General features: G+C 37.4%; 1 protein-coding gene across 1 annotated transcript; it reads left to right on the top strand.

Moving 5' to 3' along the window:
• Positions 1–40,511: 40,511 nt before the first annotated feature.
• LOC143269233 (uncharacterized) lies at positions 40,512–102,860 on the top strand. The gene is made up of 26 exons (XM_076554293.1): positions 40,512–40,924; positions 42,971–43,085; positions 43,244–43,417; positions 47,504–47,610; positions 48,443–48,580; positions 50,568–50,626; positions 61,771–61,801; positions 64,455–64,527; positions 70,978–71,065; positions 73,021–73,103; positions 75,034–75,091; positions 77,137–77,165; positions 77,249–77,309; positions 80,399–80,427; positions 80,518–80,578; positions 83,670–83,698; positions 83,789–83,849; positions 85,292–85,320; positions 85,410–85,470; positions 87,096–87,178; positions 89,470–89,575; positions 90,108–90,187; positions 95,333–95,438; positions 95,971–96,050; positions 101,200–101,298; positions 102,305–102,860. The coding sequence occupies exons 1-25, from the start codon at positions 40,674–40,676 to the stop codon at positions 101,272–101,274; spliced, it is 2,067 nt and encodes a 688-aa protein (XP_076410408.1). The 5' UTR covers positions 40,512–40,673; the 3' UTR covers positions 101,275–101,298; positions 102,305–102,860.
• The last annotated feature ends 464 nt before the right edge of the window (positions 102,861–103,324 follow it).

Genomic DNA, 103,324 nt, shown 5'->3' with positions numbered 1-103,324 from the left:
AAAACAGGTTGAGCAAGCCATGAGGAGCAAGCCAGTAAGCAGCACCCATCCATGGCCTCTGCATTAGCTCCTGCCTCCGGGATCCAGCCCTGTTTGAGTTCCTGCCCTGACTTCCTTCAGTGATGAACAGGGATGTGGAAGTATAAAGCAAATGCATCATTTCCTCCCTTAGTTGCTTTAGGCATGGTGTTTCGTCACAGCAACAGTAACTCTACCTAAGACAGTAACAAAGGTTTCAACTATATAACTTTGTACATGAATTTTGTTTTTGTCTTTTCTGATGTCTATATATCAAATCAACCTGCCCACTGGTACCCATCTCAGCACACATACATTCTTGTTTGCCAAGTTGAGATTCATTCTTTCTGTGGCCCATGTTATTAATCTTGCTTTTTATAAAGTGTTATTTTTCTTAAGATTCTAGTAAGTTTGTCAGATGAGTCAGAGTTAAGCTGCTTCTTTAATTTGTGTTGAGCAGAGGCCCATGGTCAGGCTATAGTCTAAGATTAAACATAATATTTTTATATAAGCAACAAGATATTAATATTTTGGAATTTAAAATTTGATTATACTGATTATTGTTGCTTTCATAGTGCAACAAAAAAAATGTGACCAATTGATTATGATCATGCTTTGATAAAACTTTATTTATAAAGACAAGAAGAAGGAGCCAATCTGGCCATACATTATCCCTTGCTAGCTCTTGCTTCAGGACACAAAAAGTTCCTTGCAGAGAATCCTACCCAGAAGTGCAGCTGCATGTCTTTTGTAAGCTTAATTTAAAATAAAGATTTTTTTGTAATTTTTATGAAATGTTTGCCTACATGTATGTATGTGTATTATGTGTACCATGTGAATGTAGTGCCCAGGAAGGCCAGAAGAGGGCATCCGATCCCCTGGAACTGGAGTTGCACACTGTTGTGCTCCACAGTTTTGCTGGGAACCTAATGTAGGTCTCAGCATGAGCCTTGACCACTGAGCCATCTGTTCAGCCCCTGAAAGCTTAATTTTAAGCTGTTTTCACTCCCCTAAGATATCCATCCTTTCTCATCTTTTATACAAACCTCTTGTTTTTAGTTTTTCACTTGTATTATCTATTATCATCTTCATGTATATATACATAATCATGTTTGTAACACACACACACACACACACACACACACACACACACTTATTTGTGCCTTTGCCTTTAAAAACAATAAGCAATGTTATGTATGTGTACCCCTCTTAGTCAAGCTAGCATTTAATTTAAAAAGACTACATGGAGCTTTCATTTTCTGTAAATAAATATAAAACTACATGATGGAAACTAGAATCTTATTTTTTAATGTCACACTTATGGGAAAAACCAAATGAAGGGTTTGCTTCAAAATTCTTCCTAATACCATATGAGCGACGGCGTGAGCAAACCCACTGCAGTGGAAATTCCTTACACTGAATGTGAGCCTCCTTCTCTGAGTGTTGTGGCGGTCACCACAAGCTAGTCATTACTGCCCAGGATGTGGAGAAACTTCTCAGTTCAACAATTGTTTGGAAAATTCCACCATTTTGTTGAAACATATGTCAAAAGCTGGTCATGTTTTTGTCTTTATTATCTAGACACCTCCTACCTATCTTCAATCTCAAATAATTAATGCATGTGATGGTTAACAAGCCTGTGTCTTCTAGCACGAACATTAGGATGCACAGCACAGTGGATATGTTACTGGGCTATAGAAGAAAAAATGATATTTACGTGTAATTAATTCACTGTGAGTGTTTGTGATAACAGGTAAGTGATGTGATCAGCTGAACATGTGGGCATGTCAGAAATGTAGAAAAATATTACTGAGACTTTATCAACATGAGAATGGGCAACTGGGAGAACCCAGTAGGAGAGTCCATCCGAGAGAGTGGAGAGCCCCTGTCCACTACCGAGAGTCCATCTGAGAGGGCGGAGAAACCCTGTCCACCACCGAGGGTTCATCTGAGAGGATGCAGAGTCCTTGCCCACTGCCCACAGCTGGCGTCCCATTTTAAATTAAGGTAGGATGGGAGCTACTGCAAGATAACCTGTTTTGGGTTTTCACTGAAGTAAGTGTTCCTGGTTGTAACAATAATTCAGCATAAATGGTTCCCCACTGAGCAGCGTCTCATTACATGAAAGGGCCAGAAATCATAACTTGTTCCTTTTATGCTCATTAAAGAAATGTCTAGGCTCCCTTGTTGTTGCAGATGATGCTGAGGCATCCTCATTCATGCTCCTAAGACTGGTGCTTCAAAGTCACTGTGTATTTGGGTGTTTGAAAAAGACATGGAGACACAGCAGAGAACAAAAAACAGACCACTTCTCGGTTTGTTTAGCCAAAATAAAGAAGTTTCTTTTAAAGAATGCATATATCAAAATCACTCAATTATTAAAAAACGAAATCACTCAATGATTGAAATAAATTCCAATTTATTACTGCTTGCTTAGAGGTTTTGTAAAATAATATATATCTATGTACAATAGAAACTGACGTGTATCACAGCTTTCTCAGAAAGAGAACCAAATGCATTAGCGGGTAGCTTTCTTAACTCCTGAGCTATCTAAAGAGACAAAAGAGGTGGCTTCATGGTTATATTATTTATATTTTATTCTCTCATGAATTATTTGTGGTGTTCACCAATGGAAGCAATTGGGGTCTCAAAGATACATTCTTGGTTATTTTGCTACTGCTGTTAAATATATGTGTTAAATATACAATTCTTCTAAATTTGTAATTCAGTTTGCTGCTACCCAGAGGCTGAAGGAGGACACAGAAAACTATAATTATAGGTTGTTGGGTTGTTTTTGTTTGTTTGGTTTCTTTTTCCCTGCTTGTCTTAAATGAGCGGCACTAGTTGGTACCACACCACAGGAAAGAGACAATTCTGTTTTCTCCATATCTAACACGATGCTTGGAATTCAGATAGTATTGAGTAAAAGTCTCCCTTCCTTCCAGGAGAGCTAAAGTTTTACAAAGCCTGGCTAGAAAAGATAAGTGAAACCAAGACTTCCACCCTCCAATTTAAAGCAGTGTCTTTCAAAGTCACCACTGTTCAGGGATGCTTCCAGATGGCTAGGAGGAGGGTTTCAGAAAGTCTGTTTGTAAATTCAAAGCACTGTGGTGGGTTACTGTGGCTTGACATTTGCCATCGGTTCACGTCTTGCATTTCTAGACATTGTTTTCCGACACTCTCACCCCCGTGCCTCTTTGTGAATAGTTCTACTTACAGCCACTCACATGGATTTGTCAGGAAAATTGCATGAGAAGCCATAAGCCATCTCCCTCTGCCACTTGGCAGAGCTGTGGATGCTGGACCACCCTGCTTAGGGCCCAGCTTGCGTCTGCTGTCAGCGACCCTGGTGCCTTGTGTTCATGAGTCACGTTACTTTCCTAAGCCCAGCGGGACTTCAGTTCCTCACCTGGATGATTTGGGCTCACAGAACCAGATAAAGGAGAGGTTTATACAACCAGGCATTTAAGAATGATTCCATTTTTATTTCTTTGGGGAGGAGAATCGTCTGTCCCATAGCAGAACCTTCTATGTCCTTCCATAACACTGTATCCTCCTTCCACTGAAAGAGGTCCGAGGGTGCTGTGTGACAAGCATAATTCATAAAAATCAATCCTAAATGATAGTGCTTGATCAAGACATGATTCTCTTTAGTAAAGAATAATAATAGTTCATATGCATCCAAGTATTTAGCACAACGCATTGAAATAAAAAATAAAAATAAAAAAGCTCAGAGCTTGGTGTGTTGGGAGAGGTCATTCCCAGGGCTGAACCATTTCTAAGAGCTCATGGTGTTCAGCCTTTGTACAGGAAAGAGTGTATTAGCTGAAGGACTTCTCCAGAACAGTCCAGAGAGCTCTTGTCTTACTGAACCTAACGTGTCTTAATTCTTTGTTTATTGGAAGTGCTTCTTGGGCCCCCTTCTTTTCACTGCATCCTTCATCACCAAGTCTGTGATTAAAAGCAGCAAACATGCATTTTGAGAAGAAAATGAGCTGTGATTTTGGTTGGAAGCAGTAATTTCTCAATAGCAGAGCATATTAACCCCTTCTTCTGCCCTGTTCATAAACTCATAAGAAAACCTAATCCAAGCCTGCTGTGTATCCCACACTATAGGGACCCAAGGACATTGCCCTTCATACTCATGGCACCAGGGAGAGAGAAAGAGACAAAGAGACAGAGAGAGACAGGGGGGGGATTTTGATAATGAATCAAGTAGAAATCCTGGAAATAAAGATTTCAACAAATCAAACTAAAACAAAAACTGTTTGGCAATTGGCTTCAGCCCATTTAAAAGAAAGAAAAAAGAAAAATAAAAGAGAAAAGAAATATAATAAAAAAAAAAGAAAACTTACCTTCAAGAGAATGTGTGTGGAGGGTGGGGGAGCTGGAAATATGGCTCAGGGATTAAGAGCACTGGCTGCTCTTCCAAAGATGCTGAGATTGATTCCCAGCACCCACATGGTGACTCCCAACCATCTATAAAGAGATCGGGTGCCCTCTTCTGGCCTGCAGACATACATGCAGGCAGAACACTGTATAAATAATAAATAAATATATCTTTAAAAAGAGAGAGAGAGAGAGAGAGAGAGAGAGAGAGAGAGAGAGAGAGAGAATATCTAAGGGCTTAAGGATATAGTCAACAACAATCATACGAAGTCATGGAATGCCCAAAGGAGAAGGGGGAAAATGTTGGAAGGAAAGGCCAGGTATATATGTTAGATGTCATAATAGCAATTTTTTTTTCTAAGCCAGGAAAAGATGCTGCAGTCAAACCATGAATATGCAAAAAAGAATGAATCTTCAGAGCTTTATGAATTACGAAGCTCCATTAAAAAAAATGGAACTTCTCAAGAGAAACAAGAACAGAAGGAAATATGGGCCACCAAACAAGCTTGAAAATTAACACTTGTGGGAGTCTGTATCCAGAAGTGAGAGACAGGGAACCAGTGTCATGAAAGCATGGATTCTAAGATGAAGGCAGCTACACAGAGAACACACTGTGAAAATTAAGATAGTAGAGTGTTGAGGCAGCCCTGTAGGCTGGTAGATTTGAATGCTTAGCCATCAGAGAGGAAAATTGTTTGGGAAGGATAAAGAGGTGTGGCTTTGTTAGAGGAACTATGTCACCAGGGGGTGGGTTCTGAGGTTTCAAAAGCCCACATCAGGCCCAATGTCTCTGTCTCTTATCTCTTCCTGTCTCTCTGCCTCTCTTTATCTCTCTCTGCCTCTGCCCATTCTCTGCCTGCTGCCTGTGGATCAGGATGGTAAAGCTCTCAGCTACTGATTTAGCACCATGCCTGTCTACTTCCTGCCATGATGATAATGGACTAACCCTCTAAAACTGTAAGCAAGCCTCCACTTAATTACTTTCTTTTATAAGAGTTGCCTTGGTAGTGGTGTCTTTTTACATCAATACAACAGCAACTAAAATACAGTAAGCCATTAAATGTAAAGGAATACAAAAGATAGCAAAGGCCAATATAGCTTTATTTATTAGCCAATGGGAGCAACACATATTCACAGTAAACAGAAAGACATCCCACAGTGCTTTACCTTTTCTGTCTGATCAAAAAGGAAGGTTTCCATTTTAATATAGTAAAATAATATGTAACAAAATAGTTATCAAGCAAGAAATACAGTTACAATATCTAGTCTATTTTTATTTGGCAAAATTAAATAAAATATTTTATCATCTATTCTATATTTGTGAGTCTGAAATTTCATATCTAATTTACCTTTTACCATAACTAAGAAAAAGTATAGTTATAACTATCTAGTCTTCAGCTCCATCCAAGACCCCAGAAGGATATAAGATTACCTGAGTAAACAGGAAGTACATTATAAGCAACTTCCAAAATTCTGGAAATAACAAGAGGTATCTGGTTGCCTGGACAGTCACCCAAAGTTCCTCTGCAATGTTGGGGCATCCATTTTCGGCCTATAGGCCTAGAGTCCCTCCCACAGCAATAAATGGAATAAATTCTCCAATTAAACAATATAGATTATGTTGATGAGTTACTAAGCATGGCCTAATAATACACTGCCTGCCTCACCAATAAAAATGCACACAGGCTGGAAACAAAGAGTGGATATCAGGTTCTGATTGACAGGAACCCCAAGGTAACCAGGAACTGCTATGGTCACAAGGACAAATGGAAGACAAAAACTGCAAGAAAAAGAGAGCTTTCCTCTAGAGGCCAAGGCATCAGTTAACCACGAAGATATGAATGAGAGTATCTGTGTCTCACACTGCTATAGGAGTTTTACAGGACCAACACCATTAGGCTAAAGGGAGGAGTGGACTTGGACATCATCATGGTGTGCTGTTCATTACCTATTTTCACCAATAGACAGGTCATCCAAGTGAAGAGTAATAAGGAAATATCAACCTCAAATTACCACAGGCTTGTCAGACATCTACAGGACAATCTGTGTGCCAGCTGAGAGACATCTCTAGAGAGAGTCAAATGTAAGCCCACAAATCTTTTTTTTTTAAAGATTTATTTATTTATTATGTATACAGTGTTCTGACTGCATGTATGCCTGCAGGCCAGAAGGGGGCACCAGATCTCATTGTAGATGGCTGTGAGCCACCATGTGGTTGCTGGGAATTGAACTCAGGACCTGTGGAAGAGCAGCCATGCTCTTAACCTCTGAGCCATTTCTCCAGCCCCGCCCACAAATCTTAATAAACTTTGAAACTTGAAATCATGCCCTGTATCTTTTCTGATCGTAATAAAATAGAATGGGAAGTCAACAATGAAAGGTATTTTATGAATCACACAACATTGGGACCGAGACTACACACTGTGAAGACAGGGGAGATTTCGAATGTTCTCAGAACACCAAGAGGAAAAGGGAAGCAAAGCATACCAAAGGTGTAGGTGCAGAAGCAGCGGTGCCGAGGGACCAGCGCCTGTGTCTACAGTGAGGAAGTAGAAACAAAAACGGACCCAGTGAGTGGTTTGCTGGTGCATTTCAAGGAATTCGGAAAAGCAAGAACCGAATCCAAAATCAGCAGGCGGGAAGAGATAGGACAGATCAAACAGGGGACAGAGTGAGCAGAGCCTTCGATGTGTGTGAAAAGAATAAGAAAATAAAGTCGGCTTTTCAAAAAGATAAAGAAAAGGGACACACTTTTAGTAGACCAATAAAGACTGAAAGGAAAAATGCAAACCAATACAACTAAAGACGGGAATGGAGACACTGTCACAGAACCACAAATGTTATGGTTGTCATTACAGCAATTATATGATAACTAATGAGGAGAACCGGCTTAGGAAGACAGATCGGTGTGTGAAGTACTTGCCACACTGATCTGAGTTCAATCCTTAGACAGGCCATGGTGGTGTTCATTCACAGTCTAGCTGTAGGGATGTGGAATCAAACAGATTCCTGGGGCTCATTGACCGTACAGCCCAGCCCCTTGGGGAGGCCCAGGCCAGTGAACATTGTGTTCAAAACTAATTATTTCAAAGGTGGATATTACCTAAGGAATGACACCAAGCCTGGTCTCTGACTTCCTCTGCACATACACACCACACATGAACACTGCAAATGTTCGCCCACACACATCTGCATATGTGCACACACACACACAAATTAGAAAGTCTGAAATAAAAAGGAAAGAATTTTAGAATGTGTTTGGCCTACCAAAATTGAATTATCAGGACATAAATAGATCAGTAATGGATAAACAGATTGAAGAAATAGTGAAGAGTCTCCCTAGAAAAGGTGCAGTCCAGACGACTTCACAGGTGTTGATATCAAACTCTTAAAGAGCTAATGACAGTTTTTCTAAGGCTGCACCACAGAACTAAGAGTGAAGAAAATTTATGAAAAACGTTCTATGAAACCCATATTACCCCGGCCAAGTCCAAACAAGGACACAAAGTATGAAAACTACAGGGTCATGTCCCCAATGGATTCAGATGCAAATGTTATCAGTGAAAGACCAGCAAACAGCAAGCCTGGTTATGGAGGTATTATATTTGTACTGAAATGTGATTTTCATTGTATGTTAATAAATAAAGTTGCCCAGTGGTCAGAGCTATTAGAGCCATAGCAAGAGCATGGTGGTGGTGGTACACGCCTTTAATCCCAGCACTTGGTAGAAGAGCTAGGTAGATCTCTGTGTGTTCAGGAATACAGCCAGCATTAGAGACATATGCCTTTAAGACCTGGAGGGCTGTACTTACAGGCAGTGACGAGGCAGTCATGTGTTTGGGTTTACAACCAATGAGAAAGCAGAACAGAAAGACTATTTAAAGACATACACATAGGAAGTAGCTCTCTCTCGGGGAAGCTAGGAGCACCGCAGGAGGAAGGGTAAGATTTTATCTCTGAGCTCTGACCTCTTGGCTTTCTCTTTTACATTGGTTCTGTGTTTCTTATTTAATAAGACGGTTGGTTACATCTACATCTGGTGCCCAAAGTGACAAGAATCCATTAAAAATGGCTTGGCTTGGCAGCAGGTCTGGTTTCCCGCAAGGGTGGCTGGTTGCTAACCTGGGTGGCTGGCTTCCTAGTCCGAGTGGCTGGCTCTCTAGCCTGGGCCCAGGACTGCTTGGCCTCAGGCCGGACTAAGCGTGAGCTGCTTGCTTAAAGCCGGTGATAAAAACAACTCAGGCCTGCCCTGCTGAACAGGGCCCTTGCCTGTAAAGCCAACACACATGGTCAGAGCTTAAAGAAGCCAGAGCCAAGCCTTGACTCAGCTCAAGAGTGAACACATGGCTAGATTTAAGCTTTAGCCAGCTTCTCTCTCTCTCTCTCTCTCTCTCTCTCTCTCTCTCTCTCTCTCTCTCTCTCTCTCTCGATTCACACCTAGGACACTAGGTGGCTGTTTTGAAATTTCCTCATATTTCTACTGTTCTACGCAGATTTGGTAAGTCATAACATATCAGATATTTTAAAGGAAACTATTTAAAAGAGAAAATTTTTTCCACATTAAAAATATGGGTTTATGTGTACATTGGAAGAATGGGCTTTGTTTGAAATTTTAGGCAGTCTGACAATGAAACAACTATATGAGAAGATTAGTATTGTTGGAATTATGCAGTTTATCACTATGCTTATCCTCATTTCACAATTTAAAAAGATAGTCAATTTAAGTGCCAGGATGACAGCTTTAGAAAAACTTGTTAAACCTGTAAAAATTCAGACAGAAGAAATTAACAGTGAAGTTGTTTCAAGTTTGGATCAGAAAGAAAGCCTGTTTTCACACAGTCACACTTAATTTATCCTGTAAGCATACAGCAGGTGCCTGATCAAATGACTATACAAAATATTTGGGCTCCAATTGAAATGTTGGATTTAAAAAGGTTGAAGGAGGCAATAGTATCTTATGGCATGCATTCCCAATATGTAAAGCAAATGTTAATCTCTTGGTCAACATATAGTAGGATTGTACCACAAGACTGGCAGGAGCTGGCACAAACTGTTCTTGATCCCAGCCAGAGGCTTCAATTTTTAACTTGGTTCAAGGATGAAGCTAAAAACATAGAAAAACAATGGAGGGATAAAGGAATACAAGTTTGCCAGGATCAGCTTATTGGAGAAGGCCAATATGCTTCAGTAAAAACACAATGTTTGTATGACGTCCAAACCCTAATTTTATGTCGAACGGCAGCCTTGAATGCATAGGACAGAGTTTAGGAACCAGGAAAAAAAAACTTAGTCATTTACAAAGGTTATGCAAGGCCCAAAAGAATCTTTCACAGATTTTTTACAGTGACTGACTTCAGCAGTAAAGAGAATGGTCTAGGATTCAGAAGCTAGTAAGATAATAATTGAATCTTTGGCCTTTGAGAATGCGAATGCAGCATGCAAAAGAATAATCAGGCCATTAAAGGCAAGATCTGCTCCTTTGGAAGATTGGATTAGAGACACGGTTAATGTTGAGGCTCATGACCATGATGATATGTGGGTAGGAGAAGCAATTTCAAAAGGTTTGAGGAATGTTAGATGTTTTGGATGTGGAAAGCAAGGACATTTGAAAAGGGACTGTAAACAGGTCATTCCTAGAAACAATGTTTCTTCAAGGAACAATGGCAACAGAATGCCCCTTCCTTCTGGAGTGTGCAGAAGGTGTGGTAAGGGAAAACACTGGACCAACGAATGTAGATCAACAAAGGACAGACAGGGTAATCCTTTGCCTCAGTCTTCGGGAAACTCCCAGAGGGGCATCATGCAGGACCCCATAGCAAATCCAATTCAAATCTTTCCTGCAGCCATAGAGGAAACCTCTGCCCTGAGCGATTAAATAACCAAATGCCTATTGGAATAAATCATGCTGGTCAGGATGATGAAACAGAGAGAATAGAAAATTCAGGAGAAAACATAAAGAAAATTTTTTGACAAACATCTATTAAGAAACAGAGACCAAAATTAACGATAAAAATAAATGGTATTGTGTAGTCTGGTCTGGTAGACACAGGTGCGGATGTTACCATAATTACACCACCAGAATTTTTGCTTCCAACTTGGCCTCTTCAGGAGATAAACATTCAACTATTAGGAATTGGGACATTATCTCAGGTGAAACAGAGTGCAAGATAGCTGGAATGTATAGGTCCAGAAGGACAGAGAGGAAAATTAAAACCATATGTGGCTAATATAGGTATGAACCTGTGGGGTCGAGACTTGTTGCAACAATGGAATACTCAGATTAATATCCCTCCAATTTCAGAAACAAATCATAAACTAGCACATGTTTCTGAGAGAAATATTAGAAGGCATTATTTTGAGTGGTCACCAGCCATCCATATTATATAAGAACAGGGCACAACAACTGATGATCTTCCAAAGACACAAACAGCTCTACCTTTGAAATGGTTAACAGACAAGCCTGTATGGGTCCAGCAATGGCCTTTAACAGCAGAGAAACTCCAGGCTTTAGAAGAGCTGGTAGAAGAATAGTTAAATGCTCAGCATATTGAAGAATCAACCAGCCCTTGGAATTCTCCTGTATTTGTTATTAAAAAGAAATCTGGTAAATGGAGAATGGTAACAGACCTTAGAGCAATTAACAAAGTAATTCAGCCAATGGGCTCTCTACAATCTGGCATGCCTTTGCCTACTCTGTTACCAATAGGATGGCCTCTCATAGTTATTGATTTAAAAGACTGTTTCTTTTTAATACCCTTTCAATAAAAAGACAGAGAAAGATTTGCTTTCACAGTACCTACTTATAATAATTCTCAACCAGTTAAAAGATTTGAATGGAGGGTCCTCCCACAGGGAATGTTGAATAGCCCAAATCTGTGCCAATATTTTGTACAACAGCCATTGGAAGTGATACGTAAAAAAATTTCTAAATCTATAATTTATCATTATATGGATGATATTTTACTAGCTGACTCAAATGCAGATACTTTAGAAAGAATGTTTGAAGAAGTAAAGAAAATTTTGCCTTGCTGGGGATTACAAATTGCTCCTGAAAAGATACAAAGAGGAGATTCTATTAATTATTTAGAATATAAAATAGAGCTACTAAAAATTAGACCCCAAAAGGTGCAAATTAGGAGAGATAGACTACAGACTCTTAATGACTTTCAAAGATTATTTGGAGATATTTCTCATCTATGAACTATTGTTGGGGTAAAAAATGATGAACTGACTAATTTGTTCAAAACCTTAGAAGGTGACAAGGACTTAAATAGTCCAAGAGAATTATCACCTGAAGCTGAGAAAGAATTGGCCTTGGTAGAAAAGAAAGTACATGAAGTGTACGTGGATCGCATTGATCCAAAGCTGGATTGCATTTTGGTTATTTTACCTTCTAGGCATTCTCCTACTGGAATATTAATGCAGAGGGAATATATTATATTGGAATGGATATTTTTACCAAATAAACCAAGTAAAAAATTAAAACTTATGGGGAAAAAATCTCTGACTTGATTTGGAAAGGAAAATTGAGCCTTCGTCAATTAGCAGGAATAGACCCAGCAGAAATTGTAATACCTTTAACTAAGGAGGACATTGAAAAATTGTGGACAGAAAGTGAACATTGGCAAAGAGTTTGCAGTAATTTTTTGGGGGAAATTAACAGCCAATATCCCCAAAGTCATAGAATTGATCTTATAAAGAGAGCTGATTGGATCTTGCCTCGAATTGTACGGCAAAATCCCATATCTGGAGTTCGTACATTTTATACAGATGCCAACAAACAAGGAAAGACAGGTTACAAATCAGAAAATTTAAGTAAAGTGGTTCAAAGTCCTTATAATTCGGTGCAAAAATCAGAATTGTATGCTATTCTGTTGGTATTAATGGATTTTTCAGAACCTCTCAACATAGTAACTGACTCTCAGTATGCTGAAAGAGTAGTATTACATATTGAGACTGCAGAATTTATTCCTGATGCTTCAGACTTAACTTCACTATTTATTCAATTACAAGGTACAATCAGGAAAAGGAATCATCCTTTATATATAACTCACATCCGATCCCATACTGGTCTGCCAGGCCCTCTAGCACAAGGCAATGATGAGATTGATAAATTATTGATAGGAAATGTGCTGGAGGCCTCAGAATTTCATAAAAAAAACATCATGTCAATAGTAAAGGTTTAAAAAAGGATTTTTCTATAACCTGGCAACAAGCCAAAGAAATAGTAAACAAATGTCCTACTTGTTCCTTCTACAATCAAACATCATTACCAGCAGTATGTAACCCAAAAGGTACTCAGAGGAGTGAAATCTTGCAGATGGACATGTTTCACTTTGCAGAACTTGGAAAATTGAAATATGTACACCACACCATCCATACTTATTCAGGATTTCAATGGGCAATTGCTTTGAGTTCTGAAAAAGCTGATTCTGTAATCACTCATTTGCTAGAAGTTATGGCCATCATGTGTATACCTGCACAAATCAAAACTGACAATGCTCCATCATATGTCACTGTTAAAATGAAACAGTTTTTTTTTTGCTTATTATAATATAAAGCATATTACAGGTATACCACATAATCCTACAGGTCAAGCAGTTATAGAAAGATCAAACAATACTCTAAAGGATATGTTAAATAAACAGAAAGGGGTAACAAAACCCCCAGAAATAGACTGCATAATGCTCTATTAACTTTGAATTTTCTCAATGCCAATGAGAAAGGAACAACGGCTGCAGAGAGACATTGGATAATAGAAAAAACTACAGAATTAAATCAGCCTATATACTTTAAGGACGTGCTGACCACTGAATGGAAACCAGGGTATGTATTACATTGGGACGAGGTTTTGCTTTTGTTTCTACAGGAGAAGATAAGCTGTGGGTACCATCAAAATTGATAAAGGTTCGATTTGAACAAGAGAAACCTCTTAATTAGAGGAGGTGATAGTTCATCAACCAGCATGAACATTCAATTTAAACTAACTTGTACCAGTAACACGTGCCTTTTCATTTAATCAGATAATAACTTGCCAAAAAGGAACATCCCCAAAATTAGTCTTGGGGAAAGGTTTTTGTTTTTGTCTTTTAGGAGAATGAAGGTTAAGGAATCTGAAGAACACAGGACAAATGAGACAACTGAAGAAAAGGGACAAATCATCTATCCCAGGAAACAGAGTGAAACGGCATATTATCTAAAAAATTTTATGTCTTCCTACATGTTTGTTTCTGCTTTTCTCTAAAGATTTAACACTATTGGTCTTCTAATAGTCCCAGTTCAAATAAAATTTAAAGCTGACTTTGGATTTGGAGAATGGCTCTCTCCTTCTTTAAACTCAAGCATGTTGTTAAAAGGAAAATGTAAACTCCCTGTATCATGCCAGAATAAAAGAGCCATCTTCTGCCATGGGACAGGACAAAAGCCAAATTAATTAAGGGACTATTCTATTACTAATCTCAACTCTTTGAATCTATTCTGATTCTTTAAACTTTTCTTAAAGTATTAATTTTATATCAAAATTTACAAGATTAATTTATATATTATATATATAATATATATTAATTTATATTATATATAATTTATATATATATGTATATATATATATATATAACTTTGTTACGATATGGTCATATAGAATACTAACTAATTCTAGAAAAAAGGCTTCAATAAGCTGCATATATGTGTCTTTGTGTTCGAGTCTCTTATCAGTTTTCTGCAGGAAATCATGGCCAGGCCTAACATCAAATGAAGTCTCCAGGAGGAAGATGGGGCCCCACAACAACAACAATTCCACATGGACAATAATAATATCATTAAGCTGACAAACATCATCCACAGATCAGCTTTGAAGTACAAGGTGCTCAGAGCAATTTTGAGATGACTAGCTTAGATGATCCAGTCTCAAAGACTACTTGAATAAGGACTTGAGATAAACCCTGAACTTTGGCATTATACAAGGACTGGCTGATGAAGGATATAGTTACCTTTCCTAGAATTTGACAATTAACCTAAAATTTTTCTTTCAGGATAAAGATAACTTCACCCATACGCAGCAGGAAGCAATTTTGAGAATACAATGCCCACATTCCCAAAGAGGTGTTATGGGGCGGGTGGTTTCTTGGTCCTTTTAATGGGTTTTGGGTCTGGGATAATTTCATTGTTTAGGGGGGTTGGTTATAAGTTGTTGTCAAGGGTTAGGAAAAAGGCTAAGCAAAGGAGATTAGATTTAAGGTTCTTGTTTAACAAAAAAAAGAAAAGAAAAGAAAAAGACAATTACTAGTTTTAAATACTTTACATTGGATTGGATTGTTTTATATTATATACATATTTGATTCTGATATTTTTATAAAATGCTATATTTATATTTCTAATTGTATTTATACCGTTCATTTAACAATGTAATGCAATTTTCTGATCTTTGAATGTTATTATTACCAACTATTAGGATATAAAGAAAGTTAGCAATTAGACATTACAATAGACTTGTAGTCATATTAGATATGTTTTAAAAATTGAGCAGATATATTTTAGACAGGTCATCTTCAAACCCTTCAGAGATCTACCGAATATGGCAGTTAAAATGTTTTAATAACTTAGAAATTTTTCTTTTTTGAGACATGTTGGCTCCTGGCAATACCAATCTACTTCAGAGAAAATATGGGCATTGAAGAAACTGCATATGGAGTTAACATTCATTGTGGCAAAAGTTAGCTACTGGATAACAAAATATCCTCGAATCAACAGGACAATATTGACAGACAGGACATGAAAGAAATGACTACTGATTGTTTCCAAAACAAGTGTGCTTATGGCTTTATCAAAAGGAATCTTCTGAGGCCAGGACAATATGGCACTATCCCTGAAGTAGCCTTCACAATCCGGAAAAGGTACAGTGCCTTTTTCTTCAAAGGCAGCTGAACAGGCAGTGGGCCGATGGCTTCTGTTGTGCAATGGAACAGCAGCTGAAAGCTCATGCCTCTCAATAGTAGACTGGCATTTAATAGAGGGATGTGGAGAAGAAGGTGATGCTGAGATGAAGCCATATATACACAGCCAAGAAGAATGGACAGCTGAATTCAAAAACCATCAACAATTTCCAGAATTTAAAATCCTGAATCATGACATGACACTAGTGGAATTCAGGTATTTCTGGTACATGGACTGCTCTCACTCAATGTGAGGTTGAACTGTTGACCTTGTGTACATCCTACTTCACAAATGAGTCTGTCAGAGATGCTAAGCCTATAGGCTGAAGATGATGCCCCAACACTGTGGAGAAACCTCAGGTGACTGTCCAGGCAGCTGGCTGTTTCTGTCAACTTACAAATTTTTTAGAAGTTGCTTGCATGCACTTCCTGTTTTTATTTTTGTTAGCTAATATTATTTCCTTCTTGGGTCTCTGAGGAAGTTGATTAGTTAGTTATAGGTGAAGATTAATTAGTTATATTTGAAGATTAATTAGGATAGAAAGTGAATTAGATACATTTTTAAATTACCAAAATAGGATAGATAAGGGAATTATTTTCTCTGATTTGTCAAATACAAATGAACTAGACATCGTTTAGGTATTTGTTACTTGTATATATTGTATATAGTTATTGTACTTTTGTATATAGTTTTTCTTTTGTCTGTTATAACCTTTTCCTTTTTTCTTTTTATTAAATTAGAAAAGGGGAAATATGGTAGTATTTTATTTGTAGTGGAATGTGATTTTCATTGTATGTTAATAAATAAAGTTGCCCGGAGGTCAGAGCTATTAGAGCCATAGCAAGAGCATGGTGGTGACAGCTGCGGTGGCAGCACACGGCTTTAATCCCATCACTTGGAAGAAGAGCTAGGTAGATCTCTGTGTGTTCAGGGATACAGCCAGTGTTGGAGACATACGCCTTTAAGACCTGGAGGACAGTACTTACAGTGATGAGGCAGTCATGCATTTGGGTTTACAACCAATGAGAAGGCAGAACAGAAATACTATTTAAAGACATACACACAGGAAGTGGCTCTCTTTCGGGGAGCTAGGTGCACCGCAGGAGGAAGGGTAAGATTTTATCTCTGAGCTCTGACCTCTCGGCTTTCTCTTTTACATTGGTTCTGTGTTTCTTATTTAATAAGACAGTTGGTTACATCTACACCTGCTGGCTACACCTTTAACCCCAGCACTCAGGAAGCAGAGACAGGCAGAGCTCTCAGAGTTCAAAGCCAGCCTGGTCTACAAGGAGAGTTCCAGGCCAGGCAGGGCTACCTAGAGAAAGCCTGTCTACAAAACAAAACAACAACAACAAAGAAAAACCAAAACCAAGAGGGTTGGAGACATGGCTCCATGGTTAAGAGCACCGGTTGCTCTTGCAGGGGACCAGGCTTCAGTTCCCAGCAGCCACATGGAGGCTTACAACCTTCTCTAACTCTAGTTCCTTGAGAATCAATGCCCACTCCTGGCTTCTTTGGGCACTGGGCATGCACATGGTGCACATACAGACATGCAGGCAAATGCGCAAACATACACAATATAAAAATGAACCTTTAACATATCAAGAAAAGAGACCAAACAACAATGGTAACAAAGTTTGACAAACAGGACCCGCTGTGTTTTTGTGCTGTTGTCTGGCTGTCCCTGTTTGCTGTTCCTACTTAGTCTTAAATTTTCTGTGTCTCTTAGCATTTCAACTGAGTACGTACATGTTTCCATCTTCTCTCCTTGCATGTGTTCCATGTTTTATTCTAGAGTTTACAGTATTTACTATAAATAATGCAAATCTACTTTCAAATAGCACCAGGATGTTTTCTTGAGAGCATAATTTTTTCATATAAAAATCTTCCTAGTCCTTTTGTATTATGATGCAGCCATTTCCTTGATCAATTTTAAGTATAGACCTAAGCATATGTGCATGCATACTTACATAGATAAAAATGTCATTCCTTTTATTATTGTGCATAAACATATATCATAGCTAAGAATAAAAACAAGTACTTATTTTACCTTCATGCAATCTACATTTCTGTCCTGTGTAGGTGCACATGTGTACAGCGTTGAGGAGGCCAGAAGAGAACATCAGATCCACTGGAGCTGGGGTCAAAGTGGTTGTGAGCCACCATGTGGGTGTTTGGATTTAAACTCTAGTCCTCACCAAGGACAGCTGGTGCCCCTAACCACAAAGCCATCTTTGCAGCATGACAATCTGCATTTCTGACCTACATCCTTTTTGTTTTTTCCTAACAAATTTTTAAATAAAGTTTTCAATTTAATCTTGGAACACTTCATACACATACATAATATATCTTAATGTTACTCCCTTCATTTCTTCCCTAATTCCTAGCCCTCTCTTGGACCCACCAACCTGTCTCCTTCTAAACTGCCTGACCACTTTTTATATTTATTTTAGTAGCAGCCTCTGTGGTGGCTTACATAAAATGACCCCCATAGGTCCATAGTGAGTAGCACTATTAGGAGGTATGATCTTGGAGTAGATGTGGCCTTGTTGGAGGAAGTGTGTCACTGAGGATGGACTTTGAGGTTTCAGAAGCTCAATCCATGTCAAGTGGCTCACTCTCTCTTCCTGCTGCTTGCCAATCCAGATATAGAACTCTTGGCTCCTTCTCCAGCACCATGTCTGCCTGCACACCACCATGCTTCTGGCCATGATGGCAATGGACTGAACCTCTGAACTGTAAGCCAGCCTCAATTAAAGAGTTGCCTTCTGTGGTCACGGTGTCTCTCCATGGCAATAGAAACCTTAACTAAGACAGCCTGCAAGGACCACTCAGTGCTGACATATGGGCATGGTCATCGGGCTATCCACTGGGCAAGAGAACTGGTGGAGAAATGACTCTCCCTCCCTGGGCAGCCATCACCTGCTGAGAACTCCACAACTAGGGATGGCTCTCTAAACAATTTGATGAACGCTTCTTACGTGGCAGGCTACTGGAAACAAACTTTCAGGGTTTGTTTTCATTGTTGTTGTTTTCATTTGCTTGTTTGGGGTCTGAGAAAGCCCTACCTCATTAGGAGGGACAGTCTGGCTGGCGAATTGGCTCACGTTGTATACCCTCCTTCCTGTCTTTCTTCTGTGTTTATAAGGAGATTTTGGAGAAAATTCTTTTCCTTGTTCTTTCGTATGTGAGGCATTCTTGTTTCCTCAGGGTTATTGCTGGATGTTTCCTCTTTTATATTTTAATTTCTAGAATATGATTTTTTTTCCTTACTATATGCCCAGGATTTCCTTTTAAGTCTCCAGTTGTCACCCACTCTCCCAACTTCTGGGATTGATGGTTTGTTGCCTGAAGCAAACCAGCTTTAAATACTTCCTTTCTTTTGGGTTCTTTTTTCTCTTCTGATATTCGGATTACATGAAAACTGCACACTGTTCAGTTGCCCACAGTTCTTGAATATTCTGTTCCCTTTCCTGATAATCACATCTGGTTCTACTGTGGTTTAGAAGTATTTATTTTCTCAGACAATCCTCACCATGTCAAGTCTACCAAGGAGTACGTCGGATGCCTTCCCAGTTGGTAGAGCACTTTACTCCGCAGAGGACAAAGTGTTTATTTCATCCTATGTAGTGTAGTCCGTTTTCTTGGAAATCAGGGCATGAACTCAGAGCAGAAGCTAATGACTAAAGCTTTTGTGGATATAGTAGTCTGGGCTGGCATCTGTGGTCTCTTATACTCTGTAGCACTTGTACTCAGCTCTTCTGACTTAAGAGTTTCCATTAAGAAGCCAGGTTTATATTCTAATGGGTCTTCCTTTATATGATACTTGTTTTTTCCCTTGCAGCTTTTAATATTTTTTCATTATACTATATTTTAAATGTTTTGATTACATTTGATTTAACTATTCTTACATATATATGGAAAATATATAGATGCAACTTGCTGTGTGTAAGGATTATATACTTAATTTCATCACCAACCTGTGACAACGACATCTCAGCCTAAAAAGTGGGCATTCCCTCTGTGCCCTCTCTTTCTGCACTCTCTCCTTCCATATTCCCCCTCCGTGTGGTCTCTCTCTCTCTCTCTCTCTCTCTCTCTCTCTCTCTCTCTCTCACACACACACACACACACACACACACACACACACACACACCCTGTCTCCCCCAATAAAGCTCTAGAAATGTAATATGGCTCGTACTCTTCTACCACTGATACATCCAGCACTCTTCTTCGTCAGTCTCGCATGAGCGTCGTCACTTAACCAACACTGTGTCCGTTATATATTGCTTATATGTACATGTTTTAGGTCTAAATACATGGTATTGGATAAACTATCAGGGTGCACATCTCTGGAAAAACTAATTTTTTCTCATTAGTCATGAAACATTTCTTATACATCATGTAGCGATGATTCTGCATGAGATTTTCCTCAACAAAAATAGCACATCAATGATGTTTCATTGCTCAGGTCTTGTTTAAGAAGCCATAGTGCTAAGACTTCATGGACATAGCTTCCCTGTCATAGCTGGAAGACATAATCTTTTAGCAGATTTCTGGATACTGCAACCCTTATCTTTCCACCTCTTTTCCAGCTATGTTCACTGAAATGCAAGTGTAGGAGTTGTGTTGTAGATGTTTCAAGTGGGGTTTAGTAAACATGTAAATGAGGCAGCAATTTATGAATATTCTATCTCCTTATACATCAGTGTGTACCGACCTATAAGGAGCTATTTATTATACATTAAGTACAACTTTCTTTCTCTGGGTGAAATATTCATCATAAAGTTTCTCCCACAAAATAGAAAGTTTCTAATTTGTTTCATCTATGTTATTGGACTTGAAAAACATATTCTCCTTTCCACCAAATCAAGTCTTCACAAGTAGATATAGAGAATGTATGCACATAAGGGGAATCTGTTTCTCCTAGGTTAGTAATGCATAATACGAATTGTTGTCTAATGGAATGGGGCACCATGCACATTCTTACCGACCTGTATAATAACTGCATTTTATAAATTCTAAACTAAAGTATTTTTTTAATAAAATACACATAGAGCTATAATGAGCAATAGAAATAACTACTTATAAAATAGAATACTGCTGAATTATTCATTATAGACTTTCTCTCATGTACTGAAAGATTGACAAATCCTTACAACTTCTGTTAAGTAATTATCTCTAAGTCTTCTTGCAGAAAGGAACTTGGTTGATAATCATGTATGGGTAATATGTGCTTGAAAAAAGATCTCTTTGTTCTGGATAAGCAATATTCAAATATAATTTTCTCAAATTGAATGTACAGTTCTTCCTTACTTTCTTTTATATAATGGAAAAACAGAAGAGAACCTAATATCTTGTCCATAACATTTACATAACTATACTGAGTCAGAGGCCATATGAACTTGTAAAATAGAATTTGCTTGTTGTAGAAGAAATGTTAATGATATAAACTTTCATTGTGGATTGGAGGAATTAGCCACTTTTCTACCCAGCTACATAATTTAAATGCTCTGATATGTATTTTACATAACTTTACAAGTATGTCAATATTGTACAGTAGTGAAGATGTGCTTACAGAACACAACAAGATCATAAACAGCTGAATATATAAGAAAAAGAACACAGATTGTGTATGTGAAACTCAGGCAAAAGAATGTGAAAATGACTTCACTCTCTACATGGATATCTCTATACAATAAGTATAGAAACTTTAGAATGCATCAGTAATAGAGAGAATCAAGCAGAAGAACATCAGGGCTGTGAATAAAGGTGGGCATATTATTATATTAAGGCATTAATAAATTAAATGTAATGGCCACATCATTCAAGATCTCTAGGATACTGCTGTTCAGATATTGTACTTGTTAATTTTCTGTTTCTGTGATAAAACATCATGACCAGAAGCATCTTACAGAAGGAAGAGTGTATTTGGGCTTGCAGATCCAGAAGCATAGGAGTCTATCATGGTGGGGAGACTTAGCACAAATGGCCAACCTGGGAGCAGGAAAAAGAAGCTTAGAGGTTCCATCTCAACCACACTCAGGAAGCAGAGACCAAATACAATGGGCAGAGACTTTGACCATTCAAAGCCTGTCTCCAGCGACAGATGTCATTTATCAAGGCTCCATCTCCCAGATGTTCTACATCCTCCCCAATTAGTACCACCCTCTGGGACCAAGTGTTCAATTATCTAAACCTGTGGGGGACATTCTCATTCAAAAACACCTCAGAGACTAAATATAAATATCTGGTATTGCAGATAGAGTGGAAATAATCATAGCATAAAAATCATGTTCTATGAAACAATAGCATAAATTTCCTCATATCTAAGGAAATTTATGAACCAACTCTACAGAAGACATTTAGAACCACAACAGCCATGGCTGGATAATAACTTCTCCACATTGTATTGTTAAGACGTTAAGCAGGGAGGAGGGGCTTGGACCTGCCTCATCTGGACATACCAGGCTCTACTGACTCCCCAGGGGAGACTTTGCTTTGGAGGATGTGGGAATGGGAGAGTGGGTTGTGAGGGAAGACTGTGGGAGAGGGAGGAGGGAGGGCAGGGGATTCCGTGGTGATTATGTAAAATGAATAGAAAAATCTCTTAATGAAAGAAAGAAAGAAAGAAAGAAAGAAAGAAAGAAAGAAAGAAAGAAAGAAAGAAAGAAAGAAAGAAAGAAAGAGGGAGGGAGGGAGGGAGGGAGCGAGGGAGGGAGGGAGGGAGGAAGGAAGGAAGGAAGGAAGGAAGGAAGGAGAGAGAGAGAAAAGAAAGAAAGAAGAAAGGAAGGAAGGAAGGGAGAGAGAGAGAGACAGAAAGAAAGAAAGAAAGAAAGAAAGAAAGAAAGAAAGAAAGGAAGGAAGGAAGGAAGGAAGGAAGGAAGGAAGGAAGGAAGGAAGGCAGAAAGAAAGAAAGAAAAGGCCATTTTTGAGGAGGTTCTCACTATGCCGCCCTGGCTCACTAGACCAGGCTGAACTCGAACTCACAGAAATCGATTTGTCTTTGCCTCCTGCCAAGGACTGGGATTAGGGTGTGTACCATCACTCCCAAGCAAACAAAAATCGTTATTTTACAGCTTTTCACCTCACTGAAAATTCCAAAAACACAGAACCAAAAACACCAGAGAGAAGATTCAGGAAATTCCATGTCCCTACGAAGGGAATCCATCCATGACCTCTTAGTAAAAAACGAAAATAAAAAAAGCCACAAACCAAGAAGAAATTTTATAATGAATAATTGCAGTCCCCAAAGAAAAGAAGCACCAAGCAAGATTACAGTGGGGAAGAAAGGGATCCACCAAACCTGAGGAAGAGATTGAGACCTTGCAGGATATACACAAACTAAAGCCCAGGAGACCGCCACATTTACATTGCACATGCGCAGTGAGCACTATTTGCTCCATGAACTGTCACTTATGCCTGAGGAAGAACGAGCATGCTTTTGTTTACCAGTGTTGCTTAGCAACGACTGTTCTATAACTGGATGCTTCGGTTTGACTGGTCAAACCATAGCCTCAAACTTGTGGGAGTCACAGGGTTAGGCTCTGGTTGTTAGACGGTCAGTGGTTAAAAGTCCATCATTTCCTAAAATTACTTAGTGTTGAGTTGATAGAAAGGTGGTCGCAGCTATGTTGTCCACCCCGAGGAAGCTCTTCTGCTTTAAGAAGGAGCCGAAAACTCCCTTGGGGTTTTGTGATGGCCCAAGCAGGGCAACGGGATACTTGTCCTGCTTTTACTGTGGAACTGAAAACAGGTACTGCCAGCCTTATGACCCTGAAAATGAATTTCATGAAGCAGTATGCATGGGAAAGCTCAAAGTGGTGCTGCGTCTCCTCATGAAGAAGAATTTTCATGTGAATGATGAGGATGAAGGGAAACGGTAAGAACACTTGGAAGCTAATGATGAGGGGCCTTGAGGAAATCGGGTGATGGGAGAAGCCTACCTTGACTAGCTCTGTTGAGGGCACCAGGGGTGAGGAGAGACCAACTATGCTTTCTGGACTACAGTCTCCTTGGTACCCGTGATCACACAGAGGTCCAGTGTCCAGATCTTCTTCTGGAGCAGGAGAACCATAGACCAAAGCTCCAGCAGGTTTACTGTCACCCCGCAATCCCCCTATGGAGCATTTTCTTATGGAGCATTGAATACACAATGGAATCATCTAACAAACTATAAGGAAATGGGATTTAATTTCAATGTACCTAATAAACACAATGTTGTGTGTAGATGTAACCAATCGTCTTATTAAAATAAGAAACACAGGGCCAATGTAAAAGAGAAAGCCAAGAGGTCAGAGCTCAGAGCTAAAATCTTACTTCCTGCAGTGCTCCTAGCTTCCCGGAGAGAGAGCTTCTTCCTGTTTGCCTGTCTTTAGTCTTTCTGTTCTGCCTTCTCATTGGTTGTAAACCCAACCACATGACTGCCTCATCACTGCCTGTAAGTACCGCCCTCCAGCTCTTAAAGACGTATGTCTCCAACACTGGCTGTATCACTGAACACACAGAAATATACCTAGCTCTTCTAACCACCACTCTCTTGCTATGGCTCTAATAGCTCTGACCCCAGGGCAACTTTATTTATTAACATACAATTAAAATCATATTACAGTACAAATAAAATACCACCATATTTCCCCTTTTCTATTTTAATAAAAAGAAAAAAGGCAAAATGTTATAACTAACAAAAGAAAAACTATATACAAAAGTACAATAACTATATACAATATATACAAGTAACAAATACCTAAACGATGTCTAGTCCATTTGTATTTGACAAATCAGAGAAAATAATTCCCTTATCTATCCTATTTTAGTAAGTCCAAAATGTATCTAATTCACTTTCTATCCTAATTAATCTTCAACTATAACTAACTAAACTTCAACTCCCTCAGAGACCCAAGAAGGAAATAATATTAGCTAACAAAAATAAAAACAGGAAGTGCACGCAAGCAACTTCCAAAAATTTTGTGAGTTGACAGAAACAGCCAGCTGCCTGGACAGTCACCTGAGGTTTCTCCACAGTGTTGGGGCATCATCTTCAGCCTATAGGCTTAGTGTATCTGACAGACTCATTTGTGAAGTAGGTTGTACACAAGGTCAACAGTTCAACCTCACATTGGGTGAGAGAAATCCATGTACCAGAAACACCTGAATTCCACTAGTGTCATGTCATAATTCAGGTTTTTAAATTCTGGAAATTGTTGATGGTTTTTGAATTCAGCTGTCCATTCTTCTTGGCTGTGTATATATGGCTTCATCTCAGCATCGCCTTCTTCTCCACATCCCTCTATTAAATGCCAGTCTACTATTGAGAGGCGTGAGCTTTCAGTTGCTGTTCCATTGCACAACAGAAGCCATTGGCCCACTGTCTGTTCAGCTGCCTTCATAGAAAATGACACTGTACCTTTTCTGGATTGCGAAGGCCACTTCAGGGATGGTGCCACATTGTCCTGGCCTCAGAAGATGCCTTTTGATAAAGCCATAATCACACTTGTTTTGGCAGGAATCGGTAGTCCTTTGTTTCGTGTCTTGTCTGTCCATTTTGTCCTGTTGATTCGAGCATACTTTGTTGTCCAGTGGCTAACTTTTGCCACAATGAAAATTAACTCCATATGCAGTTTCTTCAATGCCCATATTTTCTCTGAAGTAGATTGGTACTGCCAGGAGCCAACATGTCTCAAAAAAGAAAAATTTCTAAGTTATTAAAACATTTTAAATGCCATATTTGGTAGATCTCTGAAGGGTTTGACGATGACCTGTCTAAAATATATCTGCTCAATTTTTAAAACATATCTAATATGACTACAAGTTCTATTGTAATGTCTAACTATTAACTTTCATTTCTTTATATCCTAATAGTTGGTAATAATGTAAAGTATTTAAAACTAGTAATTGTCTTTTTCTTTTCTTTTCTTTCTTTTTTTTTAAACAAGAACCTTAAATCTAATCTCCTTTGCGTAGCCTTTTTCCTAACCCTTGACAACAACTTGTAACCAAACCCCCTAAATAATGAAAATTATCCCAGACGCCAAACCCATTAAAAAAACCAAAAAACCACCTGCCCCACACCACCTCTTTGGGAATGTGGGTGTCGTATTCTTAAAACTGCTTCCTTCTGGGTATGGGCGAAGTTATCTTTATCCTGAAAGAAAAATTTTAGGTTAATTGTCAAATTCTAGGAAAGGTAACTATATCCTTCATTATTATCCCGTCTGTGTATAATGCCAAAGTTCAAGGTTTACCTCAAGTCCTTATTCAAGTAGTCCTTCAGACTGGTTCATCTCAGCTAGTCATCTCAAAATTGCTCTGAGTACCTTGTAGTTCAAAGCTGATCTGCAGATGATGTTTGTCAGCTTAGTGATATTATTATTGTCCACGTGGAATTGTTGTTGTTGTGGGGCCCCATCTTCTTCCTGGAGACTTCAGTTGATGTTAGGCCTGGCCGTGATTTCCTGCTGAAACCTGATAAGAGACCGAGCACAAAGACATATATATGCAGCTAATTGAAACCTTTTTTCTAGAATTAGTACTCTATATGACCATTCATATCTTAACAAAGTTTAAAATGTATATATATATACATAATAACCTTGTAAATTTTGATATAAAATTTATACTTTAAGAAAAGTTTAAAGAATCAGAATAGAATCAAAGAGTTGAGATTAGTAATAGAATAGCCCCTTAATTAATTTGGCTTTTTTCCTGTCCCATAGCAGAAAATGACTCTTTTATTCTGGCATGATACAGGAAGTTTGCATTTTCCTTTTAACAACATGCTTGTGTTTAAAGAAGGAGAGAGCCATTCTCCATCTCCAAAGTCGGCTTTAAATTTTAATTGAACTGAGACTATTAGAAGACCAATAGTGTTAAATCTTTAGAGAAAAGCAGAAACAAACATTTAGGAAGACATAAAATTTTTTAGATAATATATACCTATACACCGTTTCACTCTGTTTCCTGGGATAGATGATTTGTCCCCTTTCTTCAGTTGTCTCATTTGTCTTGTGTTCTTCAGATTCCTTAACCTTCATTCTCCTAAAAGACAAAAACAAAAACCTTTCTCCAAGACTAATTTTGGGGATGTTCCTTTTTGGCAAGTTATTATCTGAATAAATGAAAAGGCATGTGTTACTGGTACAAGTTAGTTTAAATTGGATGTTCATGCTGGTTGATGAACTATCACCTCCTCTAATTAAGAGGTTTCTCTTGTTCAAATCGAACCTTTATCAATTTTGATAGTACCCACAGCTTATCTTCTCCTGTAGAAACAAAAGCAAAACCCTGTCCCCAACGTAATACATACCCTGGTTTCCATTCTGAGGTCAGCACAACCTTAAAGTATATAGGCTGATTTAATTCTATAGTTTTTTCTATTATGCAATGTCTCTCTGCAGCCGTTGTTCCTTTCTCATTGGCATTGAGAAAATTCAAAGTTAATAGAGCATTAAGCAGTCTATTTCTTGGGGTTATTGTTACTCCTTTCTGTTTATTTAGCATATCCTTTAGAGTTTTGTTTGATCTTTCTATAACTGCTTGACCTGTAGGATTATGTGGTATACCTGTAATATGCTTTATTTTGTAATAAGCAAAAAACTGTTTCGTTTTAACAGCAACATATGATGGAGCATTGTCAGTTTTGATTTGTGCAGGTATACCCATGATGGCCATAACTTCTAGCAAATGAGTGATTACAGAATCAGCTTTTTCAGAACTCAAAGCAGTTGCCCATTGAAATCCTGAATAAGTATTGATGGTGTGATGTACATATTTCAATTTTCCAAATTCTGCAAAGTGAAACACATCCATCTGCATGATTTCATTCCTCTGAGTACCCTTTGGGTTACATCCTGCTGGTAATGGCGTTTGATTGTAGAAGGAACAAGTAGGACATTTCTTTACTATTTCTTTGGCTTGTTGCCAGATTATGGAAAAATCCTTTTTTAAACCTTTACTATTGACATGATGTTTTTTATGAAATTCTAAGGCCTCCAGCACATTTCCTATCAATAATTTATCAATGTCATCATTGCTTTGTGCTAAAGGGCCTGGCAGACCAGTATGAGATTGGATGTGAGTTATATATAAAGGATGATTCCTTTTCCTGATTGTATCTTGTAATTGAATAAATAATTCAGTTAATTCTGAAGCATCAGGAATAAATTCTGCAGTCTCAATATTTAATACCACTCTTTCAGCATACTGAGAGTCAGTTACTATGTTGAGAGGTTCTGAAAAATCCATTAATACCAACAGAATAGCATACAATTCTGATTTTTGAACTGAATTATAAGGACTTTGAACCACTTTACTTAAATTTTCTGATTTGTAACCTGTCTTTCCTTGTTTGTTGGCATCTGTATAAAATGTATGAACTCCAGATATGGGATTTTGCCGTACAATTTGAGGCAAGATCCAATCGCTCTCTTTATAAGATCAATTCTATCACTTTTGGGATATTTGATGTTAATTTCTCCAAAAAAATTACTGCAAGCTCTTTGCCAAGGTTCACTTTCTGTCCATAATTTTTCAATGTCCTCCTCAGTTAAAGGTACGACAATTTCTGCTGGGTCTATTCCTGCTAATTGACGAAGTCTTAATTTTCCTTTCCAAATCAAGACAGAGGTTTTTCCCCATAAGTTTTTAATTTTTTATTTTGTTTATTTGGTAAAAATATCCATTCCAATATAATATCTTCCCTCTGCATTAATATTCCAGTAGGAGAATGCCTAGAAGGTAAAATAACCAAAATGCAATGCAGCTTTGGATCAATATGATCTACGTACACTTCATGTACTTTCTTTTCTACCAAGGCCAATTCTTTCTCAGCTTCAGGTGATAATTTTCTTGGACTATTTAAGTCCTTGTCACCTTCTAAGGTTTTGAACAAATTAGTCAGTTCATCATTTTTCACCTCAACAATAGTTCATAGATGAGAAATATCTACAAATAATCTTTGAAAGTCATTAAGAGTCTGTAGTCTATCTCTCCTAATTTGCAACTTTTGGGGTCTAATTTTTGTAGCTCTATTTTATATCCTAAATAATTAATAGAATCTCTTCTTTGTATCTTTTCAGGAGCAATTTGTAATCCCCAGCAAGGCAAAATTTTCTTTACTTCTTCAAACATTCTTTCTAAAGTATCTGCATTTGAGTCAGCTAGTAAAATATCATCCATATAATGATAAATTATAGATTTAGGAAATTTTTTATGTGTCACTTCCAATGGCTGTTGTACAAAATATTGGCACAGATTTGGGCTATTCAACATTCCCTGTGGGAGGACCCTCCATTCAAATCTTTTAACCGGTTGAGAATTATTATAAGTAGGCACTGTGAAAGCAAATCTTTCTCTGTCTTTTTATTGAAAGCGTATTGAAAAGAAATAGTCTTTTAAATCAATAACTATGAGAGGCCATCCTTTTGGTAAGATAGGAATTTGGTAGGTAAAGGAATTCCAGATTGTAGGGAGCCCTTTGGCTGAATGAATTACTTTGTTAATTGCTCTAAGGTCTGTTACCATTCTCCATTTACCAGATTTCTTTTTAATAACAAATACAGGAGAATTCCAAGGGCTGGTTGATTCTTCAATATGCTGAGCATTTAACTGTTCTCCTACCAGCTCTTCTAAAGCCTGGAGTTTCGCTGCTGTTAAAGGCCATTGCTGAACCCATACAGGCTTGTCTGTTAACCATTTTAAAGATAGAGCTGTTGGTATCTTTGGAAGATTATCAATTGTTGTGCCCTGTTCTTGTATAATATGGATGGCTGTGACCACTCAAAATAATGCCTTCTAACATTTCTCTCAGAAACATGTGCTAGTTTATTATTTGTTTCTGAGATTGGAGGGATGTTAATCTGAGTATTCCATTGTTGCAACAAGTCTTGACCCCACAGGTTCATAGCTATGTTAGCCATATATGGTTTTAATTTTCCTCTCTGTCCTTCTGGACCTATACATTCCAGCCATCTTGCACTCTGTTTCACCTGAGATAATGTCCCAATTCCTAACAGTTGAACGTTTACCTCCTGAAGAGGCCAAGCTGGATGCCAAAATTCTGGTGTAATTATGGTAACGTCCGCACTTGTGTCTACCAGACCAGACAACAAAACACCATTTATTTTTATCGTTAATTTTGGTGTCTGTTCATTAATAGATGTTTACCCAAACATTTTGTTTATGTTTTCTCCTGAATTTTCTATTCTCTCTGTTTCATCATCCTGACCAGCATGATTTATTCCAATAGGCATTTGGTTGTTTAATCGCTATGAGCAGGGGTTTCCTCTATGGCTGCAGGAAAGATTTGAATTGGATTTGCTATGGGGGCCTGCATGAGGCCCCTCCGGGAGTTTCCCGAAAACTGAGGCAAAGGATTACCCTGTCTGTCCTGTGTTGATCTACATTTGTTGGTCCAGTGTTTTCCCTTACCATACCTTCTGCATACTCTAGAAGGAAGAGGCATTCTGTTGCCATTGTTCCTTGAAGAATCAATGTTTCTAGGAATGACCTGTTTACAGTCCCTTTTCAAATGACCTTGCTTTCCACATCCAAAACATTTAAAACTCCTCAAACCTTTTGAAATTGCTTCTCCTACCCACATATCATCATGCTCATGAGCCTCAACATTAACTGTGTCTCTAATCCAATCTTCCAAAGGTGCAGATCTTGCCTTTAACAGCCTGAATATTCTTTTGCATGCTGCATTTACATTCTCAAATGCCAAAGCTTCAATTATTGCCTTACTAGCTTCTGATTCTGAGACCATTCTCTCTACTGCTGAAGCAGTCTTTGTAAAAAATCTGTGAAAGATTCTTTTGGGCCTTGCATATCCTTTGTAAATGATTCAGGTTTTTTTTCCTGGTTCTTCAACTCTGTCCCATGCATTCAAGGCTGCCGTTCGACATAAAATTAGGGTTTGGACATCATATAAACATTGTGTTTGTACTGAAGCATATTGGCCTTTTCCAATAAGCTGATCCTGACAAACTTGTATTCCTTTATCCCTCCATTGTTTTTCTATGTTTTTAGCTTCATCCTTAAACCATGTTAGAAATTGAAGTCTCTGACTGGGTTCCAGAACAGCTTGTGCCAGCTCCTGCCAGTCCTGTGGTACAATCCTATTATATGTTGACCAAGAGATTAACATTTGCTTTACATATTGGGAATGCATGCCATAAGATACTATTAAACCTTTTAAAATCCAACAGTTCAATTGGAGCCCAAATATTTTGTGTAATCATTTGATCAGGCAACTGCTGTACGGTTACAGGATAAATTAACGGTGATTGTGTGAAAACAGGCTTTCTTTGGATCAACCTTATGATCCAAACTTGAAAGAACTTCACTGTTAATTTCTTCTGTCTGAATTTTTACAGGTTTAACAAGTTTTTCTAAAGCTGTCATCCTGTCACTTAAATCGACTATCTTTTTAAATAGTAAAATGAGGATAAGCATAGTGATAAACTGCATAATTCCAATAATACTAATCTTCTCATATAGTTGTTCCATTGTCAGACTGCCTAAAATTTCAAACAAAACCCAATTTTCTTCCAATGTACACATAAAACCCATTTTTTAAATGTGGAAAAACTTTGTTTTTTAAATAGTTTCCTTTATGACTTACCAAATCTGTGTAGAACAGTAGAAATCCGAGCGAATTTCAAAACAGCCACCAAGTGTCCTAGGTGTGAATCCAGAGAGAGAGAGAGAGAGAGAGAGAGAGAGAGAGAGAGAGAGAGAGAGAGAGCAAAAGTGAAAGTGAAAGCAAAGGCGTAGCCGGCTAAAGCTTAAATCCAGCCACTTGTTCCCTCTTGAGCAGAGTCAATGCTTGGCTTTACAGGCAGGGGCCCTGTTTAGCAGGGCAGGCCTGAGTTGTTTGTAGCACTGGCTATAAGCAAGCAGTTCCCAGTTAGTCCGGCCTGAGGCCAAGCAGACCTGGGCGGGGGCTAGGGAGCTGGCTGCTTGGACTAGGGAGCCGACCCCAAGCAGTTTTTAATGGATTCTTGTCACGTTGGGCGCCAGATGTAGATGTAACCAATCGTCTTATTAAAATAAGAAACACAGAGCCAATGTAAAAGAGAAAGCCGAGAGGTCAGAGCTCAGACCTAAAATCTTAACTCCTGCATGCAGTACTCCTAGCTTCCCCGAGAGAGAGCTTCTTCCTGTTTGTCTGTCTATAAATTGTCTTTCTGTTCTGCCTTCTCATTGGATGTAAACCCAACCACATGACTGCCTCATCACTGCCTGTAAGTACTGCCCTCCGAGTCTTAAGGCATATGTCTCCAATACTGACTGTATCCCTGAACACACAGTAATCTACCTAGCTCTTCTAACCACCATGCTCTTGCTATGGCTCTAATAGCTCTGACCCCAGGGCAACTTTATTTATTAACATACAATTAAAATCATATTTCAGTACAAATAAAAACATCACCATAGTTGTATAAACTGTAGAAACTACAGAGTTCAAGTAGTGTTCCTCATAATGATTTCCTCCCACCAAAAATCACTCAAAAACATTCAATATGAATCTTTTATTTGTGTGCACTAACATTTATATTCCTCACTGAAAATAATAGAAATAATCAAAGTTTGATAGATGGTTGTGTGTTCCTCTTCCTGTGCTCTTTCATTTTCTTGTTGTTTCTCACTAGTTTCCTGGGGATATCACTCTCCCATCTCCGTAAATTTCTCTTGGGTTTCTTTACTCATTACTTCGTATATTTCTGAAAGTTTATTCAGTGCGGCCTTGATCAGCCACAATTTTAATAACACAATGTGCTGACAAACTCCAAGTTCTCTGAAAGTTACTTCTGACATCTTAACTTACTCTTGATAGAGGTGATTGAAGCTTGCTGTGAATTTCATAATTTACAAATCAACAAACTAACTTGCTTTCCCAATTTTGGGTTTAATTGAGGTGACCCAAAATGTCCTAAATCCCCCTCATGAAATTGATATTAGATACTGATGTTAGGCATAGCATGCATCTAATTCATATGTATGCTGTGAATATAACTATTGTCAAAAATGGCCATTCTTATGTATTTGAATTGAAGTTCCATACTGACTTCCTTTGAATTAAAGTTCCTTAAAAATCAAAGCCAATTTTGCTGTGCATTTAGATTTTGCTCTTGACACATTTCAGTTTTTATCAATAGTATACTTCATAACTATGTTAAAAACAGTATAAAGACTAATAATGATGTGTGTATAGCACATTACATACCACATTTCACTTAGTAGGTATATCATGCATGGCACAATGATATGTATGAAGAATTGGTTTTAAGTGTTGACAATCATTGTTGTACATTATGAATTATAAATGACATTTATCTTTAGCTTAATTAAAATGTAAGAAAAATCAAATCTCAAACTCAGTGCTGTGCCATATCTACAATCCAGGCTACCAGGAGGCTGAGGTCTCAGGAGCATACATTTACAGCAGAACAAGTCTCAAGTTTTGAAGAGATCAACTTAGACTTGAAAATATATACTTGTTCTGTACATTCAGTATTTCTTATATGTATATGTTTTAGGTCTAAATACATGGGACTGGATAATCTGTCCTGGTACACATCTCTGGAAAAGAATAATTCTTTCTCTGTCAGAGGTCATTAAATATTTCTTACAGACCATCTAGTGATGAGCTCTCATGAGATTTTCCTTATCCAAATTAGCATTTCAACTGATGGTTTCATTTTTCAGATCTCATTTAAGCAGCCATATTATTGAGATTTCATAGGTATAGCTTCCCTGCCATAGCTGGAAGACACAATCTTTTAACAGATATATTAATACTCCAACTCTTATCTTTCCACCTCTTTTTCAGTGATGTTCCTTGACCTGGAGATGTAAGAGTTGTGGTGTAGATATTTCAGCCTGAGTTTTGTAAATATGTAAATACAGATGTAATTTATGAATACTCTAACTAGAACCTTATACCAGTGTGTACAGACCTATAAAGAGCTATCCATTATATGTGCATTTAAGATGGATTTTTATTTTTCTAGGTGAAAGATTAATCATAAAATTTCTTTTTTTATGTTTTTTTGTTTTCTTTTATTTAATAATTTAATTTTACACATCAGCCACGGATTTCCTTGTCCTTTCCCCTCCCGCCCCCCCAAACCCCACCTTCCCCCCAACCCACCCCCCATTCCCATCTTCCTCAGGGCAAATCATAAAATTTCTTGTACGATATAAAAAGTTCTACTCTAATTCCTTTACTCTCTGTTACTGGATTTGAGAAACATATTCTTCTTCCCACTAATCCAAATAGTCTAAAAAGCTACAGGGTCCATGCACTCATAAGAGGAAGCCATTTCTCATAGGTTAGTGATGCATTATATAAATGCTTGTCTAAAGGAATGGGACAGAATGTACATTCTCATGCACCCTGGTTAGAACTGTATTTCACAAGTTCTCTAATAAGGTATTTATAATAAAATGATATAGACCTATAATGACCAGAGAAAATGTCTTCCTCTGAAATAGAATCCTTATAAGGTATTCATCATAGGAGTTCTCTCATGGCCTGAAAGAATGCCACATCTTTACACCTTCTGTTTAGTAATCATCTCTATTCTTCCAGAGCAATGCATTTGATTGATAATCATGTAAGGAGAGTATGTTCTTGAAAGATAGATTTCTTTATTCCAGATGAAATATCCTCAAATATAATTTTTCAAATTAAATGGACAGTTCTTATTTTCTTCCTTCTGTATATTGTAATAGGAGTAATGCCAAAGATATTTTCCATAACACTTACATTCCTATAATGAGCTGGAGGAAATGTGGGCTTATAAAATGGGACCTGTGTTATATAGAAGAAATATTGACTATAGACACATGAATCTCTCCCACCTGCCTATTCCCAAATAATGAGTTGGAGGTTTATTATCAATTACAAACTGTTTCGTGTATGGCTCAGGCTTATTGCTAGCTAGCTCTTACCTCTTAGATTAGCCCATTTCTATTAATTTATGTATTGCCATGTGTTTCGTGGCTTTACCTGTGTTCTATTACATCTTGCTCCTCTAGAGGCATGCATTGTCATCCCTAACTCAATCTTTCTTCTCCCCGTATCTCTCCTTGGATTTTTCACCTGGCTCTAAGCTGCCTTGCCATATAGGCAAAAGAGCTTCATTCATCATCCCATAAGAGCAACACCTATTCGCAGGGTTCGGAAAGACCATTCCACAGCAATCGACAAAACTTTCATTGTGGATTGGAGAAATTAGCCACATTCTTATCCAGCTACATAATTTAAATGTTCTCCTGCGTGTTTTGCATAAGTTTGCAAGTAACTCAATATTGTACAGTTGTAAAGATGTGCTCACAAAATAGAATCTACTCATTCTGTGTTAATCATGCCTCATAGACTACATTTCAATTATCAAATATTGGATGAACGTGGTGTCTTCCAACCTTTTATGTAACCAATTTCAAAAAATTCTAACATTCTTCTTGTCCATAGTGCTATAAGATTTAAAAATGTGATAGTGTATACTTTTCACACAGCTTCTTCATTAATTGTAAAGAATGCACCATTCATAAACTTTTGTTTTGGAAAACAACAGTGTTTTGTTTTCTTCTCTATCATGTAACTGCATTATCCAATGTGGTAACTATTTCTCCAGGGTGAAAATTTACCTAGATCATGCTCATGTGTTATATATCCTAAAATGAGAATACAGAATCTTGGTACATAAAAAGAATATATTCATTCATGACAAAATTTTAACATAAGTTTCTGTCATGAAATGAAAAAAAAAACACCATGGGCATGATGTCTTCTAGACACAATGGATCTGATGCACAAGTGAATTCATAAAGACTGTGGCAGAACACAAAAAACTTGCACAGGTTCAACTACATGGAGTTCCAGCATTGAGGAGGGTGAAAAATGAAATAGGGTTCCTATCCCTAACAAAGAAGGTATCTGAAATGTATACCTACCAGAAAGGGAAAACCTGTTTTCTATAATGGAGTGACTCTGTGTGTACAAAATCCCATGGCCAAGAGTAGTTGGCCAACAAAAATGAATTCCAGGTTTTTTTGTGTATGTGTCAGGGGGAATTTGTGTTTTCTCATTTTTGTTTTTATATTTGTTTTGTGGTATTATTGCAAAAGAAAAAGAAAAGAGGAGACAAAAGCTTCGGTTCATAATGTGGAAGGGAGGATCTTGCATGAGTTGGGGGAATGGAAAGCTTGATCAAAATATCTTGCATGAAATTTTGAAAACCAGTAATCTTGTAATTGTTAAAAAATATGGATCTAAAAAATAAACATTTTAAACATTAAAAAAGTAATTTTTAAAAGGAACAATAGACAGCTAACCACTACTGAAAGAGGGAAAATTAGTCTTTTCCAGGGATAAGTCCCCTAGTGGTCATGCAACAGTATTTAATCACACACTCTAAATAGCCAGACCTCCAACTTAGGAAGGAACCTAAGGCTCTTGCTCAGTGAGTTTCCCATGACCTTCATGTACATACCCTCTGCTCATCCATGCCTTTTCAATCATGTCCATTCTTGCTCTTTTAACAATAGCTAGGAAATGAAAAAAATCTTAATGTAGTTCAACTGATAGATGGATAATGAAAATGTGGTACATATACACAAAAGCAACATGAAGTGGACTCAGCACGTTATATTCTTTCTCTCTCTCTCTCTCTCTCTCTCTCTCTCTCTCTATATATATATATATATATATATATATATATATAAAACAGTAATAATTTTAAAAAGAGGCTATCAGTTTAAGAGGTAATGGAAAAACAGAATAATTTGGAAGGTGAAAACATTGGAAGAGATCAAGGAGGGAAAGAAAAAGGTAAAGTGATATATTTATATGTTAATCAAAATATAATATGGAATTAAAAAACCAGAATTGGAGATATTCTGTAGTGCTTAAAGTGTTTCTTACTCTGCATTAGAACTCAAGTTTAGTTCTTAGAATGCAGTTCAAGTGGGCACAACTGCCTGTTACTTCAACTACAGGGAATACAACACTTTATTCTAGCCACCTCAAGCACCTTCACACACATAACATATAGAATTACACAGAGAGACAGAGACAGAGAAATTTATTTTTTCATATATTTGTATTTTCTTTTATTTTTTTCTTTAGAGTTTTTTATTCATTTTACATACCAATCAAAGATCCCTTCTTCCCTCCCTCTGCCCCTCCAGCTTCCCCTTCCCAACCCACCCTTCATTCCCTCCTACAAGAAGGTAAGGGCTCCCATGGGGAGGTACATTTAGTACAGGCAGGTCCAAGCCCCACCCCCTGAACCAAGGCTATGCAAGGTGTCCCATCATAGGTAGTGCTCTCCAAAAAGCCTTCTCATGCACCAGGGATGAATTCTGATCCTACTGCCAGGGGGCCACTTAAGCAGATCAAGCTACACAACTGTCTCACGATGAAGAGGGCCTAGTCCAGTCCCATGCAGGCTCCACAGCTATTGATCCAAATTGCATGAGTTCCCACTAGTTTGGTTTGGTCATCTCTGCAGGTTTCCCAATCATGATCTTGATGCCCCTTGCTCATACAATCCCTCTTCTCTCTCTTTGACTGGACTCCTGGAGCTTGGCCTGATGCATGGTTGTGGATCTTTGCATCTGCTTCCATCAATTACTGGAGAAAGGCTCTATGATGACAGTTAGGGTATTCACCGATCTGATTACCAGGGTAAGCCAGTTCAGGCACCCTCTCCACTATTGCTACTAGTCTAAGCTGGGGTCATCCTTGGGGACTCCTGGCAACTTCTCTAGCACTAGTTTTCTCTCTATACCCATGATATCTCCCTTTATCATGGTATCTCTTTCACTGCTTTCCCACTCCATCCATTCCAGTTCCCTTATGTTCTCATCCATCCCCTACCCCCTAACCTCCATTGCCTACCCCTCATCCCCAGTTTACTCATGGAGATCATCTCTTTCCCCTTCCCAGGGCAATCCATGTGTCCCTCTTTGGGTACTCCTTGTTAGCTAGCTTCTCTGGAGCTGTGGGTTGTAGTCTGCGCAAGTACATACCATGTTTGAGTGAGTATATACCATGTTTGTCCTTCTGAGTCTGGGTTACCACACTCAGGATGATATTTTCTAGTTCTATCCATTTGTCTGAAAATTTCATGATGTCATTGTTTTTCACTGCTGAGTAGTACTCCATTGTGTATATGTACCACATTTTCTTAATCCATTTTTCTGTTGAGGGGCATCTAGGTTGTTTCCAGGTTCTGCCTATTACGAATAATGATGCTATGAACATAGTTGAGCATGTGTCTTGTGGTGTGATTGAACATTCCGTGAGTATATGCCATAGAGTGGTAGAGCTGGGTCTTGAGGAAAATTGACTCCTAATTTTCTGAAACACCACCATATTGATTTCCAAAGTGGCTGTATAAGTTTGCACTCCTACCAGCAGTGGAGGAGTGTTCACCTTGCTCTACATTCTCTCAAACATACGCTGTCTTCAGTGTTTTTGATCTTAGCCATTCTAACAGGTATAAGATGATATCTCAGAATCAGTTTGATTTGCATTTACCCGATGGCTAAGGATGTTGAGCAATTTGAGAAATTTAATTTTTTTAATTTAAGAATTTTTTATTCATTTTACACACCAGTGACAGTGACCTCCTCTCATCCCTCCTTCCACTCCCCCACAGCCTTCCTCCCCCTGACCCAACCCCCATCCCCTCCTCTCAAAGGGTAAGGCCTCCCATGGGGAGTCAGCAGAGCCTGCTACATTCAGTTGAGGCAGGACCAAGGCCCTCCCCCTTGCATCATGGCTGAGCAAGGTGTCCCACCATTGGTAATAGGCTCCTAAAGCCAGCTCATGTACCAGGGATAGATCCTGGTCCCATTGCTAGGGTCCCTTCAAGTAGACCCAGCTACACAACTGTCTCCGGTGTGCAGAGGGCCTAGTCCAGTCCCATGTGGGGTTCCAAAGCTGTCTAAAGTTTGTGAGTTCCTATGAGCTTGGTTCAGTAGTCTCTGTATATTTCCCCATCATGATCTTGACCCTCTTGCTCATAGAATCCCTCCTCCCTCTCTTGGATTGGACTCCCTGAGATTGGCCTGGTGCTTGGCTATGGATCTCTGCATCTGCTTCCATCATAATGATGACAGTTATGCTATTCACTAATCTGATTACCCAGGTAGGGTAGTTCAGGCATCCTCTCGACTATTTCTGGTAGTCTAATCTGGGGTTGTCTTTGTGGATTCCTGGGAATTTCCCTAGCACCAGGTTTCTCCTTAACCCCATTATTTCTCTCTCTATCAAAATATCTCTTTCATTGCTCTCCCACTCCATCCATCCCCCCCTTGACTATCCTGTTCCCACATGTTTTCATCTCCCATCCCCTCCCCATATTGCCCACCATCACCAGTTTACACATGGAGAACTCATTTATTTCCCCTTCTCAAGGTGATCCATGTGTCCCTCTTAGGATCCTCCTTGTTTCCTAGCTTCTCTGGAGCTGTGGGAAGAATAACTACTATTATATAAATAAAATTTAAAATAATTAGAAATGAAACATCCATTATTACAGTGAGGATACAAATAAAACAACTGAATGTATAAGAAAATTAATACACAACTTGGATGTGAAATTCAGGAGAAAGAATGTGAAAACTATTACAGTAATTTTTCCGACATAATATTTGTATTGCTTATTGGGAATTGCAAAAAGTATGTAACAATCACATTAGCTTCCCATTTCTCCCAGGTCCACCACCCAACACCTGTGTCCCTGCTCCAAATACACCAAGTAGAATTTGTGTTGCTCATGTACTCATTGGAGTCACTGGCTATTGGGAATTTCACTTTTGCAGGTTTTTTTTTTTTAATGGAAATATGTCTCTATACACAAAGCATAGAAATTCTTTCAAAAGAATCAGCATTAGAGTGAAAATCCAGTACAAAAACATTAGAGATACAAAGGTATGTGTATTATTATGTTTAGATATTAATAAATTAAAAGTAATGAGCACATCTTTTATGATCCCTGAGATGCTACTGTTCAGAGATTGCGTTTGTTAATTTTCTGTTTCTATGATAAAACATCATGACCAGAAGCATCTTACAGAATGACGAGTGTATTTAGGCTTTAAGTTCCAAAAGCATAGGAGTCTATCATGGTGAGGAGACTTAGCACAAATGGCCAACCTGGGGGCAGGAAAAGGAAGCTTAGAGGTTCCATCTCAACCACACTCAGGAAGCAGAGAGCAAACACAATGGGCAGAGACTATGACCATTCAAGGCCTGTCTCCAGAGACAGATGTCATCTATCAAGGCTCCATCTCCCAGATGTTCCACATCCTCCCCAATTAGCACCACCCTCTGGGACCAAGTGTTCAAATAGCTGAACCTGTGTGGGACATTCTCGTTCAAAAGTAGCTCAGACAGCAAATATAAGTATCTAACACTACAGATAGTGTGTGGAGATTTTCAGGGATAGAAAATATGCTCTATGAAACAACAGCAGAAATTTCCTCATATCAAGAGAAATAAATACACCCAGGTGCACAGAATAAATTTAGAATCACAACAGACATGACCAGATAAAAACTTCTCCTCTTAGTATTGAAATCATGTAAAACTAAAAACATCTTTTCATTTCATTTTCTTAAGGAGGTTCTCACTATGCAGCTCTGGCTCATTAGACCAGGCTGACCTAGAACTCACAGAAATCCATATGTCTCTGCCTCCTGCCAAAGGCTGGGATTAAGGTGTGTACCATCACTCCTGAGTCACAAAAATAGTAATTTTACAGCTTTTCACTACATTGAAAATTCAAAGAACACTGAACCAAAAATACCAGGGAGAAGCTTCAAGAGAGAAATTTCCTTACAAAGACATGCCCATCCATGACCTCTTAGTGAAAAAGGAAATAAAAAACCAACACTCAGTAAAATAAGAACAAAACCAAAAAAAGATATCATAATGAGTAATTACACCCCCAAAGAAAGTAAGTACCAATCAAGATTGTTGTGGGGAATAAAGAAATAAAGAGATCGAGATCTTGCAGGATATACACAAACTAAAGCCCAGGAGACCACCACGCTTACATTGCACATGCGCAGTGAGCACTATTTGCTCCATGAAACTGTCAGTTATGCCTGAGGAAGAACGAGCATGCTTTTGTTTACCAGTGTTGCTTAGCAACGACTGTTCTATAACTGGATGCTTCGGTTTGACTGGTCAAACCATAGCCTCGCACTTGTGGGAGTCACAGAGTCAGGCTCTGGTTGTTAGACGGTCAGTGGTTAAAAGTCCATCATTTCCTAAAATTACTTAGTGTTGAGTTGATAGAAAGGTGGTCACAGCTATGTTGTCCACCCGGAGGAAGCTCTTGTGCTGTAAGAAGGAGCCGAAAACTCCCTTGGGATTTTGTGATGGCCCAAGCAGGGCAACGGGATACTTGTCCTGCTTTTACTGTGGAACTGAAGACAGGTACTGCCAGCCTTATGACCCTGAAAACGAATTCCATGAAGCAGTATGCATGGGAAAGCTCAAAGTGGTGCTGCGTCTCCTCATGAAGAAGAATTTTCATGTGAATGATGAGGATGAAGGGAAACGGTAAGAACACTTGGAAGCTAATGATGAAATCATTAATGATGAAATCGGGTGATGGGAGAAGCCTACCTTGACTAGCTCTGTTGAGGGCAACAGGGGTGAGGAGAGACCAGCTGTGCTTTCTGGACTACAGTCTCCTTGGTACCCGTGATCACACAGAGGTCCAGTGTCCAGATCTTCTTCTGGAGCAGGAGAACCATAGACCAAAAGCTCCAGCAGGTTTACTGTCACCCCGCAATCCCCCTATGGAGCATTTTCTTATGGAGCATTGAATACACAATGGAATAATCTAACAAACTATAAAGAAATGGGATTTAATTTCAATGTACCTATTAAACACAATGTTGTGTAAACTGTAGAAACTACAGAGATCAAGTAGTGTTCCTCAATGTTTTCCTCCCACCTAAAATCACCCAAAAACATTCACTATGAATCTTTTATCTGTGTGTACTAACATTTATATTCCTCACTGAAAATAATAGAAATAATCAAAACTTGATATTTCTCTTCTTCCTGCTGCTCCTTCATTTTCTTGTTGTTTCTCACTAGTTTCATGGGGATCTCACTCTCCCATCTCCATAAATTTCTCCTATGTTTCTTCACTCATTACTTCATGTGTTTCTGAAAGTTTATTCAGTGCGGCCTTGATCAGCCACCATTTTAATAACACAATGTGCTGACAAGCTCCAAGTTCTCTGAAAGTTACTTCTGATATCTTTACTTACTTCTGATAGAGGTAAATGGAACTTGCTGTGAATTTCATGATTTACAAATCAACAAACTATCTTGCTTTCCCAATTTTGGGTTTGTTTGAGGTGGCCCACAGTGTACTAAATCTCCCTGGTGAAACTGATATTAGACACTGATGTTAGGCTTAGCACGTATCTAATTCGTATGTATGCTGTGAATTTAACTATTGTCAAAAATGGCCATTCTTATGTATTTGAATTGAAATTCCATACTTAGTTCCTTTGAATTAAAGTTTCTTAAAAATCAAAGCCAAGTTTGCTGTGCATTTAGATTTTGCTGTTGATACTTTTCAGTTTTTATCAATAGTACATTTCATTACTTTCTTTAAAAAATCCAGTAAAAGTCTAGAAATGTTTTATATGCATGGATATGTATATATATATATATATATATATATATATATATATATATATATATATATATCATATTATATATCACATTTCACTTAGTAGAGACATCATGCATGGCACAAATGACATGCTATCTTATGTATTAAGAATTGCCTTTAAGTTTTGGCAGTCACTGTTGTACATTATGAATTGTAAATGACATTTCAATTTTAGCTGAGTTAAAATGTGCAAAAAACCAAATCTCAAGCTCAGTGGTGTGTCATATCTACAATCCAAGCTCTTTGAAGGCTGAGGCAGCAGAAGCATAAGTTTATAGTAGAACTTGTCTCAAGTTTTGAAGAGATATCCTTAGACTCTAAAGTTTATACTCCTTAATATATTTACAAAATAGAGATAATGGAACTAATATTGACTTGAAATATGTTTATTATAGTGTTAACGTTCATAACTTAAATACCTAAAAGATTGTTCAGTTGTTGTTGAAGAATATTTTCTGAATAGTTGCAAAAAATCTAATTGAGTCATCCTAATTTGATAGAAGTATTCCTTTTAACACTCATTTTCTGGACAAGAATTCACAACACAGGAAGGCTGAGAAGTAGGAGGTTGATGGCAATGTCTAGAGTAGGATTCAAACTGAAAATGAGTTCACCCAATAGTCATGTTTTTTTTGTTCAAATAGGCTGCTCTTTACTACGTAGTTCACTAATAGAGCACTTCTCTAGGCTGCAGCAGGTGTGTGTATTATTCACACTGCCATAAATGATAGTTGTAGTAAATTTTTAAATACAGTAAATTATAAGAGCAAATAAAAATAAATTTTGAAGTTAAATATTTTTAGAGGTCTATGGACTTAAATGTTATATAATATTTATAAATGCCAGAGTGATTGTGTATGTTGATAATAGTGCCTTACAGTTTTCCTTCAAAATGTCTCTCATTCCCACAGAACTGCGCTCCACTTTGCGTGTTTCTATGGTCATATCGATCTGGTTCATTTACTGTTATTTGAGGACTGTAAGATAAATGCCCTTGACAATCAAAAGTCCACACCACTAATGAAGGTATTTCAAAGACTTCAATTTCAGTAATTAAGTTGATCTAAGTGTTTAGAACGAAAGTAAAATTAAAGTCACTTAAATATAAATCATGGTGAAAGCTGGGGGAAGTTTCAAGTGTATTCTTTAAATTAACAGTGTTTTCCTGGTAACAATATCCACAGGCTATACAGAGCTGGGAGATAGAGATCGTGTCTGTCCTACTTCATCATGGAGCAGATCCCAATATTAAAGACTGCAATGGAGAAGCAGCGATCCACCATGCAGTGTATGTAGACAGGCCAGATATTGCCAGCAGTCTTCTTGAATTTGGGGGAAACATTGAAGATACTACAAAGGTAAAGATTTTCTAAATTGAATTCCCAAGTATTTGAAAACTATATGCTTTAACAGTTGTCATATCTTGGTCCAAATTTTTCATGTTTAGAAGTTTAAGTATTACTTGACCGGCCCTTTGAAATAACTTGATCGGTATCCATCTAAGTATTGATATGTTGTTATTGTTTTTTACCCCCATTGAGTCCAATTTGTGCTGCCCACATACTCTTGGGTATATGACCATCCACTGGAGCATGATCAGTCCACCCAGGCCACACCTTTAAATGAAAATGTCTATCCAGTCCTAGCAGCTGTAACTATAGAGAAGTCCTCAGCTCAGAGCAGACCTTCATGCTAAATTCCTGCTTGCATAATGAGATTTTGTGTCACTTGAGCTTCCAAGGGTCTTCTGCATGTTTTCACGGTGACTGTGATGTCATATGAACATCTATGCTGGTGTGCCCATGAGACACTCTTTGCTTTTGATCATCCAGTGGACCTGGCTCTTACAAGCTTTACCCTGATCTTCTACAGTGACCCCAGAGACTTGAGAGGGGGTTTATATCAATAAGGTTAGAAAGATGGATGGGTACAGAAGAGGGGTGCATTTGGAAAGTAGTGAAAGGGAAGGGGTGAATATGATTAAATTGCATTGAATATAGCTCTCAAAATTATTTCCAAATGGGGAGAAGTAAATGTTAATTTATTGAAATCAGTATTAGAGAATTTAGCTTACTTTTATGGAGCCATAGAAAATATTTATAAAAATAGATAATGGACTAAAAGGATTATTTGACTTACATTTCCAAGTTACTATATATTACTGGGGAAAGCACAGAATCAGGATCTTGAGAAAGCTGTTGACATATCATCTATCCTCAAGAGAGGGAGAAATGAATGAGTCCAGAGTGCCTGTTTGCTTACTATGCAGCTATCTCTGTAAAGTCTTACACAGCCATGTTCTGAAACAAGGCTGTGGTGCCGCCCACCAGGGGCTGGGTTCTCTTCATTGGTTAGCCATCAAGATAACTTCCTATAGGCAGCTGGAGATAGCTTGGTCCGTGGTATCAGGAACTTGTGATCCTTCCTTTCTCCTCTTATCTCCACAGAAACAGAATCAGTGGCTCCTTGAAAAACTCAGAATAGGTGTACCCCAAAACTGCCTACATACCAATATCACACCCATCAAATATCCAATTCCAAAAGTTTCAACACCTACCCAAAATATTGACAAGCTGTGCTGGGATATAAATCACTTCAGGCTGTGGGTGATACTTAACCTTCAAACTGCTATCACAGACTGAATATTTGCAACTGAAGCATGGTACATTGCACTACAAGCACTTGATTTCCACACATCCATTAGTACGCATGCAGCAGAGGTTAAAATTTTAGTAAACAAACCAAATGGCTATGGAACAGCGCAGTCCATTCATACCTCCGTTTTCTCCAGGAACGCAGTGCATGCTCAATCTCTAGGAGAATTTTAAAAACTATGCTTCATCCTGACTATAACAAATCCAATCATTTTGCTTTTGAGCCCCTATGATGGAATGGTTCCCTGCAGGAGGTACTTCCACGATCCAAACTCCAAGTGTGTTTTATTTGCTAACAAACCAGAGCTGTATTCCCCCATTTCACCTGCTTTGCCAATACAGGTATTTCATTCTACTAGCCTTATTTCTTAGTGCTTTGATATAAATTTAAGATGTCTGAAGATTCCTTTTCTCCTTTGGCAGTTTGCAGAGCACCACAGATTCTAAGGAAGCTAGTACTTGGGTAGGAATCACTGGGTTAGTTCCAGCTTTATTCCTGCCAGTCTTCCCTCCAAAGGATTTGGTGTCTTTTGTAACAAGATCTTACACTTAAGTGACTGGAGGCAACCAAGAGCAGGGGTTGTTAGCTCATATTGTTTGGGAAATCTCTGGAACTCCCAAAAAGCCTAGGGAATTTTTACCTACCTGGCACTGTGTCTTTTGTTAGCTGTGGAGTTGGGCAAGGCTTTTTCACTCCTGTCAATTACAATACATCTTCTTAATCTCACAGATATTGATAATCCTAAAATCATCATAGACTTCCAATATTAATTTTTTAGATAGGGTTTCACTATGTAGCCCAGACTTTCCTAGAAGTCATGATCCTCCTGCAATACCCTGCACTCTCTTGATGGGATTACAGTTGTGCCTTCATTTCTGAATCACCTAATGTTTAAAATACTTTTAAATTATTGCTCTATTTTGATTCCTGCTTAGATTGTTTTCTAAGCAAAATATAAATCAGAAAGAAAGCAATGCCTTGCCCATCTCTAAAACTTCAATTACACAGATCTGTATAGCTATAGCACAGTACAGTCACTCAGTAAATTGGACTTAGATGCAATGATGATTAAAATGCAGCAAATACAGAGTATAACAGAGATCCACAACTAGTGAAAATGCAAAAACCAAAGGAGCATGGGTGCCTACCACAATCCTACATCTACAATACAACACCCACACTTAAGTTTTAGGTGACACTGAGAAAGAAAGTTCTAAAGAAAAAAAGCCCAAACAATCAAACAAACAAACAAAAAAACAAAACAAAAAAAACCTCTGAGTTCCAGTGACCAGGATGACTGTTGCAGAAAAGTGTCTTCTAGATACAGAAGGGATAATTCATCTATGAAATCTCAATAATATGGTTGCCTAAATAAGACCTGCACAAGGAAAACACCAGTTGACATGCAAACACTTGATAGGGGAAACTTCAAAACTACACTCGTAAATAAAGAGTTGCCCATTATCCATAACTGCTGAGAGTAGATTTCAATTTTCTCCAGCGATACACTCTAAACTCCTCAATAGTTTATCCAGCCACAGAGGCCATCCTTAAACACACACATTTACACACATGCACATACACACACATGAACACACACACAAACCAACACACATACAGGAAGAGAGGGAGACAGAGGGGGAGGGAAAAAGAAAAGGAGAGGCAGAGACATAAAAAAGAGGCACACAGAGAGTCTGTTCACATTACATGGAACCAGTAAGTTGTACATAATACACATGTGTGTGTGTGATAGTAATAAAAAACATGTCCTGAATTTCAGAGGGAGTTAGGGGGAGTTGGAGGAGTGAGGGTGTAGAAACTACGTAAATACAGATATCATGTAGGAAATTGTCTAAAAATAATATAAATAAAAAACATTTTAAAAATGTACTGGATTTTCTAAACACTAAAACAGTTTTCAACTTGTAACAGGACAGAATACATTTCAAGGTAAGCAATAAAAGATTCTTTGAGTTGGGCAGTGTTGGCGCACGCCTTTAATTCGAGCACTCGGGAGGCAGAGGCAGGCGGATCTTTGTGAGTTCGAAGAATGAAAAAAGATTCTTTGAGATTGTACTCATTTTGAGGTCATTTCTTTGGTGACCTGTTCAGAGCAAGAGGCAGACATTGTTACCCCTGTCCCTTCCTGAATGGAGAATCAAGCAGAGCTTCCTCTGTGTCCTCAGCAAATACCACATCATTACAATACTCGGAGAATTGTGCCTGAGAAACAACTTCTGCTGTCGCTCATGTTTGCCCCACAGAAGATTTGCCAAACAGTACTTCCGAAATCAGGTTTAAAATACTGGACAATTCCATAGTTTTGTCATCATGCTTAATTGAATTTTTCTGTTGGGAAATGGTACATCTGCCACATAACTGTCTTTTGAAATACAGGAGAATTTTTGACATAGAAAAGACAATTTTGCTCATCCATGCAACTTAGGATCTAACACCTTTGCTACTGTGTGTCGGTGTGTGTCTCTTTAGATAAACTCTGAGGGGACAGGGCCATGGCTTCAAAGTACTATGACAACTTCTGTGACAGGAACCATAGGTCCATGGGTGTCACATGAGTTCTGTAATGGACTAGAGGACTTTGTGATGACTGTAGCCGTGGTTAGAATATTGCAATCTTGAGGATCGTTAGAAGGTGCATTAGGCTAATAAGGAAAAGACTACTGTGGTCAAGTCTATGGTAAACATTATGATCACAGGGCTACATACATGATTTTCAGTTCAGTTGTGAAATATGCAGTATTGTGAATGATTAATTGATATCATTACAGGATGGGTTGACCCCTCTGCTGCTAGCCCTCCGAGAAAGGAAACACCGCATGGCAGCATACCTAATCACAAACGGTGCGAATCTTCACGTATGTGATAAATATCAAAGGTACTACACTTTGCATTTTTAAAACACTGCTTGTGTTGAAAATAGTCTAGAATAGTAAAAATCATTCATTTCAAATGTGTTATTGGAATAGATTAGAAAAAGTCAATAAAACATCAGTTACATATCTAAAAAATATCTATTACATGAAATGGTTATGCCAAAGAATGATAGTCAGGTTCATATTCCCTTTGATAATGAGAGGTTGTTTTTTTGATTTTTATTTTGACTGCCATATGATCTTATATGAGTTGATAGCATTTTTTTTTAGATTTTACATTTACAGTGTCAGTTCCAAAGTTTTCAAGTTTGCAATCACACAAACTTGTGAACAACCTTTAATCTTCAAATACTTTTGGTGGTGTGCAGAGAAGGATGATATATGAATGGTAGTTGTAAACTTACATATATGGCATGATATTAGTATCAGCAATTGAAAACATTCATTTTAACATTAAAATTATTTGATAACATTATTACTATTATTTTATGCAAATTGCAGTTCCGTATTTAACAGTGAATTATATTACAATAGAATAGAAAGGAAATGGCATTCTTTTTCATATAAAGCTTTCTGTACTTCTGGTCACTTTTCTCCAAACAGTTATTCACCATAAACAATTTAAAATACAAATTTTACTCTATAAAGTATCATAGTGGGCTAAGAAGTTTTCTAGTTTTAGCCTTGGACATATTTTAGGAATCTGAACTCTGCTTTCAGGATGCTTAAGGCTACTTAGTTAATGGTCAATTCTACACACAAAGGCTTTATACTTACATGGTAAAATGTATACAGTTCACCATTTTAGTAATCGAATTGCCTCTGTCATTCTAGAACAACACTCATGTATGCAGTTAAATGGGATTGTGAAAATATTGTTGAAATTTTATTGAAGAAAGGTGTTGATCACCACTTAAAGGACACATTTGGATGGACTGCTCTTTATTATGCCGTTATGGGGAAACGCAAAACGTAAGTACAGAAGTTAAAACGCTATTTGAAACTAAATTCAGACATGAAATATTTACCAATGTTGTATTTTAACCAAGCGTGACTTCATTATTTAAATGCTTTTGGAATGGAAGCATTTTAGTCAACTCCACTTGCCATGAGATAAGCAAAGGGATAGATTGGTCAGAATAACAACGGGTGTACAAGAGTCTTAATCTCAAGACTGATCTGTGATGATTCTGAGAATCACACTCAGGGACTTGAATGTATGAGGCATTTATTTTACCACTCAACTTCATGGCTAAACTCTCCTTTGGAAGCCTTAATATCTTTATCTTTCAAGATCCCAGCATGCTCTGGTCGTTCCAAAAATAAAGCAATGCATGGCACAGAATTTTAGTTTTTGAGTTACTTCTTTGAATCTAAACATTTGTAGTTTGACAGAAAATCTTGATACTTATCTTCCAAATATTTCATCCAACTTATTACCTGAATGCTCAACAATCTAACATGCTCCCTCAGTCCAAGAAAGTAAAAATTCCTACATATATCAGATAGATATGGCATACATGAGGAAAACTTAGGAAGCATTTATTCATGGGGATTTAATGTGATTACACCTGTCTTTTAGTCCAGTGTTAAATAAACTTGATTATCAGGTTGTACCTACTGATCTGTATCTTTATCATAATAGTTATGGAGCCATGAGAAAAGGGTAGTTGAAAATTCAACTATGTGCCTGAAAATTCAAATTTTCTCCTAATATAACATAGTGTTCTCTGGCAGCTAAAACTCTTAAGATTTCTCCAAAGCTGTTGCTAGGCATCTGAACCTTATCACTTATTCAAAGCATTCCAGTATCCTAGAAGACCATCATGGCACGATACTTTGGAGGAGTCTCTCTTTTTAGCCATCAGATGGGTTTGCGGATATACTAAATTATCACATGAATCCAAGCACTTGCAGAAAGAGGCCAGAGATGCTTTCTTTCTTTCATAGTAATCTGTAGGCAAGGGTTCCTTTATATCATCCTCTGTAGCACAATCTGTGTTTGTGACAGATCTCTAGCGCCTTTCCCAGGGAAGTTGACAGAAAGCGATTGGCCTACTAAGTGCTTTTTCTGTGTAAAGGAACATTTTTCAAGATACTTGAATCTTTACCTCAAGATTTCAGGATATTTCACAACTCTGCCTCAGAAGGAAGACAATGAATACAATTTTGTGAATCTAAATTATATTAACTGTATTCAGTATTTAAGCCCCATCACAACCCATGAGTATACTTATAGCATTTATAAAAAACGATTTTTGTCTTCCATGTAGGTTGATGATAAGCATGGCGATTCAGGATCATTATGACAAAACTCTGATCATTGTTCCCTTCTTGGCTAAAAGAAGACCAGCAATAGAGCAACCTATGTCTTGGAATCCATTAGTGTTCTTACCATGGGCTTACACTCACCATGGGCTTACTCTTTATTTCAGTAATATCAAATTCTGAATTCTGTAGCATTTGATAATAGGTCCATTCATGAATTACAGAGTGCTTTCATTTAGGATTCTAATCAGTTCAAGACTGAGAAGCAAGTTAGATACTGCTTTACTATTTCCGTGCCTGTTTTTAGGTGGTGAAATGTTCATAGCAAACTGTTAAACTAAAGTAGGGAAATCCTGAGTTTTGGAAAGTTAAGCTGGAGCCTAAGGAAACACTTTCCCAGAGCAAGAATACTTAGGACTCCTTCCTATATTAGGGCACTTTCCATCCTGTCAAGATAATCCAGATGGTTTGAATCGTAGTAAATCTATACCATTTCACTCTGTTCTTTCCTTCTAAAATGAGAAACTTTGTAAAACCTTTTAGAACTAATAAATTTGAAGGGTATATCCAGATGACCTGATGGAATCTTATATTGTATTTGAAATATCTTAAATGTTTAATATATTGATAAATGGTTTTCCATCCATATTAAAATAATAACATTGTCTACCACCATTTCCATACTTTGCAGAAAAATGGTGATTATTCAGCATGACTTACTCCTCTTGAGACAACAAAATACCTTCACACGTAAGTCTTTTAAAGTTTCTTCTCTGTAGCCCTTCTTTAGATTAAAAATGTTGCATTTAGAATTTTTTCAATTCTCTGTAATTAGATATTATTTGGGTAGCTGGATCTTGAGGTAGATCCATAACCAGCTTCTTGAATAATGGCCAAACAGATTTCCATAGTGGTTATAAATTTGTACTGCCCTTACCTTTGGGTGAGTGGATGAGTGTTCCTCTTACCCTTCACCCACAAAGAGCAGTTTTTATTTTTAAAATGCATTTAAATTATGATACAATTAATATCCTTTCCCCCTTTCCATTCCTCTTTCCAGCTCCTCCTAGGCAGTTTTAAAAATCAAGTGTCTATTGACAGCTGAATTGTTTAAGAAATTAGTTGTATGAAACTGCCTTGTTAAAAAGTTTCTCAGTTTTGCACCAGAATTACATACTTGCATGTAAAAATATTTTTCAAATTACCATACTGGGGTGACATGCCAGCCTCTCCCCAGCTCACAGCACATTTTAGTTTACTTCATACATTTTTTTCCTAAAAATGTTGACATAGTGTCTAGTTCATTAATAGTTCCACTACACTGTATTGTAATTCATTTTATTTGTTTATTTCATGTGTGAGTGTTTGCCTGCATGTACACCAGGCATGTGCACCATGTTCATGTCTGGTGCTTGTGGGAGAGAGAAGATGGTGTTGTATTCTTTGTAACTGAAGTTACAGGTGATTGTAAAATACCACATAGGTTCTGAGAACAGAACACAGGTCCTCTTGAAGAGCAAAGCATGCTATTCACTTCTAAGTTGTCTTCTTCGCTACCCACACACATTATAAAAAACACATTAAATGAATGCATTGCAGTAAGTGAACATAAATACTTTGTTATACATATCATAGAAAACATGATTTGTATGGGTAAACATGACACAATATTCAATTCTGTTATGATTTCCTTTTTTGTGTATGTTATTAAAGGAATGTTTTCTTTTCTATAGATTTTAACTAAAGTACAATTGGATCCCTTTCCCACTTCCCTTTCTTCCCTCCAGCACTCTCCCTATGCTCCCGCTTCTTCCATGTCCCCACAGGTCTCAAATCGATAGTCTCTTCTTCCCTTATAATTACTCTTCAATGCACACATTCACACACAGAGGCACAAATGGATAACTACAACCTACTGAGTTCAGTTGTCTTGTTTGTAGTTACATGGTTTCAGTGTTGACTACAGTTTCATTGGTCAAGCAATTAGGCATTCCTGTCTGAGAGAGACTCATTATTCCTATCTCAGCAGTCAGTAGTTTCCTGCAGTTCCTTGTCCAGGAGCATGACCCTCAGAGATTCCTCCCCACTTCTTCCTTAGCATGTCTATTGATATTGTCTCTGTTCAGATCTTGTTAATGTAGCCATTTCCATGAGAGACTGTTTGTTTCACAGCAGACTTCCTGATGTTTGCAGTCTTTCCACCTGCCTTTTCTGTGATGTTCCTTGAGCTATAGATGCTGGAGTTGTAAAGTTGATGTATCAACTGGGACTGGGATCCCTAGACTCTGTTGATCTCTGCTTCGTGTCTACTTGTACATTCTGGTGTGGGACTCAAGAGAATCTTCTTGATAAAGGGGTCAGTGGGTCATCTTTATCTTCTCAGAAAAATAGCAATTAGATTCATTAATTCTTTGTACAGTTTTCTTTGTTTCTATTTAATTCATTTACTTTTTATTATTTCTTACTATCTACTGTTTGGGGGTTTGGTTTGTTCTTTTTTTTTCAAATTCTTAACTTGGATCATTAGGTTATTTATTTGTTTATATGCATACTGGAGTTTATTTTCCTGTCAATTTTAAATTTTATGACTCAATGGTTACATACTGTACATGGCATTATTTCAATTTTCTGTATTTCTTAAAGTTTCCTTTGTCTCTAGGCATATGCTCTATTTAAGAGGAGCCTCTTTGTGCTGCTGAGTGGAATATATATTCTTTGGTGTTGAGGTGGAATATTTAATTATTGGTTAGGTCAATTGAATGAAGATGTCATTTAATTCTGAGATTGTATGTATGTATTTGGGCCGGATGACCAATCAATTGGAAAACTCGGTGTTTGCAATCACGTAATGTTATTGGGTCTGTGTTGATCTGTGCCTTTTGTTCCATTAGGTTTCTTGTGAAGTTGGGTGCAGCTGAAGATATGACTCTCTCTTTCCTTCTCTCTCTCTCTCTCTCTCTCTCTCTCTCTCTCTCTCTCTCTCTCTCTCTGTGTGTGTGTGTAAGTATTCTATTTTGTATTTGTTGAAACTTTAATTAGTATGAAGTACATATCTTTGTCTCTTCTGCATCATTTTAGTTTGAAAATGATTTTTCAGATATTAGGATGGTGATACCTGCTTGCTTCCTGACACTGTTTGCTTAGAATACATTTTGCATCCATTCATTGTAAGATGGTGCTTGACTTTTAAACTAAGATGGGATTTTTCATAGACAATAGATAGTTGGATTTTGTTTCTTAATATGTTTAGGTAGCCTTTGTCTTTTGACTGGAGTGTTGAGGCCATTGATATCTGGATTCGTTGTTGAAAGTTGTACCTAGATTGCAGTGTTTTATTTTCCTGTTGTTTTTTGTTGTTAGATGCCCTTTGTATTTCCTTTAATTCTAGTTTTGCTTGTTTTCTTTCTAAAAGTCTCCTCTCACACTTACTCCTCTGTTCAGTTAGAAGTATTACATTTAGCAGTCTGTTTAGACTTTGTTATTTGCTATGACTGTTTCAGGCTGCTTGTATCATGGAAGTGTTTCTGCTTCAGCTATGGCAGACAGATTCACTGGGTCCATGAGTCCTGGTTGACATGCATGGCCTTTTAGTATTTGAAGTTCATTGCTTCAGGCTCTTCTGCTTTTCAGAGTTTTATTTGATAATCCAGCTGTTGCTCTGGGCATGTTCATTTCCAAATGACTTGTATATTTTTTTTCTTAAGCTTTCAATATTTTTCTTAGTCCTGTATATTTGGTGGTGCTACTATCATATGCTTTGGAGTTTTCTTTTTCTGATCTTGTCTGGTTGGGGTTTTGTTTGATTCTTGTATCAGTGTGTGTATATATTTCCTTACTTGGATGAAGAATTCCTCTGTGATCTTTCTATTAATCTTGTCTATGCTATTGATTGAGAATACTGTTTCCTCATGTATCCCAATAGAATTCAAAGATCTGAGCTTTTGATGGTATCTCAAATTTCTTGCCTGGTCTTGTAGTAGATGTAACCAATAGTCTTTTTAAAATAAAAAACACAGAACCAATGTAAAAGAGAAAGCCGAGAGGACAGAGCTCAGAGCTACAATCTTACCTCCTGCAGTGCTCCTAGCTTCCTGGAAAAAAAGCTACTTCCTGTGTGTCTGTCTTTAAATAGACTTTCTGTTCTGTCTTCTCATTGGTTGTAACCCCAAACACATGACTGCCTCATCACTGCCTGTAAGTACCGCCCTCCAGGTCTTAAAGGTCTCCAATGCTGGCTGTATCCCTGAAAACACAGAGATCTACCTATCTATTCTACCAAGTGCTAGGATTAAAGGTGTGCGCCACCACCACCACGCTCTTGCTATGGCTCTAATAGCTCTGACCCCTGGGCAACTTTATTTATTAACATACAATAAAAATCACATTTCAGTATAAATAAAATACCACCATATTTCCCCTTTTCTATTTTAATAAAAAGAAAAAAAAAGGCAAAAGGTTATAACTAACAAAAGAAAAAACAATATACAAAAGTACAATAACTATATACAATATATACAAGTAACAAATACCTAAACAATGTCTAGTCCATTTGTATTTGTCAAATCAGAGAAAATAATTCCCTTATCTATCCTATTTTGGTAAGTCCAAAATGTATCTAATTCACTTTCTATCCTAATTAATCTTCAACTATAACTAACTAAACTTCAACTCCCTCAGAGACCCAAGAAGGAAATAATATTAGCTAACAAAAATAAAAACAGGAAGTGCACTCAAGCAACTTCCAAAAAATTTGTGAGTTGACAGAAACAGCGAGCTGCCTGGACAGTCACCTGAGGTTTCTCCACAGTGTTGGGGCATCATCTTCAGCCTATAGGCTTAGTGTATCTGACAGACTCATTTGTGAGGTAGGATGTACACAGGGTCAACAGTTCAACCTCACATTGGGTGAGAGCAGTCCATGTACCAGAAACACCTGAATTCTACTAGTGTCATGTCATGATTCAGGATTATAAATTCTGGAAATTGTTGACAGTTTTTGAATTCAGCTGACCATTCTTCTTGGCTGTGTATATATGGCTTCATCTCAGCATCCCCTTCTTCTCCACATCCATCTATTAAATGCCAGTCTACTATTGAGAGGCATGATCTTTCAGCTGCTGTTCCATTGCACAACAGAAGCCATCGGCCCACTGCCTGTTCAGCTGCCTTTGAAGAAAAGGGCACTGTACCTTTTCCGGATTGTGAAGGCCACTTCAGGGATGGTGCCCATATTGTCCTGGCCTCAGAAGATGCCTTTTGATAAAGCCATAACCACACTTGTTTTGGCAACAATGAGTAGTCCTTTGTTTCGTGTCCTGTCTGTCCATTTTGTCCTGTTGATTCGAGGATACTTTATTGTCCAGTGGCTAACTTTTGCCACAATGAAAGTTAGCTCCATATGCAGTTTCTTCAATGCCCATATTTTCTCTGAAGTAGATTGGTACTGCCAGGAGCCGACATGTCTCAAAAAAGAAAAATTTCTAAGTTATTAAAACATTTTAAATGCCATATTCTGTAGATCTCTGAAGGGTTTGAAGATGACCTGTCTAAAATATATCTGTTCAATTTTTAAAACATATCTAATATGACTACAAGTTCTATTGTAATGTCTAACTACTAACTTTCATTTCTTTATATCCTAATAGTTGGTAATAATGTAAAGTACTTAAAACTAGTAAATGTCTTTTTCTTTTCTTTTCTTTCTTTTTTTTTAAACAAGAACCTTAAATCTAATCTCCTTTGCTTAGCCTTTTTCCTAAGCCTTGACAACAACTTCTAACCAACCCCCCTAAACAGTGGAAATTATCCCAGACCCAAAACCCATTAAAAGAACCAAAAAACCACCTGCCCCACACCACCTCTTTGGGAATGTGGGCATTGTATTCTCAAAATTGCTTCCTGCTGGGTATCAGTGAAGTTATCTTTATCCTGAAAGAAAAAATTTAGGTTAATTGTCAAATTCTAGGAAAGGTAACTATATCCTTCATTATCCAGTCTGTGTATAATGCCAAAGTTCAGGGTTTATCTCAAGTCCTTATTCAAGTAGTCTTTCAGACTGGATCATCTCAGCTAGTCATCTCAAAATTGCTCTGAGCACCTTGTAGTTCAAAGTTGATCTGTAGATGATGTTTGTTAGCTTAGTGATATTATTATTGTCCACGTGGAATTGTTGTTGTTGTGGAGCCCCATCTTCTTTCTGGAGACTTCAGTTGATGTTAGGCCGTGATTTCTTGCAGAAAACTGATAAGAGACTCGAACACAAAGACATATATATACAACTAATTGAAGTCTTTTTTCTAGAATTAGTTAGTACTCTATATGACCATTTATTTTTATCGTTAATTTTGGTTTCTGTTCCTTAATAGAAGTTTGCCAAAAAAATTTTCTTTGTTTTCTCCTGAATTTTCTATTCTCTCTGTTTCATCATCCTGACCAGCATGATTCATTCCAATAGGCACTTGGTTATTTAATCACTCTGAGCAGGGGTTTCCTCTACAGTTGCAAGAAAGGTTTGAACTGGATTTGCTATGGGGGCCTGCATGAGGCCCCTCCGGGATTTTCCCAAAAACTGAGGCAAAGGATTACCCTGTCTGTCCTTTGTTGATCTATATTCATTGGTCCAGTGTTTTCCCTTATCACACCTTCTGCTTCTAGGAATGACCTGTTTACAGTCCCTTTTCAAATGTCCTTGCTTTCCACATCCAAAACATCTAACACTCCTCAAACATTTTGAAATTGCTTCTCCTACCCACATATCATCATGCTCATGAGCCTCAACATTAAGTATGTCTCTAATCCAATCTTCCAAAGGTGCAGATCTTGCCTTTAACAGCCTGATTATTCTTTTGCATGCTGCATTCGCATTCGCATTCTCAAAGGCCAAAGATTCAATTATTATCTTACTAGCTTCTAAATCTGAGACCATTCTCTTTACTGCTGAAGCCAGTCTTTGTAAAAAATCTGTGAAAGATTCTTTGGGGCCTTGCATAACCTTTGTAAATGATTCAGGTTTTTTTTTCCTGGTTCCTCTGTCCATGCATTCAAGGCTGCTGTTCGACATAAAATTAGGGTTTGGACATCATATAAACATTGTGTTTGTACTGTTGCATATTGGCCTTCTCCAATAAGCTGATCTTGGCAAACTTGTATTCCTTTATCCCTCCATTGTTTTTCTATGTTTTTAGCTTCTTCCATAAACCAAGTTAAAAATTGCAGCCTCTGGCTGGGTTCAAGAACAGCTTGTACCAGCTCCTACCATTCCTGTGGTACAATCCTATTATATGTTGACCAAGAGTTTAACATTTGCTTTACATATGGGGAATACATGCCATTAGATACTATTGCCTCCTTAAACCTTTTTAAATCCAAAATTTCAATTGGAGCCCAAATATTTTGTGTAGTCATTTGATCAGGCAACTGCTGTACAGTTACAGGATAAATTAAAGGTGACTGTGTGAAAACAGGCTTTCTTTCTGTAACCTTATGATCCAAACATGAAACAACTTCACTGTTAATTTCTTCTGTCTGAATTTTTACAGGTTTAACAAGTTTTTCTAAAGCTGTCATCCTGGCACTTAAATTGACTATCTTTTTAAATTGTAAAATGAGGATAAGCATAGTGATAAACTGCATAATTCCACAAGTACTAATCTTCTCATATAGTTGTTCCACTGTCAGACTGCCTAAAATTTCAAACAAAACTCAATTTTCTTCCAATGTACACATAAAACCCATTTTTTTTAATGTGGAAAAAATTTTCTCTTTTAAATAGTTTCCTTTAAAATATCTGATATGTTGTTACTTACCAAATCTGCGTAGAACAGTAGAAATCTGAGGAAATTTCAAAATAGCCACCTAGTGTCCTAGGTGTGAAGAGAGAGAGAGAGAGAGAGACAGAGAGAGAGAGAGAGAGAGACAGAGAGACAGAGACAGAGAGACAGAGAGAGAAAGTGAAAGCGTAGCCGGCTAAAGCTTAAATCCAGCCACGTGTTCCCTCTTGAGTCGAGTCAAGGCTTGGCTCTGGCTTCCTTAAGCTCCCACCAGGTGAGTTGGCTTTACAGGCAGGGGCCCTGTTCAGCAGGGCAGGCCTGAGTTGTATGTAGCACCGGCTTTAAGCAAGCAGCTCAAGGTTAGTCTGTCCTGAGGCCAAGCAGACCTGGGCCAGGGCTAGGGAGTAGGGCCGACCACTCGAACTAGGGAGCCAACCCCAAGAGGTTTTTAATGGATTCTTGTCACATTGGGCACCAGATGTAGATATAACCAATCGTCTTATTAAAATAAAAAATACAGAACCAATGTAAAAGAGAAAGCCAAGAGGTCAGAGCTCAGAGCTAAAAATCTTACCTCCTGCAGTGTTCCTAGCTTCCTGGAAAAAAAGCTACTTCCTGTGTGTCTTTCTTTAAATAGACTTTCTATTCTGCCTTCTCATTGGTTGTAAACCCAAACACATGACTGCCTCATCACTGCCTGCAAGTACCACCCTCCAGGTCTTAAAGGCGTATGTCTCCAATGCTGGCTGTATCCCTGAACACACAGAGATCTACCTATCTCTTCTACCAAGTGCTGGGATTAAAGGCATGCACCACCACCACCACTATGCTCTTGCTCTGGCTCTAATAGCTCTGACCCCTGGGCAACTTTATTTATTAACATACAATGAAAATCACATTTCAGTACAAATAAAATACCACTATATGGTCTTGTAGCATGGCTTTTTTTCTTTTTTATATTATTTGCTAATTAATTCTAGATTTTCTACTTTTTCTTTACATTCTCATATTCTATTTTTTGTTTGATTTGTTATATTGGTAAGGTTTTTCTCTGAACTTTCTAATTGGGATGCTGAAATTTTCAGTATTATATCTATTGCAGCCATTGATCTGGACCTAGTCTTCTGTGTATGGTGACAGCCACAGGCAAAAAAATGTGGGGCCAGAACAGGGAAGAAGTGACTTACCCAGAAAAGGTTGTGATATATTGTATACTCTAATAAAATTTGCTTGAAGATAAGAGGACAGAACAAGCCACTTGATTAAATATAGAGGCCAGGCAGTGGTGGCACACATCTTTAATCCTAGCACTTGGGAGGCAGAGACCCATTTGGATCTCTGTGAGTTATATCCACCTTGGATTACATGAGATTGAATCAGTCTAGGAGAGAAACAGAGCCAAGCAGTGGTGGCACCCACCCTTAATCCCATTACTGGGAAGTCACATGCCTTTAATCCCAACACTAGGAAGGACGTGATGTCTGGGTAGAGAAAGGTATATAAGGCTCGAGGAGACAGGAACTAAAGGCTTTTTGGCTGGAACCCCTTTTGTCTAGAGGCTTTTCAGCTAGAGAGCTTTTAGCTGAGGACTCAGAGGCATTCAGTCAGAGGATTCCTGGAGTTGGCGAGGTTAGACTTGGCTATGACTTGATTCTTTGTCTTTTTGATCTTTCAGCATTTTCCCCAATATCTGGCTCTGTTGTTTTTTTTTTTTTAAATTAAAATAACATTTAGGATTCCTGCAACAGAGGGTTCACAGCTTTGGGCCTGGAATAGGCTTGTTGGCTTCCAGAGAAAATGAAGTAGCCACCTAGCTAGCAAAGGTAGCTAGGAAACATGGAGGCCATGCCTGCTGCATTTCTAAAGCAAGGCATGTGGGTTTGGAGAAAGTAGTAGGGGATAATAGGATGGGAAATGGAAAGAGAGACTTGCTCAACAATGGTGACTCACAAACAAAGAGGGTTGTCAGCTTGGATCTGGAACAAGTGTGAGTTTACTGATGGCAGTTTTTGGGGGGTTACGAAAAAAAAGAGACTTATTCAATAAAGGTGGCACAAAATCTAAAATAATGGTAATTTTGTATTCAAATTCTTCCATTTAAACAAATACATCATATAGTGTTACTGAAATGTTTACATACATGGTGATTACTTCTGGCTCTACTGTATGGCAATGGTTTGGTTCCTAAATGTATAATTAGAAATTAATATTCTTAACTGTGAGGTGTTGAACTCAAGGTTTCATACTTTAAGAAGGAGGTGCTCTATGTATTTGCTACTCCAATGACCCTATTTTTATTTTTATTTTTGTCTTCCTGCTTTGTGTTGCCAAATAGACTCTTGAGTGCCAAAAGGCAATCTCCAGAGGTCAAACTGTAGTCAAGTCTTTCACATGATTTTTTCCCATATGCAGTAACCTTTAGAATGTGAATACTATAGATGAAGCAAATAATGAACCTCTTCTTTCGGGGAAAAAAAGAAGAAACTAGTCTACTAATTCCAGATTTAAATTCTGTTTTTATTGTGGGTGGTTAATATCTGTAGTGTTTATCAGTAAATATGAAGCCACTCATACACCAGATAATACTTGACTATCCATCCACAACCCCATTTTATCTTTTACCCTATTTTGCAAGACAAGTGCTCTGCCCCTTGGGCACATTTCTAGTCTTCATTTTCCATGGGAAGATACTTTCTCAAGGGTAATGTCAATAGGATCTCACCATGTGTTGTCTTTCTTATTTTATATAAAAGGGGAACTGTAGACAAAATTCTAAATGGTCTTAGTAAATAAAAAACACAGAGCCAAATACAGAGTTAAAAGTCCAAGATATCAGAGCACTAGTGAAGAGCCAAGACAGCCTTATCTTAATACCTGGCCACTGTCTCTTCTCTAATGAGAGAGACCTTCTTCCTCTGTGACTTATCTTTTTATTGTCTTTCTGTTCTGCCTTCTCATTGGCTCTAAACCCAACCACATGACTTCCCTGTCACTGCCTGTCTATACAGACCTCCAGGTCTCTATGGTTGGTACTGGGATTAAAGGTTCAGGTCACCACTGCTTGGCTGTGTCCTTGACCACACAGAGACTCTGCCTGCATGGGATTGGATTAAGGGTACGTGCCACCACCGCCTGACATCTGCTTAATGGCTCGGTTTTACTTCTGATCTCCAGGCAACTTTATTAACATACAAATAAAATCACACTTCACTTCAGCACAAATAAAATACCACCATAGGGGACTAGGTTTCTATCCCAGTAGAAAGACCTTAAGTGAGTTATTAAGTGATATATATGTAGATACCTACATATGGATTTATAGTTTTATAATAAACAAATTTCCAAAGCAACTTTCTTTGACCTAGCCTTGCTAGTGCATACTTTTAATCTTCTGTATAATAGCCATGTGCAGAATAGATATGTTCTTAAGAAGGGGATCTTACCAGTAGTTATGTCCAAAGGTGTCAATAGCAATTGAGTTTCTACCTTATTGCATCATAGGTAAGAATGAGAATTATAGCCAGATCTAAAAGAGCTCATCAGAACCTAACCACAGAGGAGATAGGGAGGGTGGGCAGCATTGATTTCACCTTACCTCTCTTTTCTAATTCCATGCAAGTCTTTATGAGAAACATTGTCCTGATAGGTTTCCATAATTTTAGGAGAGATTGATAAGTACAATGATCATTGCTTCAGGTTCTCTCTGATAGGTTGTTTCATTCTTACCTGAAGGATTGCAGCCGTGTATCTGGGGAATATTTGTTGTGTTATAACAAAATATTTATACTCTCTTGAAATTGATCCTGGTACCATTCTTCCAGAAAACTACTCTCTTTGCTATTTATTTATGATAGGCACTGATTCTGGCAATGGCACTATTTGCCGTAAGTTGGAATTGTTGTGAGTATACATGGTCACCTACTTTGAGGTATCAAATGCTGATAATTTCTTTCATTGTTTTATTCAATAAATCCAAAGAAGGTGATTTCCTGATGCATTTGTTATATTCCAGTACCATAGTTATTATTTATCCTAGAAGATTTTTTACTCTAGAAGATTTACCCTATGATATTTTATAGACTAATATAATCGACTGAAATATGTTTACTATTCATTCAATTATAGGAAATGAGCCTGAAGATGTCGTTTCATCAGGGTAAGATTTTAAGGTCTTTGAATATGAATGTTAACTTATAATTAGAACCAGGGAAAAGAACTAATGTTTATTGAATATTGTGTTCTTCACTGATTCCATCTGATTTATTTAGTGTCCATGATGCATTAATATAATCATGTGTTTTAAAGCTTTTATGTCCTTGTGACTAAGTGTCTTACTACTTTAGCAAAGGTCATGCAGAGAGTTTGATTAATTCTATAATCCCATAGGTAACAAGTTGCCAGCTCTTGACTGAACTGTCAGCCTCTTCATTCTCTTGTTCCTGTGACTACATTGAGATGATCTCATGTAGAAAGCCAGTTTTCCTTATGTGTCAACTCTGGATTAGAGTTTTCCTGAGAAACCTATCTATAACTCCATAGTTTTTCTTTTTGAAAGTTGTTCTTAGATACTACATTGCTATCAAGATTGGAGGGGGATCCTCTCTTAATTGTGTCTGTAGTGCCATAGGTTTGAAATGAGCAAGATGACAGAAGGCTTGGAATTACATTATTGGAATGGTAGTCCATGTGCACATACACCATGTTATGCTGTTACAATTGAGCATCTATTTAAGGGACATTATGAACTTATACTCAGTTTTGTTTTCTCTTCAAACTACTAGACTGCCTGGTCACAAGAGGATTTTTTTTCCTCGTTTTATCAAGTCTTTGTTTCCCCCAAGACACTAAGCATTTTGAAATTTTTACTGTACATTTATTTTTCCTCATGTTTCTTGACCTATAGTTTAGAATTTTTGACTGCCAGGTACTCCTTCTTGTTTTATTAGAAAATTTCAGATATGAAAAATTTGTAGTTTGTAAGGGATTTTGAAAACTAATAAAAGTATCCTGAGCACAGAAAACTAGATCCAACATTATACATAAACACTTGCTCTGAGGGAGAAGCCAAAACTAAAACACAGTATTCTACGGAGGTGGAAATACAAATGGCCCAATTTAGGTCTTTTAGTTCCTTCACTAAAAGACCAGTCATTACTGACCAGTATTTGATTGAGAATTCCTGTAGGAAAATATGGGAATGAGTCAAGTGTTCCAAGAATGGCATTAAAAGTAGCATAGTGGTGGATGATTTGAATGACTTTAACAGGGGAAGGGCAATTTTGAAAGTAAAATCATGGAGGTCAATAGGACTAAGAGTTTGGCCTCGTGATTAGTTTTTAAAGACAATAAAGTTAATTACATAGACACAGGATGGTGAAAATCATCTGGGAATGGATAGGGTTGAATGTAATTTGGAAACTATATTACCTTTTGTGCTTAATTGATAGAAATGACAAATAAATTCTTCTGTTGAAACTTTCTTGAGAAACCTGAAGTCTTTATAGAAAACAGGGAATGTGGTATCACAGAGGGTGGGCTAGAGAATGTTCAGCACCAAGGGCTGAAATGAAATCTGAATGAAAAATATCTATGATCCACTGCCACTGCTTCTTTTCCTGTTACCTTTGCCAAATTCCTGTCCTTTTCAGATTGGAATTGCAGAACATAATCATAGAATTTTATAACATGCCTAGGCTTGGGATGTGTGTTGCTGACCCTCCATTTAGCTTATATGCCTGAACCAGGGAACTAGCTGTCTTTCAGGTTCTTTGAGCCTGTACTTTCAGGAATCTGCACCTTCCTGGGATGAATATTTAAAGACCAGAGAGCATCACTGAAGACTGCAAAAGAGGGAACGAGGAGTGGTATCCTATATAAGGAAGACATCTAGAGAACATAGAGGGAAACAGAGGCAAAAGTCCCAGGGATCTGCTTTTCCAGAAGTCTCTGCCATCAACCGAGCACATATGAAGGTTTTTAAGTGCTTGGTAGTTTTTGAATCAGCCTGCACCAAGTAGGAAGCACAACTGAATTATTATATTTTAATGTTTGAACACCCATGATAAAAGGATTTCAAATCTCAATGTGCACATTTGTTTGTTCACTTATAACTTTAATGTTCAAGGATTTCACATTTGTTTCATGACTTCATTAGTTATTTTACAATGAATGGATGTGATGGTTTCCTTTCAATGGGTATTTTCCATGCTCAAGAATGAAGGTTGCCATTTAGTAGTTATACAGTTTTGTGCTTTATTAATAGAGTAGAACGAGGTCACTATTGCTTTGCTTTATTTGGGGCTATTACCTTTATTTAAATTAATGGTTAAAGAGTATGTGAGCAATTAATTGTAATTTGCGTTCAATCATCAGGACAGTTTTCAAAACAAATGATTTTCAGGTTCCACAAATACATTGACTGACACTATTTGATGTGGAACTATGTGTAACTCTTTCTTTTTTTTTTTTTTTTTTTTTGGTTTTTCAAGACAGGGTTTCTCTGTGTAGCTTTGCGCCTTTCCTGGAGCTCACTTGGTAGGCCAGGCTGGCCTCGAACTCATAGAGATCCGCCTGCCTCCGCCTCCCGAGTGCTGGGATTAAAGGCGTGCGCCACCAACGCCCGGCTGTAACTCTTTCTTGACAAGTGCAGAGATTAGGAGAAGTGGAGACAGAAATTAACAGCTGAACAAATTTTATAAAACAGTTGTCTAATAACAATAGAAACACCATTTGCTATTCAAATAACTAAACATTCAGGACAAATGCTTTTGTCCACTACTCACTTATTTGTTGTGTGTTTTGCTTCAAAGATATCACTTTGAATCCAAGTCACTGACGTCTGTGTGTGCAAGAATGGAGGACACAGCTAATTTGAAAACTCAGGTAATCAATGCCTTCTTGAGGTAAATTCTTGTGCTGAATTTCTTCTTTGTGGAGTTTAAAATGGTATAATATAGCAGTTGTCAAAATGTCATCACTTTAGATGAAAAATTGGCTAGAATTTTTTTTATAAAATTATGAAAATATTACTATATTGGTGGTGAAAAATACCAAAACATAATAACTATTTTAAGGTTCTGAAAGCCAAAAATGAGATAAGAAATAAATAATCACAGAAAAATTAGTTTGTATAGTTTTACCACATTGGAGGGAATTTGAAATTTGGGAATATTTGGACAAATAAACATTAGTTGTTTTATTTTTATTTTTATAGCATGACTTACATAATTTTCAGGCTTCTCTAAATATGTAGACTAACCTATTCATTATGTTATTTAAGGTATCTTATCAATAGCTTACATTTCCAACCCATGTATTGAAGGGCTCAGAAATTATCATTAGTTTTTAATGTACCTTTGAAAAAATCTTTTACTCATGATACTAACTTTTAAAAACTGTTAACTGGCTGTCAACTACATGTTAACTGGATGTCAACATGCAGAAGATTGCATATAGATCCGTATCTGTCGCCATGCACTGAACTCAAGTCCAAGTGGATCCAAGACCTCAACATAAATCCAGTTACACTGATCTTGAGAAGAAAAAGTAGGAAGTAGCCTAGAATGCATTGGCACAGGAGACCACTTACTAAATATAACACCAATAGCACAGACACTGAGAGAAACAATTAATAATTGGGACTTCCTGAAACTGAGAAGCTTTTGTAGGGGAAAGGACACAGCCAATAAGACAAAACAACAGCCTACAGAATGGGAAAAGATCTTTACCAACCCCACCTGACATCTGACAGAGGGCTGATCTCCAAAATATATAAAAGAATTCAATAAGCTAGACATCAAAATTCCAAACAATCCAATTAAAAATAGGCTACAGGGCTAAACAGAGAATTCTCAAAAGAAGAATCTCAAATGGCCAAAGGACATCTAAGGAATTACTCAACATCCTTAGCCATCAGGGAAATGCAAATCAAAATGACTCTGAGATACCATCTTACACCTGTCAGAATGGCTATGATCAAAAACACTGAAGACAGCTTATGTTGGAGAGGATGTGGAGCAAGGGGAACACTCCTTCCTCCACTGTTGGTGGGAGTGCAAACTGGTACAGCAACTTTGGAAATCAGTATGGCGGTTTCTCAGAAAATTGGGAGTCAATCTTCCTCAATACCCAGCTATACCACTCTTGGGTAGATACCCAAGGAATGCTTATCATACCACAAGTACACAAGCTCAACTATGTTCATGGCATCATTATTCGTAATAGCCAGAAACTGGAAACAATCTAGGTGCCCCTCAGATGAAGAATGGATAAAGAAAATGTGGCACATACACACAATGGAGTACTAGTCAGCAGTAAAAAATAATGATATTATAAAATGTGCAGGCAAATGAATGAAAACCCAGACTCAGGAGGAAAAATATGGTATGTACTCACTCATACATGGATACTAGATGTAAAGCAAAGAATAACCAGACTACAACCCACAACTCTAGAGAAGCTGGCTAACAAGGAAGACCCTAAGAGGGACTCATAGAACAAACAGTGAAGGAGAATAGATGAGATCAACATGAGCAAACTGAGGGTGAGGGGGAGTCATGGAGGACAAGGAATGGGGGATGAGAACACAAGGCAATGGGAAGTTTGAGCTGGAACAGGGACAGAGTGGGATAGCAAGGAAAGAGATACCATGATGAATGAAGACATCATGGGAACAGGGAGAAACAGAGTGCTAGGGAAGTTCCCAGGAATCCAAAAGGATGATCCCACCTTAGACTACTAGCAATAGTCGAGAGTGTGCCTGATCTGGCCTACTCTGGTAATCAGATTAGTGAATACTGTAACTGTCATCATAGAGCCTTCATCCAGTAACTGATGGAAGCAGATGCAGAGATCCATGGCTGAGCACCAGGCCAAGCTCCAGCAGTTCAATTGATAAGAGAGAGGAGGAATTCTATGAGCAAGGGACATTGAGATCATGATGGGAAAATGTATAGAGAGAGCCAGCCAATCTAGTGGAAATACATGAAGTGTGGACCAATAGTTGTTGAGCCTCCATGGGACTGGACTAGGCCCTCTGGATAGGCGAGACAGTTGTTTGCCTTGAAGCGGTTAGGGGACCCCCAAGCAGTGAAACTGGATCTGTCCCTGGTGTGTGAGTGTGTTTTTTGGAGCCCAGTGCCTATGGTGGGACACCCTGAGCAGCCTTGGTGCATGAGGGAGGGGCTTGAGCCTGCCTCAACCAAATGTACCAGGCTCTGCTGAGACCCCATGGGAGACCTTGCCTTGGAGGAGGTGAGAATGGGGGGTGGGTTGGGGATGAAGGCTGAGGGTACAAGGAGGGAGGATAGGGGAATCTATGGTTATTATGTAACATGAATAGAAAATTTCTTAATAATAAAAATACAAAAAAAAACCACTTTTACTCATAACACTAACTTTTGAAAACATTTTTTTCAAGTCTGGTGTAGATGGAAGTTTTCCTGTGTCCTGCAGCCACTTGGTCCCAAATAAACACACAGAGGTTTACATTAATTATAAACTGTTTGATATATGGCTCAGGCTTATTGCTAGCTAGCTATTATATCTTAAATTAACCCATTTCTATTAGTCTATGTGCCTCGTGGCTTTACCTGTATTTTATTACATCATGCTCCCCCTGACAGCTTGCAGCATCTTCCCTGACTCTACCCTTCTTCTTCCTCTATCTCTCTTGGTTTTCCTGCCTGGCTCCATCCTGCCCTGCCATAGCCCAATGCAGCATTATTTATTAACCCATGGGAGCAACATATATTCACAGCATACAGAAAGACCATCCCACAGAATTTTGGTACTTTATCTAGAAAAAAAGTATTATTTAAAGTGATTAAAATGTAGAAATACAAAATCTTTCTCTCAAAATTAGTATAATAATAGCTTTGCATTATTCATTCTCATAAAATATTGGATCCAGTCATCATGGCACAGTCTTTATCCTAAAATTCAGATGACAGAGGCAGGTTGAACTTTCCAAGAGTTCAAGGATGTTCCTAATGAGTTCTGTCTCAGGCTGCCAATATATAATGAGGTAGAAAAAGAATGTTTGAAGGCTCTTCATATCCAAGAATAAGTTTGCACTTTCTTCAGGAAGGAACAAGTGTTTCCCTTTCCTTGCATACTCCCAAGCTGAGCTGTCATTTGTTTTATTGATCTTGGCCATTTTGACTTAGGTAAAATGAAATCTCAGAGGGGCATTGATTTACATTTACATTGATGACTAAGGATGTTGAACATTTATTGAAGTGTTTCTCAGGCATTTGTGTATCTCTGCTTAGTTGTATACCCCATTTTTTAGAACATGTTATTTGTTTTCTTGATATTCAGTTTATTAGTTCTTTGTGGTTTAGATGCTAATCCCCTATCAGATGTATAATTGACAATGGTTTATTTATTTTCCATGCCATAATTTTTTCCATGATGCTGTTCTTTTCTAAGGAGAAGCTTTTCATCTTCATGAAGTTACACTTGCTAGTTTCAGTTTTAATGCCCATGTTATTGGTATCTGGTTCAGAAAGTCAGTCATTGAGTATAACAAGGAATTGAAGCCTTTTCCAGACATTTTCTTCTATCTTAATCAGAGTTTATGGTCTTATGTTGAAGTCTTTGATCCATTTGTAGTTGAGATGTATGCAGGGTGATAGATATGGATCTACTTAGTTCTTCTGCATGTAGCCATCCAGTTTGACCAGAACCATTTGTTGATGATGCTATAGGCACATAGAATTATCCAAACATAACAGGCTATGGCTAAGGCCTTTAGTCTCACTCCACAACTAAATAGGAAGACCCTATTGGTGAAGGAACCACATATTAAATCACCAAACATAGAGTAGTTGCATTTGTGCCCAAATAGAATCCTTACACCTTCTAACTAATGTTCATGGTACTAGAAGATACACCTCATGCTCCCAGAGGAGAAATGTAACTATCAATATCACCAGCTACAACCCTGTGACCTACAACAGTGACCTGTCTGAAGCATATGCTGGTCCCATAGTAGCACAAACATTATGGGAGTAACAAATGACTTTTTCATTGGACTTAAAGACTGAATAAGATGGAATACAAACCTGACACTGCCAAAGGGGCCAATAACATGTGACAATATAGGGTATGGGCCATGGACAAACCCAATGCTACTCTTCTTCTGAATGAAAATGAGCAAGAAAATTAGTCCTAGAGACATGTCACTATACCTTTCCCAATCCTCCTTACAGAAGTTTTCTCTTGCAGTAGATGGAAATCAGCACAGAGATCAACTGGTCAAAATGCAGAGTGAGAGACTTTGGACCACCTAGTCATAAATTGGATGTCTTCATCAAACCTCCTCCAACAAGGCTCAGTGTTTATGTAGAAAAAGTAGAATGATTATAAGAGCCAGTGCTTATGGATAAGGTCAAGGAAACTTTGTCTTCCAGACACAGCAGGACCAAGATCAATGCACATATGAACTCAGAGACTATGCCAGTACACAGATGATTTGCACAAGTTCCAACAAGAAAGTTTGCCAGCACTAAGAGGCAGAAGACACAGGCTGCCATCCATAACCAGGAAACCATTTGTAATTGATAGCTGTTGGCAAAGGAAAAATCAGTGTTCTACTTGAAGCATCACTGGGTATATCAAAGGCACTCCTGAGCAGACACTATGACCAGGGGAAGTTGATCAACACAAAGGAAACAGTGTTCAATTTTGTGTTTGTGGTATTGTTGGGGGCTGATGTGTTCTCTTGTGGCATTTTTGTCTTATTGGTTGTAAGTTTGTATTTTCAATTTGGGGATAGATTTAAGAGAGAAAGATTACAAACTTGGGGGGGGGTAGGTAGATGAGGAATAATCTGGGAGTATTTTGGTTGGGAAAGTATGTTCAAAATATATTGTACATGCACATTTTTAAATCAAAAATGGAAGAAAATACTCTTCATATAATTGAGGTATACATGTTTCCCCCTAATTATAGTAAGTTCTAGAATAAGGTCTTTGATAACAAATGCTAAAGGCCAAATTTCAATTTCATCTTATTTTTGCACTCAAAATGTTGAAAATTAAACTGAAATTCTTTGCATCATATGTAACACTTCAAATTTTAAAGGATGTCTATACAGTAGTTTCATTGCTCATTTAAATCTCCAGAATCACTCTGAGGTTAGGCTTCCTGTTTCTGGGTGTCCAAGATCATTTGTGATTGGTGTTTTTTAGTTTTCCTTTTTGTTTTTTCATTTATTACATCAACTGTGAAATTAATGAATGCAAGGCAAATTCTCTACCACTCAACCACATACCCAGTCCTTTGAGTCTTATTGTGATAAGCTATACATAAATTCTTCAAATGTGGATTTCAGCATACAGTCAATTAGGCTTTTTTATTCCTTTCTTTGTGTGTTTTATGAATGTTGAGACCAGACTAACATATATTTCAACAGTATTTGAAGACTTAAAAATCCTCAACTGGCATAATGACATTGATGTATCATCACAGAATCTTTCTGAATTAAAACTACCAGTTCATATGACTTAAATATGAGGTGATAACTATTAGTGTTATGCCATTTAGAGAATAGTGAATCTATGTGAACCTTAAATTTTCTTACCTATCTTACAACTAAATGACTAACAATGCTGAGTGTGTAATTGCATAAGGACATCTCTACTATTTCAAGTATAAATAAGCACCAGGAACATTCCAGACATCGAATGAATGTTCTGATGCTTCCCTTCATGTTAATGCTTGTTATGCTCTAACGATACCTGTTTTTTACTGTGAAAGAGTTTGAGATTTCATTGAATAATTACATGCATTGTATAAAGAGAGAAGAATCACTAACTGCTTTTTAATTTTATGAAACTATTTTCTCTATATCTAAGATTTTAACAAAACTATTTTTGTACATCCTTCTTTTCATAAGCAAAACTGATTCTAAAATATTTCAGTTCTTCTCCACATGGCATAGTCTGTATTTTCATACTAATCTAAGGGCCTTACTATAATATTAAATTGATTTTCTCAAGGAATTGATTTTTAAATCAAATACTTTGGTATGGCAAGCACATTAATAGTTAGTACTTAAATGTATTCTTTAACTGTTTAATTTTCAGTGAGGAATATAAGTTTCATATTATGAGTTTAGTTCCTTATTGAATTCTGCAGATGATCTTTTTCTATTTCTGCTTCAAAGCTTGATTTTAGCATATGTGACTGTATGAGGTGAAAAGATAGGTTGATCTCAAGAGCATGCAAAATGTTATCTATGAAAATATGCTATCCTATTTTTAAGTTTAGTTGAATTCAAAATAGGAAATTCAACTATATTCTCATTATTATTTTTCATTATTTTAGCAAGATATTCCTGAGAATAGTCTGAAAAGTGGTGTGGATGACTTACCAATAGCTTCCAAACAATATGAACATGTAGAAGAACAAGAAGGTAATGCACATGCTTAACTTGTAAGATCACTTGGCAGAGAGGTTTGCTTAAAACATGACAACAAATACCTTAGCCAAATAAAATAACCCACGTAATATATGTTAAATCAAACAAAAGTAAAAATGTAATGGTAGACAAGAAAAATTTTCATCCAAAGGTTGAAATAAGAACGTCAGTAAAAGAGTTGCCTTTTATTTTATTTAACTTTTGATAATTTCATGCTTGTTTACTATATTTACATCTTTTTCAGGTTTCTGGCTATTTCTACAACATTCCCTGTGCTCAAGTCCTTAGTAACTCTGTGTGTGACTTCTCTTCTATACTATTAGTAAAGACACACTATATTTGTGTGTGTTTATGCACGTATGTGCATGTGTGTGTGCATGTGTGTTTGTGTTTCTGTGTGTGTATAAGTGTATGCATGCTTGTATGTATTTGTTTAGTGTGTTGCTTATATGTACATGTGTTTAGGACTGATCACTGGAATTGCACAACCTATTATCCTACTAGGATGAGCTCATCTCTGGAAAATCACCTGATTTATCTTTGTTTATCAGCCACTGATTGCCTACAGATCTTCATCTAGGGGTTGTGCATTGTGAGATTCACTTCACCCACAGTAGAATTTCATCTGGTGTTGTCCTTATACAGGTGTTTTTTCAGATATCATACCTTTGAAATTTCATGGTAGCAATATCTAAGTCATGCATAGAAGATGCTGTGTAGCTTCAAGAGTGCTGGTACTTTGATTTTACAATCTATCTTCCCAATTCTTGCTATTTTTTTCTGATCCTTAGATTTAGGACTTTATAAGTGGAGTTGGGGCATATTATGGTCACTCCTTGGATTTTGATTAATTGTATATACTGTAATACTTTTATGTACTGTGAAAAGTAAATTCTTTGAGGAAAAATGTCAGCTACATTCTTCTGTGGGTATAACTGTGACTATAAAAAACAATATTTAGAACATAGTAAGTATACTGTTATGAGAAAATGGGAGTAATTGATGACTCCTAGTGTTTATGATTTCTCCATCCATGGATATTTGATTAGTTACCCAGTACTTGGAATGAATTTCTCATTGAGTGGGTCTCCAGACCAATAGGACAGCTGTTGGTTACCCCAAAAATAAAAGTATCGCTATCCTACCATGAGCGTTATCTTGCCAGGCTTTTCAACATCTTGGTGGTGTACCATTTTCTGCTGGTGGGATTACTGATTGCTTATCTCCCTTGGCACTTTGCAAAGCATGTTCTCATAGTATGAGAGCAGGTTTCTATGTCAGGTCCAGTTAAATTACTCCAAATTCTGTGTCTAAAGTGTGGAGTCTTGAGCAATAGGGCCTTACAACTAAAACTATTTTGCTAGTTTCAATAAAAAACAATTATTTCAACCGGGCACTGGTGGCGCACGCCTTTAATCCCAGCACTCGGGAGGCAGAGCCAGGCAGATCTCTGTGAGTTCGAGGCCAGCCTGGGCTACCAAGTGAGTTCCAGGAAAGACACAAAGCTACACAGAGAAACCCTGTCTTGAAAAACCAAAAAAAAAAATTATTTCATAATCCTTTTCCAATTTCCTTAATTTGTACATTTTTTGAATGTGCTTGTGGGTATAAGCACATGATAAATGTTCTGAAACATCGATGACATCTGAAAGTGTAGATTTTAGAGAGCTTGGTCATTTATGAGAGGTGTGTGAATTAGTCAAGTATTTGGATGTCTTGAAGCTGGCAACATGCAGTTTCTATACAAGTGATATACAGGTATTTCTACAACTTGGGCATTTATCTAAGCATGTGAATATTCATCTGTAAAGTACATTTAATTGAAATATTTGATAAGAGTAAATTTTTTTCTAAATTCTAATTGTGAATGTATTTCAATCTATTGTCATAGAAAATTATGTATCTAATTGTTATATTTATTTTTTAAATCAAATATGTAGATATGTCAGAAGAACTAGAATTAGAAACAATACCGGATTTAAAACTGGAAAATGAAAATGTTTGTAATAAGAATGAAGACTATCAAAAATTGGTATGTAACTGTTTAAAATTAAATTTCTCACTTAATACTGTGTGGTTTGATGATCTTACCATAGGCCAAAAGAAACTACACTTCAGGCTACTATATTCAGTCCATCAATGATGATTTAACATTGAAATGAAAGTCTTTTACCTATTATAAAACACAGGGTATTCTTAGAATCCAGTCACACAGCTAATCATTGTCTTTTATATGTAATTTAGTAAATAATTATATGATTATTACTTGTGCTTTATGTTAAGCTCTTTACATGGCTGGAGAGCCATAGACTCTCTATTTAAAATAGTGGACGATATAAAATTATGACTTTAGAGATGGACTTATTTAATAAAGTTGATTCTTCCTGCAAAAACTAAATTTGTTATGTGATGATTATACTCAATTATGTCAAGGAGAAATTTTTTCCTTATGGTCATTGGGTTATTTCAAGGTCCTCATTTGAGAAGATCATATGGATATATAATCAACTAATCTTCCAACAGAAAGAATTTTTGATTCCATAAAAGAGACCTAATTGTGAAGGAAAAACTCAATTATTTTGCTCAATTCAATGAAGGAAATTAATTATTTCCACATTATTGTCCAATATGATCAATATATATATATATATATATATATATATATATATATATATATATATATATATATGGAATTGAGTTAATGTAGAGAATTCAAATAGATTCAAGACACTATACTTTCTCTTTCACACAATCTGTTCAGAGACATAATACAATGTTAGGTACTTACTGAAGTATGAGTATGTTCTGAAGACATTTTTCATGTTTTAAACCCACATAAATCTGTATAGTCAATATCTCCTCTATGTTGAGAAATCAAGAACTGAGATTTCAGAGGGAAGCCTATGCCATAGTAATAGAACACCAAGCAAGTAAAAAGCAACTGTTTTAGTTCAGATAGGTGCATTTTGTCATAAAGAAAACATATGGTAGAGAGAGATATTTAGGCAAAATTGTCGTTAATACAGGGTAGGAGTAAGAATGGTATTTTGTCATCAGAGATCAAAGTATGAAGCCAAACATGTTTTAGAAGATGAGGGAGTGTCCACTCAGTAACTGTCAAATAGGATGGCATTACTGTACATATAGAATAGTGGACAACATATTCTCATAACTTTTAAAATTCTTGAAGAACGAGAAAGCAAGATTTGTTTATTCTGTTAAACATGCAAAAACTGTGAAATGGTGTTTGGGGAAGATTTCTGTTCATTGAGAAACATTTGTAAAATATTAAAAAACTGCATAATGGTCTAATGTTATTGTCTAAAGGTAACATAGGAAATAAAAACTTGTCTGCTAATCATTTTGATCCAGAATTACCATGTATAAGAAATTAACAAAGTATGTCAGTTTTGTTTGTTCACTTTTACCGAAATTGAGCCCATTCTGCCTTCTTCACTACACAATCAGCATGATACAATATCAATGTTTTTAACATAATACATACCTCCTATCAAGCCTAACCACACAAATAATGTCATTGTACAACACCTCATAATTAATGTTAATCGTGTCCTAGAGGAATGGCCCTACTAAAGATGTGAACATTTGTCTCATTAACATCCTCCAACTTTACTAATAAGAACAAATTAGTTTCATGCATTATAATATAAAATGATTACTTTTATTGATACATGCACATCAGGCATTACTATGTCTGTGGATGTTTTTCCTCTACTCTATATTTCTTGTATATAATTGGGAAATGAAAGGCTTAAACTTGACTGTGTATATAAGATTCTCCATTCAAATACCATGGTTTTTGATATATACTGCATATATTCTCATGAACAATTTCCTTAAAGTCAAATATCATGATATGTTCAGAAATAGAAAATAAGACCTTTTGGAATTACACTACTAATATCATGTGACAGAGTGTGTTTTATCCTAATCCACTGCAGAAAGCTGCCCAGTCATCCAGCATAGGAAATGGTCCAGAAGAAAATGAAATAATTGAAGGTAAGAGTCATCATGAAAAGACTTTATGTAAGACAAATGCTGGTATGTTATGCTACCGAAAGAAATCACTGAATAAATTTACACTTAAATAAAAGACAACAAAAGTGGTAATAAGTCCCATATGTTAATAAGCATGAGCGATGTGTAAAATTGAGATAGTCCCAGAAAGATCTCTGAGTTTTCTTCTACCTGAGATACCTAAGGTGCCCCATTTGTCCATTGACTCAACAAGGTATAACTAAAGGTTTCATGTTTAGCAAAAGATGTCTAATTGGGGGTTTATCTCCTCTCTTATTTGGAGACTCCATTTGTATTTATTTTATATGCTTATGTATTTAGAAATCTTCTACAGTAGTATGTTTCCATACGGTTTTTCACGTGGATGTTAGTAAATTGGTCATCCCCATATTCCTACCCTAACCTCTCACTTGCATCGCCCTTCCCCCCACTGTCTCTCTACAATTATATATTCTATTTCCCTTTACTTGAATGATCCTCACAAGCAATCCCTTACTTGATGCAGAGTCTCTGTGGTTATATGGATTTTAGCACACATGTTGAAGACTTAAATGCTAACACTCACATATAAGGGAAATTATACAGTATTTGACTTTTGGATCTGGGTCTCCTCATTCGTGGTGATTTTTTCTAGCTTCATACATTTATATGTAAATTTCCTTTTTTGATAGAAGCAAAACACCCCATCGTGTAAGTTCACCACATTTTCATTATATATTTGTCAGTTAAAGGACATCTAGACTGTTCCTAAATCTGGCTATTGTAAATAGCCAATAATGAGCATGTATGAGCAGATATTTATGTAGTAGGATATAGAGTCCTTTGAGTATATGCCAGATAGGTGTATAGGTGAATTTAGAGAAGAATTAGTAGCCAGCTTCCTGAGAAAATGCCAGAGTCATTTCCATAATGGCTGTAAAAGTTTACATTCTCATCAGTAATGAGCAAGTGTTCCATTTTCGTCATATCCTCACAAGCATGAGTTGTCATTTGCTTAATTGAACTTCGCCCTTTAGACAGGAGTAAAATGAAATCTCAAAGTACTTTTGGTTTGCATTCTTCTGATAAATAAAAATGATGAGCATTTCTTTAAAAGTTTGTCAGTAGTTTGTGTTTTATCTTTAAAAATTGTCTTTGTATTCCCAAACACCATTGTCATTGGGTTATTTGTTTCCTGGGAGTCCAATTTTTTCTTCTTTATTTATTTTAGATACTAACTGTACGTTAGAGGTTTAAATGATTAAGTTCTTTTCCTATTATGTAGCCTGATGATGGTGTCCTTTGCCATAAAGAAGCTTTCAGTTTCATGTGGTCCCATTTACTAAGTTTGGGTCTTAGTGCTGTGCTACAGGTGTTCTGTTTCCTATGCCAGTGAGTTCAAGCCTGTTAAAAATTTTTCTTCTGTCATATTCAGGGTATCTAGTCTTATTTAGAGATTCATGATCCATTTGGAGTTAAGTTTTGTTCAGGGTAATAAATACTCCTATGTGTATTCTTCTTCATGTATCCATGAAGTTTGGTAATTTCCATGTATGGAGGCTATTTTTATCCAGTGTGTATTTCTACTTTCTTTGTGAAAAATCAGGTATTCATAGGTGTTTTGACATTAATTTGATTTCATTGATCAACATGTCTATTTTGATGATAGAACCATGATATTTTTATTACTCTAGCTCTGTAACAAAACATATCATCTGAAATAGTGATTTCTCCAGCCTATTTTAGTATTGAGAATCTTCTTAAATATATCCAAGACTTTTTTGTATTTCCATATGAACATGAAAGGCTTTTTGATGCTATTGTGGTTATTTTTAAAATTTCTCTGAATTTTGATGGAATTAAATTGAATCTATAGATTTCTTTTGATATATTTCAGTATATTTGTCAGCTGCTTTCCTAACCAGTAAAATAATAGATGTTTATTTTGAAAGAAGGGAATAGAACTCATTGCCCTCTGAAGCCTTCATAAAGGTAGGTTTGGAATTCTCATTGTGCATAAGATTGACTGTACTTTCTTTTTCTTTCAGTTTGGGCTGAAAAATGTCCACATCCAGAGGTAAGTGACTTTTAATATTTATATTGAATAATTATATATTGTTGAAATCCAAAATATTGATTAAATATCTCTTTTCAAAATAGCTGAGGGATTATTGTCATCTAGCCTCCAGACCCATGCCTGAAACACAGCAATCTCAAACAGGTAAATTTTGTTAAGTCACTTTCTTCTGATCAATTTATTCTAATACATTTCAAATGCACACAGTCTTCCCGATGCCAATTATATCTCGACTATAATGTTGGAAGGTTTTGTCATAAGCAATGCCAACTCACTAGTGGCATACATGCTTCAAAATTATTACATTGACAATATAAAACATTTAGAAATGTCAGCTCAGCTTCAATGTCTAATACTCATGTTCGACTGCCTTATCATTTCCAGTGTGCAATCTCTGTTTATTAGTGACTTATAGAAGTCAATCATGAGACTAATGATACTTCCCCAATGTGTGACCATAATTTCTTGATGGATCTCAGAATGTGCACCTACACACATAGCTATCTGTAAGGACAAGGTAGAAACTTATTTGAGCTCAGAGATTCTGATCTGGACTGGACAAACAGCAATGTACAATATCTTCAGAAAAGAAAATCAATTTTTGTGTTGCTCTATAATTCATAGTGCACTGCTTCACTTCACTCATAGTGCACTGTAATTTAATTACAAGGAATAGGAAATGCATTTAGAATTCTTACTTACAATCTATTTCAATAGCACAGCATACACTATCATATAGTGGAGCAGTCATTGACAATGCCAAAACTTACATAGATATCTTGCCATAGGAAACTTTCAGCTTCATGTGGTCCCATTTATTAAGTGTGGGTCTTAGTGCCTGTGCTACAGGTGTCCTATTCAAAAAGTCTTTTCCTGTACCAATGAGTTCAAGCCTATCACACACTTTCTCTACTGTTACATTCAGTGTCTCTGGTCTTATTTAGAGATCCTTGATTCATTTGGAATTAAGTCTTTATTTATGGTAGTAAATACAGATCTATGTGCAGTTTTCTCCATGCAGCAATCAAGATTAGTTCACTATCATGTTGGAAGATGTTTTTTACCCAGTGTGTATTTCTGGTTTCTATATGAAAAATCATGTGTGTGGACCTCCATTTGGTGTTCAATTTGATTTCATTGATAACATGTCTATTGTGATGCTAGAATCATGCTGTTTTATTAGTCTAACTCTGTAACAAAACATGAACTCTAAGATAGTGATTTCTCCATCCTCTTTTCATATTAAGTATCCTTTTATCTCTATTCAATGTTAAGTCTTTCATTATTTTGTTCTTTTTATTTAAAATTTTATTTTACATACCAAGCACAAATCCCCCTCTCATCCCTCTTCCCACTCCCCTCCAGCATACCCCCAACCTCTCCTCCAAAAGTGTTAGGTCTCCTATGGGGAGTCAGTAAATCCTGGTACATTCAGTTAGGCAGGATCAAGCACCTCCACACTGCAGCAAGGCTGAGCAAGGCATCCCACTATAGGTAATGGGCTCCAGATTGCCAGCACATGCACCAGGTATAGATCCTGATCCCACTACTGGGGGGCCTTCAAACAGACCAAGCTACACAACTGTCTCCCATATGCAGAGGGCCTAGTCCAGTCCCATGCTGGTTCCACAGCTGTTGGTCTAAAGTTCCTGAGTTCCTACAAACATGGATTAGTTGTCTCTGTAGATTTCCCTATCATAATCTTGACCCTGCCCCCTTGCTCATATAATCCCCTTCCCTCTCTTCAACTGGACTCCCCAAGCTCAGCCTGGTGCTTGGTTGTGGATCTCTGCATCTGCTTCCATCAGTTACTGGATGAAGGCTCTATGATGACAGTTAGGGAATTCACCAATCTGAATACCAGGGTAGGCCAGTTCAGGCACCCTCTTCACTATTGCCAGTCTTCTAATCTGGGGTCATCCTTGTGGATTCCTGGAAATTTCCCTAGCAACAGGTTTCTCTCTTACCTCATAACGTCTCCCTCTAACAAGATATCTCTTTCATTGCTCTCCCACTCTGTCCCTCCCCCAGCTCAACCATCCTATTATCTCCTCATATTCTCATCCTCCATCCCATGCCCTTTATTGCCCCCCATCCCCACTACTCATGGAGATCTCCTCTGTTTCTCCTTCCCATGGCAATCCATGTGTCCCTCTTAGGCTCCTTGTTTCCTAGCTTCTTTGGAGCTGTGAGTTGTAGTCTGATTATTTTTCTCTTTACATCTGGTATCCACTGATGAGTGATTAAATATCATGTTTGTCTTTCTGAGCCTGGGTTACCTCACCACAGGAGTCCTGCCTGCTGGCTGGCAGCTGGGGCTGCAATGGGTGGGGGAAGGGGGCTTGGGTTGTGCCTCTGAAGCAGGGTGACCAGCTGGGAATATGGTGAGTCACCTCTTGGTCCAGGGGGAGCCAGCTAAGTCTGTGTCTCAGGGAACAGCTATGGTCTTGGGGGATGGGTGGATTTGGGGGAGCAAGTGGGACTTGTAGATAACAGGGTCATATGTGAAGTGGAGGTTGTCAGGTTGTCAGTTGCCTGCAGGAAACTCTCCAACTGGTCTGCAATTGTGGCTGCAATGGAGAGGGAATGGGGGCATGGGTTGTGCCCCTGGGCCTAAGGCCTGGAGGCTGGGGTGACCTGCTGGAAGAATGGTGACTCACCTCTTGGTTCAATTGGACCTAGCAGAGTCTGTGTCTCACGGGGCAGCTGCAGTCTTGGTGCAGTGGGTAGATTTAGAGGGCCAGAGTAGTAAGACTTGTGATTAAAGGATCTGATGGGGTGGTGGTAATCAGACCTGCCTGCAGGAGTATTGCCTGCTGGCCTGTAACTGTGCCTAGGAGAACAGTGACTCACCTCTTGGTCCAATCTGAGCTGGTGGAGTCTGTCCATTCTTTTGTTTGTTTTATTTTTATTCTTTTTATTTTTATTTTTGAATTTCCACATGAATCTGAAAGGTGTTTTGATGCTGTTGTGGTTGGTTTTTTGTTTTGTTTTGTTTTTTTTCAATTTTTCTGACAAATTATATTGGAATTTTGATGGCTCTTGCACTGAATCTTTAAGTTGCTTTGCTAAGTTTCAGTATATTTGTGTCAGTTTTTGTCCTAAGCAGTAAAATAATAGGAGTTTATTATGAAAGAAGGGAATGAAATCTCACTGCCATCTGAAGCCTACATAAAGGTAGTTTTGGTGATCTCATTGTGCATGAGAATGACTCTACATTCTTTCTCTTTCAGTTTGGGCTGAAAAATGTCCACACCCAGAGGTAAATGTTTTTTAATATTAATATTGAATAATTACATCTTGATTGAAGTCCAAAATATTGATTAAATATCTCATTTCAAAATCCATTCAGCAGAGGGATTATTCTCATCGAATTTCCAAACCCAAGTCTGAAACACAGCAATCTCAAGCAGGTAAATTTCGTAAGTCACATTCTCCTGATCAAGGTATTTCAATAAATTTCAAAAGCACACAGTCTTCCCGATGCCAATTATATCTTGATGATGGTGATGATAGAATTTGACATACGCAGTGCCATCTGATAGTGGCATACATGCTGGAAAATATATTACATTGGAAATATAAAACATTTGCAAAATAAGCTCAACTTTAATGTTTAATACTTATGATCTAAGGCCTTATCCTTTCCAGTGTGCAAACTCTCTGTTTATTAGTTACTTATAGAAGTCAATCGTGAGACTAATGAGATTTCTCCAATGTTTGACTATGATTTCTTGATACCTGGGTCTCAGAATGAACACCTGTCATACTCAAAGCTACCAGAAAGGACAAAGCAAAAACATATGTTACCTCAGAGATTCTGTTCTGGACTGGACAGCCAGCAATATACCACATCTTCAGAAAAGAAAATCAAGTTTTGTTTTGTTCTAGAACTTATAATGTATATCTTACCTTCATCTGTAGTACAATACTGTAACTTAGTAACAAGAAATAGGAAATATATTTAGAATTCATATCTATAATTTATTTCAATAACACTATCATATGGTGGAGTGATTATTTAAAAGCTCAACACTGATATACATATCTTGCCATAAAGAAGCTTTTAGCTTCATGTGGTCCCATTTATTAAATGTGGATCTTAGTGCCTGTGCTACAGGTGTCCTATTCAGAAAGTCTTTTCCTGTACCAATGAGTTCAAGCCTATCACACACTTTCTCTACTGTTACATTCAGTGTCTCTGGTCTTATTTAGAGATCCTTGATTCATTTGGAATTATGTTTTTATTTATGGTAGTAAATACAGATCTATGTGCAGTTTTCTCCATGCAGCAATCAAGATTAGTTCACTATCATGTTGGAAGATGTTTTTTACCCAGTGTGTATTTCTGGTTTCTATATGAAAAATCATGTGTGTGGACCTCCATTTGGTGTTCAATTTGATTTCATTGATAACATGTCTATTGTGATGCTAGAATCATGCTGTTTTATTAGTCTAACTCTGTAACAAAACATGAACTCTAAGATAGTGATTTCTCCATCCTCTTTTCATATTAAGTATCCTTTTATCTCTATTCAATGTTAAGTCTTTCATTATTTTGTTCTTTTTATTTAAAATTTTATTTTACATACCAAGCACAAATCCCCCTCTCATCCCTCTTCCCACTCCCCTCCAGCATACCCCCAACCTCTCCTCCAAAAGTGTTAGGTCTCCTATGGGGAGTCAGTAAATCCTGGTACATTCAGTTAGGCAGGATCAAGCACCTCCACACTGCAGCAAGGCTGAGCAAGGCATCCCACTATAGGTAATGGGCTCCAGATTGCCAGCACATGCACCAGGTATAGATCCTGATCCCACTACTGGGGGGCCTTCAAACAGACCAAGCTACACAACTGTCTCCCATATGCAGAGGGCCTAGTCCAGTCCCATGCTGGTTCCACAGCTGTTGGTCTAAAGTTCCTGAGTTCCTACAAACATGGATTAGTTGTCTCTGTAGATTTCCCTATCATAATCTTGACCCTGCCCCCTTGCTCATATAATCCCCTTCCCTCTCTTCAACTGGACTCCCCAAGCTCAGCCTGGTGCTTGGTTGTGGATCTCTGCATCTGCTTCCATCAGTTACTGGATGAAGGCTCTATGATGACAGTTAGGGAATTCACCAATCTGAATACCAGGGTAGGCCAGTTCAGGCACCCTCTTCACTATTGCCAGTCTTCTAATCTGGGGTCATCCTTGTGGATTCCTGGAAATTTCCCTAGCAACAGGTTTCTCCCTTACCTCATAACGTCTCCCTCTAACAAGATATCTCTTTCATTGCTCTCCCACTCTGTCCCTCCCCCAGCTCAACCATCCTATTATCTCCTCATATTCTCATCCTCCATCCCGTGCCCTTTATTGCTCCCCATCCCCACTACTCATGGAGATCTCCTCTGTTTCTCTTTCCCATGGCAATCCATGTGTCCCTCTTAGGCTCCTTGTTTCCTAGCTTCTTTGGAGCTGTGGGTTGTAGTCTGATTATTTTTCTCTTTACATCTGGTATCCACTGATGAGTGATTAAATATCATGTTTGTCTTTCTGAGCCTGGGTTACCTCACCACAGGAGTCCTGCCTGCTGGCTGGCAGCTGGGGCTGCAATGGGTGGGGGAAGGGGGCTTGGGTTGTGCCTCTGAAGCAGGGTGACCAGCTGGGAATATGGTGAGTCACCTCTTGGTCCAGGGGGAGCCAGCTAAGTCTGTGTCTCAGGGAACAGCTATGGTCTTGGGGGATGGGTGGATTTGGGGGAGCCAGTGGGACTTGTAGATAACAGGGTCATATGTGAAGTGGAGGTTGTCAGGTTGTCAGTTGCCTGCAGGAAACTCTCCAACTGGTCTGCAATTGTGGCTGCAATGGAGAGGGAATGGGGGCATGGGTTGTGCCCCTGGGCCTAAGGCCTGGAGGCTGGGGTGACCTGCTGGAAGAATGGTGACTCACCTCTTGGTTCAATTGGACCTAGCAGAGTCTGTGTCTCACGGGGCAGCTGCAGTCTTGGTGCAGTGGGTAGATTTAGAGGGCCAGAGTAGTAAGACTTGTGATTAAAGGATCTGATGGGGTGGTGGTAATCAGACCTGCCTGCAGGAGTATTGCCTGCTGGCCTGTAACTGTGCCTAGGAGAACAGTGACTCACCTCTTGGTCCAATCTGAGCTGGTGGAGTCTGTCCATTCTTTTGTTTGTTTTATTTTTATTCTTTTTATTTTTATTTTTGAATTTCCACATGAATCTGAAAGGTGTTTTGATGCTGTTGTGGTTGGTTTTTTGTTTTGTTTTGTTTTTTTTCAATTTTTCTGACAAATTATATTGGAATTTTGATGGCTCTTGCACTGAATCTTTAAGTTGCTTTGCTAAGTTTCAGTATATTTGTGTCAGTTTTTGTCCTAAGCAGTAAAATAATAGGAGTTTATTATGAAAGAAGGGAATGAAATCTCACTGCCATCTGAAGCCTACATAAAGGTAGTTTTGGTGATCTCATTGTGCATGAGAATGACTCTACATTCTTTCTCTTTCAGTTTGGGCTGAAAAATGTCCACACCCAGAGGTAAATGTTTTTTAATATTAATATTGAATAATTACATCTTGATTGAAGTCCAAAATATTGATTAAATATCTCATTTCAAAATCCATTCAGCAGAGGGATTATTCTCATCGAATTTCCAAACCCAAGTCTGAAACACAGCAATCTCAAGCAGGTAAATTTCGTAAGTCACATTCTCCTGATCAAGGTATTTCAATAAATTTCAAAAGCACACAGTCTTCCCGATGCCAATTATATCTTGATGATGGTGATGATAGAATTTGACATACGCAGTGCCATCTGATAGTGGCATACATGCTGGAAAATATATTACATTGGAAATATAAAACATTTGCAAAATAAGCTCAACTTTAATGTTTAATACTTATGATCTAAGGCCTTATCCTTTCCAGTGTGCAAACTCTCTGTTTATTAGTTACTTATAGAAGTCAATCGTGAGACTAATGAGATTTCTCCAATGTTTGACTATGATTTCTTGATACCTGGGTCTCAGAATGAACACCTGTCATACTCAAAGCTACCAGAAAGGACAAAGCAAAAACATATGTTACCTCAGAGATTCTGTTCTGGACTGGACAGCCAGCAATATACCACATCTTCAGAAAAGAAAATCAAGTTTTGTTTTGTTCTAGAACTTATAATGTATATCTTACCTTCATCTGTAGTACACTACTGTAACTTAGTAACAAGAAATAGGAAATATATTTAGAATTCATATCTATAATTTATTTCAATAACACTATCATATGGTGGAGTGATTATTTAAAAGCCCAACACTGATATACATATCTTGCCATAAAGAAGCTTTTAGCTTCATGTGGTCCCATTTATTAAATGTGGATCTTAGTGCCTGTGCTACAGGTGTCCTATTCAGAAAGTTTTTTTCCTGTACCAGTAAGGTCAAGCCTATTACACACTTTGTCTTCTATCTTATTCAGGGTCTCTGGTCTCATTTTGAGATCCTTGATCCACTTGAAGTTGAGTTTTATTCAGGTTTAGAAATATAGTTCTCTGTGCATTCTTCTTGAAGCCATAAAGTTTGGTGAGCACCATGTATTGAAGTTGTTTTTGTTCCAGTGTGTATTTCTAGTTTCTTTATCAAAAGTAAAAGTGTCCATAGGTGTGTGGACTTATGTTTGGTATTCAATTTGATTTCATTGATCAACACGTGTACTGTGATGCTAAAAACCATGATGTTTTTAGTACTCTAGACCTGTAAAAATCATGAAATCTGGGGTGGTGGTTTCTCCAACTCTTTTTGTATTGGGGTTTGTTTTACCTCTCTCCAGGGTTTTTTCTTTGTTCGTTTGTTTTTATTTCTATGTGGAGCTAAAAGGCTTTTTCATGGTGGTGTGGTTATTTTTTTCAATTTCTCTGACTAGTCATGTTGTAGTTTTGATGAGGATTACATTGACTCTAAGATTGCTTTTAGAACATTTCAGTTATTTCTGTCAGCTGTTGCCCTAACCAGTAAACTAATAGGTGTTTATTTAGGAAGAAGGGAATAAGAACTCACTGCCATCCAAAGCCTACATAAAATTACTTTTGCAGTTCCCATTGTGTAGGAGATTGATAAATTTATCCTTTCTTTTTTAGTGTGGGCTGAAAAATGTCCTCACCCAGAGGTAAATGACTTTTAATGTTTATATTAAATGATTAATGTTTATTGAATTCCAAAACATTAATTAAATATCTCATTTGAAAATCCATTCAGCTGAGGGATTATTCACATCCAATCTCCAAACCTGAGTCTCTACCACACCAATCTCAACCAGGTAAATTTTGTATGTCACATTCTTCTGATCAGTTTATTTTATTACATTTCAAATGCACACAGATTTCCTGATGCCCATTATATCTTGATGATGGTGATGACAGGGTTTGACATAAGCAATTCCATCTCACTAGTGGCAGGCATACTTCAAAACATTCACAAGGACAATATGAATTATTAGTAAATGTAAGCACAGCTTCAATGTTTAATACTCAGGTTCACTCACCTTAACCTTTCCAGTGTGCAAACTCCCTGTTTATTATTGACTTCTGTAAGTCAACTATGAGACCAATGTGACTTCCCCAAAGTTTGAACATCATTTCTGGACACCTAGGTCTCAAAATGCACATCTATAGTAAAGGTCTCTGAAAGGTCAGGGCAGAGACATGTTGAGCTCAGAGATTCTGTTCTGGGCTGGACAAACAGCAATATACCACATTTTCAGAAAAGAAAATCAATTTTTGTGTTGTTTATAAATCATAGTGCACTGCCTTCCTCCATCTGCAGAGCATTGTAATTTATTTACAAGGAAAAGGAATGGCATTTTAAAATCGTATCTACAATCTATTTCAATAAATTAGGATACACTTGCATATGACAGTTCAGTCACTGAAAATCTCATTACTTATATGCACATGTTGTATGCTTTTACACCTTTTTATTTTTCTGTACTCTGTTGTCTGAAACTCATCTCTCTGTGTCACAACAGGCATTGTATCAGTAAAGAAACCATGTCTGTAATGACTTACTTACTTTCAAAACTTAAAGTCAAAACCTATCAGAATCACACAAAGTAATTAAAAGAAAAAAGGAAACAAAAGCAAAGAGATCTTTGGAGCTTAGAATAACCTTTAATATAGGTCCTACATGTCAAGGTGAAAAAGATATAACTGTAAAAAAGTGGGTTCAAGTTGAAGTCACAAAGAAGAGTTTAAGCATTATCTTAAGCTAGGGTAGCCACAGCAATACCCATTTTTCCTGGGGGAAAAAAGATGTACAGAATGACTCCATGTGATAAAGTGAGTCAAAAAGGAGCAATTTGTCAGGCGGTAGTGCCTTTAATTCCAGCACTTGGGAGGCAGAGGCAGATGGATCTCTGTGAGTTCGACATAAGCCTGGTCTACAGAGTGAGTTCCAGGAAAGGCTCCAAAGCTATACAGAGAATCCCTGTCTCAAAAAACAACAACAACAACAACAAAAAAATCAATCTGTCAGAGCAGAGCAAAAGCATGTTATCCTGTTCACAGAAAAATGTGTGGTAAACCAAGTATCATTTGGGGGAAGTTAACAGTGAGTTATTTAAAGTTACTCTTGCAAGGCAAGGATAGTTTACAGGGTGAAAGTGTTATTTTCCCACAGTTTCTGCAGATGTGGATGTAAGCATATATTTATGAGTTTCCTGACAAATCATATAAAGCATGTATGACTCAAAACTGTCCAATATGTAGTATATGTCCAAGTGTTGATTTGTCTACAATTACAAGTTTTCTTGAGATTGTAAATATATACCTATACCATGTGGTTAATTGAAATAACATATAAAATGTAAAACCCTAACTTTACATTATTTCCATATTTATAGAGTATTATTTTGCCTAATTGTTGTTCATATTTTTTATGTAAAAGATATAATTTCTTCAGAAGAAATAACAGAATCTAAGGTGGAAAATAAGAGAAGTTTTGTTAAGAGTGCAGAAAATCAAGAATTTGTACGTAAAATTTAAATTTAAATTTCTCATTTCCTATTGTTTGCTTCAATGACTTTGCCATAGGCTCACATGCTATATTTTAAACCACATTATTCAATCAAAAAATTAATTATTGAATAATAAATTGAAAGCATTTAGTATTCTTAGAATCCCATGACATTGCTAAATATTTCCATTGATGTATAGTAAGTAAATTTCTGAAAATTGTAATTGCTCTATTTTTAATGTATTTGCACACCTGGGTAAAGATAAGACTCAATGTGAATATCATGGATCAGTTTTTGTGGATCCTCAACCCTTTTACAGCTGATAAAATCCTACCATCTTTAAGTAGGGGCATTCTGAGTTCTCTTACACTTTGAATGCTTTAATATCCTTCTTACCTTATTGGGTCTATCTAGAACTTCAGTTCTTTACTGAAAAAGTATAGAGACAGTGAACAATGATTGCCTTTTTTCCCACCATAATGGTTAGATTAATATTTTTTCTCCATTTTAGAAGATGTAGATTGTAGGCTTGTTATTTATCACTTGTATAAGTGTGGCATATTCTCTACAAATACCTAGACTCTCCTTGAATTTTATCACTAAGTTCTAAATATTCAATTGTTCAAATGTTCAATGACCAAGTTGTTTTTATCTCAGAGAAGCAGAGATGGTTTGAAATACACAAGTCAACAGATTTAACAAAGCACAGAAACAGACTTAGACAAAAAGTCACCTAATCTTCTCAATACATGTAGATAAGGCACTTGCCAAAATCCAATATACCATCATGATAACAATCCAGAGAGTGTAAGACAAGAAGGAGCATACCTCAATGCAATAAAAATTATGTAATGAGAAACTCAGAGCCAACATCATCCCCAGTGGATGAAAACATGAGTCCCATGAGGTCATAAGAGACAAATTTGTCTATCATCTTGAATCCTTTTCAATGTTGTGCTCAATCTATTAGCTGGAGCAATAAAGCAAGAGAACAAAATTAAAGGAGACAAATAGGAGAATAGAAAACAATACTGTTTGTATTAGTTATGGTTTCTATTGCTGGGAAGAGAATCCATGACCATAGCTACTTTTATTAGGGAAACATTTCATTGGGATGGATTCCTGTTTCACAGGCTTTGTCCACTATCATCATAGCAGGACATGGCAGCATGCAGGCAGACATGGTCCTGGATAAGGAGCTGAGAGCTCTACATCTTGATCAGCAAGCAGTAAAAGAACCTATAGATGTAACCAACCGTCTTATTAAATAAGAAACACAGAAACAATGCAAAAGAGAAAGCCGAGAGGTCAGAGCTCAGAGCTGAAATCTCACCCTTCCGCCTGCGGTGTCCCAGCTTCCCGAATCAGGGCTCTATTTCCTGTCTGTTAGTCTATTTAAAGAGACAGAACAAGCCACAGCTATCTCACCTCACCAGTTCCTCAGCTGGTCCTGTTTCCTCAGACTGGAAGCTTCTGTGTCCTCATCCCAATAGCTCTCAGCTGAACTGTGTTGCTCCAAAGCCTGAAAGCTTAACCAGCCAAATGCTTCCAGTTTCTGGTCCTCACGCCTTATATATCGTCTTGCTTTCTACCACCACTCCCTGGGATTAAAGGCTGGCTTTCTGGGATTAAAGGCGTGTGCCACCACCGCCACACTCTTGCTATGGCTCTAATAGCTCTGACCCCCGGGCAACTTTATTTATTAACATACAATCAAAATCACATTTCAGTATAATTAGATTACCACCACAAGAAACTGTGTTTAGTCTGGGTGTAACTTGAGCACAGGAGACCTCTAATGGCCCCCAGACAGACAAACTTCCCCCAACAAGGTCACACCGCTGCCAACAAGGCCAAACCTTCTGATAGTGACACTTCCTATAAGCTTATGGGGCCCAATTGCATTCAAAGTACCACACTGTTTAAAGAAATTTTCCTGGTAATAGGGTAGGCACTTCTTTATTTTATAAATATCCTCCAAATTATTTTGGGAATATAAATAGCATTAACAGTTCTTATATAAAAGTAGTTGCTTTTATTTTTGTTAATTTTGTGCATCAGGTCATATCCTCTGAATGTGTTTCCTTTTTCCTTTGTACCTCTAACATAGTGAAGTGCCATGAAAAATGAAGGATAGATTTAAACTTTACTGTGAATAATAGATTTGCTATTAAAATGACTTTGTCTTAAATATATACTACATAGAATTTCAAGTACACTTGTCATGAAATTAGGAATTCAAGTATGTTCTTAGAAATCAAATAAGACCTTTCTAAAATATATTACCAATACTCCTTTTGATAGAGTGTGTCTGACCCTAATGGACCACAAGAATCTTCCACAGAAGCTCCTGACTCATCCAATATGGACAATGTTGCAGAAAAAAATGTAATAATGCATCAGGAGAAAAGTAAGTAGTACATTTTAAAATATACTTGTTCTATAGAATGATTGTGTATAGAACAGAACACTGTCTGTTATAGACAGACAACTACATATATAGGAAGCCAAAGGATTAGTAGAACGGTAATAATACACACATTATCAAATCTGAGCAACAGATAAGATTTTGTTTGTCAAAGACAGAGTCCTTGCTCCCACCTCTCAGGTGTCCATTTTCTTTTGCTTTATCTTCAGAAATATATGAGATCAATCTGAATATGTAAGTGAAGGGAACTCCCATACAGTGGGGGCTGCTTCCCAAACCTCTGTTTAGAGAAAAAAGACACTCCAAACACATGTTTTTGAGAGAGATCCTTTATTAAGCAGAGAAGATAAGTTAAATATTTCCACTGCAGTTTATACTTAAGTCAAACTATTGCTTGGGAAAATGAAAATAAATATTTTCCCATCCCTAGTGTGTCTTCATTATAGCAATGGACAGCTTTTCCCCTCAATGTTCATTGTACTTTGCTTAGTGAGATGTGTGCACTTCTTAACAGCATCTGTCATGGAAGACCAAGCGCATGCCTCAGAAGAAGAGCAGAGGCAGCCCAGTGCTAGAAAAACTAAGCAGTCATTTGTAAGTAAATACTTCAGTTTACATTGCACATTTATGCTATTTCCACAGTAATGTTCCATAGGCCAAATAAGGTTAAATTTAGTATGTCTTCTAGAATTAATACATAAAATGTAAATGTTTTTTAAATATTCTTATTATTTATTCTTTGAAAACTGCATTCACCACTGACTTCCTCCACCTTGTGCTGGTGGAATTCATCCTTCTTCTCCTTCTTCCTTCTTCTTCTTCTTCTTCTTCTTCTTCTTCTTCTTCTTCTTCTTCTTCTTCTTCTTCTTCTTCTTCTTCTTCTTCTTCTTCTTCTGCTTCTTCTTCTTCTGCTTCTTCTTCTTCTGCTTCTTCTTCTTCTGCTTCTTCTTCTGCTTCTTCTTCTTCTGCTTCTTCTTCTTCCGCTTCTTCTTCTTCCGCTTCTTCTTCTTCTGCTTCTTCTTCTCCTTCTCCTTCTTCTCCTTCTTCTCCTTATTCTCCTTCTTCTCCTTCTTCTCCATCTTCTCCTTCTTCTCCTTCTTCTCCTTCTCCTTCTCCTTCTCCTCCTTCTCCTTCTCCTTCTCCTTCTCCTTCTCCTTCTTCTTCTTCTTCCTTCTTCTTCTTCTTCTTCTTCTGCTTCTTCTTCTGCTTCTTCTTCTTCTTCTTCTGCTTCTTCTTCTTCTGCTTCTTCTTCTTCTGCTTCTTCTTCTGCTTCTTCTTCTTCTTCTTCTGCTTCTTCTTCTTCTGCTTCTTCTTCTTCTGCTTCTTCTTCTTCTGCTTCTTCTTCTTCTGCTTCTTCTTCTCCTTCTCCTTCTTCTCCTTCTTCTCCTTCTTCTCCTTCTTCTCCATCTTCTCCTTCTTCTCCTTCTTCTCCTTCTTCTCCTTCTCCTTCTCCTTCTCCTTCTCCTCCTTCTCCTTCTCCTTCTCCTCCTTCTCCTTCTCCTTCTCCTTCTCCTTCTCCTTCTCCTTCTCCTTCTCCTTCTCCTTCTCCTTCTCCTTCTCCTTCTCCTTCTCCTTCTCCTTCTCCTTCTCCTTCTCCTTCTCCTTCTCCTTCTCCTTCTCCTTCTCCTTCTCCTTCTTCTTCTTCTTCTTCTTCTTCTTCTTCTTCTTCTTCTTCTTCTTCTTCTTCTTCTATTTATTCTTTGCTTAATGTCTCTTAAAATTATTTTTTTGTTTTTGTTTTGTTTTCTGAGACAGTGTTTCTCTGTGTATCTTTGTGCCTTTCCTGGAACTCACGCTGTAGACCAGGCTTGCCTTGAACTCACAGAGATCCTCCTGCATCTGCCTCCCGAGTGCTGGGATTAAAGGTATATGCCACCACTGCCTGACTCGTAAATTATTATCAATAGCCCAGTTAGTCCAAGCGGGGCTGACCATCTGTGAATGTGTGTGAAGACACCTTCTGGGACATGAGGCAATCTGTCCTAAGCCACAGCCCACAGATAAATTAGGATCCTCCTTTCACAACCAGCCATGGCCAATTGCTCCTCATCTAGTCCTGGGGCCTTGAGAGATGCTTCCTCACTCATGCTGGCATCTTGATTTGCTTGAGCTTGTGCAAGTCTAGTGTAAGACACAGCTGTTCTGATTTGATCTGTGTACCCGTTATTCCTTGTCCCCAAAAGAACATTTCAGTGTACTTCTCTCCAGATTCAAACTCCTACATTGTTTTCAGACCATTCTTCCTCATTGTTTCTTGAGCTTTCAGTAGTGGGAGGTCAATACAAATGACCCATCTGCAGATGAACCTTCACCCTGGCTTATCCTTATCATGTTAACTAGTTATGAGTCTCTATATTAACCATTACTCCCTGAAAAAAAAATCATATGACCAACAATGAGGGCAGAACAAACCTATGGGTATAAACACAAATAATAATAGCACTAGTTGCACTAGCTTATGACTATTCCAGACATAAGCTTTTGACAAGGTTTACAGCATCAGACATTTAATCCATTGCTTGGAGCAGCTCTCCCATCCATTCCTAACAAGGTTGGTTATTTACATAACTACCACACAATCATTGTGGACAGCTTACCTGGCTGGTCACTGTTGTCATAGGAAAGGTCCAAGACTGGATAGACTCTTCATGTATTTCATGACCAGTGGCTGGAACTACAACTTTTATTGTGATGAAAGGCAGAAATTCCTTGTCTGCTAGAGATTGGATTCTAAATGCCCTACATAACCAGACTGTGTGGTATCTTCAACAAGAGAGTCTTACCATTTAGTTATGACAAACAAGCAGAATGTGTAGAAATAGATTGTGTTATTTGGGGTGACATGGAGGCCTAATTGACCAATAACTCATAAGGAGGTATCTTGTCCTTTGTTTTGGAGTTTCAATATAAATCTCATGTCTTATGAGGGAAGTCAACACATTCCAGGTACCTCTGAACAAACTCTTTTTAGTATGTCTTTTAAACTTTTTTACAAACGAGTCACTTCTACAAGCCTTCATACGGTTCAGTTACACCTTAGTCCCTGCTCTGACTTATTCTTCCGCCTTCATTGCCACTTAAACCTTAGCCCAGAGTACTTATTGATCCAGTGTTATTTCTTGTCACCTGTGTTCTGCCTCAGTTCAAAATGTATTTTCCTTAATTTGCAACATCATAGTTCCTATAAGGCTTTTTTCATAGACCTTCATTTTTGTTCGGCACTCATCCTTTTGTCCTTTATCCTCCAGTCCTTCCATGATTGAAACTGTCAACATGCAGTATTCTCCTTCTCTGATTTAATTTTACATATATTTTACTATCTCCCTTTCAATGGGTCCATCTACAATAGACCATGTCTAATTTCTAGGCTTCCTTATATAATCCTATTTGAACACACGAAAGTCTAATATCTACACACGAGGACAGCATATCATATTTGCTTTTCTAATCCTAGCTGGCCTCATTGAGTAAAACTCTTCTAGTTCTATTAATTTACTTGCAATTTTTACTATTTCATTTTTTTCTTTATTGAGTAATATTCCATTGTGTGTATATACCACATTTTCCTTATCCATTCATCTGCTGATGGCTATCAAGATTGATTCTATATCCTAGGGCACATGAGTGGGATTCTTTTGTTGATTTTTTATTCAGTTTGCCATCATTGATTTAGGTGTCAAATTTGTGAAATGCTAATTTGTTATAGTGTTTATCAGCTGTAAGACTTTTTGTGGAGCCTCAACCCCTTTTACAGCTGATAAAATCCTACCATCTTTAAGTAGGGGCATTCTGAGTTCTCTTACACTTTGAATGCTTTAATATCCTTCTTACCTTATTGGGTCTATCTAGAACTTCAGTTCTTTATTGAAAAAGTATAGAGACAGTGAACAATGATTGCCTTTTTCCCCATCATAATGGTTAGATTAATATTTTTTCTCCACTTTAGAAGATGTAGATTGTAGGCTTGTTATTTATCACTTGTATAATTGTGGCATATTCTCTACAAATACCTAGACTCTCCTTGAATTTTATCACTAAGTTCTAAATGTTCAATTGTTCAAATGTTCAATGACCAAGTTGTTTTTATCTCAGAGAAGCAGAGATGGTTTGAAATACACAAGTCAACAGATTTAACAAAGCACAGAAACAGACTTAGACAAAAAGTCACCTAATCTTCTCAATACATGTAGATAAGGCACTTGCCAAAATCCAATATACCATCATGATAACAATCCAGAGAGTGTAAGACAAGGAGGAGCATACCTCAATGCAATAAAAATTATGTAATGAGAAACTCAGAGCCAACATCATCCCCAGTGGATGATAACATGAGTCCCATGAGGTCATAAGAGACAAATTTGTCTATCATCTTGAATCCTTTTCAATGTTGTGCTCAATCTATTAGCTGGAGCAATAAAGCAAGAGAACAAAATTAAAGGAGACAAATAGGAGAATAGAAAACAATACTGTTTGTATTAGTTATGGTTTCTATTGCTGGGAAGAGAATCCATGACCATAGCTACTTTTATTAGGGAAACATTTCATTGGGATGGATTCCTGTTTCACAGGCTTTGTCCACTATCATCATAGCAGGACATGGCAGCATGCAGGCAGACATGGTCCTGGATAAGGAGCTGAGAGCTCTACATCTTGATCAGCAAGCAGTAAAAGAACCTATAGATGTAACCAACCATCTTATTAAATAAGAAACACAGAAACAATGCAAAAGAGAAAGCCGAGAGGTCAGAGCTCAGAGCTGAAATCTCACCCTTCCGCCTGCGGTGTCCCAGCTTCCCGAATCAGGGCTCTATTTCCTGTCTGTTAGTCTATTTAAAGAGACAGAACAAGCCACAGCTATCTCACCTCACCAGTTCCTCAGCTGGTCCTGTTTCCTCAGACTGGAAGCTTCTGTGTCCTCATCCCAATAGCTCTCAGCTGAACTGTGTTGCTCCAAAGCCTGAAAGCTTAACCAGCCAAATGCTTCTAGTTTCTGGTCCTCACGCCTTATATATCGTCTTGCTTTCTACCACCACTCCCTGGGATTAAAGGCTGGCTTTCTGGGATTAAAGGCGTGTGCCACCACCGCCACACTCTTGCTATGGCTCTAATAGCTCTGACCCCCGGGCAACTTTATTTATTAACATACAATCAAAATCACATTTCAGTATAATTAGATTACCACCACAAGAACCTGTGTTTAGTCTGGGTGTAACTTGAGCACAGGAGACCTCTAATGGCTCCCAGACAGACAAACTTCCCCCAACAAGGTCACACCGCTGCCAACAAGGCCAAACCTTCTGATAGTGACACTTCCTATAAGCTTATGGGGCCCAATTGCATTCAAAGTACCACACTGTTTAAAGAAATTTTCCTGGTAATAGGGTAGGCACTTCTTTATTTTATAAATATCCTCCAAATTATTTTGGGAATATAAATAGCATTAACAGTTCTTATATAAAAGTAGTTGCTTTTATTTTTGTTAATTTTGTGCATCAGGTCATATCCTCTGAATGTGTTTCCTTTTTCCTTTGTACCTCTTACATAGTGAAGTGCCATGAAAAATGAAGGATAGATTTAAACTTTACTGTGAATAATAGATTTGCTATTAAAATGACTTTGTCTTAAATATATACTACATAGAATTTCAAGTACACTTGTCATGAAATTAGGAATTCAAGTATGTTCTTAGAAATCAAATAAGACCTTTCTAAAATATATTACCAATACTCCTTTTGATAGAGTGTGTCTGACCCTAATGGACCACAAGAATCTTCCACAGAAGCTCCTGACTCATCCAATATGGACAATGTTGCAGAAAAAAATGTAATAATGCATCAGGAGAAAAGTAAGTAGTACATTTTAAAATATACTTGTTCTATAGAATGATTGTGTATAGAACAGAACACTGTCTGTTATAGACAGACAACTACATATATAGGAAGCCAAAGGATTAGTAGAACGGTAATAATACACACATTATCAAATCTGAGCAACAGATAAGATTTTGTTTGTCAAAGACAGAGTCCTTGCTCCCACCTCTCAGGTGTCCATTTTCTTTTGCTTTATCTTCAGAAATATATGAGATCAATCTGAATATGTAAGTGAAGGGAACTCCCATACAGTGGGGGCTGCTTCCCAAACCTCTGTTTAGAGAAAAAAGACACACCAAACACATGTTTTTGAGAGAGATCCTTTATTAAGCAGAGAAGATAAGTTAAATATTTCCACTGCAGTTTATACTTAAGTCAAACTATTGCTTGGGAAAATGAAAATAAATATTTTCCCATCCCTAGTGTGTCTTCATTATAGCAATGGACAGCTTTTCCCCTCAATGTTCATTGTACTTTGCTTAGTGAGATGTGTGCACTTCTTAACAGCATCTGTCATGGAAGACCAAGCGCATGCCTCAGAAGAAGAGCAGAGGCAGCCCAGTGCTAGAAAAACTAAGCAGTCATTTGTAAGTAAATACTTCAGTTTACATTGCACATTTATGCTATTTCCACAGTAATGTTCCATAGGCCAAATAAGGTTAAATTTAGTATGTCTTCTAGAATTAATACATAAAATGTAAATGTTTTTTAAATATTCTTATTATTTATTCTTTGAAAACTGCATTCACCACTGACTTCCTCCACCTTGTGCTGGTGGAACTCATCCTTCTTCTTCTTCCTTCTTCTTCTTCTTCTTCTTCTTCTTCTTCTTCTTCTTCTTCTTCTTCTTCTTCTTCTTCTTCTTCTTCTTCTGCTTCTTCTTCTTCTGCTTCTTCTTCTTCCGCTTCTTCTTCTTCCGCTTCTTCTTCTTCTGCTTCTTCTTCTTCTTCTTCTTCTTCTTCTTCTTCTTCTTCTGCTTCTTCTTCTCCTTCTTCTCCTTCTACTTCTTCTCCTTCTTCTCCTTCTTCTCCTTCTCCTTCTCCTTCTCCTTCTCCTTCTCCTTCTTCTTCTTCTTCTATTTATTCTTTGCTTAATGTCTCTTAAAATTATTTTTTTGTTTTTGTTTTGTTTTCTGAGACAGTGTCTCTCTGTGTATCTTTGTGCCTTTCCTGGAACTCACGCTGTAGACCAGGCTTGCCTTGAACTCACAGAGATCCTCCTGCATCTGCCTCCCGAGTGCTGGGATTAAAGGTATATGCCACCACTGCCTGGCTCTTAAATTATTATCAATAGCCCAGTGAGTCCAAGTGGGGCTGACCATCTGTGAATGTGTGTGAAGACACCTTCTGGGACATGAGGCAATCTGTCCTAAGCCACACCCCACAGATAAATTAGGATCCTCCTTTCACAACCAGCCATGGCCAATTGCTCCTCATCTAGTCCTGGGGCCTTGAGAGATGCTTTCTCACTCATGCTGGCATCTTGATTTGCTTGAGCTTGTGCAAGTCTAGTGTAAGACACAGCTGTTCTGAGTTGATCTGTGCACCCGTTATTCCTTGTCCCCAAAAGAACATTTCAGTGTACTTCTCTCCAGATTCAAACTCTTACATTGTTTTCAGACCATTCTTCCTCATTGTTTCTTGAGCTTTCAGTAGTGGGAGGTCAATACAAATGACCCATCTGCAGATGAACCTTCACCCTGGCTTATCCTTATCATGTTAACTAGTTATGAGTCTCTATATTAACCATTACTCCCTGAAAAAAAAAAGGAATCATATGACCAACAATGAGGGCAGAACAAACCTATGGGTATAAACACAAATAATAATAGCACTAGTTGCACTAGCTTATGACTATTCCAGACATAAGCTTTTGACAAGGTTTACAGCATCAGACATTTAATCCATTGCTTGGAGCAGCTCTCCCATCCATTCCTAACAAGGTTGGTTATTTACATAACTACCACACAATCATTGTGGACAGCTTACCTGGCTGGTCACTGTTGTCATAGGAAAGGTCCAAGACTGGATAGACTCTTCATGTATTTCATGACCAGTGGCTGGAACTACAACTTTTATTGTGATGAAAGGCAGAAATTCCTTGTCTGCTAGAGATTGGATTCTAAATGCCCTACATAACCAGACTGTGTGGTATCTTCAACAAGAGAGTCTTACCATTTAGTTATGACAAACAAGCAGAATGTGTAGAAATAGACTGTGTTATTTGGGGTGACATGGAGGCCTAATTGACCAATAACTCATAAGGAGGTATCTTGTCCTTTGTTTTGGAGTTTCAATATAAATCTCATGTCTTATGAGGGAAGTCAACACATTCCAGGTACCTCTGAACAAACTCTTTTTAGTATGTCTTTTAAACTATTTTACAAACGAGTCACTTCTACAACCCTTCATACGGCCTTAGTTTAGGTTCAGTTACACCTTAGTCCCTGCTCTGACTTATTCTTCCGCCTTCATTGCCACTTAAACCTTAGCCCCGAGTACTTATTGATCCAGTGTTATTTCTTGTCACCTGTGTTCTACCTCAGTTCAAAATGTATTTTCCTTAATTTGCAACATCATAGTTCCTATAAGGCTTTTTTCATAGACCTTCATTTTTGTTCGGCACTCATCCTTTTGTCCTTTATCCTCCAGTCCTTCCATGATTGAAACTGTCAACATCCAATATTCTCCTCCTCTGATTTAATTTTACATATATTTTACTATCTCCCTTTCAATGGGTCCATCTACAATAGACCATGTCTAATTTCTAGGCTTCCTTATGTAATCCTATTTGAACACACGAAAGTCTAATATCTACACACGAGGACAGCATATCACATTTGCTTTTCTAATCCTAGCTGGCCTCATTGAGTAAAACTCTTCTAGTTCTATTAATTTACTTGCAATTTTTACTATTTCATTTTTTTCTTTATTGAGTAATATTCCATTGTGTGTATATACCACATTTTCCTTATCCATTCATCTGCTGATGGCTATCAAGATTGATTCTATATCCTAGGGCACATGAGTGGGATTCTTTTGTTGATTTTTTATTCAGTTTGCCATCATTGATTTAGGTGTTAAATTTGTGAAATGCTAATTTGTTATAGTGTTTATCAGCTGTAAGACTTTTTGTGGAGCCTCAACCCCTTTTACAGCTGATAAAATCCTACCATCTTTAAGTAGGGGCATTCTGAGTTCTCTTACACTTTGAATGCTTTAATATCCTTCTTACCTTATTGGGTCTATCTAGAACTTCAGTTCTTTATTGAAAAAGTATAGAGACAGTGAACAATGATTGCCTTTTTTCCCATCATAATGGTTAGATTAATATTTTCTCTCCATTTTAGAAGATGTAGATTGTAGGCTTGTTGTTTTTCACTTGTATAATTGTGATATGTTCTCTACCCATACCTAGCCTCTCCTTGACTTTTATCATTAAGTTCCAAATATTCAATTGTTTTAGTGGTGGTTTATGCATATATTGGGATAATCATGTGAATTTCTTCATTCTATTTATTTGATATGTTGTATTTATTGATTTACATACATTTGTCTTACCCTGCATTCTTGGATGAAACCAAAAGGGCCATCATGGATAATCTTTTTGTTATGGTCTTAAATTCTCTTTGCCATGGCCATTTTTAATTTTATATATATGGTTATTTGTCTACATTATTCTTCTCCATGCCATATGTGCTTGGTATATTCATAGGCCAGAAAAGAGCATCCAATTCCCTGGAACTGGAGTTACTGATAGCTGTGAGATATGATATGGATGCTGGGAATTGAAAGCAGGTCCTCTGGAAGAATAGGCAGTGCTTGTCAATGCTGGGTCATCTCTCAAACCCCAGCTTGTCAATCTCACATTTAGAAGTTTTGTATCTGTTCTCATCATGAAAATCAGTCTGTGGTTTTAATTCTCTTCATGTGAGTCTTTCTTTAGTTTGGGTATCAAGTTATTACTGGCATCATAAAAAGGATTTAGGAGAAATCCTTCTGAGTAGCAATGATATTCATTTTTCTTTGGTATTCTGTAAAATTCTGCAAATAATCCATCTTTTCCTGGTCTGTTTTTAGTTGAAAAATATTTTGTTACTTCTTCAATCTCAATATATATATATATATATATATATATATATATATATATATATATATATGTATGTATATAATCATCTCCTTCCTCTTGACTTAATTTCATTACATACAATGAATCTAGAAATACATCCATTTCTTTTAGATTTTAGAATTACATGCACTGGAGATTTTTAAATATGTTTGTGATTTCTGAATTTCATTGGAAGTTGAAAAAAAAAACAAAACAAAAAGAACCTTGTATAGAAGCAGTAGTGTGGCCTGCTAAGATACACAATTTACCTCTTAATCTGTTCACCTTAACTTGCAAGTGTTAATTACCATGAGTAATTGGTCTGCTTCAAATCCTCTGGTTTCTGTTTCACCACCAATAATGGTCTCTCCCTGGTGCTTCTCTTGGATATCCTGTTGTTGTCCTGTGTCTTGGAGGTCCTGCTGTTTTGAATCTGTAGGTTTGTCCCCTTCACATTCTCCAACAGTACATAGATTTGGTGGATTTGGTGGGAACCAACTCAAAACCCCGGTTCTGGGCCTGGGTTTTAGCTGGGTTGGCCAGCTTGCTAGCTTTTCATTATTATCACTACCCACATGTGTTCTCCAACACTGCCTAGGCTAGCTCACCCAATACAGACCAGAGCAAAGAAGGCCAATTCTCCTTCTCTTAGGTTCTCAGATCCAGTTCACCCTCACTCATATTGCCAGAGTGAGCTCTATGGAAACATTGTCATTTCTATTTTATTAGTTTCAGCCCAGATTTTTATTATCTCAGAATTGCTTGGACATTGTTAAAATCATTCTCTTGAATTATTTCTCCTGAATTTCATCCACATCGTTCTCTTTTATAACTCTCTATTAAGTGATCAATAATTTTTCAGAAGATGTTTTCGGTTGTTAGTTGGATTTTTCGTATTCCTTTCCTTTTTTCAAGACACCTTATGTTTCAATGGAGGCTTTTAAAACCACCAGGAGAGACTAAATTTTGGTAGGGTTGATATGCAGTTTTTCCTCTGTGCCATTGATATTGAGGGCCACAGCTTTAGTCCTATCCTTCATCTGTGAGTCAGCCTCTGTCTAAGCCTAGAGCGGGGTTCCTGTGTCAGTACAGGTGGTGCCTGGCAGGTGAAACCTAGCCACCTGTGGGAATGGTCCCAAGCAAAATACATAGGTTGAATCAAAGCAGTGAGAGCCTCTCAACTGGTCATGGAGTTTGCCTAGTTCATCAGTAGGCCTAACCTCCAGAAGGCAGGGCTCCTCACTTGTGTAGGAAGTCATACTGCCTGGGATCCTGGAGAAAAATCCCTGGGCTTTATGTTGTTGTAGGATATCATGCAAGTCAGGCCCCAAGACAAAGTTCATGGGTATCATATGTGGCCCTAAAGGGAAGTCAGAATCTTTCATCTGGTTCTGGAGTTTCTGGAATATCAGAGGTAGCCTAAGCCTAGAACTCAGAGTCCCTCCCTTTTTGAAGGAGTCCTAGTACTTAATTCTCATACTATTGTAACTTATTCTAAAATTGTGAATATATGTAAAATATGCAATCAGCCATAATTGCCTTTTTTAGTTGAATGGATGGTTCAAATCTTTCGTGACATTGTTTTAATTTTCAGTTTAAAAATTCCTTATTTTACATAATCTCTTTCAGATTGATACTATAAGAGCATGTTTTTGTGCATGTTTCACCAAAAAACGAAGCTCTTCTCGCCACCACAAGAAATAGAAGAGAAAACATAAAAAAGTGATGGTAAGAGTTATATTTTGTTTTAAAATGTATTAGTATTAGAAAGAATGTTTATCTAAAATACATACTCAGTTTTCCAGCTCAGGAATATAAGTATTTCAGTGCAGCACAGGGGATAAAAAGTGTTAACTGTCAATGGAATGATTGTCTCATGAGTCAACAACTGGCTAAATCAAGATTGTCATCAGTCACACACACACACACACACACACACACACACACACCCACACACACACATAGTTATTTAGATAGATTAGATAGATAGATAGATAGATAGATAGATAGATAGATAGATAGATAGATAGATAGATAGATAGGGATGGATAGATGATAGATAGATAGGTAGATAGATAGATAGATAGATAGATAGATAGATAGATAGATAGATAGATAGATAGATAGATAGATAGATAGATAGATAGATAACCGATTGATAGATATCTAGAATGTATGTGTATGTATGTTTTGGTCACATTTCAAAGGTTCAAGAATACTAGGAAACAAAGCTGAAGAGAGAAAGCTGGGAGCTAAAGAATATGAACAGTTTCAAATACTGGGCATAAAGGAGGAAAATGGAGCAGTGTGTCTGGTGGTGGGAGAGAGAATAAATTCTTTAGAAAAGGAATAGCATAGTGTTGAATATGTAATAAGAATATAAATCAATTTCTAACACAAAGGTTTCATTCATAAGAAGAAAAGGTATTCCTAACCATCTTCCATGTTTTCCTCACTGTTATTACATACTGAGTTAGGATCCAATTTAGAGTTTAAGGCTAGGTTGAATTTTATGATTAGGCTTCCTGTTATATAGTTAGAGTAGATTTAAGGTTAGGTGTTAGCATTAAGGTTTACAAATGTCATGGTGCATATAGGTCTGTCATGAAAGTGAAGTATTAAAGGGAATATTCATGATGGATGAAAGGTGAATTTTACAAAAACGTCTCCATTGGCACACATGTTCTAGAAATGCATTTTATGAGTGCTCTAACTAGCTCTTTTCACCATATAGTTTATAAAACAGAAGAGAGCACTGTGCATTTAAATTGAATTATTCTCATCCTAGAACTTGGACAAGTCTACGACAATTGGCTGACAACTTCTCTGACCATCTACAATAAAACAACTCAGGAAAACAATCTGACCCTTCTCCAATAATTGCTTCAAGAAAAAGCACATTTTTATTTTATGTTTTAGAATATTATAGTATTATATTACATAATCTTCAGTGTTATTTTCACCTGTTTATTTTGTTTCATTATATTGTAGTATATTACACTATTATATTATCTTCAGTTTTTATTTCCATATGTTTATCTTGTTTTATTAGATTATGTTATATTATGTTAATATATTATACTATCTTCAGTGTTTATTTTATATTTACCTTCCTTCCCTTGATGTAAATAGTTCTTGTATATGTGTATATATGTATATATGTATATATTTATATGTATATATGTTTATGTGCTTTGTAATATATTTTTAGAAGATATCATTTTTGAATGTACAAAGTTATTGAATAATTAATAATAATTAAATAAAAATAATTTAATTATCCATTCAAAGTTGTTTGAGTCCATTTGATTGCTACATTTCCCTTTAGCTCTTCTAGTTACTAATGCAGCTATACAGTATTTGATGATGGTCATTAATGGTTCATCCATACCTTCTTTATGTAAATGAGCACTGCTTTAGTTTTCTTAGTTTTTCCATTGTTTATTCATTTACCCATGAATTGATTTCTTTTTGGTGGCTTTCAATTACAATGAGTAATGAGGAGGTGTGTTTTCTCAGAGGTACATGAGTATCTGAGGCCTGACATAAAATTCTTTGGGGAATAAATATAGATGTGAAGTAAATATAAATGTATATGAAAAAATCATATGGTAATTCCCCATTTAGCTTTGTGAGGAGGCACCATACTGTATGCCCCGCCAGTTCCTGCCTGCATCACTCTCTGTCCCTATCAGCAATGCACAAAGGTTACAATTTCTCACACCCTTTCTGGCACTTCTTCCTCTTATGTATA

Source organism: Peromyscus maniculatus, chromosome 18 (genome assembly GCF_049852395.1).
Source record: "Peromyscus maniculatus bairdii isolate BWxNUB_F1_BW_parent chromosome 18, HU_Pman_BW_mat_3.1, whole genome shotgun sequence".
Taxonomy (NCBI): Eukaryota; Metazoa; Chordata; class Mammalia; order Rodentia; family Cricetidae; genus Peromyscus; species Peromyscus maniculatus.
The sequence above is the reverse complement of the archived record's forward strand: the minus strand, read 5'-3'. Positions and strand labels throughout refer to the sequence as shown.

What these genes read in the sequence shown, in the direction of transcription:
- LOC143269233 (XM_076554293.1), top strand. Translation starts at nt 40,674, where the DNA reads ATGTTGTCCACCCGGAGGAAGCTCTTGTGCTGTAAGAAGGAGCCGAAA. An exon ending in AAAAATGTCCACACCCAGAG is followed by an intron (nt 80,428 to 80,517) that starts GTAAATGTTTTT and finishes AAATCCATTCAG; the next exon opens with CAGAGGGATTATTCTCATCG. An exon ending in AACACAGCAATCTCAAGCAG is followed by an intron (nt 83,850 to 85,291) that starts GTAAATTTCGTA and finishes TTTCTTTTTTAG; the next exon opens with TGTGGGCTGAAAAATGTCCT.